The sequence below is a fragment of the Bombina bombina genome, chromosome 5 (assembly GCF_027579735.1).
Source record: "Bombina bombina isolate aBomBom1 chromosome 5, aBomBom1.pri, whole genome shotgun sequence".
In the NCBI taxonomy this organism is placed as follows: Eukaryota; Metazoa; Chordata; class Amphibia; order Anura; family Bombinatoridae; genus Bombina; species Bombina bombina.
In genome coordinates, this window is record NC_069503.1 from 23,284,354 (window position 1) to 23,428,532 (window position 144,179).

At 40.8% G+C, this 144,179-nt stretch overlaps 3 protein-coding genes across 4 annotated transcripts; 2 read left to right on the forward strand and 1 right to left on the reverse strand.

Annotated features, from left to right (window-relative positions):
• Positions 1 to 10,553: 10,553 nt before the first annotated feature.
• Positions 10,554 to 61,319, reverse strand: LOC128659715 (zinc finger protein OZF). The gene is made up of 6 exons (XM_053713289.1): positions 61,293 to 61,319; positions 57,465 to 57,565; positions 52,188 to 52,301; positions 37,029 to 37,136; positions 22,550 to 22,639; positions 10,554 to 14,155 (listed from the first exon to the last, which is right to left on the reverse strand). Exons 2-6 carry the CDS (start codon positions 57,478 to 57,480, stop codon positions 13,029 to 13,031), a joined length of 1,455 nt encoding a protein of 484 aa, XP_053569264.1. The 5' UTR covers positions 57,481 to 57,565; positions 61,293 to 61,319; the 3' UTR covers positions 10,554 to 13,028.
• A 4,365-nt stretch (positions 61,320 to 65,684) lies between these two features.
• On the forward strand, positions 65,685 to 66,230 carry LOC128659722 (signal recognition particle 14 kDa protein-like). The gene has a single exon (XM_053713297.1). The coding sequence runs from the start codon at positions 65,702 to 65,704 to the stop codon at positions 66,110 to 66,112; it is 411 nt and encodes a 136-aa protein (XP_053569272.1). The 5' UTR covers positions 65,685 to 65,701; the 3' UTR covers positions 66,113 to 66,230.
• A 30,004-nt stretch (positions 66,231 to 96,234) lies between these two features.
• Positions 96,235 to 107,899, forward strand: LOC128659719 (zinc finger protein 501-like). Of its 2 annotated transcripts, none has more exons than XM_053713294.1 (2): positions 96,235 to 96,263; positions 106,389 to 107,899. In XM_053713294.1, exon 2 carries the CDS (start codon positions 106,448 to 106,450, stop codon positions 107,456 to 107,458), a length of 1,011 nt encoding a protein of 336 aa, XP_053569269.1. In that variant the 5' UTR covers positions 96,235 to 96,263; positions 106,389 to 106,447; the 3' UTR covers positions 107,459 to 107,899. The 2 variants fall into 2 exon arrangements, with proteins under 2 accessions (XP_053569269.1, XP_053569268.1); XM_053713293.1 differs by having other exon boundaries at positions 96,237 to 96,267.
• Positions 107,900 to 144,179: the final 36,280 nt, after the last annotated feature.

The following is a 144,179-nucleotide window of genomic DNA, read 5'->3' on the forward strand; positions in this document are numbered from 1 at the left end:
CGCACATTTTGTTAATGGAAGTAAATTGGAAAGTTGTTTAAAATTGCATGCTGTATCTGAATCATGAAGTTTAATTTTGACTTGAGTGTCCCTTTAAGTAAAGAACGAATAAATTCCATTTTAAATAAATATGAAGATTTATCAGCATCAACCTCTGAGACAGAATCTCTGAACCAGAAAGAATCATTAGAATCAGAATGATGATGTTCATTTAAAAATTCATCTGGATAAAGAGAAGTTTTAAAGACTTTTTATGTTTACTAGAAGGAGGAATAACAGACATAGCCTTCTTAATAGATTCAGAAACAAAATCTCTTATGTTATCAGGAACACTCTGAACATTAGATGTTGATGGAACTGCAACAGGTATAATGGTATTTTACTAAAGGAAATATTTTCTGCATTAACAAGTTTGTCATGACATTTAATACAAACAACAGCTGGAGGAACAGCTACCAAAAGTTTACAGCAGATACACTTAGCTTAGGTAGTTCCAGCACCAGGCAGCGATTTTCCTGAAGTATCTTCTGACTCAGATGCAACATGAGACATCGTGCAATATGTAAGAGAAAAAAACAACATATAAAGCAAAATTGATCAAATTCCTTAAATGACAGTTTCAGGAATGGGAAAAAATGCCAAAGAACAAGCTTCTAGCAACCAGAAGCAATGAAAAATGAGACTTAAATAATGTGGAGACAAAAGCGACGCCCATATTTTTTAGCGCCAAATAAGACGCCCACATTATTTGGCGCCTAAATGCTTTTGGCACCAAAAATGACGCCACATCCGGAACGCCGACATTTTTGGCGCAAAAGAACGTCAAAAAATGACGCAACTTCCGGCAACACGTATGACGCCGGAAACAGAAAAGATTTTTTGCGCCAAAAAAGTCTGCGCCAAGAATGACGCAATAAAATGAAGCATTTTCAGCCCCCGCGAGCCTAACAGCCCACAGGGAAAAAGTCAAATTTTTTAAGGTAAGAAAAAATGATTGATTCAAATGCATTATCCCAAATATGAAACTGACTGTCTGAAAATAAGGAATGTTGAACATCCTGAGTCAAGGCAAATAAATGTTTGAATACATATATTTAGAACTTTATAAAAAAAAGCGCCCAACCATAGCTTAGAGTGTCACAGAAAATAAGACTTACTTACCCCAGGACACTCGTCTACATGTTGTAAAAAGCCAAACCAGTACTGAAACGAAAATCAGCAGAGGTAATGGTATATATATAAGAGTATATCGTCGATCTGAAAAGGGAGGTAAGAGATGAATCTCTACGACCGATAACAGAGAACCTATGAAATAGACCCCGTAGAAGGAGATCATTGCATTCAAATAGGCAATACTCTCCTCACATCCCTCTGACATTCACTGCACGCTGAGAGGAAAACCGGGCTCCAACCTGTTGCGGAGCACATATCAATGTAGAATCTAGCACAAACTTACTTCACCACCTCCATAGGAGGCAAAGTTTGTAAAACTGATTTGTGGGTGTGGTGAGGGGTGTATTTATAGGCATTTTGAGGTTTGGGAAACTTTGCCCCTCCTGGTAGGAATGTATATCCCATACGTCACTAGCTCATGGACTCTTGCTAATTACATGAAAGAAAAGTACTCCTAGGAGTAATCTAACAAGCCATGTGGAAAACTAGGCCCCAAATAAAGATTTATCACCCTCAGAGAAAAAACGTTTTTATTTTTATAAATCATGCAAACGTTTTTACACTAAGTAATATAAGTATTAACATGAATATTACCCTTATTTACAAGCATGATCCCAGTTGTTGTTAAATCACTGTATCAGGCTTACCTTAAATATACCAGGCACTGTCAGCATTTTCTAGACCTTATCTCTCTAGAAAAAAATATACTGAACATACCTCAAAGCAGGCAATCTGCCGACCGTCCCCCCAACTGAAGTTTTCTTTCCATACTCTTCAGTTATGTGTGAGAACAGCAATGGACCTTAGTTACAAACTGCTAAGATCATCAAAACCTCCAGGCTGAATTCTTCTTCCAATTTCTGCCTGAGAGTAAAAACAGTACAACGCTGGTACCGTTTAAAAATAACAAACTTTTGATTGAAGGTAAAAACTACACTAAGTCACCACATCTCTCTTGATACTTCCTTTCTTGTTGAGAGCTGCAAGAGAATGACTGGGGGTGGCAGTTAGGGGAGGAGCTATATAGACAGCTCTGCTGTGGGTGTCCTCTTGCAGCTTCCTGTTGGGAAGGAGAATATCCCACAAGTAATGGATGAACCCGTGGACTGGATACACCTTTACAAGAGAAAAGAGGATCCGCAGTCCTCAAGAGGTGCGCTAGTGTATGGTTGGTAGTCTTCAGTTCCGGTATGCTGAGTCTATGGCTGCACTCCCCAAAGGAAATCCCGATGGAATCCTGACTGCATAGAAAAAATAGAAGAAGAGAGGCGCCAAAACATAAAACAGTATTGTTGTTCTGGTGCGGTGGAAAAGATGTGAGCCCCCCTGAATGAGAGAGTATATACTCACAAAATAAGCGGCACAATCGGCGTGCCTTAAACTGCAGGTCGGGACTGTTTAGAGTCGCCCGACAGACACCCCCAGGCAGATAACGTCACCACAGGACCTCCAATCCGCTGCGGGCAATATCGCTCTGTAGAAACTCCCCGAAGTCAGCTGTAACTTGCGGCGTCAGTGGTTTCAGACGATATACACAGACCTCTTCTTGATAGCGGTTGTTACGGTTACCCTTAGTCTCGCTGAGAGATGGACCGCTTAGTAGCCTGGATCCCTATTGCTAAAGAGGGGAGAAGCTGCTTTCCATAGTATTCTATATGAGTCTCGCAAATATAGAATAATCTCCCTTAGCTGCAGTACAGCTAGGATACCCTTCTGCCCACAAAAACGAGTCAACGCTGCGATTGAGGGTCAAACAAGAACTCAGGACTGGGATGCCCAGCCTGCTTTTTATTAAGGTTACATGCACACAGGGCACTCCCAGGGGGGAGAGGGGGGGAAGCACAAAATCCCCCATCACACATTTAGATAGAGAGCACTGTCCTTTGACAGGCCACAATAGGATTACAGTACTTAAGATAACAAGTTTACAAGTTCATCTTATCAATTAGCAGTCTGGCTCGTAGGTGATTAGACAATGGGATTGGTTATCTCTAAACTTAGAGCTGAAGCCAGCAAATGTGTATTTAGGCAATAGTTTCTAAAAGCTGAAAAAAGTTAACTCTTTATGAAATGATACTTGTTACGGTTTTCTTGGAGCCCTTCTTAGGCGCTGGCTTGCTGGTTCAGGCATTGCTGCTGGGAAATAAGCTCTTCACAACAAAATAACTAATGCTTCTGTAACAGTTTTTTTTTTTTTTTTTTTTTTTTTTTTTTTTTGAGGATTTCTTGACGGTATTTGTGGGCACTACCAGCTGTCGCCTACGCTGTCCCCTTTTCTCTGTCCAGCGGTATAGTTTCCCTTTTTCCCATAAGAATGTTTCGTTATCTGCCCCGCCCCCTCGGTCTCTGCTCGTTCCCGGTACTTTTGTAAGGTCGGGTCAGTCTTAGACTCTGCCTCGAAGGCATCTGGGGTGTCCCAGGGTATGGGGCCTAACCTGTCAGGCAAGGTCGGGGTAGGTCTTACCTGTGTCTCCCGCACTGGTGAGAGCTCTCGCTCCGTCCGGGCTTGGGCCCGTGTAGTCACTGGGTCCGCCTCGTTGTTGCATACTGGAGCATAGGCAGAAGTCATGGGGCCCAAATCGTTGCCCAGTAGTACTTCGGCAGGTAAATTATCCATTAGGCCCACGTTCACAGCCCCCTTTCCCGCTCCCCAATCAAGATGCACTTTAGCTGTTGGAATTTTGTACACATCCCCCCCCGCCACTCTAACGGCCACAGTCTGTCCGGATCGCTTGTGCTCTGGCACCAAATGACTCTGTACCAGCGTGATAGTAGCCCTGTGTCTCGCAATCCCTCGGTAGATCGCCCCTCGAGCCATACCCTCTGCGATGGTGCTGGCGGTTATCTGAGGCAGCATATACAGGGTCTGCCTCGTGAAGCGGCCCCACATATCCCTCCATAGGGGCCTCTTGGTTAACACAGAGGGCCCGGGCCGGACGATAGGACCCAGAGGGGTAATTGTAATTCCTGGGTGTCTGGTGCGTATTAAGGGGGCAGCTAGCCATGAAATGCCCTGGTTGCTTGCATCGGTGGCAAGTCGGTCTGGGACGCTCAGAGCTGTTATTGGGTGGTCCTGAGTGTCGGACGGGCCCTGTGGGCACCAGGGCTCGGAATTCAGCACGAGACGGTGCACGGTAAACCTCTCTGGGTTCGACCCGTGCTGGAGCTCGGTAGTTCATGGGTTCGTGAAGACGGGAGTCATAATGTTCATCGGCCAATTTGGCTGCTTCTTCTAAGGTAGAAGGCCGCCTGTCTCGCAGCCATTCCTTCCCTTGCTGTTCCATGCCATTATAAAAATGTTCTAAGAGAAACAATTGTAAAATTTCCTCCCCAGTCACCGCTTTACTTCCGCTCAGCCAGTGATTTGCCGCTCTCCGCATTCGGTGCGCCCATTCCATATGGGTATCGTTAGGCTTCTTTTCCGTGCCCCGAAACTGTCGGCGATACGTGTCCGGAGTTACAGCGTACCGTCGCAACAGTGTCTCCTTAACTAGCTCATACTGTGTCACTTCCTCAGCACCCAGAGTACGAAAGGCTTCCAGGGCTCGCCCGGATAGTTTCCCAGACAATGTCGTGGGCCACTCTCTGTTGGGAATCTGGTGCAGGGCACATTGCCTTTCGAAGTCCGCCAAATATTCATCAATCCCTGTCTCGCTCTCTAGGAAGGGTCGAAATGCCGCATAGGGTATCTTGGGCCTCCCAGCATTTTCGACAGGGATGATTACCTGCGGGGCTTCAGCATTGCGGTGTGCGTTCGCTAGGTTGAGTTCGTGGGCTCGAGTCTCTCGTATATCCTCGTCCGCCTCCGCCATCAACTGCTGTACCAATTCCATGGAGGGGTTCGGCCCGTATAATGAGAGCCTTTCCCGAACAATCCTGGTTTTTTCGTCACTAATCGTGGTCGGTGTTTCCGCCATTGTGAAGCTCTGATCCAGTTCGGTCAATTCTGCGATCAGCTCTCTCCTCGGCCGGTTGCTGGCGTACCCCTTTGCTTTCAAGTAAATCCTTTAGGGTTGTACGCTTCAATTTTTCCGTTCTGTACCTCTCCTAGGAAATCCAGGAAAATCCCGCTGCTGCCGCCAAATGTTACGGTTACCCTTAGTCTCGCTGAGAGATGGACCGCTTAGTAGCCTGGATCCCTATTGCTAAAGAGGGGAGAAGCTGCTTTCCATAGTATTCTATATGAGTCTCGCAAATATAGAATAATCTCCCTTAGCTGCAGTACAGCTAGGATACCCTTCTGCCCACAAAAACGAGTCAACGCTGCGATTGAGGGTCAAACAAGAACTCAGGACTGGGATGCCCAGCCTGCTTTTTATTAAGGTTACATGCACACAGGGCACTCCCAGGGGGAGAGGGGGGGAAGCACAAAATCCCCCATCACACATTTAGATAGAGAGCACTGTCCTTTGACAGGCCACAATAGGATTACAGTACTTAAGATAACAAGTTTACAAGTTCATCTTATCAATTAGCAGTCTGGCTCCGGAGGTGATTAGACAATGGGATTGGTTATCTCTAAACTTAGAGCTGAAGCCAGCAAATGTGTATTTAGGCAATAGTTTCTAAAAGCTGAAAAAAGTTAACTCTTTATGAAATGATACTTGTTACGGTTTTCTTGGAGCCCTTCTTAGGCGCTGGCTTGCTGGTTCAGGCATTGCTGCTGGGAAATAAGCTCTTCACAACAAAATAACTAATGCTTCTGTAACAGTTTTTTTTTTTTTTTTTTTTTTTTTTTTTTTGAGGATTTCTTGACGGTATTTGTGGGGCACTACCAGCTGTCGCCTACGCTGTCCCCTTTTCTCTGTCCAGCGGTATAGTTTCCCTTTTTCCCATAAGAATGTTTCGTTATCTGCCCCGCCCCCTCCGGTCTCTGCTCGTTCCCGGTACTTTTGTAAGGTCGGGTCAGTCTTAGACTCTGCCTCGAAGGCATCTGGGGTGTCCCAGGGTATGGGGCCTAACCTGTCAGGCAAGGTCGGGGTAGGTCTTACCTGTGTCTCCCGCACTGGTGAGAGCTCTCGCTCCGTCCGGGCTTGGGCCCGTGTAGTCACTGGGTCCGCCTCGTTGTTGCATACTGGAGCATAGGCAGAAGTCATGGGGCCCAAATCGTTGCCCAGTAGTACTTCGGCAGGTAAATTATCCATTAGGCCCACGTTCACAGCCCCCTTTCCCGCTCCCCAATCAAGATGCACTTTAGCTGTTGGAATTTTGTACACATCCCCCCCGCCACTCTAACGGCCACAGTCTGTCCGGATCGCTTGTGCTCTGGCACCAAATGACTCTGTACCAGCGTGATAGTAGCCCTGTGTCTCGCAATCCCTCGGTAGATCGCCCCTCGAGCCATACCCTCTGCCGATGGTGCTGGCGGTTATCTGAGGCAGCATATACAGGGTCTGCCTCGTGAAGCGGCCCCACATATCCCTCCATAGGGGCCTCTTGGTTAACACAGAGGGCCCGGGCCGGACGATAGGACCCAGAGGGGTAATTGTAATTCCTGGGTGTCTGGTGCGTATTAAGGGGGCAGCTAGCCATGAAATGCCCTGGTTGCTTGCATCGGTGGCAAGTCGGTCTGGGACGCTCAGAGCTGTTATTGGGTGGTCCTGAGTGTCGGACGGGCCCTGTGGGCACCAGGGCTCGGAATTCAGCACGAGGGGGTGCACGGTAAACCTCTCTGGGTTCGACCCGTGCTGGAGCTCGGTAGTTCATGGGTTCGTGAAGACGGGAGTCATAATGTTCATCGGCCAATTTGGCTGCTTCTTCTAAGGTAGAAGGCCGCCTGTCTCGCAGCCATTCCTTCCTAGCTGTTCCATGCCATTATAAAAATGTTCTAAGAGAAACAATTGTAAAATTTCCTCCCCAGTCACCGCTTTACTTCCGCTCAGCCAGTGATTTGCCGCTCTCCGCATTCGGTGCGCCCATTCCATATGGGTATCGTTAGGCTTCTTTTCCGTGCCCCGAAACTGTCGGCGATACGTGTCCGGAGTTACAGCGTACCGTCGCAACAGTGTCTCCTTAACTAGCTCATACTGTGTCACTTCCTCAGCACCCAGAGTACGAAAGGCTTCCAGGGCTCGCCCGGATAGTTTCCCAGACAATGTCGTGGGCCACTCTCTGTTGGGAATCTGGTGCAGGGCACATTGCCTTTCGAAGTCCGCCAAATATTCATCAATCCCTGTCTCGCTCTCTAGGAAGGGTCGAAATGCCGCATAGGGTATCTTGGGCCTCCCAGCATTTTCGACAGGGATGATTACCTGCGGGGCTTCAGCATTGCGGTGTGCGTTCGCTAGGTTGAGTTCGTGGGCTCGAGTCTCTCGTATATCCTCGTCCGCCTCCGCCATCAACTGCTGTACCAATTCCATGGAGGGGTTCGGCCCGTATAATGAGAGCCTTTCCGAACAATCCTGGTTTTTTCGTCACTAATCGTGGTCGGTGTTTCCGCCATTGTGAAGCTCTGATCCAGTTCGGTCAATTCTGCGATCAGCTCTCTCCTCGGCCGGTTGCTGGCGTACCCCCCTCTGCTTTCAAGTAAATCCTTTAGGGTTGTACGCTTCAATTTTTCCGTTCTGTACCTCTCCTAGGAAATCCAGGAAAATCCCGCTGCTGCCGCCAAATGTTACGGTTACCCTTAGTCTCGCTGAGAGATGGACCGCTTAGTAGCCTGGATCCCTATTGCTAAAGAGGGGAGAAGCTGCTTTCCATAGTATTCTATATGAGTCTCGCAAATATAGAATAATCTCCCTTAGCTGCAGTACAGCTAGGATACCCTTCTGCCCACAAAAACGAGTCAACGCTGCGATTGAGGGTCAAACAAGAACTCAGGACTGGGATGCCCAGCCTGCTTTTTATTAAGGTTACATGCACACAGGGCACTCCCAGGGGGAGAGGGGGGGAAGCACAAAATCCCCCATCACACATTTAGATAGAGAGCACTGTCCTTTGACAGGCCACAATAGGATTACAGTACTTAAGATAACAAGTTTACAAGTTCATCTTATCAATTAGCAGTCTGGCTCCGGAGGTGATTAGACAATGGGATTGGTTATCTCTAAACTTAGAGCTGAAGCCAGCAAATGTGTATTTAGGCAATAGTTTCTAAAAGCTGAAAAAAGTTAACTCTTTATGAAATGATACTTGTTACGGTTTTCTTGGAGCCCTTCTTAGGCGCTGGCTTGCTGGTTCAGGCATTGCTGCTGGGAAATAAGCTCTTCACAACAAAATAACTAATGCTTCTGTAACAGCGGTCAATGAGAAGGGTGGATGGGCACTTGAAAAGTATGCTTGTATCACGTCCTGCCTTGATTAAACTTCACTATAGTGAAATTTACCTGCAATATTCTCCACAGTGATTGATTAGCTGAATGCACAAGGTAGTTTATATCTGGGACCCAGAGCTCAATGTGTATGCTCTGGGTCCCAGATATAAACTACCTGTGGTGACGTTATCTGCCTGGGGGTGTCTGTCGGGGGACTCTAAACAGTCCCGACCTGCAGTTTAAGGCACGCCGATTGTGCCGCTTATTTTGTGAGTATATACTCTCTCATTCAGGGGTGGCTCGCATCTTTTCCACCGCACCAGAACAACGATACTGTTTTATGTTTTGGCGCCTCTCTTCTTCTATTTTTTCTTTAAGCATCCGGCAGTCTGTATTGTGAGCGTGTTCCAGCTGATAGTGGATATAACCTTATAGAAATCCGCTGGGGAAAAATAAAATGTTAGAATCACCGGTGGAAAAATATCCAGCTGTCAATGGACCGAAAGTGGTGAAAGTAAAAAATAGCTTTTATTGTTAATGCAAATAAAACTACTTAACATGAAGTCAAGCATTTGACGATATCACAGCCAGCGAAACAGACTATATAACATATCATCTACATACAAAATGTTTTCTGCCGTTACGGCACTTTGTCAGGGATAGAGTTAAGTTCACTGGTCATAGGTTAAACGCAGTAAATGATCCAATCATGATGTTTTATAAACTTCATGTAAAATGACTAATTACTTACAAAAAAAATTTGGATCAATATTAAATTTAACTTTTAAAGTTTTTTTCTTAAATGTAATATTGATCCAAAAAGCACTTTCACTGTGGGCATAGTCCCTCTTTTTATGCTGCTTACCAGGATACAATAATAATTATATCTGGTCTCTGGTTTTATGGTCATTTACTTCACTTTAGTAGTCAGAATAAAAGTAATCAAGTTCCCGCTATAGAAGGAGCGTTTTATTAGCTAAGCTATAATACAGTGGTTTTGCTATGCACTATGTAACCTATTTATTTTGGGTATTAGCATTAGCTGTTTCGCCACTTGACATTAGCTACAATACTAGATCGGACTCCTTATTTGATTGATCAGTGGAGACAAATCACACGCATCACCCTGGGTTTAAGCTAATTTTAACACGTGTGTGCGCAAGTGTACACAGTTGTGACTGTTTTTTTATGATTATTTCTTAAATAAAGTTATTGTGATTTGAATGTTTGTAATGTTTCCAATTCTATACTTTTGTATCTAAACTAGAGTAAGGGTCTTTTTCTCTCTGCTGTGCAACATTTGTTGCATTTGTTGTAAAAATTGTTACAATTAGTCTTTAACTCTGTTCAGCAAACTAGCAAATTAATGCATAACAAAGCTGCTTGAATAAATATTCTTTACATTTTCCTATCCCTCAACTGATTTTTGGTATACCATAGCCTGGCACAAGTGTTTAACACTTGATATAAAAATGAAATCATGCAATCGTTGATGCGATTTCGAGGCCGGGATCTTATCATGGGGCACTGCCTACGTTGCTAGGCACTCCCCCAGTCCGATCTTGAGTTTGTCAAAAGGGGGAGGCTGCAGGGCGCATTATCAGGTAGGACGTTTCATGCCGTCCGTCGTTCATGCCCAGCGCTCTTAGGACGGTATGGGACGTCCTAACAGCGTGAAAGGGGTTAAAAAACGTGCTCCTAATGAGCATAGATATAATCTCCAATCAAGGATACCATAAGAATGAAGTAAACTGCATGTGCTAGCTAGGGGTTGCCATAGATATGGCCGGTATTTTTAAGGTTCAGTTCAATGTTGAAAATAAAAATTAAATACAGAAATAAAGATTCTATGATAGTGAAACTTCTATTAAGTGTGTTAGAATCTTATTATAAACCAATAATCATTTTAAATCAGTCCTAGTAGCTTTAGTTCCTGACTACTGTATAATTAGTTATGCAAATATATGCTAATACGCATGGCCGGTATTTTGTTTTCCAGAAAAGGTGACAACCATAATGCTATCTGAATCGCAAGCTTTTACTTTTGACTATTTCGAATATTATACATTTTACAACTAGATTGTCAATAAATACAAAATGTTAAAAAATGTCACCCAGAAATGCCAGTTTTTGAAACTTTTTTTTGTTTTAATATCATTCTTGGTAAATAACAGTTTGCTATTCATTTAGAAATGTTACAATTAAACAGTAAACTTCAGCAACAATTCAGTTTGCCAAACACATCAAAATTTGTATTCTAAAATGTCTTTTTCAGTGAAAAAATGTTAAACAAAAACGTAGAAAATAAAATGTTAACAATTTATAGATATATTATTTTAAAACCACACAAAACTCAGATTTCTAAGCAGTGTGACAATATTTTTTTCTATTTGAGGATACTTATCTCTAACTCAGATCAGGACAAAAGAATATATCGATGAGCTAAATAAGTATTATTATTATAATTAAAGGGAAAGTCTAGTCAAAATTAAAAACTTTCATGATTCAGTTAGGGCATGCAATTTTAAACAACTTTCAAATTTACTTTTATCATAAAATTTGCTTTGTTCCCTTAGTGGTATTTTTAAAAAGCTAAAGCTAGGTAGGCTCAAACTGATTTCTAAACCATTGGAAAACGCCTCTTAGATCAGAGCATTTTGAAAGTTTTTCCCAGTTAGACAGTACTAGTTCATGTGTGTCATATAGATAACATTGTGCTCACTCCTGTGAAATTATTTAGGAGTCTGCACTGATTGGCTAAACTGCATGTCTGTCAAAAGCACTGAGATAAGGGGGCAGTCTGCAGAGACTTAGATACAAGGTAAGCACAGAGGTATAAAGTATATTAATATAACTGTGTTGATTATGCAAAACTGAGGAATGGGTAATAAAGGGATTATCTATCTTTTTAAACAATAACAATTTTGGTGTAGACTGTCCCTTTAAACAATTGCTACACTCAGAAAATGGTGTTTAAGACCCTCAAATTGTATTTTGACACCAGTAATGAGGTAACTCATGACATATCTTGGTTGGAGGCTTTTGTTATATTGGCCTAACCCCTTTCTCCCTCAAAAAAAACAACACTGAAACTGTGAGGTATTTGTCATTGATACCAGAAGAAGGGAGAGACTAACCTATATATACTTGAGGTGAGAGGGGACACCCCACCTTAGTGCTTGTCTAGTATCACTAGGTTTCAACAAACCAAAAAAATGTTTCTGTTTATTTACTTTCATTATCAAAATTTGCACAATGTTTTTATATGTACACTTTCTGACGCACCAGCATCTACTGTGCAGTCACAGTATAGAAGTATATGATTTTTTTTTGTGATTGGCTAATGTCACAGGATACAAGGACAGGGAAAATGGATATAAACTTTAAATTTGTCAAAATAAATCTAATTTGACGTTTACATTAAAGGACCAGTCAACACATTAGATGTGCATAATCAACAAATGCAAGATAACAAGACAATGCAATAGCACTTAGTCTGAACTTCAAATGAGTAGTAGATTTTTTATAACAAATTTCAAAGTTATGTATATTTCCACTCCCCTTGTACCATGTGATAGCAATCAGCCAATCACAAATGCATATACGTATAGTCTGTGAATTCTTGCACATGCTCAGTAGGATCTGGTGACTCAAAAATTGTAAATATAAAAGACTGTGCACATTTCTTTTAATGGAAGTAAATTGGAAAGTTGTTTAAAATTACATGCTGTATCTGAATCATGAAAATTTAATAAAACCTGAGTGTCCCTTTAAGTGTTATTACATTGTCTTTTTATTGTGCATTTGTTTATTATGCAATTCTACTGTATTTAATGGGCATATAAAGAGGGGACACTGCTCTTAGAAAATGATCATTTAGATTTTATTTAATAGTGATCTTAGCGCCTGAAATATAATTTGCAATTTCAACTGCATTCACCTGCTACATAAAAGGGGCATACGGCCTTTAACTAATCAGATTATAATTGAAGCAGGAAGACCTATGGATTCCATGAAAGTCCTCCTTCCAACCATAATGTACAACCAGGTTTTCTTCTATTGTGACTGATAAACATACACATCCTAGCAGAACCATGCAACTTCTCATTATAGAGGGGATTTATTCCTTAAAACCAGAAACTTTTTTCTCTTGAAGCAGTTGCACTGCCCTTTACGCCCATATAAAATACCATCTTTCCCACAGCAATCATCTGTATCCTAGGTAGATATATAAACCATAACTTGACAAGTTAGATTCCCCTTGTTCACGGTTTCTCTAATTAAAATGGCAGAAAGCTATCCCAACCCTAAACCTCTCTGGTGTCTAGTGCTGCAGATGGACAACATTTCAATGCTTATCATATATATCTTAAACAGACGTGCTCATTTAAATAGGGTTAATTTGTCCCTAATTGTTGTCCCCTACAACAAAATGAGGAGAAGTCTCTTCCTTCAGGCATCAAACGTATATTGCAACGATCAGCTAAAAATAAGAAGGAAACCAGGAGGATATCTTCTACACAGCAGAAGACAACACTTCAGGGTTTTCTATACTAAAGAGGTTAAGGGTTTAGAAGAGACCCATTTTGTTTAAACCAGTTGTCAAGATTCTGTGCCTGGTTCTTCCGAAGTGTGTGTCTTATGGTGAGTTAGAAGCTGAACATATTGTGTAAAGCATTTGCCACATTCAGTACAGATGAAAGGCTTATTCTCTGTATGAAGCTTTTGGTGTCTTATGAGACATGACTTTTGCATAAAACACTTCCCACACTGTGTACACGTGAAAGACTTCTCCCCGGAGTGAATCTTTTCATGTGATCGGAGGTGACTCTTATCTACGAAACATTTCCCACACTCTTCACATGTGAAAGGCCTTTCTCCTGTATGAAGCTTTTCATGTCTTAGGAGAACAGACTTTTGTATAAAGCATTTCCCACACACCATACACTTGTAAGGCTTTTCCCCTGAATGAATCATTTTGTGCTTTATGAGAATGGATTTATAAGTAAAGCATTTTCCACAATCTGTACAAGAGAATGGCTTTTCTCCTGTGTGAATCCTTTTATGATAGGTGAGATTACTCTCTTGTGCAAAACATTTCCCACACTCCTTACATTTGAAAGGCTTCTCCCCTGTATGGAGCTTTTGATGTCTAAGAAGGATCGACTGGTTTATAAAACATTTCCCACAATCTGAGCACTTGAAGGGTTTCTCCCCTGTATGAAGCTTTTGGTGTTTTACTAGAACTGATTTTTGTATAAAACTTTTTCCACATATTGTACATGTGTAAGGCTTCTCCCCTGTGTGAATTCTTTGGTGTTTTAGGAGGTTCGACTTGCTTGAAAAGCATTTTCCACAATCAGGACAAGGAAATGGTTTCTCCCCTGTGTGGGTTCTCTCATGGCATGTGAGACTACTCTTATCTATGAAACATTTCCCACATACTGTGCACATAAAAGGCTTCTCCCCTGTATGAATTCTTTGGTGTAGTTGGAGACCGTACTTGCTTGTAAAGTATTTTCCACATTCTGTACAAGTAAATGATTTCTGTCCTGTGGAAATAATTTGTTTGGGTTGAATACTTTTCTTTTGTTTTAGTCTTTTTGAAGACTCACTAGAAGTGGAATGTTTCCTCTCTGTGGGAATCTTTTGGCGAGATTTATGTGGGCTCTGGGGTAGCAGTCTCATTTTTGTTGTTCTTCTCTGGTGTGTAATATTCAATCCATCATCTACAAAGAAAATAAATAAAAACAATAAAATGTTCTTAAGAAGCAACACAGTGTCCCACAAATATTTGTGGGGATGAATGGGGAGTAGCCTAATTAGGCATCTTTATTTCTGGGGCCAAGCACAGCTGTTTTGCTACTTACAGTATAAGAGTGGTACTTCCATCTAAATAAAGGAGACAGAGCAATATCTTCTGATGTCACTAAATAACTTTATCAATAAACACACTACTAATGTAATTAATGTGTAGGGCACATGGACTTTCCTTCTACTTGTGAGTTATCCTGTACCTTCTATACTTATGCATAGAGCGGTTCTGTGTGTATATACGTCTGTGCATGCATGTGTATAACATAAGTAGATACAACTTATCGGTTGTATCAGAATCTAATTGTGAATATTTACTGATAACATTTATATGAGATTGTGTATGTAGAATTCGTATGTATAAGTGTGCGAAACACATACATGTAGAAGGGAAACTGTATGTTTATGTACAAGATGGAAAACAGTTAAGACAGTGTGTTACATAAATATGTTAAATAAGTCAAGTTCATAGCATAGAGGTGTAGTTTCTGCAGAAAAACATAATTTATGTAAGAACTTACCTGATAAATTCATTTCTTTCATATTAGCAAGAGTCCATGAGCTAGTGACGTATGGGATATACATTCCTACCAGGAGGGGCAAAGTTTCCCAAACCTCAAAATGCCTATAAATACACCCCTCACCACACCCACAAATCAGTTTAACGAATAGCCAAGAAGTGGGGTGATAAGAAAAAAGTGCGAAAGCATAAAAAATAAGGAATTGGAATAATTGTGCTTTATACAAAAAAATCATAACCACCACAAAAAAAGGTGGGCCTCATGGACTCTTGTAATATGAAAGAAATGAATTTATCAGGTAAGTTCTTACATAAATTATGTTTTCTTTCATGTAATTAGCAAGAGTCCATGAGCTAGTGACGTATGGGATAATGACTACCCAAGATGTGGATCTTTCCACGCAAGAGTCACTAGAGAGGGAGGGATAAAATAAAGACAGCCAATTCCTGCTGAAAATAATCCACACCCAAAATAAAGTTTAAATGAAAACATAAGCAGAAGATTCAAACTGAAACAGCTGCCTGAAGTACTTTTCTACCAAAAACTGCTTCAGAAGAAGAAAACATCAAAATGGTAGAATTTAGTAAAAGTATGCAAAGAAGACCAAGTTGCTGCTTTGCAAATCTGATCAATCGAAGCTTCATTCCTAAACGCCCAGGAAGTAGAAACTGACCTAGTAGAATGAGCTGTAATCCTCTGAGACGGAGTTTTACCCGACTCAACATAGTCATGATGAATTAAAGATTTCAACCAAGATGCCATAGAAATGGCAGAAGCTTTCTGGCCTTTTCTAGAACCGGAAAAGATGACAAATAGACTAGAAGTCTTTCGGAAAGTCTTAGTAGCTTCAACATAATATTTCAAAGCTCTAACAACATCCAAAGAATGCAATGATTTCTCCTTAGAATTCTTAGGATTAGGGCATAATGAAGGAACTACAATTTCTCTACTAATGTTGTTGGAATCCACAACCTTAGGTAAAAATTCAAAAGAAGTTCGCAACACTGCCTTATCCGGATGAAAAATCAGAAAAGGAGACTCACAAGAAAGAGCAGATAATTCAGAAACTCTTCTAGCAGAAGAGATGGCCAAAAGAAACAAAACTTTCCAAGAAAGTAATTTAATGTCCAATGAATGCATAGGTTCAAACGGAGGAGCTTGAAGAGCCCCCAGAACCAAATTCAAACTCCAAGGAGGAGAAATTGACTTAATGACAGGTTTTATACGAACCAAGGCTTGTACAAAACAATGAATATCAGGAAGATTAGCAATCTTTCTGTGAAAAAGAACAGAAAGAGCAGAGATTTGACCTTTCAAGGAACTTGCGGACAAACCTTTATCTAAACCATCCTGAAGAAACTGTAAAATTCTCGGAATTCTAAAAGAATGCCAGGAAAAATGATGAGAAAGACACCAAGAAATATAAGTCTTCCAGACTCTATAATATATCTCTCTAGATACAGATTTACAAGCCTGTAACATAGTATTAATCACAGAGTCAGAGAAACCTCTTTGACCAAGAATCAAGCGTTCAATCTCCATACCTTTAAATTTAAGGATTTGAGATCCTGATGGAAAAAAGGACCTTGTGACAGAAGGTCTGGTCTTAACGGAAGAGTCCACGGTTGGCAAGAGGCCATCCGGACAAGATCCGCATACCAAAACCTGTGAGGCCATGCTGGAGCTACCAGCAGAACAAACGAGCATTCCTTCAGAATCTTGGAGATTACTCTTGGAAGAAGAACTAGAGGCGGAAAGATATAGGCAGGATGATACTTCCAAGGAAGTGATAATGCATCCACTGCCTCCGCCTGAGGATCCCGGGATCTGGACAGATACCTGGGAAGTTTCTTGTTTAGATGAGAAGCCATCAGATCTATTTCTGGAAGTTCCCACATTTGAAAAATCTGAAGAAATACCTCTGGGTGAAGAGACCATTCGCCCGGATGCAACGTTTGGCGACTGAGATAATCCGCTTCCCAATTGTCTATTCCTGGAATATGAACCGCAGAGATTAGACAGGAGCTGGATTCCGCCCAAACCAGAATTCGAGATACTTCTTTCATAGCCAGAGGACTGTGAGTCCCTCCTTGATGATTGATGTATGCCACAGTTGTGACATTGTCTGTCTGAAAACAAATTAACGATTCTCTCTTCAGAAGAGGCCAAGACTGAAGAGCTCTGAAAATTGCACGGAGTTCCAAAATATTGATCGGTAATCTCACCTCCTGAGATTCCCAAACCCCTTGTGCTGTCAGAGACCCCCACACAGCTCCCCAACCTGTAAGACTTGCATCTGTTGAAATTACAGTCCAGGTCGGAAGAACAAAAGAAGCCCCCTGAACTAAACGATGGTGATCTGTCCACCACGTCAGAGAGTGTCGTACAATCGGTTTTAAAGATATTAATTGAGATATCTTTGTGTAATCCCTGCACCATTGGTTCAGCATACAGAGCTGAAGAGGTCGCATGTGAAAACGAGCAAAGGGGATCGCGTCCGATGCAGCAGTCATAAGACCTAGAATTTCCATGCATAAGGCTACCGAAGGGAATGATTGTGACTGAAGGTTTCGACAAGCTGAAATCAATTTTAGACGTCTCTTGTCTGTCAAAGACAGAGTCATGGACACTGAATCTATCTGGAAACCCAGAAAGGTTACCCTTGTCTGAGGAATCAATGAACTTTTTAGTGAATTGATCCTCCAACCATGATCTTGAAGAAACAACACAAGTCGATTCGTATGAGATTCTGCTAAATGTAAAGACTGAGCAAGTACCAAGATATCGTCCAAATAAGGAAATACCACAATACCCTGTTCTCTGATTACAGACAGAAGGGCACCGAGAACCTTTGTAAAAATTCTTGGAGCTGTAGCTAGGCCAAACGGCAGAGCCACAAACTGGTAATGCTTGTCCAGAAAAGAGAATCTCAGGAACTGATAATGATCTGGATGAATCGGAATATGCAGATATGCATCCTGTAAATCTATTGTGGACATATAATGCCCTTGCTGAACAAAAGGCATGATAGTCCTTACAGTTACCATTTTGAACGTTGGTATCCTTACATAACGATTCAATATTTTTAGATCCAACTGGTCCGAAGGAATTCTCCTTCTTTGGTACAATGAAGAGATTCAAATAAAACCCCAGCCCCTGTTCCAGAACTGGAACTGGCATAATTACTCCAGCCAACTCTAGATCTGAAACACATTTCAGAAATGCTTGAGCTTTCACTGGATTTACTGGGACACGGGAAAGAAAAAATCTCTTTGCAGGAGGTCTTATCTTGAAACCAATTCTGTACCCTTCTGAAACAATGTTCTGAATCCAAAGATTGTGAACAGAATTGATCCAAATTTCTTTGAAAAAACGTAACCTGCCCCCTACCAGCTGAGCTGGAATGAGGGCCGCACCTTCATGTGGACTTAGAAGCTGGCTTTGCTTTTCTGGATTTATTCCAGACTGGAGATGGTTTCCAAACTGAAACTGCTCCTGAGGATGAAGGATCAGGTTTTTGTTCTTTGTTGAAACGAAAGGAACGAAAACGATTATTAGCCCTGTTTTTACCCTTAGATTTTTTATCCTGTGGTAAAAAAGTTCCTTTCCCACCAGTAACAGTTGAGATAATAGAATCCAACTGAGAACCAAATAATTTGTTACCCTGGAAAGAAATGGAAAGTAGAGTCGATTTAGAAGACATATCAGCATTCTAAGTTTTAAGCCACAAAGCTCTTCTAGCTAAAATAGCTAGAGACATAAACCTGACATCAACTCTGATAATATCAAAAATGGCATCACAGATAAAATTATTAGCATGTTGAAGAAGAAGAATAATATTATGAGAATCATGATCTGTTACTTGTTGCGCTAAAGTTTCCAACCAAAAAGTTGAAGCTGCAGCAACATCAGCCAATGATATAGCAGGTCTAAGAAGATTACCTGAACACAGATAAGCTTTTCTTAGAAAGGATTCAATTTTCCTATCTAAAGGATCCTTAAACGAAGTACCATCTGACGTAGGAATAGTAGTACGTTTAGCAAGGGTAGAAATAGCCCCATCAACTTTAGGGATTTTGTCCCAAAATTCTAATCTGTCAGACGGCACAGGATATAATTGCTTAAAACGTTTAGAAGGAGTAAATGAATTACCCAAATTATTCTATTCTCTGGAAATTACTTCAGAAATAGCACCAGGAACAGGAAAAACTTCTGGAATAACCACAGGAGATTTAAAGACCTTATCTAAACGTTTAGATTTAGTATCAAGAGGACCAGAATCCTCAATTTCTAAAGCAATTAGTACTTCTTTAAGTAAAGAACGAATAAATTCCATTTTAAATAAATATGAAGATTTATCAGCATCAACCTCTGAGACAGAATCCTCTGAACCAGAAGAGTCATTAGAATCAGAATGATGATGTTCATTTAAAAATTCATCTGTATAAAGAGAAGTTTTAAAAGATTTTTTATGTTTACTAGAAGGAGGAATAACAGACATAGCCTTCTTGATGGATTCAGAAACAAAATCTCTTATGTTATCAGGAACATTCTGAACATTAGATGTTGATGGAACTGCAACAGGTAATGGTACATTACTAAAGGAAATATTATCTGCATTAACAAGTTTGTCATGACAATTAATACAAACAACAGCTGGAGGAACAGCTACCAAAAGTTTACAGCAGATACACTTAGCTTTGGTAGTTCCAGCACCAGACAGCGATTTTCCTGAAGTATCTTCTGACTCAGATGCAACGTGAGACATCTTGCAATATGTAAGAGAAAAAAACAACATATAAAGCAAAATTGATCAAATTCCTTAAATGACAGTTTCAGGAATGGGAAAAAATGCCAAGGAACAACCTTCTAGCAACCAGAAGCAAAGAAAAATGAGACTTAAATAATGTGGAGACAAAGGCGACGCCCATATTTTTTTAGCGCCAAATAAGACGCCCACATTATTTGGCGCCTAAATGCTTTTGGCGCCAAAAATGACGCCACGTCCGGAACGCCGACACTTTTGGCGCAAAAGAACGTCAAAAAATGACGCAACTTCCGGCGACACGTATGACGCCGGAAACAGAAAAGATTTTTTGCGCCAAAAAAGTCAGCGCCAAGAATGAGCCTAACAGCCCACAGGGAAAAAAGTCAAATTTTTAAGGTAAGAAAAATAATTGATTCAAGAGCATTATCCCAAATATGAAACTGACTGTCTGAAAAGGAATGTTGAACATCCTGAGTCAAGGCAAATAAATGTTTGAATACATATATTTAGAACTTTATTAAAAAAGTGCCCAACCATAGCTTAGAGTGTCACAGAAAATAAGACTTACTTACCCCAGGACACTCATCTACATGTTTGTAGAAAGCCAAACCAGTACTGAAACGAAAATCAGCAGAGGTAATGGTATATATATAAGAGTATATCGTCGATCTGAAAAGGGAGGTAAGAGATGAATCTCTACGACCGATAACAGAGAACCTATGAAATAGACCCCGTAGAAGGAGATCATTGAATTCAAACAGGCAATACTCTCCTCACATCCCTCTGACATTCACTGCATGCTGAGAGGAAAACCGGGCTCCAACCTGCTGCGGAGCGCATATCAACGTAGAATCTAGCACAAACTTACTTCACCACCTCCATAGGAGGCAAAGTTTGTAAAACTGATTTGTGGGTGTGGTGAGGGGTGTATTTATAGGCATTTTGAGGTTTGGGAAACTTTGCCCCTCCTGGTAGGAATGTATATCCCATACGTCACTAGCTCATGGACTCTTGCTAATTACATGAAAGAAACACTAAAAATAACAGAAATTCAGGATTACAAATTTCTTATTAAAAGTAAGAATCATGAAAAACTCTCATTACCTGCTATTTGGCTACTATATGACAAAAGGAAAACCACTTAAAGGGCCATAATACCCAAATGTTTAAACACTTGAAAGTGATGCAGTATAGCTGTAAAAAGCTGACTAGAAAATATCACCTGAACATCTCTATGTAAAAAAGAAAGATATTTTGCCTAAAAAATCCCATTGTAAAGGACTTCTAAGCAACAAATCAGTAGGTCTGTCCCGGGACAGCGGAAGGAGCGAGCATTCGTGCACACTTATCATATTTCACCAATCAGTGTATGGAAGTTTACAATGAAATCTCATGAGAGTTAAGTGAAATCTCATGAGATCACAGTAAAATAATTCATGACCTCAGCACTGCTGATGCCGATTGGCTGCTGTTCGTTTCTTCATTTTTTTTAAAAAAAATGTTTACCTTCAGCTGGGCTGCAGCTGAATTATAACTTTTTACACAGAACTTACTCTGCTGAGCTGAGGAAGTTGTGAGGTAAAATATCTTCCTTTTTTACATAGAGATGCTCAGGTGATATTTTCCTGTCAGCTTTAAACAGTTATACTGCATCAGTTTCAAGTGATTTAGCATATGCGTATTATCTCCCTTTAACACTACCCATTAGATTTCTGTGTGAATTAATATTGTTCTTGAGAAACAATTTATCACTGTAACAAAAACAAAAGTGTTTCACATTAAACAGATGACCTTTAAATGAGGTAAGCAAATTCCAAACCTTATCCTGGAAGTCCTGGCTAGTGGCGAGCTGTCTCCCATAATTAAGCTCTATGGAAGTAGCAAAAATGACAGGGAGCACCTGACACTGACAAAAATGTTTTATGAAGTTCACCCAAATCAAATAAAAAATGATTGCACAAAGCAATTTTTAGGGGTTAAAAGTAGTAGGTGTGACGAGTTCTGATTGGAAGATAAAAAAAGAACCAATCATCAATAATCCAACATTTTTAATGAAGACTCAAGCAATAATCGAACAATTTGATAGCTCTAGTAACAGTACAGAAGATAGTAGTAAAACGGCTGGCATTCTTTAATCTACATGAGAACAATACATTACGACAGCTTATGGTCCCCTTTCAAAATTTGGAAATTAATTAGAATTTATCTAGGTCCGACTGGGCTCCCCCCCCCCACTTTCTTTCCCTCTCACCCTTCATACACTGATAACGTTTTGAGATATCTGTTTTGTTTGTAGTATTTAGGTTGAATGCTTTTGTTTTTTACTTATAACGAGGCAATGATATTTAATTATCTGGCTAATGTTCATGTAAATTATGCAAATCTGTGCCTAGAACAGTGGGAATACTGAATTATATTTTTAGGTTTTGAACTTTGTTAGAATAGGAGGCATTGAGACTTAATTATTTTGTTTTTTCTTTTTTACTGATATCATTGCATTTTCATTATCTGCATTTTTATATCTCTATATGATTTACGTCTTGAATTTATTCTGTTTTTTTTTGCATACAGAATTGTTGATGTCTGTGAAAAAACCTATAATAAAATAAAAAATACAGTGTGGAAATAAATAAATCAATCTAGTTTGCTGATTCTCCAGTGAAAAATGAATCACTAACTTGTGGTGAGTTGGATGCGTTCTAAAGTTCTGACAGCTGAACTCCATAGTGGACCTACTCAATAGACGGTCCTGGTGCCAAAAAATTGTAGTTGTCGTTCCATCCCTAGCTGCAATAGCCTAACAAACTCAGATCTTAAAAGGACAGTTTCTTACATATACTATTAGGATCACAAAAACATATCAATTTGGCCAAATAATATAGAAAATTAAACTTATGAATGAAAGTGACATTAATTTGGAAAGATAGTTCACACCCAGCATAGCGTTTAAACAAAGTTTACAAACACTTTAATAGGTACTGATAAAAGGACAGCACTAAAGTCCAAAAATAGGTGCTCACCATCATCTGGAGATCCAACTGTCACAATATTAATGGTCATATGATCCTCAATATCCAGCTCTTCTGGCTCTGACTTCACCTCTAAATTCTCTGTAAAAAAAGGACAAAATGTAATGAAAACCCATTGTGTACAGCAGGTAATAAGCCTCAAGGACATGGAATGAAACCCATTGTGTATAGCAGGTAATAAGCCTCAAGGACAAGGAATGAAACCCATTGTGTATAGCAGGTAATAAGCCTCAAGGACATGGAAAGAAACCCATTGTGTATAGCAGGTAATAAGCCTCAAGGACATAGAATGAAACCCATTGTGTATAGCAGATAATAAGCCTCAAGAACATGGAATGAAACCCATTGTGTATAGCAGGTAATAAGCCTCAAGGACAAGGAATGAAGCCCATTGTGTATAGCAGGTAATAAGCCTCAAGGACAAGGAATGAAACCCATTGTGTATAGCAGGTAATAAGCCTCAAGAACATGGAATGAAACCTATTGTGTATAGCAGGTAATAAGCCTCAAGGTCAAGGAATGAAACCCATTGTGTATAGCAGGTAAAAAAGCCTCAAGAACAAGGAATGAAACCCTTTGTGTATAGCAGGTAATAAGCCTCAAGGACAAGGAATGAAACCCATTGTGTATAGCAGGTAATAAGCCTCAAGGACAAGGAATGAAACCCATTGTGTATAGCAGGTAATAAGCCTCAAGAACAAGGAATGAAACCCATTGTGTATAGCAGGTAATAAGCCTCAAGGACATGGAATGAAACCCATTGTGTATAGCAGGTAATAAGCCTCAAGGAAAAGGAATGAAACCCATTGTGTATAGCAGGTAATAAGCCTCAAGGACAAGGAATGAAACATATTGTGTATAGCAGGTAATAAGCCTCAAGGACAAGGAATGAAACCCATTGTGTATAGCAGGTAATAAGCCTCAAGGACAAGGAATGAAACCCATTGTGTATAGCAGGTAATAAGCCTCAAGAACAAGGAATGAAACCCATTGTGTATAGCAGGTAATAAGCCTCAAGGATATGGAGTAAAACCCATTGTGTATAGCAGGTAATAAGCCTCAAGAACAAGGAATGAAACCCATTGTGTATAGCAGGTAATAAGCCTTAAGGACAAGGAATGAAACCCATTGTGTATAGCAGGTAATAAGCCTCAAGAACAAGGAATGAAACCCATTGTGTATAGCAGGTAATAAGCCTCAAGGACATGGAATGAAACCCATTGTGTATAGCAGGTAATAAGCCTCAAGGACAAGGAATGAAACCCATTGTGTATAGCAGGTAATAAGCCTCAAGGACAAGGAATGAAACCCATTGTGTATAGCAGGTAATAAGCCTCAATGACATGGATTGAAACCCATTGTATATAGCAGGTAATAAGTCTCAAGGACAATAAATGAAACCCATTGTATATAGCAGGTAATAACCCTCAAGGACAAGGAATGAAACCCATTGTGTATAGCAGGTAATAAGCCTCAAGGACATGGAATGAAACCCATTGTGTATAGCAGGTAATAAGCCTCAATGATATGGAATGAAACCCATTGTGTATAGCAGGTAATAAGCCTCAATGACATGGAATGAAACCCATTGTGTATAGCAGGTAATAAGCCTCAATGACATGGAATGAAACCCATTGTGTACAGCAGGTAATAAGCCTCAAGAACATGGAATGAAACCCATTGTGTACAGCAGGTAATAAGCCTCAAGGACAAGGAATGAAACCCATTGTGTATAGCAGGTAATAAGCCTCAAGGACAAGGAATGAAACCCATTGTGTATAGCAGGTAATAAGCCTCAAGAACAAGGAATGAAACCCATTGTGTATAGCAGGTAATAAGCCTCAAGGATATGGAGTAAAACCCATTGTGTATAGCAGGTAATAAGCCTCAAGAACAAGGAATGAAACCCATTGTGTATAGCAGGTAATAAGCCTCAAGGACAAGGAATGAAACCCATTGTGTATAGCAGGTAATAAGCCTCAAGGACAAGGAATGAAACCCATTGTGTATAGCAGGTAATAAGCCTCAAGAACAAGGAATGAAACCCATTGTGTATAGCAGGTAATAAGCCTCAAGGACATGGAATGAAACCCATTGTGTATAGCAGGTAATAAGCCTCAAGGAAAAGGAATGAAACCCATTGTGTATAGCAGGTAATAAGCCTCAAGGACAAGGAATGAAACATATTGTGTATAGCAGGTAATAAGCCTCAAGGACAAGGAATGAAACCCATTGTGTATAGCAGGTAATAAGCCTCAAGGACAAGGAATGAAACCCATTGTGTATAGCAGGTAATAAGCCTCAAGGACAAGGAATGAAACCCATTGTGTATAGCAGGTAATAAGCCTCAAGGATATGGAGTAAAACCCATTGTGTATAGCAGGTAATAAGCCTCAAGAACAAGGAATGAAACCCATTGTGTATAGCAGGTAATAAGCCTCAAGGACAAGGAATGAAACCATTGTGTATAGCAGGTAATAAGCCTCAAGGACAAGGAATGAAACCCATTGTGTATAGCAGGTAATAACCCTCAAGGACAAGGAATGAAACCCATTGTGTATAGCAGGTAATAAGCCTCAAGGACATGGAATGAAACCCATTGTGTATAGCAGGTAATAAGCCTCAAGGACATGGAATGAAACCCATTGTGTATAGCAGGTAATAAGCCTCAAGGACAAGGAATGAAACCCATTGTGTATAGCAGGTAATAAGCCTCAAGGACAAGGAATGAAACCCATTGTGTATAGCAGGTAATAAGCCTCAAGAACAAGGAATGAAACCCATTGTGTATAGCAGGTAATAAGCCTCAAGGACATGGAATGAAACCAATTGTGTATAGCAGGTAATAAGCCTCAAGGACAAGGAATGAAACCCATTGTGTATAGCAGGTAATAAGCCTCAAGGACAAGGAATGAAACCCATTGTGTATAGCAGGTAATAAGCCTCAAGGACATGGAATGAAACCCATTGTGTATAGCAGGTAATAAGCCTCAATGATATGGAATGAAACCCATTGTGTATAGCAGGTAATAAGCCTCAATGACATGGAATGAAACCCATTGTGTATAGCAGGTAATAAGCCTCAATGACATGGAATGAAACCCATTGTGTACAGCAGGTAATAAGCCTCAATGACATGGAATGAAACCCATTGTGTACAGCAGGTAATAAGCCTCAAGGACAAGGAATGAAACCCATTGTGTATAGCAGGTAATAAGCCTCAAGGACAAGGAATGAAACCCATTGTGTATAGCAGGTAATAAGCCTCAAGAACAAGGAATGAAACCCATTGTGTATAGCAGGTAATAAGCCTCAAGAACAAGGAATGAAACCCTTTGTGTATAGCAGGTAATAAGCCTCAAGGACAAGGAATGAAACCCATTGTGTATAGCAGGTAATAAGCCTCAAGGACAAGGAATGAAACCCATTGTGTATAGCAGGTAATAAGCTTCAAGAACAAGGAATGAAACCCATTGTGTATAGCAGGTAATAAGCCTCAAGGACATGGAATGAAACCCATTGTGTATAGCAGGTAATAAGCCTCAAGGAAAAGGAATGAAACCCATTGTGTATAGCAGGTAATAAGCCTCAAGGACAAGGAATGAAACATATTGTGTATAGCAGGTAATAAGCCTCAAGGACAAGGAATGAAACCCATTGTGTATAGCAGGTAATAAGCCTCAAGGACAAGGAATGAAACCCATTGTGTATAGCAGGTAATAAGCCTCAAGAACAAGGAATGAAACCCATTGTGTATAGCAGGTAATAAGCCTCAAGGATATGGAGTAAAACCCATTGTGTATAGCAGGTAATAAGCCTCAAGAACAAGGAATGAAACCCATTGTGTATAGCAGGTAATAAGCCTTAAGGACAAGGAATGAAACCCATTGTGTATAGCAGGTAATAAGCCTCAAGAACAAGGAATGAAACCCATTGTGTATAGCAGGTAATAAGCCTCAAGGACATGGAATGAAACCCATTGTGTATAGCAGGTAATAAGCCTCAAGGACAAGGAATGAAACCCATTGTGTATAGCAGGTAATAAGCCTCAAGGACAAGGAATGAAACCCATTGTGTATAGCAGGTAATAAGCCTCAATGACATGGATTGAAACCCATTGTATATAGCAGGTAATAAGTCTCAAGGACAATAAATGAAACCCATTGTATATAGCAGGTAATAACCCTCAAGGACAAGGAATGAAACCCATTGTGTATAGCAGGTAATAAGCCTCAAGGACATGGAATGAAACCCATTGTGTATAGCAGGTAATAAGCCTCAATGATATGGAATGAAACCCATTGTGTATAGCAGGTAATAAGCCTCAATGACATGGAATGAAACCCATTGTGTATAGCAGGTAATAAGCCTCAATGACATGGAATGAAACCCATTGTGTACAGCAGGTAATAAGCCTCAAGAACATGGAATGAAACCCATTGTGTACAGCAGGTAATAAGCCTCAAGGACAAGGAATGAAACCCATTGTGTATAGCAGGTAATAAGCCTCAAGGACAAGGAATGAAACCCATTGTGTATAGCAGGTAATAAGCCTCAAGAACAAGGAATGAAACCCATTGTGTATAGCAGGTAATAAGCCTCAAGGATATGGAGTAAAACCCATTGTGTATAGCAGGTAATAAGCCTCAAGAACAAGGAATGAAACCCATTGTGTATAGCAGGTAATAAGCCTCAAGGACAAGGAATGAAACCCATTGTGTATAGCAGGTAATAAGCCTCAAGGACAAGGAATGAAACCCATTGTGTATAGCAGGTAATAAGCCTCAAGAACAAGGAATGAAACCCATTGTGTATAGCAGGTAATAAGCCTCAAGGACATGGAATGAAACCCATTGTGTATAGCAGGTAATAAGCCTCAAGGAAAAGGAATGAAACCCATTGTGTATAGCAGGTAATAAGCCTCAAGGACAAGGAATGAAACATATTGTGTATAGCAGGTAATAAGCCTCAAGGACAAGGAATGAAACCCATTGTGTATAGCAGGTAATAAGCCTCAAGGACAAGGAATGAAACCCATTGTGTATAGCAGGTAATAAGCCTCAAGAACAAGGAATGAAACCCATTGTGTATAGCAGGTAATAAGCCTCAAGGATATGGAGTAAAACCCATTGTGTATAGCAGGTAATAAGCCTCAAGAACAAGGAATGAAACCCATTGTGTATAGCAGGTAATAAGCCTCAAGGACAAGGAATGAAACCCATTGTGTATAGCAGGTAATAAGCCTCAAGGACAAGGAATGAAACCCATTGTGTATAGCAGGTAATAACCCTCAAGGACAAGGAATGAAACCCATTGTGTATAGCAGGTAATAAGCCTCAAGGACATGGAATGAAACCCATTGTGTATAGCAGGTAATAAGCCTCAAGGACATGGAATGAAACCCATTGTGTATAGCAGGTAATAAGCCTCAAGGACAAGGAATGAAACCCATTGTGTATAGCAGGTAATAAGCCTCAAGGACAAGGAATGAAACCCATTGTGTATAGCAGGTAATAAGCCTCAAGAACAAGGAATGAAACCCATTGTGTATAGCAGGTAATAAGCCTCAAGGACATGGAATGAAACCAATTGTGTATAGCAGGTAATAAGCCTCAAGGACAAGGAATGAAACCCATTGTGTATAGCAGGTAATAAGCCTCAAGGACAAGGAATGAAACCCATTGTGTATAGCAGGCAATAAGCCTCAATGACATGGAATGAAACCCATTGTATATAGCAGGTAATAAGTCTCAAGGACAATAAATGAAACCCATTGTGTATAGCAGGTAATAACCCTCAAGGACAAGGAATGAAACCCATTGTGTATAGCAGGTAATAAGCCTCAAGGACATGGCATGAAACCCATTGTGTATAGCAGGTAATAAGCCTCAAGGACATGGCATGAAACCCATTGTGTATAGCAGGTAATAAGCCTCAATGACATGGAATGAAACCCATTGTGTATAGCAGGTAATAAGCCTCAATGACATGGAATGAAACCCATTGTGTACAGCAGGTAATAAGCCTCAAGCACATGGAATGAAACCCATTGTGTACAGCAGGTAATAAGCCTCAAGGACAAGGAATGAAACCCATTGTGTATAGCAGGTAATAAGCCTCAAGGACAAGGAATGAAACCCATTGTGTATAGCAGGTAATAAGCCTCAAGGACAAGGAATGAAACCTATTGTGTATAGCAGGTAATACGCCTCAAGGACAAGGAATGAAACCTATTGTGCATAGCAGGTAATAAGCCTCAAGGACAATGAATGAAACCCATTGTGTATAGCAGGTAATAAGCCTCAAGGACAAGGAATGAAACCCATTGTGTATATCAGGTAATAAGCCTCAAGGACATGGAATGAAACCCATTGTGTATAGCAGATAATAAGCCTCAAGGACATGGAATGAAACCAATTGTGTATAGCAGGTAATAAGCCTCAAGGATAAGGAATGAAACCCATTGTGTATAGCAGGTAATAAGCCTCAAGGACAAGGAATGAAACCTATTGTGTATAGCAGGTAATAAGCCTCAAGGACAAGGAATGAAACCCATTGTGTATAGCAGGTAATAAGCCTCAAGAACAAGGAATGAAACCCATTGTGTATAGCAGGTAATAAGCCTCAAGAACAAGGAATGAAACCCATTGTGTATAGCAGGTAATAAGCCTCAAGGACATGGAATGAAACCCATTGTGTATAGCAGGTAATAAGCCTCAAGGAAAAGGAATGAAACCCATTGTGTATAGCAGGTAATAAGCCTCAAGGACAAGGAATGAAACATATTGTGTATAGCAGGTAATAAGCCTCAAGAACAAGGAATGAAACCCATTGTGTATAGCAGGTAATAAGCCTCAAGGATATGGAGTAAAACCCATTGTGTATAGCAGGTAATAAGCCTCAAGAACAAGGAATGAAACCCATTGTGTATAGCAGGTAATAAGCCTCAAGGACAAGGAATGAAACCCATTGTGTATAGCAGGTAATAAGCCTCAAGGACAAGGAATGAAACCCATTGTGTATAGCAGGTAATAACCCTCAAGGACAAGGAATGAAACCCATTGTGTATAGCAGGTAATAAGCCTCAAGGACATGGAATGAAACCCATTGTGTATAGCAGGTAATAAGCCTCAAGGACATGGAATGAAACCCATTGTGTATAGCAGGTAATAAGCCTCAAGGATATGGCATGAAACCCATTGTGTATGGCAGGTAATAAGCCTCAATGACATGGAATGAAACCCATTGTGTATAGCAGGTAATAAGCCTCAATGACATGGAATGAAACCCATTGTGTACAGCAGGTAATAAGCCTCAAGAACATGGAATGAAACCCATTGTGTACAGCAGGTAATAAGCCTCAAGGACAAGGAATGAAACCCATTGTGTATAGCAGGTAATAAGCCTCAAGGACAAGGAATGAAACCCATTGTGTATAGCAGGTAATAAGCCTCAAGGACAAGGAATGAAACCTATTGTGTATAGCAGGTAATAAGCCTCAAGGACAATGAATGAAACCCATTGTGTATAGCAGGTAATAAGCCTCAAGGACAAGGAATGAAACCCATTGTGTATAGCAGGTAATAAGCCTCAAGGACAAGGAATGAAACCCATTGTGTATAGCAGGTAATAAGCCTCAAGAACAAGGAATGAAACCCATTGTGTATAGCAGGTAATAAGCCTCAAGGACATGGAATGAAACCCATTGTGTATAGCAGGTAATAAGCCTCAAGGACAAGGAATGAAACCCATTGTGTATAGCAGGTAATAAGCCTCAAGGACAAGGAATGAAACCCATTGTGTATAGCAGGTAATAAGCCTCAATGACATGGAATGAAACCCATTGTATATAGCAGGTAATAAGTCTCAAGGACAATAAATGAAACCCATTGTGTATAGCAGGTAATAACCCTCAAGGACAAGGAATGAAACCCATTGTGTATAGCAGGTAATAAGCCTCAAGGACATGGAATGAAACCCATTGTGTATAGCAGGTAATAAGCCTCAAGGACATGGAATGAAACCCATTGTGTATAGCAGGTAATAAGCCTCAAGGATATGGCATGAAACCCATTGTGTATAGCAGGTAATAAGCCTCAATGACATGGAATGAAACCCATTGTGTATAGCAGGTAAAAAGCCTCAATGACATGGAATGAAACCCATTGTGTACAGCAGGTAATAAGCCTCAAGCACATGGAATGAAACCCATTGTGTATAGCAGGTAATAAGCCTCAAGGACAAGGAATGAAACCCATTGTGTATAGCAGGTAATAAGCCTCAAGGACAAGGAATGAAACCCATTGTGTATAGCAGGTAATACGCCTCAAGGACAAGGAATGAAACCTATTGTGCATAGCAGGTAATAAGCCTCAAGGACAATGAATGAAACCCATTGTGTATAGCAGGTAATAAGCCTCAAGGACAAGGAATGAAACCCATTGTGTATAGCAGGTAATAAGCCTCAAGGACATGGAATGAAACCCATTGTGTATAGCAGATAATAAGCCTCAAGGACATGGAATGAAACCAATTGTGTCTAGCAGGTAATAAGCCTCAAGGATAAGGAATGAAACCCATTGTGTATAGCAGGTAATAAGCCTCAAGGACAAGGAATGAAACCTATTGGGTATAGCAGGTAATAAGCCTCAAGGACATAGAATAAAACCCATTGTGTATAGCAGGTAATAAGCCTCAAGAACAAGGAATGAAACCCATTGTGTATATCAGATAATAAGTCTCAAGGACAAGGAATGAAACCCATTGTGTATAGCAGGTAATAAACCTCAAGGACATGGAATGAAACCCATTGTGTATAGCAGGTAATAACCCTCAAGAACAAGGAATGAAACCTATTGTGTATAGCAGGTAATTAGCCTCAAGCACAAGGAATGAAACCCATTGTGTATAGCAGGTAATTAGCCTCAAGCACAAGGAATGAAACCTATTGTGTATAGCAGGTAATAAGCCTCAAGGACAAGGAATGAAACCCATTGTGTATAGCAGGTAATAAGCTTCAAGAACAAGGAATGAAACCCATTGGGTATAGCAGGTAATAAGCCTCAAGGACATAGAATAAAACCCATTGTGTATAGCAGGTAATAAGCCTCAAGAACAAGGAATGAAACCCATTGTGTATATCAGATAATAAGTCTCAAGGACAAGGAATGAAACCCATTGTGTATAGCAGGTAATAAACCTCAAGGACATGGAATGAAACCCATTGTGTATAGCAGGTAATAACCCTCAAGAACAAGGAATGAAACCTATTGTGTATAGCAGGTAATTAGCCTCAAGCACAAGGAATGAAACCCATTGTGTATAGCAGGTAATAAGCCTCAAGAACAAGGAATGAAACCCATTGTGTATAGCAGGTAATTAGCCTCAAGGACAAGGAATGAAACCCATTGTGTATAGCAGGTAATAAGCCTCAAGAACAAGGAATGAAACCCATTGTGTATAGCAGGTAATTAGCCTCAAGGACAAGGAATGAAACCCATTGTGTATAGCAGGTAATAAGCCTCATCTACTTACAGACACCTGCAATATTAGTTTAATAAATAAAAATTGATTTACAGAATGTATTTATCACAAGACCTAACAATAAAGCCAATAACGGTAGTGCACAAGCTTTACAACTACTAGCCTGTGGGTTACGTGTAAGGACCAGATTTAAAAACAAATAAAATACGGTAGTTCTTCCCATTGCTATTAGTTCTAGATCCAGCTGTATCAGATATCTATATTACCCAAACAATCACAAAAATAGATCAACAGGTAATGCCCCAGAGTGATAATAATACAGAGTAAGAAAGGGCTTCGTGACAATGATCATCTAAAGATCTAAATAAGACTCATTCAGCAGCACTAGTTAGTTAGCAGGATACAAGGGTTACTAACCAGATCTGTACATATGTTATTTACCTGAGCCCCTGGGGTATAGTCTATATAATATGTACAATATTTACACCATACATAACAATTATTGTTCTGTTAGTTCCCCCTTCTTTAGTTTATTGTTTATAAAACTGGATGGATCTATGACTCTTAGTATGTCCTCCCAAGCACAGGAACTCAGGGGAAAGACATTGCAAGCTCTTGTTTCTTTTACTCATTCAGAGGAGCGACAGTGCAGGAGCCTCAAACTGGGATGTGACTACAGGACAGTGAGTCAGGCTAAACTGAGCTACAGAATCTAACACCTCAGACAAGTACGTATAGATCTGCATTAGTGAGGATACAGCCCTTGTTCTCTCTCTGACCTCTGCAGACAGCGCAGGAGCCTCACACTGGGATGTGACTACAGGACAGTGAGTCAGACTGAGCTACAGAATCTAACACCTCAGACAAGTATGTATAGATCTGCATTAGTGAGGGTACAGCCCTTGTTCTCTCTCTGACCTCTGCAGACAGTGCAGGAGCCTCACATTGGGATGTGACTACAGCACAGTGAGTCAGACTGAGCTACAGAATCTAACACCTCAGACAAGTACGTATAGATCTGCATTAGTGAGGGTACAGCCCTTGTTCTCTCTCTGACCTCTGCAGACAGCGCAGGAGCCTTACACTGGGATGTGACTACAGGACAGTGAGTCAGACTGAGCTACAGAATCTAACACCTCAGACAAGTACGTATAGATCTGCATTAGTGAGGGTACAGCCCTTGTTCTCTCTTTGACCTCTGCAGACAGTGCAGGAGCCTCACACTGGGATGTGACTACAGGACAGCGAGTCAGACTGAGCTACAGAATCTAACACCTCAGACAAGTACGTATAGATCTGTATTAGTGAGGATACTGCCCTTGTTCTCTCTCTGACCTCTGCAGACAGCGCAGGAGCCTCACACTGGGATGTGACTACAGGACAGTGAGTCAGACTGAGCTACAGAATCTAACACCTCAGACAAGTACGTATAGATCTGCATTAGTGAGGATACTGCCCTTGTTCTCTCTCTGACCTCTGCAGACAGCGCAGGAGCCTCACACTGGGATGTGACTACAGGACAGTGAGTCAGACTGAGCTACAGAATCTAACACCTCAGACAAGTACGTATAGATCTGCATTAGTGAGGGTACAGCCCTTGTTCTCTCTCTGACCTTTGCAGACAGCGCAGGAGCCTCACATTGGGATGTGACTACAGGACAGTGAGTCAGACTGAGCTACAGAATCTAACACCTCAGACAAGTACGTATAGATCTGCATTAGAGAGGGTACAGCCCTTGTTTTCTCTCTCTGACCTCTGCAGACAGTGCAGGAGCCTCACATTGGGATGTGACTACAGGACAGTGAGTCAGACTAAGCTACAGAATCTAACACCTCAGACAAGTAAGTATAGATCTGCATTAGCGAGGGTACAGCCCTTGTTCTCTCTGTGACCTCTGCAGACAGCGCAGGAGCCTCACACTGGGATGTGACTACAGGACAGTGAGTCAGGCTAAACTGAGCTACAGAATCTAACACCTCAGACAAGTACGTATAGATCTGCATTAGTGAGGGTACAGCCCTTGTTCTCTCTCGTACCTCTGCAGACAGCGCAGGAGCCTTACACTGGGATGTGACTACAGGACAGTGAGTCAGACTGAGCTACAGAATCTAACACCTCAGACAAGTACGTATAGATCTGCATTAGAGAGGGTACAGCCCTTGTTTTCTCTCTCTGACCTCTGCAGACAGTGCAGGAGCCTCACATTGGGATGTGACTACAGGACAGTGAGTCAGACTAAGCTAGAGAATCTAACACATCAGACAAGTACGTATAGATCTGCATTAGTGAGGGTACAGCCCTTGTTCTCTCTCAGACCTCTGCAGACAGTGCAAGAGCCTCACACTGGGATGTGACTACAGGACAGTGAGTCAGACTGAGCTACAGAATCTAACACCTCAGACAAGTACGTATAGATCTGCATTAGTGAGGGTACAGCCCTTGTTCTCTCTCTGACCTCTGCAGACAGTGCAAGAGCCTCACACTGGGATGTGACTACAGGACAGTGAGTCAGACTGAGCTACAGAATCTAACACCTCAGACAAGTACGTATAGATCTGCATTAGTGAGGATACTGCCCGTGTTCTCTCTCTGACCTCTGCAGACAGCGCAGGAGCCTCACACTGGGATGTGACTACAGGACAGTGAGTCAGACTGAGCTACAGAATCTAACACCTCAGACAAGTACGTATAGATCTGCATTAGAGAGGGTACAGCCCTTGTTTTCTCTCTCTGACCTCTGCAGACAGTGCAGGAGCCTCACATTGGGATGTGACTACAGGACAGTGAGTCAGACTAAGCTACAGAATCTAACACCTCAGACAAGTACGTATAGATCTGCATTAGCGAGGGTACAGCCCTTGTTCTCTCTCTGACCTCTGCAGACAGCGCAGGAGCCTCACACTGGGATGTGACTACAGGACAGTGAGTCAGGCTAAACTGAGCTACAGAATCTAACACCTCAGACAAGTACGTATAGATCTGCATTAGTGAGGGTACAGCCCTTGTTCTCTCTCTGACCTCTGCAGACAGCGCAGGAGCCTTACACTGGGATGTGACTACAGGACAGTGAGTCAGACTGAGCTACAGAATCTAACACCTCAGACAAGTACGTATAGATCTGCATTAGAGAGGGTACAGCCCTTGTTTTCTCTCTCTGACCTCTGCAGACAGTGCAGGAGCCTCACATTGGGATGTGACTACAGGACAGTGAGTCAGGCTAAACTGAGCTACAGAATCTAACACCTCAGACAAGTACGTATAGATCTGCATTAGTGAGGATACTGCCCTTGTTCTCTCTCTGACCTCTGCAGACAGCGCAGGAGCCTCACACTGGGATGTGACTACAGGACAGTGAGTCAGACTGAGCTACAGAATCTAACACCTCAGACAAGTACGTATAGATCTGCATTAGAGAGGGTACAGCCCTTGTTCTCTCTCTGACCTTTGCAGACAGCGCAGGAGCCTCACATTGGGATGTGACTACAGGACAGTGGGTCAGACTGAGCTACAGAATCTAACACCTCAGACAAGTACGTATAGATCTGCATTAGTGAGGGTACAGCCCTTGTTCTCTCTCGTACCTCTGCAGACAGCGCAGGAGCCTTACACTGGGATGTGACTACAGGACAGTGAGTCAGACTGAGCTACAGAATCTAACACCTCAGACAAGTACGTATAGATCTGCATTAGTGAGGGTACAGCCCTTGTTCTCTCTCTGACCTCTGCAGACAGCGCAGGAGCCTTACACTGGGATGTGACTACAGGACAGTGAGTCAGACTGAGCTACAGAATCTAACACCTCAGACAAGTACGTATAGATCTGCATTAGTGAGGGTACAGCCCTTGTTCTCTCTCTGACATCTGCAGACAGCGCAGGAGCCTTACACTGGGATGTGACTACAGGACAGTGAGTCAGACTGAGCTACAGAATCTAACACCTCAGACAAGTACGTATAGATCTGCATTAGAGAGGGTACAGCCCTTGTTTTCTCTCTCTGACCTCTGCAGACAGTGCAGGAGCCTCACATTGGGATGTGACTACAGGACAGTGAGTCAGACTGAGCTACAGAATCTAACACCTCAGACAAGTACGTATAGATCTGTATTAGTGAGGGTACAGCCCTTGTTCTCTCTCTGACCTATGCAGACAGCGCAGGAGCCTCACATTGGGATGTGACTACAGGACAGTGAGTCAGACTGAGCTACAGAATCTAACACCTCAGACAAGTACGTATAGATCTACATTAGTGAGGATACAGCCCTTGTTCTCTCTCTGACCTCTGCAGACAGCGCAGGAGCCTTACACTGGGATGTGACTACAGGACAGTGGGTCAGACTGAGCTACAGAATCTAACACCTCAGACAAGTACGTATAGATCTGCATTAATGAGGGTACAGCCCTTGTTCTCTCTCAGACCTCTGCAGACAGCGCAGGAGCCTTACACTGGGATGTGACTACAGGACAGTGAGTCAGACTGAGCTACAGAATCTAACACCTCAGACAAGTACGTATAGATCTGCATTAGTGAGGGTACAGCCCTTGTTCTCTCTCTGACCTCTGCAGACAGCGCAGGAGCCTCACACTGGGATGTGACTACAGGACAGTGAGTCAGACTGAGCTACAGAATCTAACACCTCAGACAAGTACGTATAGATCTGTATTAGTGAGGGTACTGCCCTTGTTCTCTCTCTGACCTCTGCAGACAACGCAGGAGCCTCACACTGGGATGTGACTACAGGACAGTGAGTCAGACTGAGCTACAGAATCTAAAACCTCAGACAACTACTTCTGGGTCTGGATTAGCAAGGATACTGCCCTTGTTCTCTCTCTGACCTCTGCAGTATTTATCCTTGCTCATCGTTTGTTAGAAGAATTAAATATAACTGTACACATTAACCTTTAGTTCTCCATAGAGAACTTGCAAATGTGTTTTTAGATAACTGTAACCACATAATGCAAAAAAAATAAGGTTAGAAGATTCTCACCATCAAAAATAACGGTTTCATATTCACACTTTATGGTGGTCCCATGGTCGTCTGAATCCAGTTCATCTTTCTTCATCTCTAAACTCTCTGGTACGTCCTCCGGAGAATCTGCAAATAGGGAATGGGAAATCCATGATGTATATCTGGCAGCAATGTAACCTACCGGAGTTCTGCTTTGGTGACATTAGTGATGCCACATTCTGGTCACCATCAAATCATGGCTATGAGAAAATCTTCTCCAAATCTAACAACCAGAACAAACACACACAGTGTCACACACTCACTCACACAGTGTCACACACTCACTCACACTCACATCCGTGAATATCGTCCAAAACAGTCAGGTTTTTTGTTATTTATCCCAAAAAAAATGTTTTCCTGTGCATCAGGGTGGATTTGATTTAAATCAGTAGCAGTAAGACTTGATATAAATCAATATAAATCGTGGTTTTCTACATAAAGGTTTCAAATTACGGAACATCTTATATACCATTAGAAATAAATAGATAAATCACTGAAATTAAATTATTTGGAGGTTAACTATCTCCAGTTTAATAAGTTCATATTCGATTGACTTTTCAGATGTACTTTATTGGAAGGAGAAAAATAACCATTAGCTTAATAATGACAATATAATTAGTTTGATTAAACTAAAACAATAACAATATATATCAGATTTACTGCTGGCCCCTCCCCTTATGTCCTTGTGCAGATCTATATCAGGTTTACTGCTGGCCCCTCCCCTTATATCCTTGTGCAGATCTAAATCAGGTTTACTGCTGGCCCCTCCCCTTATATCCTTGTGCAGATCTATATCAGGTTTACTGCTGGCCCCTCCCCTTATATCCTTGTGCAGATCTTTATCAGGTTTACTGCTGGCCCCTCCCCTTATATCCATGTGCAGATCTATATCAGGTTTACTGCTGGCCCCTCCCCTTATATCCTTGTGCAGATCTATATCAGGTTTACTGCTGGCCCCTCCCCTTATATCCTTGTGCAGATCTTTATCAGGTTTACTGCTGGCCCCTCCCCTTATATCCATGTGCAGATCTATATCAGGTTTACTGCTGGCCCCTCCCCTTATATCCATGTGCAGATCTATATCAGGTTTACTGCTGGCCCCTCCTCTTATGTCCTTGTGCAGATCTATATAAGGTTTACTGCGCCCCTCCCCTTATGTCCTTGTGCAGATCTATATGATGTTTACTGCTGGCCCCTCCCCTTATGTCCTTGTGCAGATCTATATCAGGTTTACTGCTGGCCCCTTGCCTTATGTCCTTGTGCAGATCTATATTATGTTTACTGCTGGCCCTTCCCCTTATGTCCTTGTGCAGATCTATATCAGATAAACAATGAAAGTTACCTTGTATTGGGACAAATTGCAGCCGCAGGGTGTGTGCAGGTAAAAATTGATGTCTTTATTGTAAGATCATAAACAGGGTGTCAAACAAACTCAGGGGTACATTGAAACAATGGCAAACGTCCGACGCGTTTCCTGCCCGGAGGCACTTCGTCAGGGACTTAACTTGTATAGACATTAAACAACTTAAAAAGGCTTGCCTACCTACGTCACAATGAGAGCACCTGTGAACTGCAATTAAAGGGACAGAATAGTACTGCCTATGGTAACGGATTTATGCTTGGTCAAAATGAGAACCATTTTAATAGGCTCAACATAAAATAAGATTGGATTCTCAGTAATCAATGTATATGAATCTTGTATCGATGTGAATTACTTTTAAGAATACAATGTAAAATATAAACATATAATGACCGTGCTAGCGTGTTGTTAATTGTATCAGTACACAGTTGATAAGGTGTTAAAATAAAATGTTGAAATGAAATAACATAATATAACATTGCTCCGTAGGTAGACAAAATGAATATCAAATAAAAATAAGTTGAAAAGAAAAACATTAAATAAAATATCTAAACTAATTGTTATAACAATGTACTGCAGACTCTCAGAGGAAATAAGAGTTAATTTCTAGTATCAAACTTTCAAAGAGTACGATAAGTAAAATCTCATACGTATTTTCAATAACATTAGTAAGATACACGTACACTATATTAGTACCAGGGATAAAGTTATATGCATGTAGCAGATAACTAAGAATGGGAAATACTTAAACAGAAACAGCTTTTGATACATTTGACAGTTGTTATTTTGTCAATCCCTCCATTAGCTTCGATGTTAAGTTACATAGAGCATTAGAACACAAAAGACAAGGAATGTGACTTCAAGAAAAAAATATATATATGATGTTAAATTTCAGATTTTAAATGAAGTAAAGTGAAAGACCAATAATGGTGGTGATCAAATAAATCTACATTCTAATCCTAGTGATGCGACACTGATACTTTCAATGTGGAATACAAAATAAAATAAACCTCTTATTGAGGTTGTATAAAAATGTGATGCTAAACTAAATATAATAGTGATGATTCGTGCTTTTTAATTTATACTTGTTATTTTTGTTTTCACCCTTTCGAAGCATGAAATTGATTAAAAATTCTTTTCACAATTTTCAAATGCTGTGTTGCTGTTCTTTATTTCTATGCCTCATGTAATACCTATATAGGTGACATTATAACTAACTCTTAAGAAAAAGCTAAATGTGTGTGACAAGTGCACAAAATCTTCGTTTCTTGCTCATGAAAATAATGCTCTATAGTAATAATGAACTAGTTTAAGCTAATGGGGACTAATGTTACTTTTAAAAGGTATAAACAAACATAGGAGAAAAGGGTTAAGAACTGTCGATGGTATTTCTTTGGTAAACAGTTTGAAATGTTAATACACATTAAAGAAAACCATTAATCTACAAAATATCTGAGATCAGTAATTTTATTAATGCCATTTGGTGCTCCTGTTAATAGATTAAAAATCCAAAAGGCTTCTTTTCTGTTTAGTGTGGCAGACCTATCTCCCCCTCTAATGTCATGAGGGGCGTGGTCAATGCCTTGAAAACTGAACATTCTCTTTAAATTAGTATCGTTAACAGTAATGCCTAGAGATATAAAGTGGCTGGCAAAGTGTTTGGCTACTGGAGTAGAGGGCGGATCATGTTTGATAGAGAGTAAGTGCTCCCTGATCCTGTCCTTCAGAAACCTCGTCGTCCTACCTACGTATTGCTTGTGACAGATATTGCAACTTATTAAATAAACCACGAACTTAGAATTGCAGTTCAGTCTAAACCTAATGTCAAAACAGTTGCCAGTGGCTGTGGACCTAAACTCATTGCCAGGGACTACAAACTCACAGCTCTTGCAAGGAGTTTTCCTGCATCTAAAAAATCCAACTTCCGGCAGGAGCCAGGAAGAACTAGCTTTTGTCGAAAAATCTCTACCTAGGTAGTTTCCAAGCGTTGTGGCTTTTTTGCTGACAACCCTGATGCCCTGGTTCTGTAACGAATCATGTAACAATGCATCTCTGTCTAAGACAGGCAAATATTTCCTGATGATGTTATTAATGCGATTGAATTGTCTACTATAGCGGGTTGAAAAAGTTATAGGAGATTTAAAGCATTTTTTGTCTCGATGTTTATCTTTTGGGGTATCTTGCAACAGAGTATCCCTATGCATAAGTTCCACTTCTTTACTAACTTTTTCTAGTAAGCTAATGTCATATCCCCTAATTTGTAAACGCTGTGTAAGAGATGAGGCTTGTTCTTTGTATGTATTAATATTGGTACAGTTACGTCTGAGACGCATATATTGTCCCTTGGGAATGGCCATCTTAAGATGTACTGGATGGTGAGAGTCAGCTCGTAAAATTGTGTTGCCAGATGTGGGTTTTCTGAATGTGGAGGTAAGGACTGAGTGAGATAAAGTGTCTAACGTTAATGTGATATCTAAAAATGAAATACTGTGTTTAGATGCGGTATAAGTAAATCCCAAGTTATAGCGGTTTGCATTGAGATATTCTAAGAATGGAGGTATGGAGTTTATATCTCCACTCCATACTATTACAAGGTCATCAATAAATCTTCGGTAGAACTTTATCTGAGACCTGAAAGGATTGGTATGATGAAATATTTTCTGAAATTCGAAATTGGTTAGGTATAGATTTGCATATGATGGTGCAAACTTTGCACCCATAGCGGTGCCTTGATTTTGAACATAGTGTGTGCCTTCAAATGTGAAGTTATTGTGATTCAAAAGAAAATTTGCACCATCACATACAAATCCAATAAACTTGTCATCATATGTAGTGTACATCTTTAACATGGCTTTTAAGGCCTCTATGCCTAGGTTATGGGGTATACAAGAATATAGTGATGTGACATCAATGGTAAGTAAAGTGTCATCCTCATTAATATGTAAACAATTTAAAAGCCTCAACAGATGTTTGGTATCACGAAGGTATGCTGGGGTTATCTGGACAATCGGCTGAAGAACCGTATCAATGAAAGACCCCAATTTTTCTCCAAGGGAGCCCACACCGGAAATGATAGGGCGCCTGTTACTAGCTACATGATATCTACTCAGTATCAGCCATTGTACTTTATTTGCTTGGAATCAGTGGTTTACTTACAAAGTGCAGCATCTGCATCTGTTTGTGTTTTCAGATCTATATCAGGTTTACTGCTGGCCCCTTGCCTTATGTCCTTGTGCAGATCTATATCAGGTTTACTGCTGGACCCTCCCCTTATGTCCTTGTGCAGATCTATATCAGGTTTACTGCTGGCCCCTTGCCTTATGTCCTTGTGCAGATCTATATCATGTTGGCCCCTCCCCTTATGTCCTTGTGCAGATCTATATCATGCTGGCCCCTCCCCTTATGTCCTTGTGCAGATCTATATCATGTTGGCCCCTCCCCTTATGTCCTTGTGCAGATCTATATCATGCTGGCCCCTCCCCTTATGTCCTTGTGCAGATCTATATCATGTTGGCCCCTCCCCTTATGTCCTTGTGCAGATCTATTCCGCTCTAAACAATCTTCTATTCAGTGAGCTTCTTAAGACTTAGTATGGGGATGATTCTGTGTACATAGATGTGCAGGGGAGCAATGGCATTAAAGGGACAGTAAAGTAAAAAATAAACGCAAATGATTTAGAACATATAATGTTAAACAACTTTCCAATGTACTCATCTAATTTGCTTCTCTTTGTATCTATTGTTGAAAAACATCGGTAGGCTCAGAAGCAATGCACTAATACGAGCTGTCTCATCTAATATGTTCAGCTAGCTCCCAGTAGAGAATTGCTATCCTTCAATAAAGGATACAAAGAGAATGAAGAACATTTGATACAAATAAAAAGTACATCTGAATCATGAAAGAAAAATAATAACGTTGGGGTTATATTAAGGACCAGTAAATGCAGTAGATTTGCATAAACAACAAAAGCAAGATAATAAGACAATGCAATAGCACTTAAAGGGACATTAAACACTGTGAAATGGTAATATAAAATGATAAATCGTATAAATAAAAAAAAGCTCTGCAATATACTTATATTATTTATTTTGTGCCCTTTTACTCCAATTCCATTCTGACATTGTGAGCTTTTCAGTTCCTGTTAGAAATGGAAGTGCAGAACTCTGTTAAATCCAGCACAACCATTGGCTGCTCACTTTAGTGACCTATTTATAACTGTCCCTAATTGGCCACAGCAGAGAAGGTAACCTAAGTTACAACATGGCAGCTCCCACTAAAACTTTACACTTATTTTGTCAACTAATGAAACGTTAAAAAATACATCAACAAGTTATTCTCAGACTAATCTTTTCTTTTAATGCATCATTATATCTAGCATTTATTTAGTGTTTAATGTCCCTTTAATCTGAACTAAGTAGTAGATTCTGACAAATTTCAAAGTTATGTCTATTTCAACTCCTGTATCATGTGATAGCCATCAGCCAATTACAAGTGCTGGTGACTCAAAAAGTGTACATATAAAAACACTGCACATTTTGTTTATGGAAGTAAATTGGAAAGTTGTTTCAAATCCCATGCTCTATCTGAATCATGAAATCATGATACATTGTGACTTGAGTGTCCCTTTAAAGGGTCTATATCGTAATTCTCACGTTTATTGTATAATATCTTGCTGTGAAGAAAGGACATGCTAGTTCTACAGACACACAAAACTACAAAACCTTTAATATGTGTTTATATCTTCTACACAGAAAAATATGCCCAAAATTAACAAATAAACAGCCTTCTGCTATATAAATAAAAACTAATCCTCATTTCAGGATAAATAACATTTGTATTATAATGTTTTCTAAATAGAAACTATATTTAGATATTTTTCATCAAAAATGCATTTTATTTTAAAAAACAATCCTATTTAAACAAAATATATCTGATTTTTTTTTAAATAAATGATTCATTTGTATCCACCCTAGTAGTTACAGTCCTAGTGAGGTTTATGCAGATCCCTCGCCATAGCTTGAGTTTACTGCAATCATTACGTGCGCGCTTACAGTCTGATTTAGTGTAAGTCTATTCATTTGTGGTGTCTAGTAAAACCTACTTTATATTTGTTTATTCTTTTAAAAACATAATTTATGCTTATTAGATAAATTCCTTTCCTTCCAGATAGGGAGAGTCCACGGCTTCATTCTTTACTGTTGGGAAATACAACACCTGGCCACCAGGAGGAGGCAAAGACACCCCAGCCAAAGGCTTAACTATCCCTCCCACTTCCTCATTGCCCCAGTCATTCTGCCGAGGGAGCAAGGAAAAGTAGGAGAAACATTAGGGTATAATGGTGCCAGAAGAATAAAATAAATAATAGGGGACCGCCCATAGACAAGAAAAAACGTGCAGGGGCCGTGGACTCTCCCTATCCGGAAGGAAAGGAATTTATCTGGTAAGCATAAATTATGTTTTCCTTCCTAAGATAGGGAGGGTCCACGGCTTCATTCCTTACTGTTGAGAAAACTATACCCAAGCTCCAGAGGACACTGAATGAATAACGGGAGGGAACAAAAAGATAGAGGCGGACCCTATTCTGAGAGCACCACAGCCTGCAAAACTTTTCTCCCGAAAGCTGCTTCAGCCAAAGCGAAAACATCAAACAAATCTGATCCATAGAGGCCTCGTTCTTAAAGGCCCAAGAGGAAGCCACTGCTCTAGTGGAATGAGCCGCTGTCCCATAAGCTGAGGGGATGACACTCCTTAACCAAAAATATAGGGAAGGCGAAGTAGCCTTCTGCCCCTTTACGCCTCCCCGAATCAACAACAAACAAAGAGGAATATTGTCTAAACTTCTTTTGTAGCCTGAAGATAGAACTTCAAGGCGCAAACCACATCCAACTTATTAAGTAAGCGTTCCTTCGATGAAGATGGATTAGGACACAAGGAAGGAACCACAATCTTCTTGATTGATGTTGCGATCCGACACAACCTTAGGAAGAAAACCCAATTTCGTACCTAAAAGTGCCTTATCTGCATGAAAAATCAGATAAGGGGGCTCACATTGCAAAACAGAGATCTCAGAAACTCTGCGTGCAGAGGCACAATAGCCAATAAAGAGAGAAACTTGCAAGATAACAATTTAATGTCAACGGAATGCAGAGGCTCAATTGGAACCTGTTGCGAAACCAGAAGAACAAGATTTAGGCACCAAGGAGGAGCCCCAGATCTAAACACAGGTCTGATCCTAATCAGAACCTTAACAAAGGACTGCACGTCTGGAAACTTAGCCAGTCTCTTGTGCAATAAAACCGACAGGGCCGAAATCTGTCCCCTCAGGGAACTAACAGACAGGCCCTTATCCAGCCCATCCTGGAAAAAAGATAAGATCCTGGCAACCTTAACTCTGTGCCAGGAAAAACCACGCTCATCACACCAGAATAAGTAGGTCCTCCACACCTTGTGGTAGATACGCAGAGTAACTGGTTTACGAGCTTGAAAAAGAGTATCAATGACATTCTCAGAGAAACCTCTCTTGGCTAAAACTAAGCATTCAATATCCACGCAGTCAGCCTCAGAGAATGTAGATTTTGATGAACAGATGGACCTTGTATCAGCAGGTCTCTGCGACAAGGTAACTTCCATGGAGGAGATGAGCACATCCCTACTAGATCCGCAAACCACGTCCTTCGCGGCCACGAAGGAGCAATCAGGATTACTGATACACGCTCCTGCTTGATGCGGGCCACCACTCAAGGAAAAAGCGGTAATGGAGAAAAAAGATATATGGAGTTTGAACCTCCAGGGCACTGCTAGTGCATCTATTGGATCTGCTTGGGGATCCCTCGACCTTGACCCGTACCTGGGTAGCTTGGTATTGAGACAGGACGCCATGAGATCTAGCTCCGGCATCCCCCACTTGCTGCATATCTCTGCGAACACCTCGGGATGGAGAGACCATTTCCCTGGATGGAAGGATTGCCTGCTGAGAAATTCTGCCTTCCAGTGTTCCACACCCGAAATGTGGATCGCCGACAGCGAACAGCTGTGGGCCTCCGCACACTGCAGAATCTGAGATACTTTCTTCATCGCCATGGAACTTCTCGTACCCCATAATGGTTGGTGTAAGCCACCGAGGTTATATTGTCTGATTGGAATCTGAAAAACTGTGACGAAACACAGAAGTGGCCAATCATTCGAAGCCTTAAAGATTGACTGTAGCTCTAAAATACAGATCGGGAGGGAGGACTCCACCTGAGTCCACAACCCTTGTGCCTTCCTGGCACCCCAAACAGCTCCCCATCTGGATAGGCTTGCGTCAGTAGTCAGTTTTTGATAGGTGTTGTTTAAAACTTTTTTGCACTGCCTTTTTTGGGTAAGCCCTTTCCCCTATGATATTTTCCCCAAAATATCTGGTTTAGGTGTGCCGGAGAAGTGTGAGTTTAGGAGTAGGGGCGCAATTGAATGCTTATACCCTTGTAAAATTAGGATAAAAAGAATTTTTTAATGTAGTGAGGAAAAAATATATACTCTCAGTCCTATAACATATTGTAGAATATATTTATTAATTACAAGAAGTCAGATATAGCTATACTAAACATTAAAACACATATGTGTTTGTGCCCTTAGATGGCACGTCTGTAGATGAACCTATGGAGGTTTAGGCAAGTATTTGATACGTTTAGATGTTGGATTTTTATATATTGTAAACCTGCTATAGGAACAAATATTTGATTTTAAGGACTAGTCTACGTGTTGGACCTAGTACATTGGATACCTAGTGCAATATCATAAAAAAGTCATAAAAACAACAAAAAAGCATTAACGCATTAGTATAGGATTATAAAAGTAGTTGATGATTATAAAAGTAGTTGATAACGTATTGCTATTGCTAAAACATATGACAATATAAATGTGATAATGTAAAAAATGATAGTAAGAATATTCTCTAAAAAATTAGTTCATAATGCCTTGAAATATATCGAAAAAGATCGCAGAAAGGAGATGCTGAACAAAGGTTGTGGTCGGCCGACCAGTTTAAAAGTTAGCAATAATAAAATTAGGGAGATGCTGCCCAAAGATTGTTTTTGTGGTTACCACCGGTGGTTTTTTTTGGTGTAATTAATTTGACAAGTTTTTAAAAGTCTTTGTATGAAAAGTATCCACTTTGTCACTTGTTAATAAAAAGTATTTCTTTGAGATGAAATGTATCTAGATTAGTATAATGTTGCGTGCTGTTATTTTGTGTGCTGTTATTTTGTATACTCCTCTTTTTGCGTCAGTAGTCACAATCTCCCAGGATCGTCTTAAGAAGCATGTCCCTCGGGACAAATGATCTGGACAGAGCCACCAATAGAGCAATTCTCTCAACCAGTTTAATACAATCTGTTGAGACAGATCTAAATGATCGTCGTTCCACTGCCTCGGCATGCACAATTGTAAAGGTCTGAGATGGAACTGGCAAAAGGAATGATGTCCATCCAGGACACCATGAGACCAATCACCTCCATACACTGAGCCACAGAGGGACTTAAGGAGGTCCGGAGGGCAAGACATGCCAAAGTTAGCTTGCAACGTCTCTGGTCTGTTAGAAATATCTTCATGGATATGGAGTCTATTATAGTACCCAGGAATTCCTCCCTGGTTCTTGGGATAAGAGAACTCTTTTCCAAGTTTATCTTCCATCCATGTGATCGAAGAAGACTGAGAATGGACTCAGATAATTCTTCTGCAAGACAAAAGGATGGTGCTTGCACCAGAATATCGTCCAAGTACGGGGCTACTACAATACCCTGAGTTCTGGCAACTGCTAGAAGAGCCCCCATAAGGATTCTTGGAGCAGTAGCTAGGCCAAACGAAAGGGCAATGAACTGGAAGTGCTGGTCCAGGAATGCAAACCTCAGGAACTGAAAGTGTTCCCTGTGGATTGGAACATGAAGGTAAGCGTCCTTCAGATCTATAGTGGTCATAAACTGGCCTTCCTGAATTAAAAAAAGGATGGTCTTTATGTCTCCATCTTGAAGGAAGGGACACTGAGACATCTGTTTAAGCACTTTAGGTCCAGAATTGTGCGGAAAGTTCCCTCCTTCTTTGGGACCACGAAAACGTTTTAATAAAACCCCAAACTTATTTCTTTGATAGGCACCGGGACAACTCCTCAGGAGGATAGATCCTGAACGCACCCTAGAAAGGCATCCCTCTTTCTGGTCTGGTAGACAGTATCGAGAGAATTAGGTCTAGATCATGTCCGACAGACCTCGCTGAATGCGGAGAGCAATGCACTCTCTGTATTCAGCATTGCACCAGCAGCTCTTGTGAGCTGCTGGTGCAACGCCGCCCCCCTGCAGATTCGCAGCCAATCAGCCGCCAGCTGGGTGTCAATCAACCTGATCGGGTTGAATTGCAGCGATGTCTGTCCGCCTGCAGGCTCGCCAGAAACACGGGCCCTTAAGCTCCATCCGGAGCTTGATAAATGGGCCCAAAGACTTCAACCAGAGCGCCCGGTGGGCTAGGACCGCAAAGCAAGAGGCCTTTACATTTAGGCGAATAATTTGCATGTTCGCATTACATATAAAAGAATAAGCAATTCTCAGAGATTTTATTCTGTCTTGAATATTCTTGAGGGGAGACTCCACCTCAATGAGTTGACAAAAAGTCGCACCAGTAGGTAAACGCTGCCGGTTGAAACAAAAATCTTTTATGCTGAAACATCTTTCTCAGAAAGGTTTTCATTTTATTATCCATCGGCTCTCTGAACGAAAAACAATTTTCAAGAGGTATAGTAGTACGTTTAGCAAGTATAGAAATAGCACCATCGACCTTAGGAATGGAGCCCCACAAATCCAGTTGAGAGTCCGGGACCGGGAACAACTTTTTAAAAGTAGACGAGGGGGAAAAGGAAGAACCAATTCTTTCCCATTCGTTCTTAATGTTTGCCATCTTCACCGGCACAGGAAAAGTCAAAAGCTAAATACATCTTAACCGGCACAGGAAAAGTCAAAGCTAAATCTGATAAATATTTAGATGACCCCGGGTCAGGAGAGCTATGTTTAACCTTTCTGTTAGAGCAAGGTAATGTACTGAGGGCCGCAGACAACGCCGTTTGTAACTGTGCGGCAAAGTCCGCAGGAAGAAGGGTAGTAATCTCAAATGTCAGTATATTTATAAGAATCTTAGCATTTACTCTCCAAATAATATGTTAGTATATGGCCGGGTTATAACTGATATATTTAACAATCTTTCTTTAAACTAAACCCACAATCAAACATTTGCTAAGACAATAAAATTAATCTAAATATCTGAATTATTTATTATTAGTAAATAACTATGAACACATTGATATATATATATATATATATATATATAATTGTAAGGATCAAAATAGGAGTCAATATGATATGCGTTAAAACAAAAACTATTTAAAATATGCTATGCAAAGCTCATGCAAATTTATCTTTAAAACCAGCCTTACTCACAATTGAATTTCATTCAGTTAACACAATGAGGCTAAATATAAACCACTAAACATTCAGACTGGCACAATTCTAAACAGTGCTTAAATCAAACAATAGGTCAATATATGTATACTCAGCTATTTAGTTAAAATTTGATTCTAATACAATTCTAACTTGGATACTAAAGTACATATATTCTTAATATGAACAGTTATTTAAATGTCTATTTATTTAGATTGGAGCAATTCTTATTTGCTTATAATTAAAACCAATTCTAAGATAACTATATATATATATCCAATATTTTGCACAGATGAATTATTTAGCATGCAAGATACAAATTTAGCCTTATACCAGATTATGAGCACAGTTAAAATACTGAGTGCTCTTTAAATTTATTTGCTATAGCAATCTCTTAATACATTACCAAGATGATATTCAGCTTCAAGACTTGTCCCACCTCATATAAAAATAAGTGCAATTGCAATTGGTAAGAGAAAGTATGGCTTACTTTTCTTATAGCTTGACTGTATCCCATGCACAATTTTCAGTCAGTTTTTGCAAAGAAAAATCTGCAGCCAGTCTCCTTTCCTTTCCTGCATACAACGTATATATTTTAATCATAGGTGTGGAATATGGGTGGCCTTTCGGAACCTGCTTTGTTATTGACCCTTACGAAGCTGATCATCCCATTGGTTCAGTATATATTGTTGTTATGGAAAAATCTCTTAACTGCTATACTGGGTTCTGGCCACTCGGGGGCAGCAGACATACAACACAGCAATACATTTAACCACATTTCTAAACATTTTTAACAACTTAATTATTCTTATAAAATGATTATTTAATCAGACCATAACTTTTTTTCATCAATCACATACAACCCCAATTATAGATGGGTAGTATCAGATCATTTCTCTGATTATTCTGATACCAAATATGTTATATTATTAACATTGTATTATATTAAAGTAACTTATATTGCTAACTATTCAAGATTTATAACATTTAAAGTCCTAACATTGCATTCATGCAAATACAGCAATTATTTCACATTTTACAATTTCTGCATATATGAATTGATGCCTGCAATAGAAATGGAAATAATTGATTTAAGCATTCATATGTCTAATTGCAACATTATTAACCCCTTAAGGACCAGCGACGTACCCTGTATGTCGCTGGCCTTTTTTTGAGACTTGATTGTTTTATAGCGTGGTCTTGCCACCAGCATTGAGACTGCTCTATTCCATAAAGCCTGCTGGAGGGATGGAATTAATAGCGTGTTCTTGCTAGACTTGTGCTATTATGTCCTGAAAAAACCCTTAACGACCAGTGACAAACAGGGTACATTGTGGTCATTAAGGGGATAATGTAGTTATTATTCAATACAACAATTATTTATTTAATATAATGTGTTTCAGTACAACATATATATACATATATGGGTTATTTGAATTATTTCAAACATACTTGAAACTACTGGCATCATTCCTCTTGCAAAAAAAAAAAGTATTTATTTTTATTTGTGTCATCTTCCCCCCAGCCGTATGTCTGCAATATGTCTTCAAATGTCAGAGATTCAGTGAGATAGAACTGTTGTCATTACACGTGTCTGCAGCACATGTCTTCCTTTGAAATCACAAAGATTTAGGTGACAAATGCCAGAGGGTCCTTGAGCACATCCTCCACTCAAAACACAGACTATTTGCTCTAAATAATCAAGGGGTTTCCTGTAATTTCAGTACTATGCTTATCCAACTATTTAAGATTTTATCCTCTCTCTCATCACCAAATGTCTTAGAGCCATACAACTCTGCATATATAGTCAAATGAACAGGGTCACTGAGTTATAGTTCCTTTAGGAAAATGTTTGTGTGCTTGACACAGCAGGAGGGCGTGCATCAAAGCTATGCTATCTTTCAATCATGATAAACGTGCTTCCACCTAGCCAAAATCATCTTGTAGGGGGTTTTGAGTTAAATCCTGACATCAGAATTTTTATTTCACAGCACATCTGAGAAAATAGACGGCCTCATATATACACACATCCTTTTCATATTATTTTCATTTATATATATATTAGTATATATACATATGTCATTGACCTGTACCCTGACACACAGGAGACACCAAGTCCTAAGAGGTAGATGGCACAGAGGGACTAAGAGCCTTAGCAGGCTTGTCTCCCTTCTTAGACTTTATAACGGTGTGAAGGTATGTGGAACATAATTGAGTGGGCGAGAAAACCACGGCCTCCTCACAATACAAACAGGTATTATTTAGTACAGAAGGAGTACCTTTTAACATGTCAGAGTCCTCCATAGCTCAGGTTATACCCACAGAAGGACACAAATAAAATCTTTTTTATTATAGAAAACTGCACCATAATACTCCCAATGGCTGGGGCATTCACCACCTCCTAGACCCAGACAGCTAACAGAGGAAACACTCTCCTCAGGTTCAAGTCTCAACCTGAATGGAGGAAATGAACATAGACCACAAGTACAGCAAGTAATAGGAACTGTGCAACACTTTTGAAAAAGAAAGTGAAACTTAAAAGTGAAACCTGTTTGTTCCAGCCAAAAACACACAGTCTATCAGCCCAGGAAAAAAAATCACACAAAGCAGCATGTAAATAATTAATTCACCGATTAATTAACTCCAACTGTTCAAAAAAAACCCTTCAGGGGATATTTACCCTGGGTCATATTAAGGTATAAAGGAGCCACACGGTGACCCTGTTATAGCGTTTTATGTGTAAAAAATGAAATGATCTTACCTCCAGGATCCATGCTGTGGAACAGAACACAGCCTCTCAAGTGTGCCAGTCTTATAGCAGCTCTCTTGACATGGACTTGAGTGAAAAAAGCAGGTAGTGAAACTCGTCAACAAGGATTGCTTAGGAGCTATTAGCAGTAGTCTGGATGGGTTCTCAGAAAAACTTTCCCTGCATCTCCAGACTCTAACTTTCATCAATACTCTCACTGAGAGGTTGACATGACTACTTAAAATTCCAGTCCTATCTTGAAGGGCAGATACCCTTTTTCAGGACTCTCCAAATCTTTTGACACTTCTCTGCCACCTCCTAACGTGACGAAAGCCAAAGAATGACTGGGGTAATGAGGAAGTGGGAGGGATATTTAAACCTTTGGCTGGGGTGTCTTTACCTCCTCCTGGTGGCCAGGTATTGTATTTCCCAACATTAAGCCATGGACTCTTCCTATCTTAGGTAAGAAATTTGATTTTTTTTATATTTAATAGGTTTTCAAAAAAAAAAAAAAAAAAACCCTGATAAGAAAACACCAGTATGTGACAATTATATCATAAACCTCTCACCATCATCAGTGGATGGGTCGTATTCACACTTTATGATGGTCAAAAGACCTTCAGTGTGCTCCTTGTCTTTCTCCGACTTCACCTCTAAACTCTCCTGTACGACCACTGGAGAACCTGTAAACAGAGAATTGTAAAGTCATCATGTACAGCTGGTAATGGTGCTGTATCACCTATAATATTAGTGTAATAAATACAGATCTGATGTCTGGAGAACCTGTAAACAAGGAATGGTAAAGTCATCATGTACAGCCGGTAGTGGTGCTGTATCACCCTATAATATTAGTGTAATAAATACAGATCTGATGACTGGAGAACCTGTAAACAAGGAATGGTAAAGTCATCATGTACAGCCGGTAGTGGTGCTGTATCACCCTATAATATTAGTGTAATAAATACAGATCTGATGACTGGAGAACCTGTAATCAAGGAATGGTAAAGTCATCATGTACAGCCGGTAGTGGTGCTGTATCACCTATACTATTAGTGTAATAAATACAGATCTGATGACTGGAGAACCTGTAAACAAGGAATGGTAAAGTCATCATGTACAGCCGGTAGTGGTGCTGTATTACCTATATTATTAGTGTAATAAATACAGATCTGATGACTGGAGAACCTGTAAACAAGGAATGGTTAAGTCATCATGTACAGCCGGTAGTGGTGCTGTATCACCCTATAATATTAGTGTAATAAATACAGATCTGATGACTGGAGAACCTGTAAACAAGGAATGGTAAAGTCATCATGTACAGCCGGTAGTGGTGCTGTATCACCCTATAATATTAGTGTAATAAATACAGATCTGATGACTGGAGAACCTGTAAACAAGGAATGGTAAAGTCATCATGTACAGCCGGTAGTGGTGCTGTATCACCTATAATATTAGTGTAATAAATACAGATCTGATGACTGGAGAACCTGTAAACAAGGTATGGTAAAGTCATCATGTACAGCCGGTAGTGGTGCTGTATCACCTATAATATTAGTGTAATAAATACAGATCTGATGACTGGAGAACCTGTAAACAAGGTATGGTAAAGTCATCATGTACAGCCGGTAGTGGTGCTGTATCACCTATAATATTAGTGTAATAAATACAGATCTGATGACTGGAGAACCTGTAAACAAGGTATGGTAAAGTCATCATGTACAGCCGGTAGTGGTGCTGTATCACCCTATAATATTAGTGTAATAAATACAGATCTGATGACTGGAGAACCTGTAAACAAGGAATGGTAAAGTCATCATGTACAGCCGGTAGTGGTGCTGTATCACCCTATAATATTAGTGTAATAAATACAGATCTGATGACTGGAGAACCTGTAAACAAGGAATGGTAAAGTCATCATGTACAGCCGGTAGTGGTGCTGTATCACCTATAATATTAGTGTAATAAATACAGATCTAATGACTGGAGAACCTGTAAACAAGGAATGGTAAAGTCATCATGTACAGCCGGTAGTGGTGCTGTATCACCTATAATATTAGTGTAATAAATACAGATCTGATGACGGGAGAACCTGTAAACAAGGAATGGTAAAGTCATCATGTACAGCCGGTAGTGGTGCTGTATCACCCTATAATATTAGTGTAATAAATACAGATCTGATGACTGGAGAACCTGTAAACAAGGAATGGGAAAGTCATCATGTACAACCGGTAGTGGTGCTGTATCACCCTGAAAAGGGCATTTGTTTGGGCATTGCCCTTAAAAGGGCATTTAGCTCTTTTACTGCCCATCCCTAATCTAAATAAAACAACACCCCCCCAAAAAAACTTAAAAAAACCCTTAGTCTAACCCCCAGGTTGGTACCCTCCGTTCCTGAAGTCCGGTGGAGAAGGTCCTGTTCCAGGCCGTGAAGTCTTCTTCCAAACAGCGACCTCTTCTTTCTTCTTCCAGGAACAACCCAGCGCAGAGCGGAGGGCGGTGCTGAAGACCGGAGACTCTGGAACTGAAGACCGGCAACCGTGGAGCCATGGAGAGTGGAGGATCCTCTTCGTACGATCGCCGCCGTACACTGAAAAGTGAATTCAAGGTAAGCAATAAAATCTTCAAATTCAAATCAGCCAATAGGATGAGAGCTACTGAAATCCTATTGGCTGATTTAAACAGGAATGGTGAGTACCCACCTTGGGGTTAGACTAAGGTTTTTTTTTTTTGTTTTTTTTTATTTAGATTAGGGTGGGCATTTTGTAAAAGAGCTAAATGCCCTTTTAAGGGCAATGCCCAACAAATACCCTTTTCAGGGCAATGGGTAGTTTAGGTTTTTAGTGTTAGGTTTTTTATTTTTTGGGGGGTTTTGTTTGTTGGGGGGGGGTGTACTGTTAGGGGAGACTTTGTGTCTTTTTAATGTAAAATAGCTATTAATCTTGGGACAATGCCCTGCAAAAAGCCCTTTTTTTTTAAAAAAAAAAAAAAATTGAAAAATTGTATTTATTGAGAAAAGGTTACAAGCATCAATAGATAAAAATGCTTCCCGCATACATCCATCATACAGCAGATAAAAATACAAATGCAGTTGTATACTAACACCTTTTGCATTTTTTTTTCCAGGATTTCTTATAAGTTCTCTAAACATCAATACAACCACCTGTACAATAAACCAATAACATATGATCACGTCAGAGTCTTATCTTTTTATCAAAGAGTCCCGTCATTGTATATTCAACTCTTCTCGTGAGGCTCCAAGCAGTCCTAACAGATAAACTCTGCTATCAAGAATGTATTTCAAGTTGAACAAGGCTTTATAATAACACCTGGAGCCCTACAACCCCTAGAGTTGTTTTGAAACTGATGTATCAATCAATAATGGTAGCAAGCAGGTCAAAGACTCTCGGGCACAGGAGCCAAGGGGGAGGGATGGGAGTAAGGGAAGGCTAGGAAGGAAAGTGGGGAGGGAGAGGGGGGGGAGAGGGAGAGTCAATCCGAGTCATTCAAAAACAGGGTGTAATCCAAGGGTGTAATGTGGTAACGGGAATGTAAGGATTCTTCCCATAAAAACGTAATCTCCGGGAAGGGGTTGTGGAGATTGTTTCTCATATGTCCATGTTCCTCTAGTTCCAGCAATTCAGACACCCTATCTATCCATAGAGCGTAGGTGGGAGTCACAATGGACTTCCAGTGTCTGGCAATCAGAGACTTAGCTGCATTGAGACATAATTGTATCAAGCGGTGTCGTAATTTACATCTTATGTTCGGTAGGTCATTGAGAAGTACAAATCCTGGGGTGAGGGTTGTTTCTGGGGGGAGAATTTTCTGTAGATGTGTGCCCAAGGAGCTCCAGAATGTCGCTAATCTGGAGCACTGCCACCAAATATGTAGCAAGGAGCCCTGTTCCCCGCATCCTCTCCAGCAAAGCTGGGAAGCGCTCGGGTATATGGAGTGTAAACGCGATGGGGTAAGATACCACCTCGTGAGGACCTTGAAGTTAAAATCCAAAATGTGTGGTGATGTCGAGGCCTTACATGTATTTTGACAATTTTTATCCCATTCTGTCGTGCTAATCACTGTTTGTAATTCTTGCTGCCACTTAATAGTGTATTTTGGGGGTGTCAAGTGTTTGTAGATATTTGCGAGCTAAGGAAAGAGAATGTCGGATTGGTTTGGCCTGGAAACATAATGTCTCAAATGGAGTAAGTTGTCGGATCAGATCTGCTTTGTGTGGGCAGGATGAGATATAGTGTGATATCTGTGCATGTTTTAACCAGTTCTTAGGTCTACCTCCAGTCAGGATGGTAAAACCTGTCTCTACTCACTAGTTTCCCGTTTGTAGTAAAAGTGGTCAGTGGAAGTGTGTGGTCCCACTTGCGTAATCTGTAAAATTTATTGTCTATCCCACCCACTAACTCTGCATTCAAGGGTATAGGAAAAAGGGGAGAGCGTGTGTGAGTGATATTGTTTCCCGAGGAGACCACAGAATCCCAAGATTGAAAATAATGTTTGTGCATTTCTAATGTTGTGCATTGAGGGGGTCTCAGGTCTCGGGGAACCCAACACACTGCGCCAATACTGGGGATTTGTAACAGGTGAGAGTCCAGACACCCCCAAGATTTAGTATCTGAGGATCCATGCCAGTCTAGGACCCTTTGTAAGGTGACTGCAGTATAATACTTCCTAATGTTTGGCAGGCCAAGTCCGCCTCTGTATGTATTTTTAAATAGTGTATTCTTGTTTATACGCTGTTTATGGCTGTCCCACACATCATTGTTAATAAGGGATTGTAATTGGGATATATACCATTTAGGTAATGGGATTGGAATAGCTTGCAATATGTATAAGATTTTTAGCAGGGTCGACATTTTAATCGATTGGATTCTACCAAACCAAGATAGTGGTTTAGAGGTCCAATTCGACAGTTCCCTTTGGGTTCTCTGTAGTAGGGATCTATAATTCTTGTCAAAGAGAACAGATGGATTAGATGAGAGGGCGATCCCTAGGTATTTGATAGAATCTTGCTGGAGCTTGCAAAAAGCCCTTTTAAGGGCTACTGGTAGTTTATTCTTAAAGTAGGGGGTGTTTTATTTTGGGGGGGCTTTTTTATTTTCATAGAGATTAGGTTTATTTTGTAACCTTTGGTAATTTGGTTTTTATTTTCTGTAATGTTAGCCTTTTTTTATTTTTTGTAATCTTAGCATTTTTTTTGTAACTTTAGTATTTTTTAGTTTAGTTAATTTGTGTTAATTTAGGAGGTGTTAGGTTAGGGGGCTTAGTAATTTAATTAGTTATTTGAGTGTTGGGTTTTGGCGGTTTTAGGGGTTAATAGGTTAATTAGGTTTATTGCGATGTTGTTCTTTTTGCGGTTTAGGGGTTAATAGGGTAATTGGGTTTATTGTGATGTGTGGGTTTTGCGGTTTAGGAGTTAATAGGTTTATTAAGTTTATTGCGAGATGTGGGTTTTGCGTTTTAGGGGTTAATAGGTGAATTATGTTTATTGCGATGTGGGGGATTTGCGGTTTAGGGGTTAATAGGGTAATAAGGTTTATTGCGATGTTGGTGGTTGACGGTTAAGGGATTAAGGGGTTAATTACTTTATTATTTTGTGATGTGTGTGAATACTTTGTGTGGGAGGTTCGTTTTTTTTTGTTATACTTCGTGCGGGCAGTGTTTTTTTTTTTTTTTGTAATGCTCCGTTTGTCTTCGCTGCATCCAGGTGAATTCTTTTTGCTGCGCGTGCAGCCAACATTCCACTGAGGATGCGTGCGCAACTGCCGACAGCGACGGACATTACAAACGCAATTATAGTAAAGATAATAATAATGTGTAATAATAATACTCACACAAGTCTTGATCCATTCTGGTAATCAGCCAGGTGGTCCTCAGATTGTTTTGCAATAAATATACGGTTTAGATGCTGTTATGTTCCAATGATCTAGATAGTCTGAAAAAAAATACAAGATAATTAAATAGGTTCAGAAAAAAAAGGTCAGAGCCAGTGCCATTTGCCTGCTACTATTACCCCAGTACAAACCTTTAAATATCAAACATCACAGGACACCCCCAGTACAGCCCTCTCCCAATATAAATATCACACATCACAGGGTACAGCCCTCTCTCCCTATATAAATCACATGGTACAGCCCTCTCCCCTATATAAATATCACACATCACAGGGTACAGCCCTCTCCCCTATATAAATATCACAGGGTACAGCCCTCTCTCCCTATATAAATATCACACATCACAGGGTACAGCCCTCTCTCCCTATATAAATCACATGGTACAGCCCTCTCCCCTATATAAATATCACACATCACAGGGAACAGCCCTCTCCCTATATAAATATCACACATCACAGGGTACAGCCCTCTCCCCTATATAAATATCACACATCACAGGGTACAGCCCTCTCCCCTATATAAATATCACACATCACAGGGTACAGCCCTCTCCCCTATATAAATATCACACATCACAGGGTGCAGCCCTCTCCCCTATATAAATATCACACATCACAGGGTGCAGCCCTCTCTCCTATATAAATATCACACATCACAGGGTGCAGCCCTCTCCCCTATATAAATATCACACATCACAGGGTACAGCCCTCTCCCCTATATAAATATCACACATCACAGGGTGCAGCCCTCTCCCCTATATAAATATCACACATCACAGGGTGCAGCCCTCTCCCCTATATAAATATCACACATCACAGGGTACAGCCCTCTCTCCCTATATAAATATCACACATCACAGGGTACAGCCCTCTCTCCCTATATAAATATCACACATCACAGTGTAAAGCCCTCTCTCCCAATATAAATATCACACATCACAGGGTGCAGCCCTCTCCCTATATAAATATCACACATCACAGGGTACAGCCCTCTCTCTCTATATAAATATCACACATCACAGGGTACAGCCCTCTCTCTATATATAAATATCACACATCACAGGGTACAGCCCTCTCTCCCTATATAAATATCACACATCACAGTGTAAAGCCCTCTCTCCCTATATAAATATCACACATCACAGGGCACAGCCCTCTCTCCTATATAAATATCACACATCACATGGTACAGCCCTGTCTCCCTATATAAATATCACACATCACAGGGTACAGCCCTCTCCTTATATAAATATCACACATCACAGGGTACAGCCCTCTCTCCCTATATAAATATCACACATCACAGGGTACAGCCCTCTCCCCCTATATAAATATCACACATCACAGGGTACAGCCCTCTCCCCCTATATAAATATCACACATCACAGGGTACAGCCCTCTCTCCCTATATAAACATCACATGGTACAGCCCTCTCTCCCTATATAAACATCACACATCACATGGTACAGCCCCCTCTCCCTATATAAATATCACACATCACAGGGTAAAGCCCTCTCACTATATAAATATCACACATCACAGGGTACAGCCCTCTCCTCTGTATAAATATCACACATCACATGGTACAGCCCTCTCTCCCTATATAAATATCACACATCACAGGGTATAGCCCTCTCTCTATATAAATATCACACATCACAGGGTACAGCCCTCTCTCCCTATATAAATATCACACATCACAGGGTACAGCCCTCTCTCCCTATATAAATATCACACATCACAGGGTACAGCCCTCTCTCCCTATATAAATATCACAGGGTACAGCCCTCTCCCCCTATATAAATATCACACATCACAGGGTACAGCCCTCTCTCCCTATATAAATATCACACATCACAGGGTACAGCCCTCTCCCCCTTTATAAATATCACACATCACATGATACAGCCAACTCTCCCCTATATAAATATCACACATCACAGGGTACAGCCCTCTCTCCCTATATAAATATCACACATCACAGGGTACAGCCCTCTCTCCCTATATAAATATCACACATCACAGGGTACATCCCTCTCCCTATATAAATATCACACATCACAGGGTACAGCCCTCTCTCCCTATATAAATATCACACATCACAGGGTACAGCCCTCTCTCCCTATATAAATATCACACATCACAGGGTACAGCCCTCTCTCCCTATATAAATATCACACATCACAGGGTACAGCCCTCTCTCCCTATATAAATATCACACATCACAGGGTACAGCCCTCTCCCTATATAAACATCACAGGGTACAGCCCTCTCTCCCTATATAAATATCACACATCACAGGGTACAGCCCTCTCCCCTATATAAATATCACACATCACAGGGTACAGCCCTCTCCCTATATAAATATCACACATCACAGGGTACAGCCCTCTCTCCCTATATAAATATCACACATCACAGGGTACAGCCCTCTCTCCCTATATAAATATCACACATCACAGGGTACAGCCCTCTCTCCCTATATAAATATCACACAGCACAGGGTACAGCCCTCTCTCCCTATATAAATATCACACATCACAGGTTACAGCCCTCTCTCCCTATATAAATATCACACATCACAGGTTACAGCCCTCTCTCCCTATATAAATATCACACATCACAGGTTACAGCCCTCTCTCCCTATATAAATATCACACATCACAGGGTACAGCCCTCTCTCCCTATATAAATATCACACATCACAGGGTACAGCCTCTCCCTATATAAATATCACACATCACAGGGTACAGCCCTCTCCCTATATAAATATCACACATCACAGGGTACAGCCCTCTCTCCCTATATAAATATCACAGGGTACAGCCCTCTCCCCCTATATAAATATCACACATCACAGGGTACAGCCCTCTCTCCCTATATAAATATAACACATCACAGGGTACAGCCCTCTCTCCCTATATAAATATCACACATCACAGGGTACAGCCCTCTCTCCCTATATAAATATCACACATCACAGGGTACAGCCCTCTCTCCCTATATAAATATCACACATCACAGGGTACAGCCCTCTCTCCCTATATAAATATCACACATCACAGGGTACAGCCCTCTCTCCCTATATAAATATCACACATCACAGGGTACAGCTCTCTCTCCCTATATAAATATCACACATCACAGGGTACAGCCCTCTCCCTATATAAATATCACACATCACAGGGTACAGCCCTCTCCCTATATAAATATCACAGGGTACAGCCCTCTCCCCTATATAAATATCACACATCACAGGGTACAGCCCTCTCCCTATATAAATATCACAGGGTACAGCCCTCTCCCTATATAAATATCACAGGGTACAGCACTCTCTCCCTATATAAATATCACAGGGTACAGCACTCTCTCCCTATATAAATATCACACATCACAGGGTACAGCCCTCTCCCTATATAAATATCACAGGGTACAGCCCTCTCCCTATATAAATATCACAGGGTACAGCCCTCTCCCTATATAAATATCACAGGGTACAGCCCTCTCCCCTATATAAATATCACATGGTACAGCCCTCTCCCCTATATAAATATCACACGGTACAGCCCTCTCCCTATATAAATATCACAGGGTACAGCCCTCTCCCTATATAAATATCACAGGGTACAGCCCTCTCCCCTATATAAATATCACATGGTACAGCCCTCTCCCCTATATAAATATCACATGGTACAGCCCTCTCCCCTATATAAATATCACAGGGCTACAATAAACTTTATATCACACAATAAACACAGCAAAACTCACCTAGCTGCAGCCTGCACAGGAAGTGACATCACACAGAGAGGGAGGGGAGGAAAAGTCAGGCCAATACAGAACTACATGTCCCAGAATGCACTCTAAGATGTCACATGTGATACAGCTGCCAATCACACAAAAACCAGCAAACCGCAAGCTAATTAATATTTGAGCTATAAACTGTTACCATAGAAACAGCTCTTGACAAAAAAATAAAAAAACAAAAGGCCTGATAATTCAGTCTATGTAATCCTGTGATTATTCTTAGAACTGTACCTACCCCAGATGTTGTTAATTAGCTCCCTGCTTTATGTCTCTATTGTCCTCTCCCTGCACCAACTGCTCATTGTCACCTGTACAGTGTATTAACCCTTCACTAGCAGCAGCTCATTGTCACCTGTACAGTGTGTATTAACCCTTCACTAGCAGTAGCTCATTGTCACCCAGATCTGTACAGTGTGTATTAACCCTTCACTAGCAGCAGCTCATTATCACCCAGATCTGTACAGTGTGTATTAACCCTTCACTAGCAGCAGCTCATTGTCACCCAGATCTGTACAGTGTATTAACCCTTCACTAGCAGCAGCTCATTGTCACCCAGATCTGTACAGTGTGTATTAACCCTTCACTAGCAGCAGCTCATTGTCACCCAGATCTGTACAGTGTGTATTAACCCTTCACTAGCAGCAGCTCATTGTCACCCAGATCTGTACAGTGTGTATTAACCCTTCACTAGCAGCAGCTCATTGTCACCCAGATCTGTACAGTGTGTATTAACCCTTCACTAGCAGCAGCTCATTATCACCCAGATCTGTACAGTGTGTATTAACCCTTCACTAGCAGCAGCTCATTGTCACCCAGATCTGTACAGTGTGTATTAACCCTTCACTAACAGCAGCTCATTGTCACCCAGATCTGTACAGTGTGTATTAGCCCTTCACTAGCAGCCGTTCATTGTCACCCAGATCTGTACAGTGTGTATTAACCCTTCACTAGCAGCAGCTCATTGTCACCCAGGTCTGTAGAGTGTGTATTAACCCTTCATTATCAGCAGCTCACTGTCACCCAGATCTGTACAGTGTGTATTAACCCTTCACTAGCAGCAGGTCATTGTCACCCAGATCTGTACACTGTGTATTAATCCTTCACTAGCAGCACCTCATTGTCACCCAGATCTGTACAGTGTATTAACCCTTCACTAGCAGCAGCTCATTGTCACCCAGATCTGTACAGTGTGTATTAACCCTTCACTAGCAGTAGCTCATTGTCACCCAGATCTGTACAGTGTGTATTAACCCTTTACTAGCAGTAGCTCATTGTCACCCAGATCTGTACAGTGTGTATTAACCCTTCACCAGCAGCAGCTCATTATCACTCAGATCTGTACAGTGTATAGTAACCCTTCACTAGCAGCAGCTTATTGTCACCCAGATATGTACAGTGTATTAACCCTTCACTAGCAGCAGCTTATTGTCACCCAGATCTGTACAGTGTGTATTAACCCTTCACTAGCAGCAGCTCATTATCACCCAGATCTGTACAGTGTGTATTAACCCTTCACTAGCAGCAGCTCATTATCACCCAGATCTGTACAGTGTGTATTAACCCTTCACTAGCAGCAGATCATTGTCACCCAGATCTGTACAGTGTATATTAACCCTTCACTAGCAGCAGCTCATTGTCACCCAGGTCTGTACAGTGTGTATTAACCCTTCACTAGCAGCAGCTCATTATCACCCAGATCTGTACAGTGTGTATTAACCCTTCACTAGCAGCAGCTCATTGTCACCCAGATCTGTACAGTGTATTAACCCTTCACTAGCAGCAGCTCATTGTCACCCACATCTTTACAGTGTGTATTAACCCTTCACTAGCAGTAGCTCATTGTCACCCAGATCTGTACAGTGTGTATTAACCCTTCACTAGCAGTAGCTCATTGTCACCCAGATCTGTACAGTGTGTATTAACCCTTCACTAGCAGCAGCTCATTATCACCCAGATCTGTACAGTGTATTTAACCCTTCACTAGCAGCAGCTTATTGTCACCCAGATCTGTACAGTATGTATTAACCCTTCACTAGCAGCAGCTCATTGTCACCCAGATCTGTACAGTGTATTTAACCCTTCACTAGCAGCAGCTTATTGTCACCCAGATCTGTACAGTATGTATTAACCCTTCACTAGCAGCAGCTCATTATCACCCAGATCTGTACAGTGTATTTAACCCTTCACTAGCAGCAGCTTATTATCACCCAGATCTGTACAGTGTATTATTAACCCTTCACTAGCAGTAGCTCATTGTCACCCAGATCTGTACAGTGTGTATTAACCCTTCACTAGCAGCAGCTCATTGTCACCCAGATCAGTACAGTGTATTAACCCTTCACTAGCAGCAGCTCATTGTCACCCAGATCAGTACAGTGTATTAACCCTTCACTAGCAGCAGCTCATTGTCACCCAGATCAGTACAGTGTATTAACCCTTCACTAGCAGCAGCTCATTGTCACCCAGATATGTACAGTGTATTAACCCTTCACTAGCAGCAGCTCATTGTCACCCACATCTTTACAGTGTGTATTAACCCTTCACTAGCAGCAGCTCATTGTCACCCAGATCTGTAGTGTGTATTAACCCTTCACTAGCAGTAGCTCATTGTCACCCAGATCTGTAGTGTGTATTAACCCTTCACTAGCAGTAGCTCATTGTCACCCAGATCTGTACAGTGTATTAACCCTTCACTAGCAGCAGCTCATTGTCACCCAGATCTGTACAGTGTGTATTAACCCTTCGCTTATAACAGCTCATTGTCACCCAGATCTGTACAGTGTGTATTAACCCTTCGCTTATAACAGCTCATTGTCACCCAGATCTGTACAGTGTGTATTAACCCTTCACTAGCACAGAGAGCTGCACAGTGTGTATTAACCCTTCACTAGCACAGAAAGCAGCCCAGTGTGTATTAACCCTTCGCTTATAACAGCTCATTGTCACCCAGATCTGTACAGTGTGTATTAACCCTTCACTAGCACAGAGAGCTGCACAGTGTGTATTAACCCTTCACTAGCACAGAGAGCAGCACAGTGTTTATTAACCCTTCACTAGCACAGAGAGCAGCACAGTGTGTATTAACCCTTCACTAGCACAGAGAGCAGCACAGTGTGTATTAACCCTTCACTAGCACAGAGAGCAGCACAGTGTGTATTAACCCTTCACTAGCACAGAGAGCTGCACAGTGTGTATTAACCCTTCACTAGCACAGAGAGCAGCACAGTGTGTATTAACCCTTCACTAGCAGAGAGAGCAGCACAGTGTGTATTAACCCTTCACTAGCATAGGGAGCAGCACAGTGTGTATTAACCCTTCACTAGCACAGAGAGCTGCACAGTGTGTATTAACCCTTCACTAGCACAGAGAGCTGCACAGTGTGTATTAACCCTTCACTAGCACAGGGAGCAGCACAGTGTGTATTAACCCTTCACTAGCATAGGGAGCAGCACAGTGTGTATTAACCCTTCACTAGCACAGAGAGCAGCACAGTGTGTATTAACCCTTCACTAGCACAGAGAGCTGCACAGTGTGTATTAACCCTTCACTAGCACAGAGAGCAGCACAGTGTGTATTAACCCTTCACTAGCACAGAGAGCTGCACAGTGTGTATTAACCCTTCACTAGCACAGAGAGCTGCACAGTGTGTATTAACCCTTCACTAGCACAGAGAGCTGCACAGTGTGTATTAACCCTTCACTAGCACAGAGAGCAGCACAGTGTGTATTAACCCTTCACTAGCATAGGGAGCAGCACAGTGTGTATTAACCCTTCACTAGCACAGAGAGCAGCACAGTGTGTATTAACCCTTCACTAGCACAGAGAGCAGCACAGTGTGTATTCACCGTTTACTAGCACAGAGAGCAGCACAGTGTGTATTAACCCTTCACTAGCACAGAGAGCTGCACAGTGTGTATTAACCCTTCACTAGCACAGAGAGCAGCACAGTGTGCATTAACCCTTTACTAGCACAGAGAGCAGCACAGTGTGTATTAACCCTTCACTAGCATAGGGAGCAGCACAGTGTGTATTAACCCTTCACTAGCACAGAGAGCAGCACAGTGTGTATTAACCCTTCACTAGCACAGAGAGCAGCACCAGTGTGTATTGACCCTTTACTAGCACAGAGAGCAGCACAGTGTGTATTAACCCTTCACTAGCACAGAGAGCTGCACAGTGTGTATTAACCCTTCACTAGCACAGAGAGCAGCACAGTGTGTATTAACCCTTCACTAGCACAGAGAGCAGCACAGTGTGTATTAACCCTTCACTAGCATAGGGAGCAGCACAGTGTGTATTAACCCTTCACTAGCACAGAGAGCTGCACAGTATGTATTAACCCTTCAATAGGCTGAGCTCATCTCTGTTGGAAGATGGTTTTGCTGGAGAGTGAGCAGTTTCTGAGTGAGCTGTCACGGTTATTTCAGAAATGCCAGACATCGGGAAGTGTTTATATAACATTGAAGAAATATGATGGCCGAACAAAGCCAATTCCACGCAAGGGCCACCCAGATAACTTTGAGCCAGCTGACAATAAGTGTCTTTTGAGAGCTACAGACGGAAAGAGAAAAATAAGTACAGTGGTCAGCTCAAAAGATGTGAACAAATTCCAAATGTCTTATTCTAACCTTCTCAGAGCAAACATGGACGGACTGAAAAAGAAAGACAAGAAAAGCAAAAACAGGAAGAGTAGTGCAGCACAAGGATTCATTCGGACTTGTGTACAATCCTTAACGCTTGCTGTTTGCCTCATGGGCTTCAGTCACGGCTATTGTTTGACTTGAATCCATACTTGCTGCCTGTATAATGTGTTCATTTTATAAGATAGCTTCTCCATACCCCTGACATTTTGTTTCTACATCTGGTCAGGGTGCTAAATTGGGTATTTAAACGTTCACTCGGTTCCACGCAGGTGCTAATTCCATGTTCTCATTGGCTATAAACCCTTTAGACTGAACCTGCTACATATTTATTGTGGTGCTTGTCTATACTGTACACCTATTCTTGGGCATAGTTATTTCAGACCCCTAGAAAGGCTGTCATCCTTAATATTTATATATTTTTTTGAGAACCAAGAAACACTGCTTACACTTTCCAATAATAGAATCTGTTTTATTGACGTCATGATACAGATTATAAGGAATAATTTATTTCAACATGAAAATGAATTTGTCGTTATTGTTTTAAAAGAATCCTTTAAAATGTTGCAAAACTCCAGTTCTTTTGATTGCTGATGGGTAAGCATACATTGTGTTGTAGATTTCTGTTATTCATTTTCTCTTCTGCCAACAGGTTATATGGACCTTTTTGAAAAACTTTTCTTTATATTAATTTTTCATTGGGAAATCTAAAACCTGTTATTTGAAATTTACATTTTTCTGGGAACAATATTTGTATTAAAAAATTTATTTCAGGCAATTTTGTTTTTTTCCTGAAAGTAAAGAATGATCTGATCTTCAGGGTGTCAGATATAAAGATAGATACTAGTGTCTGGCCACCAATTTACTTTTTCTTTTTTTTTTTGGTTTAACATGTTTAATTTCTTCTTGGAAAGTGAATAAAGGAATTTACTAAAAAAAAAAAACCTTCAATAGCATAGAGAGCAGCACAGTGTGTATTAACCCTTCACTGGCACAGAGAGCAGCACAGTGTGTATTAACCCTTCACTAGCACAGAGAGCAGCACAGTGTGTATTAACCCTTCACTAGCACAGAGAGCTGCACAGTGTGTATTAACCCTTCACTAGCACAGAGAGCAGTACAGTGTGTATTAACCCTTCACTAGCACAGAGAGCAGCACAGTGTGTATTAACCCTTCACTAGCACAGAGAGCACCACAGTGTGTATTAACCCTTCACTAGCACAGAGAACAGCACAGTGTGTATTAACCCTAAACTAGCACAGAGAGCAGCACAGTGTGTATTAACCCTTCATTAGCACAGAGAGCAGCACAGTGTGTATTAACCCTTCACTAGCACAGAGAGCTGCACAGTGTGTATTAACCCTTCCCTAGCACAGAGAGCTGCACAGTGTGTATTAACCCTTCACTAACACAGAGAGCAGCACAGTGTGTATTAACCCTTCACTAGCACAGAGAGCTGCACAGTGTGTATTAACCCTTCACTAGAACAGAGAGCTGCACAGTGTGTATTAACCCTTCACTAGCACAGAGAGCTGCACAGTGTGTATTAACCCATCACTAGCACAGAGAGCAGCACAGTGTGTATTAACCCTTCACTAGCACAGAGAGCTGCACAGTGTGTATTAACCCTTCATTAGCACAGAGAGCAGCACAGTGTGTATTAACCCTTCATTAGCACAGAGAGCAGCACAGTGTGTATTAACCCTTCACTAGCACAGAGAGCAGCACAGTGTGTATTAACCCTTCACTAGCACAGAGAGCAGCACAGTGTGTATTAACCCTTCATTAGCACAGAGAGCAGCACAGTGTGTATTAACCCTTCACTAGCACAGAGAGCAGCACAGTGTGTATTAACCATTCACTAGCACAGAGAGCAGCACAGTGTGTATTAACCCTTCACTAGCACAGAGAGCTGCACAGTATGTATTAACCCTTTACTAGCACAGAGAGCTGCACAGTGTGTATTAACCCTTCACTAGTACAGAGAGCTGCACAGTGTGTATTAACCCTTCACTAGCACAGAGAGCAGCACAGTGTGTATTAACCATTCACTGGCACAGAGAGCAGCACAGTGTGTATTAACCCTTCACTAGCACAGAGAGTTGCACAGTGTGTATTAACCCTTCACTAGCACAGTGTGTATTAACCCTTCACTAGGACAGAGAGCAGCACAGTGTGTATTAACCCTTCACTAGCACAGAGAGCAGCACAGTGTGTATTAACTCCTTCACTAGCACAGAGAGCAGCACAATGTGTATTAACCCTTCACTGGCACAGAGAGCAGCACAGTGTGTATTAACCCCTTCACTAGCACAGAGAGCAGCACAGTGTGTATTAACCTTTTCACTAGCACAGAGAGTACAGTGTGTATTAACCCTTCACTAGCACAGAGAGCAGCACAGTGTGTATTAACCCTTCACTAGCACAGAAAGCAGCACAGTGTGTATTAACCCTTCACTTGCACAGAGAGCAGCAGTGTTTTAACCCCTTCACTAGCATAGAAAGTAGTAGAATGTGTATTAAACCTTCATTAACACAGAGAGCTGCATATTGTGTATTAACCCTTCACTAGAACAGAGTGCTGCATATTGTGTATTAACTCTTCACTAACACAGAAATCAGCACAGTATGTATTAACCCTTCACTAGCACAGAAAGCAGTACAGTGTGTATTAACCCTTCACTAGCACAGATAGCATCACATTGTGTATTAACCCTTCACTAGCACAGAGAGCTGCACAGTGTGTATTAACCCTTCACTAGCACAGAGAGCAGGACAGTGTGTATTAACCCTTCACTAGCACAGACAGCAGCACAGTATGTATTAACCCTTCACTAGCACAGAGAGCAGCACAGTGTGTATTAACCCTTCACTAGCACAGAGAGCAGCACAGTGTGTATTAACCCTTCACTAGCACAGAGAGCAGCACAGTGTGTATTAACCCTTCACTAGCACAGAGAGCAGCACAGTGTGTATTAACCATTCACTGGCACAGAGAGCAGCACAGTATGTATTAACCCTTCACTAGCACAGAGAGCAGCACAGTGTGTATTAACCCTTCACTAGCACAGAGAGCAGCACAGCACAGTGTGTATTAACCCTTCACTAGCACAGAGAGCAGCACAGTGTGTATTAACCATTCACTGGCACAGAGAGCAGCACAGTGTGTATTAACCCTTCACTAGCACAGAGAGTTGCACAGTGTGTATTAACCCTTCACTAGCACAGTGTGTATTAACCCTTCACTAGGACAGAGAGCAGCACAGTGTGTATTAACCCTTCACTAGCACAGAGAGCAGCACAGTGTGTATTAACCCTTCACTGGCACAGAGAGCAGCACAGTGTGTATTAACCCTTCACTAGCACAGAGAGCAGCACAGTGTGTATTAACCCCTTCACTAGCACAGAGAGCAGCAGTGTGTATTAACCCTTCACTGGCACAGAGAGCAGCACAGTGTGTATTAACTCCTTCACTAGCACAGAGAGCAGCACAATGTGTATTAACCCTTCACTGGCACAGAGAGCAGCACAGTGTGTATTAACCCCTTCACTAGCACAGAGAGCAGCACAGTGTGTATTAACCTTTTCACTAGCACAGAGAGTACAGTGTGTATTAACCCTTCACTAGCACAGAGAGCAGCACAGTGTGTATTAACCCTTCACTAGCACAGAAAGCAGCACAGTGTGTATTAACCCTTCACTTGCACAGAGAGCAGCAGTGTTTTAACCCCTTCACTAGCATAGAAAGTAGTAGAATGTGTATTAAACCTTCATTAACACAGAGAGCTGCACAGTGTGTATTAACTCTTCACTAACACAGAAATCAGCACAGTATGTATTAACCCTTCACTAGCACAGAAAGCAGTACAGTGTGTATTAACCCTTCACTAGCACAGATAGCATCACATTGTGTATTAACCCTTCACTAGCACAGAGAGCTGCACAGTGTGTATTAACCCTTCACTAGCACAGAGAGCAGGACAGTGTGTATTAACCCTTCACTAGCACAGACAGCAGCACAGTATGTATTAACCCTTCACTAGCACAGAGAGCAGCACAGTGTGTATTAACCCTTTACTAGCACAGAGAGCAGCACAGTGTGTATTAACCCTTCACTAGCACAGAGAGCAGCACAGTGTGTATTAACCCTTCACTAGCACAGAGAGCAGCACAGTGTGTATTAACCATTCACTGGCACAGAGAGCAGCACAGTATGTATTAACCCTTCACTAGCACAGAGAGCAGCACAGTGTGTATTAACCCTTCACTAGCACAGAGAGCAGCACAGCACAGTGTGTATTAACCCTTCACTAGCACAGAGAGCAGCACAGTGTGTATTAACCCTTCACTAACACAGAGAGCAGCACAGTGTGTATTAACCCCTTCACTAGCACAGAGAGCTGCACAGTGTGTATTAACCCTTCACTAGCACAGAGAGCAGCACAGTGTGTATTAACCCTTCACTAGCACAGAGAGCAGCACAGTGTGTATTAACCCTTCACTAGCACAGAGAGCAGCACAGTGTGTATTAACCCTTCACTAGCACAGAGAGCTGCACAGTGTGTATTAACCCTTCACTAGCACAGAGAGCAGTACAGTGTTTATTAACCCTTCACTAGCACAGAGAGCAGCACAGTGTGTATTAACCCTTCACTAGCACAGAGAGCACCACAGTGTGTATTAACCCTTCACTAGCACAGAGAACAGCACAGTGTGTATTAACCCTAAACTAGCACAGAGAGCAGCACAGTGTGTATTAACCCTTCATTAGCACAGAGAGCAGCACAGTGTGTATTAACCCTTCACTAGCACAGAGAGCTGCACAGTGTGTATTAACCCTTCCCTAGCACAGAGAGCTGCACAGTGTGTATTAACCCTTCACTAACACAGAGAGCAGCACAGTGTGTATTAACCCTTCACTAGCACAGAGAGCTGCACAGTGTGTATTAACCCTTCACTAGAACAGAGAGCTGCACAGTGTGTATTAACCCTTCACTAGCACAGAGAGCAGCACAGTGTGTATTAACCCATCACTAGCACAGAGAGCAGCACAGTGTGTATTAACCCTTCACTAGCACAGAGAGCTGCACAGTGTGTATTAACCCTTCATTAGCACAGAGAGCAGCACAGTGTGTATTAACCCTTCATTAGCACAGAGAGCAGCACAGTGTGTATTAACCCTTCACTAGCACAGAGAGCAGCACAGTGTGTATTAACCCTTCACTAGCACAGAGAGCAGCACAGTGTGTATTAACCCTTCATTAGCACAGAGAGCAGCACAGTGTGTATTAACCCTTCACTAGCACAGAGAGCAGCACAGTGTGTATTAACCATTCACTAGCACAGAGAGCAGCACAGTGTGTATTAACCCTTCACTAGCACAGAGAGCTGCACAGTATGTATTAACCCTTTACTAGCACAGAGAGCTGCACAGTGTGTATTAACCCTTCACTAGTACAGAGAGCTGCACAGTGTGTATTAACCCTTCACTAGCACAGAGAGCAGCACAGTGTGTATTAACCATTCACTGGCACAGAGAGCAGCACAGTGTGTATTAACCCTTCACTAGCACAGAGAGCAGCACAGTGTGTATTAACTCCTTCACTAGCACAGAGAGCAGCACAATGTGTATTAACCCTTCACTGGCACAGAGAGCAGCACAGTGTGTATTAACCCCTTCACTAGCACAGAGAGCAGCACAGTGTGTATTAACCTTTTCACTAGCACAGAGAGTACAGTGTGTATTAACCCTTCACTAGCACAGAGAGCAGCACAGTGTGTATTAACCCTTCACTAGCACAGAAAGCAGCACAGTGTGTATTAACCCTTCACTTGCACAGAGAGCAGCAGTGTTTTAACCCCTTCACTAGCATAGAAAGTAGTAGAATGTGTATTAAACCTTCATTAACACAGAGAGCTGCATATTGTGTATTAACCCTTCACTAGAACAGAGTGCTGCATATTGTGTATTAACTCTTCACTAACACAGAAATCAGCACAGTATGTATTAACCCTTCACTAGCACAGAAAGCAGTACAGTGTGTATTAACCCTTCACTAGCACAGATAGCATCACATTGTGTATTAACCCTTCACTAGCACAGAGAGCTGCACAGTGTGTATTAACCCTTCACTAGCACAGAGAGCAGGACAGTGTGTATTAACCCTTCACTAGCACAGACAGCAGCACAGTATGTATTAACCCTTCACTAGCACAGAGAGCAGCACAGTGTGTATTAACCCTTCACTAGCACAGAGAGCAGCACAGTGTGTATTAACCCTTCACTAGCACAGAGAGCAGCACAGTGTGTATTAACCCTTCACTAGCACAGAGAGCAGCACAGTGTGTATTAACCATTCACTGGCACAGAGAGCAGCACAGTATGTATTAACCCTTCACTAGCACAGAGAGCAGCACAGTGTGTATTAACCCTTCACTAGCACAGAGAGCAGCACAGCACAGTGTGTATTAACCCTTCACTAGCACAGAGAGCAGCACAGTGTGTATTAACCATTCACTGGCACAGAGAGCAGCACAGTGTGTATTAACCCTTCACTAGCACAGAGAGTTGCACAGTGTGTATTAACCCTTCACTAGCACAGTGTATATTAACCCTTCACTAGGACAGAGAGCAGCACAGTGTGTATTAACCCTTCACTAGCACAGAGAGCAGCACAGTGTGTATTAACCCTTCACTGGCACAGAGAGCAGCACAGTGTGTATTAACCCTTCACTAGCACAGAGAGCAGCACAGTGTGTACTAACCCCTTCACTAGCACAGAGAGCAGCAGTGTGTATTAACCCTTCACTGGCACAGAGAGCAGCACAGTGTGTATTAACTCCTTCACTAGCACAGAGAGCAGCACAATGTGTATTAACCCTTCACTGGCACAGAGAGCAGCACAGTGTGTATTAACCCCTTCACTAGCACAGAGAGCAGCACAGTGAGTATTAACCTTTTCACTAGCACAGAGAGTACAGTGTGTATTAACCCTTCACTAGCACAGAGAGCAGCACAGTGTGTATTAACCCTTCACTAGCACAGAAAGCAGCACAGTGTGTATTAACCCTTCACTTGCACAGAGAGCAGCAGTGTTTTAACCCCTTCACTAGCATAGAAAGTAGTAGAATGTGTATTAAACCTTCATTAACACAGAGAGCTGCATATTGTGTATTAACCCTTCACTAGAACAGAGTGCTGCATATTGTGTATTAACTCTTCACTAACACAGAAATCAGCACAGTATGTATTAACCCTTCACTAGCACAGAAAGCAGTACAGTGTGTATTAACCCTTCACTAGCACAGATAGCATCACATTGTGTATTAACCCTTCACTAGCACAGAGAGCTGCACAGTGTGTATTAACCCTTCACTAGCACAGAGAGCAGGACAGTGTGTATTAACCCTTCACTAGCACAGACAGCAGCACAGTATGTATTAACCCTTCACTAGCACAGAGAGCAGCACAGTGTGTATTAACCCTTCACTAGCACAGAGAGCAGCACAGTGTGTATTAACCCTTCACTAGCACAGAGAGCAGCACAGTGTGTATTAACCCTTCACTAGCACAGAGAGCAGCACAGTGTGTATTAACCATTCACTGGCACAGAGAGCAGCACAGTATGTATTAACCCTTCACTAGCACAGAGAGCAGCACAGTGTGTATTAACCATTCACTAGCACAGAGAGCAGCACAGCACAGTGTGTATTAACCCTTCACTAGCACAGAGAGCAGCACAGTGTGTATTAACCCTTCACTAACACAGAGAGCAGCACAGTGTGTATTAACCCCTTCACTAGCACAGAGAGCTGCACAGTGTGTATTAACCCTTCACTAGCACAGAGAGCAGCACAGTGTGTATTAACCCTTCACTAGCACAGAGAGCAGCACAGTGTGTATTAACCCTTCACTAGCACAGAGAGCTGCAGTGTGTATAAACGCTTCTCTAGCACAGAGAGCAGCACAGTGTGTATTAACCCTTCACTAGCACAGAGAGCAGCACAGTGTGTATTAACCCATCACTAGCACAGAGAGCAGCACAGTGTGTATTAACCTATCACTAGTACAGAGAGCAGCACAGTGTGTATTAACCCTTCACTAGCACAGAGAGTAGCACAGTGTGTATTAACCTATCACTAGTACAGAGAGCAGCACAGTGTGTATTAACTCTTCACTAGCACAGAGAGCAGCACAGTGTGTATTAACCCTTTACTATCACAGAGAGCAGCATAGCGTATATTAACCCTTCACTGGCACAGAGAGCTGTACAGTGTGTATTAACCCTTCACTAGCACAGAGAGCTGCACAGTGTGTATTAACCTTTTCACTAGCACAGAGAGCAGTAGTGTGTTTTAACCCCTTCACTATCACAGAAAGCTGCACAGTGTGTACTATTCATTCACTAGCACAGAGAGCAGCACAGTGTGTATTAACCCTTCACTAGCACAGAGAGCAGCACAGTGTGTATTAACCCTTCACTGGCACAGAGAGCAGCACAGTGTGTATTTACCCTTCACTGGCACAGAGAGCTGCACAGTGTGTATTAACCCTTCACTAGCACAGAGAGCTGCACAGTGTGTATTAACCCTTCACTAGCACAGAGAGCAGCACAGTGTGTATTAACCCTTCACTAGCACAGAGAGCAGCACAGTGTGTATTAACCCTTCACTAGCACAGATAGCAGCACAGTGTGTATTAACCCTTCACTAGCACAGAGAGTAGCACAGTGTGTATTAACCTATTCACTAGTACAAAAGAGCTGCACAGTGTGTATTAACCCTTCACTAGCACAGAGAGCAGCACAGTGTGTATTAACCCTTCACTAGCACAGAGAGCAGCACAGTGTGTATTAACCCTTCACTAGCACAGAGAGCAGCACAGTGTGTATTAACCCTTCACTAGCACAGAGAGCAGCACAGTGTGTATTAACCCTTCACTAGCACAGAGAGCTGCACAGTGTGTATTAACCCTTCACTAGCACAGAGAGCTGCACAGTGTGTATTAACCCTTCACTAGCACAGAGAGCAGCACAGTGTGTATTAACCCCTTCACTAGCACAGAGAGCAGCACAGTGTGTATTAACCCTTCACTAGCACAGAGAGCAGCACAGTGTGTATTAACCCTTCACTAGCACAGAGAGCAGCACAGTTTGTATTAACCCTTCACTAGCACAGAGAGCAGCACAGTGTGTATTAACCCTTCACTAGCACAGAGAGCAGCACAGTGTGTATTAACCCTTCACTAGCACAGAGAGCTGCACAGTGTGTATTAACCCTTCACTAGCACAGAGAGCAGCACAGTGTGTATTAACCCTTCACCTAGCACAGAGAGCTGCACAGTGTGTATTAACCCTTCACTAGCACAGAGAGCTGCACAGTGTGTATTAACCCTTCACTAGCACAGAGAGCAGCACAGTGTGTATTAACCCTTCACTAGCACAGAGAGCAGCACAGTGTGTATTAACCCTTCACTAGCACAGAGAGCAGCACAGTGTGTATTAACCCTTCACTAGCACAGAGAGCAGCACAGTGTGTATTAACCCCTTCACTAGCACAGAGAGCAGCACAGTGTGTATTAACCCTTCACTAGCACAGAGAGCAGCACAGTGTGTATTAACCCTTCACTAGCACAGAGAGCAGCACAGTGTGTATTAACCCTTCACTAGCACAGAGAGCTGCACAGTGTGTATTAACCCTTCACCTAGCACAGAGAGCAGCACAGTGTGTATTAACCCTTCACTAGCACAGAGAGCAGCACAGTGTGTATTAACCCTTCACCAGCACAGAGAGCTGCACAGTGTGTATTAACCCTTCACTAGCACAGAGAGCTGCACAGTGTGTATTAACCCTTCACTAGCACAGAGAGCTGCACAGTGTGTATTAACCCTTCACTAGCACAGAGAGCATCACAGTGTGTATTAACCCTTCACTAGCACAGAGAGCTGCACAGTGTGTATTAACCCTTCACTAGCACAGAGAGCAGCACAGTGTGTATTAACCCTTCACTAGCACAGAGAGCAGCACAGTGTGTATTAACCCTTCACTAGCACAGAGAGCTGCACAGTGTGTATTAACCCTTCACTAGCACAGAGAGCAGCACAGTGTGTATTAACCCTTCACTAGCACAGAGAGCAGCACAGTGTGTATTAACCCTTCACTAGCACAGAGAGCAGCACAGTGTGTATTAACCCTTCACTAGCACAGAGAGCAGCACAGTGTGTATTAACCCTTCACTAGCACAGAGAGCTGCACAGTGTGTATTAACCCTTCACTAGCACAGAGAGCAGCACAGTGTGTATTAACCCTTCACTAGCACAGAGAGCAGCACAGTGTGTATTAACCCTTCACTAGCACAGAGAGCAGCACAGTGTGTATTAACCCTTCACTAGCACAGAGAGCTGCACAGTGTGTACTGTTTGACAAAGGGACAATGGCAATATTGTAGGCAATTTCCGTTTGATTTATAACTTATTTTATATAAGGGAGTGGTGCTTTGCATAAAAGTTATATAGAATTGTTATGTAGATCAAAAGAAGAATGCACTTAAGTATGCATTCCAGCACTCTTGTCCAGACTAGTGAGGCTGAACAATTCAAATGAAATGTAACCTTTATTAAATCATTTACAAATCTGATAGTAAATAAAAGCAATTATGACAACCAGTATAATATATAGCATATGTGGTCACATGAACATAAATAATTTTTATGCCTTTAAATTTCACATCTAGTTGTGCCACATTGTGAAAAGAGTTGAGGGAGCTCAGTAACAGTAAATGTCCAACATCCTAATCAATAATGTAGGTTTGTAAATAGATGTTGTAAGTCGTCAACAGATAGGCTTACTGCAGTGTATCTGAGTAGTATGGTATACTGAGGAAATAGATCATGTAAATAAAGCTGCCTAGTATGGTTAAGAGGTTATATATAAATATGCAATCAGATTAAGGGTGAATATATCATCTACAATAGTGGCGTTACACTCCACAGACTCGTATTTAAGTATATGTGAGTAGAAATTGTGATATAGTGTAGTGCTTAAATACACGTAATACTAGCTCCTAGTAGGACGATCTATACCTCACATTTGGCTAGATTACGAGTTTTGCGTTATGAGCGGCTATGTGCTAACTTGCAAGTTATTTCCACCGCTCACCTCCCTATAGCGCTGCTATTACAGGTTTTCATAAACCCGGCATTAGCAGGCAATATGTGAGCATTGAGCAAAATTGAGCTCCATACCACACTCAAATACCAGCGCTGCTTTGAGCTGGTTTTACGTGCTCGTGCACGATTTCCCCATAGACATCAATGGGGAGAGCCGGCTAAAAAAACACCTGCAATAAAGGAGTTTAAAGCTCCGTAACGCAGCCTCATTGATTCCTATGGGGAAAGAAAATGTATGTTTACACCTAAGACCCTAACATAAACCCTGAGTCTAAACACCCCTAATCTGCTGCCCCAGACATCCCCGACACCTACATTACACTTATTAACCCCTAATCTGCCGCCCCAATGTCGTCGCCACCCACCTACACTTATTAACCCCTAATCTGCCGCCCCAATGTCGTCGCTACCTACCTACGCTTATTAACCCCTAATCTTCCGCCCCCAACGTTGCCGCCACTATACTAAAGTTATTATCCCCTAAACCTGACCCTAAGGCCCCTAGTTATCAAGCCGTCAACCTCAAATACGCTGGAATTCCGCAGCGTATTTGTGGCGAGGCTGATTCGCCTAAGTTATCAAGCCCTTTACACCGGCAAAAGTAGAATTTTGTGACGTAAGCTTCGATCCGCCGGACTCAGTCCGACACAGATCGATTCTTATGTCACTCCAGATGTTCCGCACACAAGTTCGGCACAATCTGACTACTTTTGCTAGTTCTCAAAAAACTAGCAGGTACGCTCGGCACTTTTCCGGCCCAGCGTACCTGGTTTTCAATCCGTCGCCCTGGAGGCGGCGGATCCCATAGGAATCAATGGGAGTCTGACCATAGCGAAAGTTCATGTTCGCTGCTGCCCGACATCCCATTGATTCCTATGGGAGCTGTCTACACCTAACACCCTAACATGTACCCCGAGTCTAAACACCCCTAATCTGCCCCCCCTACACCGCCGCAACTAAATAAATGTATTACCCCCTAAACCGCCGCTCCCAGAGCCCACCGCAAGCTACATTATACATATTAACCCCTAATCTGTCCCCCCCCTACACCGCCGCAACTAAATAAAGTTATTAACCCCTAAACCGCCGCTCCCGGACACCGCTGCAAGCTACATTATACATATTAACCCCTAATCTGTCCCCCTCTACACCGCCGCAACTAAATAAAGTTATTAACCCCTAAACCACCACTCCCTACACCGCCGCAACTATAATAAATGTATTAACCCCTAAACCGCCGCTCCCGGACCCAGCCGCCACCTATATTAAATGTATTAACCCCTAATCTGCCCCCCCTACACCGTCGCCACCTATAATAAATTTATTAACCCCTATCCTGCCCCCCCTACACCGCCGCAACCTATAATAAAATTATTAACCCCTAAACCTAAGTTTAACCCTAACCCTAACACCCCCCTAACTTAAATATTAATTAAATACATCTAAATAAATTTAACTCTTATTAAATTAATTATTCCTATTTAAAACTAAATACTTACCTTTAAAATAAACCCTAATATAGCTACAATATTACTAATAATTCTATTGTAGCTAGCTTAGGATTTATGTCTATTTTTCAGGTAACTTTGTATTTATTTTAGCTAGTTAGAATAGTTATTAAATAGTTATTAACTATTTAATAACTACCTAGCTAAAAGAAATACAAAATTACCTGTAAAATAAATCCTAACCTAAGTTACAATTAAACCTAACACTACACTATCATTAAATTAATTAAATAAATTACCTACAAATAACTACAATTAAATAAACTAACTAAAGTACAAAAAATAAAAAAGCTAAGTTACAAAAAATATAAAAAATAAGTTACAAACATTTAAAAAATATTACAACAATTTTAAGCTACTTACACCTAATCTAAGCCCCCTAATAAAATAACAAAGCCCCCCAAAATAAAAAAATTCCCTACCCTATTCTACATTAAAAAGTTAACAGCTCTATTACCTTACCAGCCCTTAAAAGGGCCTTTTGCGGGGCATGCCCCAAAGAAAACAGCTCTTTTGCCTGTAAAATAAAATACAACAACCCCCCAACATTAAAACCCACCACCCACATACCCCTACTCTAACCCAAACCCCCCTTAAATAAACCTAACACTAAGCCCCTGAAGATCATCCTACCTTTAGCCATCTTCAGCCAGCCGACCACCGATGGAACCGAAGAGGAGATCCGGAGCGGCAGAAGTCATCATCCAAGGAGCGCTGAAGAAGTCTTCCATCTGATGAAGTCATCATCCAGGCGGCGTCTTCAATCTTCATCCATCCGGAGCGGAGCCATCTTCAGACGAGCCTACGCGGAGCCATCCTCTTCCACCGACAACTGAACGACGAATGACGGTTCCTTTAAGTGACGTCATCCAAGATGGCATCCCTCGAATTCCAATTAGCCAATCGGAATTAAGGTAGGAAAAATCTGATTGGCTGATCCAATCATTCTGCCACAATATCTATTGAAATATAACAATATAACGTTATGAGTGCTATATTTGTACTCTTTTTCAGTCTCTCACTGATCTGTTTTGAGTAAATTTTCAGTACAAGCACCATCCCCTTTTTTGTGAATAACAATTTATGTTCACTTATATGGGAACGTTTATTTCATTGAGTAGTGCCATTGTTTTTTTCCATTATGGTTTGTATTTTTTAAACATTGACTACCCTCTGGGCAGGCTTATCGCCTAGTTTATTATATTCCGATTTTCTGATTCTTGCTACCATTCGCCTAGATTACGAATTTTGAGCGCTATAGGGAAATTAACAAACACAACAAAAGTGGCGTTATTTAATCCACTATAGCGCTGCCAATACAAGTTTAAAAAAAAACAGGCTTGCGCGGGCGATATGGTGCTTTTAAGCTCCATACCGCACCAAAAACAAGCGCTGTTTTGATGTGCTCGTGCACGCTTTCCCCATAGACATCAATGGGTAGAGCGGGTCAGAAAAAAAGCCTAACACCTGCGATCGCGGAAAAAAAAGCTCCATAACGCAGCCCTATTGATGTCTATGGGGAAAATAAAAATACCATTTAAACCTAACACCCTAACATAAACCCCACGTCTAAACAGCCCTAATCTGCTGCCCCCCGACGTCTGCCTAAATAAAAGGTATTAACCCCTAATCTGCCACTCCCGATATCGCCACCACTATACTAAAGTTATTAACCCCTATTATCCTGCACCCCAACATCACGCACACTATAATAAATCTATTAACCCCTATTCCGTCGTGCGCTGAGATCACTGCAACTAAATAAAGTTATTAACCCCTAAACCTCTGGCCTCCCACATCACTAATACTAAATAAACCTATAAACCCCTAACCCTAACGTAACCCTAACCCCCCTAACTTTAACATAATTAAAATATAGCTAAATTAAACTTACAATTATTAACTAAATAAACCTATTAACCCCTAAACCGCCAGCCCCCCACATCGCAACATCCTAAATTAAACTATTAACCCCTACACCTACCCCTAATCCTAATCCTAACACCCACTAACTTTAACATAATTAAAATAGATCTAAATTAAAGTTACAATTATTATCTAATACCTAGTTAAAACTAAATACATACTTACCTGTCAAATAAACACTAAGCTAGCTACAATATAACTAATAGTTACATTGTAGCTAGCTTAGTTTTATTTTTATTTCACAGGTAAGTTTGTATTTATTTTAACTAGGTAGACTAGTTAGTAAATAGTTATTAACTATCTACTAACTATCTAGTTAAAATAAATACAAACTTACCCGTGAAATAAAATCTAACCTGCCTTACACTAAAACCTAACATTACAAAAAATAAAAAACACTAAAATTACAAAAAATAAAAAAAACAACCATTACAAAAAAAAAAATTATCCATAAAAAATAAATATTATTCCTATTCTAATACCCTTTAAAAAAAAAAAAACACCCCAAAATAAAAAAGGCCTAAACTAAAATAAACTACCAAGGGCCCTTAAAAGGGCCTTTTGTAGGAAATTGCCCTAAGTTAAACAGCTCTTTTGCTACAAAAAACAAACACCCCCTAAAAGTATACAACCCCCCACCCCCCGAACTACCAAGGGCCCTTAAAAGGGCCTTTTGTAGGGCATTGCCCTAAGTTAAACAGCTCTTTTGCTACAAAAAACAAAACAAACACACCCTAAAAAAATACATAAAATAACAAAGTATCAAAAATAATAAAAATTATTTCTATTCTAATACCCATTAAAAAAAAACACCCCAAAATAAAAACCTAATCTAGAATAAACTACCAATGCCCCCCAACCCACAAAATAAAAAAAACTAAGCTCCCCATTGCCCTGAAAAGGGCATTTGTATGGACATTGTCCTTAAAAGGGCATTTAGCTCTTTTACTGCCCAAACCATAATCTAAAAATAAAACCCACCCCAAAAAACCTTAAAAAAAACTAACACTAACCCCCGACGATCCACTTACAGTTTTTGAAGTCCCGCTTGAACGATCTTCATTCCGGCGGAAAAGTCCACATCCAAGCGGCGAGAAGTCTTCATCCAGGCGGCCTCTTCAATTTTCATCCAGACGACATCTTCTATCTTGATCCTGGTGGCGTGGAGCAGGCCCATTCTGAAGACATCCGGAGCGGAGCATCCTCTTCATACGGTCAACGCTGTATACTGAATCTTCAATGCAAGGTACGCGATTCAAAATGGTGTCCCTTGCATTCCTATTGGCTGAAAAATTTGAATCAGCCAATAAGAATTAGAGCTGCTAAAATCCTATTGGCTGTTCAAATCAGCCAATATGATTTAAGCAGCTCTCATTCTATTGGCTAATTTGAATTTGAATCAGCCAATTGAATGAGAGCTGCTTAAATCCTATTGGCTGATTTGAACGGCTAATAAAGTTTAAAGTGAATGTCAATTTTTCAGGTTTGGATGATATAGTTATGTAGAGAATCATCCTACTAATACCGTAACAATAATTTTTTAATAAAAGTTATCATTTCTTTTTAATTTTATATCCTAAATATCGTTCATTTACTTTACCCGCTCCTCCCACTCACTGTTTCCTAATTCTCCTCCATATTACGTAAACAGCGGTCCCACCCGCTGTTTACGTATCGGCATTGCGTGCTCCGGTTTAGAATTTCCATTGCGCATGCGTTACTCCTGTTTCCGCTGTCAAACAACATAGTATTCATTGAATGAGTCCATCCAATGAAAACTATCGATGCGAAGCGAAGGACAGGATCTACTAAAACCACAGCCTGTAATACCGCAAATTACATTAAAAATATAAAGGCTTATAAAAATAAAACGCATTATATAGCAAAGTATGTTTTTAAGGTATTTATTATATTTATACAGATAGTAGATAGTTGTGTAAATAATATCAATTATATATTCGATTCACAATAGTAACATAGTTGGTTAGATAGATAAGACAAAGTACTTATATACGGAGCCCTTTCATATCAACTTACCGAGCGGTACAATAGTTAGGAAATGACAGGACTCCGTATACAGTTCTATTGCGACTGCGTATACATTTCTATTGCGCATGCGCGAAATGTGCACAAGCTTACAATAGATGAGCTTTGCACCGCAATCGAACGCATGTGCAAGAAGGACTTATTACGTCATGCTAAGGGGGTGGGTCCCTCTGTGGTTAGAGACGTTATTGGCTATGAAGACGTACATTAGAAACAACAGGAACGGAGCGCGAATGCCGGGAGGAGGATGAGTATAGCAAGAAACATTACAAACTATTGAAAATAAAGGTAATAATGTAAAATCTTAGGAATTGATGAATGAAAGTCAAGTTTTTTATACACAACTGTTACACAGATGTTTAGACAGGAGGCTGACTTTACAATCACTTTAAGCAGCCCTAATTCCTATTGTCTGATTCAAATTTTTTAGCCAATAGGAATGCAATAGTACCCCCAGTATAAAAGTACCTTGCATTTCAATCCTCAGTGTGCGGCAGACGATCGCATGAAGAAGAGGACCTCCACATCGCATCGATGGACCTCCGCCTTGGACCTCCGCCTATTGACTGTTCCCCCTCACAGGGTTTGAAGAAGATGCCGGTCCCGCGATGGATGAAGATGGAGCCATCTGGATGAAGACCTCTCGTCGCCTGGATGTGCGGACTTCAGGAACTTTAAATGGATTTTCGGGGGTTAGTGTTAGTATTTTTTAACTTTTTGGGGTGTTTTTTTTTTTAGTTTAGGGTTTGGGCTTTTCTTAAAAGAGCTAAATGCCCTTTTTAGGGCAATGCAAAAGAGCTAAATGCCCTTTTAAGGGCAATGTCCATACAAATGCCCTTTTCAGGGCAATGGGTAGCTTAGGTTTTTGCTAGAGTTAGGGGGGTTGGTTGGGTGGTGGGTTTTACTGTTGGGGGGTCTTTGTTTTTTTTTCACAGGTAAAAGAGCTGTTTAACTTAGGGCAATGCCCTACAAAAGGCTCTTTTAAGGGCTATTGGTAGTTTATTGTAGGCTAAGGTTTTTTTATTTTGGGTGGGCTTTTTTATTTTTATAGGGCTATTACATTAGGTGTAATTCTTTTTTATTTTTGATAATTTCGTTTGTTATTTTTTGCAATTTAGTGTTTGTTATTTTTTGTAATTTAGTATTTTTTATTTTTTGTAATTAGATACTGTAATTTTTATAGTAGTGTTAGGATTTTTTTATGTGTATTTTAGTTTTCTTTAATTGGTAGTTAATTTAATTTTAGTTTAATCGTTATATTAGTTTAATTGTTAGTTTAAACTTAGTTTTTTAATTTGACAGGTAAGTTTTAATTTAATATAGGGAAATTGTAATTTTAATCTAAAGTTAGGTTTAGGGGTTACTAGTTTAAATTAGTTTATTGCGATGTGGGGGGCTTCCGGTTTAGGGGTTAATAGTTTAATTTAGTATATTTTGTTGTGGGGGGCTTGCGGTTTAGGGGTTAATAGGTTTATTATAGTGGACGGCGGTGTCGGGAACCGGTGAAAAAATAGGGGTTAATATCTTTATTATAGTGTGGGCTAAGCTGGTGTGCGGGGGAATAGGGTTTAATACATTTTATTAGTGGCGGCGATGTCCGGAGCGGCAGATTAGGGGTTAATAATGTTTGCGATGCGGGAGGACCTCGGTTTAGGCGTTGATAGGTAGTTTATGGGTGTTAGTGTACTTTGTAGCAGTTTAGTTATGAGCTTTATGTAACAGTTTTGTAGCGTAAAAAACTCATAACTACTGCTCTCAGATTGACAAATGGATTGTGTCGGTATAGGCTGGAACGCAAGCTTTTTAGCCTCACCGCAAAACTTATAATGGCTGCGCTATGGAAGTCCCATGAAAAAACGTAATTTTTACGTGTGCGGGACTGACGTTGCATTACAGGCTAAAAGGCTTTGTGGTACAGCTATACCGACAAGACTTGTAATGGCTAAGGTGCTGTTTTAACGCTGAAATTACCATTTTTTCGTGTTAAAACCCGAACGCAAAACTTGTAATCTAGGTGATTGTGCTCACTCCCGTGGATTTGAAAAGTTTACATTAAAGGGACAGTCTACACTAAAATTGTTATTGTTTAAAAAGATAGACAATCCCTTTATTATTATTATTTTCCCCAGTTTTGCATAACTAACACGGTTATATCACTATACCTGCATATCTTCTTTCTAAATCATGAAAGTTTAATTTTGACTTTTACTGCCCCTTTAATGCCATTACTCCCCTGCACATTTATGTACACAGAATCAGCAGTAAACCTGATATAGATCTGCATAAGGAGCTAAGTGTGAATATGGAGGGGTCAGCAGTAAACCTGATATAGAGCTGCACAAGGACCTAAGTGTGAGGAGGGAGGGGCCAGCAGTAAACATGATATAGATCTGCACAAAGACCTAAGTGTGAGGAGGGAGGGGCCAGCAGTAAACATGATATAGATCTGCACAAGGACCTAAGTGTGAGGAGGGAGGGGCCAGCAGTAAACATGATATAGATCTGCACAAGGACCTAAGTGTGAGGAGGGAGGTGCCAGCAGTAAAAGTGATATAGATCTGCATAAGGAGCTAAGTGTGAGGATGGAGGGGCCAGCAGTAACCCTGATACAGAACTGCACAAGGACCTAAGTGTGAGGATGGAGGGGCCAGCAGTAAAAGTGATATAGATCTGAACAAGGACGTAAGTGTGAGGAGGGAGGGGCCAGCAGTAAACAGATATAGATCTGCACAAGGACCTAAGTGTGAGGAGGGAGGGGCCAGCAGTAAACATGACATAGATCTGCACAAGGAGCTAAGTGTGAGGAGGGAGGGGCCAGCAGTAAACATGATATAGTTCTGCACAAGGACCTAAGTGTGAGGAGGGAGGGGCCAGCAGTAAACATGATATAGTTCTGCACAAGGACCTAAGTGTGAGAAAGGGAGGGGCCAGCAGTAAACATGACATAGATCTGCACAAGGACCTAAGTGTGAGGAGGGAGGGGCCAGCAGTAAACATGAAATAGATCTGCACAAGGACCTAAGTGTGAGGAGGGAGGGGCCAGCAGTAAACATGATATAGATCTGCACAAGGACCTAAGTGTGAGGAGGGAGGGGCCAGCAGTAAGCATGATATAGAGCGGCACAAGGACCTAAGTGTGAGGAGGGACGGGCCAGCAGTAAACATGATATAGATCTGCAGAAGGACCTAAGTGTGAGGAGGGAGAGGCCAGCAGTAAACATGATATAGATCTGCACAAGGACCTAAGTGTGGGAGGGAGGGGGCAGCAGTAAAATGATATAGATCTGCACAAGGACCTAAGTATAGGGAGGGAGGGGCCAGCAGTAAACATGATATAGATCTGCACGAGGACCTAAGTGTGAGGAGGGAGGGGCCAGCAGTAAACATGATATAGATCTGCACAAGGACCTAAGTGTGAGGAGGGAGGGGCCAGCAGTAAACATGATATAGATCTGCACAAGGACCTAAGTGTGAGGAGGGAGGGGCCAGCAGTAAAATTATATAGATCTGCACAAGGACCTAAGTGTGAGGAGGGAGGGGCCAGCAGTAAACCTGATATAGATCTGCACAATGAGCTAAGTGTGTGGAGGGGAGGGGCCAGCAGTAAACATGATATAGATCTGCACAAGGAGCTAAGTGTGAGGAGGGGTCAGCAGTAAACATGATTGTGACGAACCAAGGTTATCCAACCCTGCGCCAGTCACTTATTTGGCACAGAAAGGGTTTTCAGCCCCCTTTTCTGTCACCAACAGGTCACAATCTAGCCACACCAAGCAAGCTTGTAATTCAGTTTAGTGGGTGCAAGAGTTAATCCCACTCCCTAGTCTGTACTAGACCTAAGAGAAATGCCCTAAACTCCCTTTTAATGTCACCCACACTAAACCAACAATCCTATAGCTCAAATGCTGCCACCACTTAAAATTTATTAAAGGGAAAATCTTAAGGAAAACCCCAGACTTTACACATTAACTCTAGAAATACAATTTAGCAGAAAATAACCTAAAATTATACAGTTCTAATATTCCAGTCTCTTTCAGTAACGTGGTTCAATTATTAGACAAAGGCCAAACTTAATAAAGGAATTATTTATTATGCCAAAAATATTATGCACAATGCATTATTAATAAAAAGTTGTTACAAATAAAATTACACACGCAAACAGTATTTTAAAATAAAAAGGAGAAAAACAGAATTGAATACTTTCTTAGTCTTCAAGATATGCGCCAGGGGCTGGCATGAAAATGATGGCTCCTTACTTCTGTACAGCAGCTCCCCTTGTAAGAATGACAATCTTATTGTTAAAAAATAAGATTCTTAAACCTACTTTTCAGAGATAAGGTTGCTTAAAGGGACAGTTCACCCAAAAACTTTCTCCCCTTTAAATTATTCCCAATTATCCTTTTTACCTGCTAGAGTGCATTAAATTGGTTGCAAGTGGCTCCTTTATTCCTATTTCAGCATTTGAAATAGCTGATTTAGCTTGTGGTTTCCCAACCTATATTGAAAGTTTTGATACTGGCGTATACGCTATTGACAAGCCTAAGTAAACACAGCCAGCAGAAGAGATTACACCCTCAGTGGGATGCAGGATAGTTAAGTAATAAAATGATAATTTTCCATTGTTCTCTCTATGTATTGAGCTTTGGTGTTCCAGACAATTATAAGATAAGGAAGCAAGTCTGTGTACATAAAAGTGATAACATAATGAGATCTGATATTACCTGAAGCTCAACCCATTGTAATAGGCTGTGGTTTCAAAGCACAAAACCAGCTACTTCAGATACACAAATAAACCCGAAAATGCAATTTCTCAAATATTTTATACTCTGCAGTTGGTATAACAAGTCATTTAAAATACATTTATGGAAAAACAATTTTACAGTGTACTGTCCCTTTAACCATACCCTCCTGGGCGGGCTAAGAAACCCCCCTGTCTTTACAACCTTCAATAGACTAATTTCTTGCCTGAATTTATACAACCCATTATCATTCCTGCTAGGTCAGAAATTTATATATTTACATATTTAGAACCTCTTAGTTTTATTGGGAGAACCGGTTTGATATCAAATATGCCATAGGTTGTCATATTTACCTGCCTTTAGGTTATAACAGCTTTAACCCACATATGTACATAATATACCAATGTCCTGTCAGTGACCTGGTCAGTTTTTGTAATGAAGAGCCTGTTTTGCGTCAGGCATTCTATTGACAGCTTAAGCCATAAACTTTATCCTGTGTCTCTCTGTGACTAAGAGTTTCAGTGACTTTATGACCCAATGCATACACACTAACATTTGGTGGCTATTTAGAGGGTTCTGGCACTTCAAAGAAAATACAAACACAATTCTTCTTGAAAACAAATAACTGTTTTGAGTGCAAGCTACACAAAGTTAACTCCTTAGCAGCTGAATCCTGAGATAGTTGTGACACCTCCCCCAATAAGAGACGCAAAAGGGGGTGGCTACAAGCCACTCCTGATGCGTGTCAAAGGGGACACTCTTCCTGGCGTGACAGACCATCAGCATTACCATGCGTACTGCCCTTTTTATGTTGTATGGTAAACTCATGTTGTTGTAGAGCTAGGCTCCACCTGAGGAGTTTACCATTTGAGCCAGCTACCCTATGTAACCAGTGTAAGGGATTGTGGTCAGTTATCACTGTAAACTGGCGTCCATACAGATAAGGCTGTAGCTTTTGCAAGGCCCAAACTATAGCAAGGCACTCTTTTTCCACAGTGGCATATGCCACTTCTCGCGGGAGTAATTTCCTGCTGAGGTACACAATGGGGTGCTCCTCACCTTTCTTATCCACCTGACTCAGCACAGCCCCTAGCCCATAGTTAGAAGCATCCGTTTGCACTATGAATCTCCTGTGGAAATCAGGGGCCTGTAGTACAGGGGAGTCCGTAAGGGCAATTTTCAGTAAATTAAAAGCCCTGTCACACTCAGGGGTCCATTTGACTGTTAGAGGTAGGCTTTTCTTTGTAAGGTCTGTTAGGGGTTTGGCTATGGTACTATAGTGTGGCACAAACTTTCTATAGTACCCTGCGGTACCCAGGAAGGACATAACCTGTTTCTTTGTCTTAGGGGTGGGCCAGGCCATTATGGCTTCAGTTTTACTGGGCTCGGGCGCAGTATCCCTCCTCCCACCAGGTGACCCAAGTACTGGACCTCCCCCATGCCCAGCTGACACTTATCTGGTTTTATAGTTAGCCCAGCAGTGGCTATTCGGTCCAATACACTGGCTAAATGTGTGAGGTGTTCCTCCCAGGTATCACTGAACACTGCAATATCATCCAGGTATGCAACAGCTTGCCCCTCTAGCCCCTCCAATAAGTGGTTAACTAGCCACTGGAATGTGGCAGGGGCATTTTTCATCCCAAAGGGCATCACTTGGAACTCATATAACCCAAAAGGAGTGATAAAGGCAGATCTCTCTTGTGCTTCTGGGGTCATAGGGATCTGCCAGTATCCCCTGCTGAGATCCATGATACTCAGATACTTGGCCCCTGCTAGCCTGTCCAGTAGCTCATCTATGCGAGGCATAGGATAAGCATCAAATTCAGTCACCAAGTTTAGCTTTCTGTAATCTACACAGAACCTAGTGGTCTTGTCCTTTTTGGGGACCAGTACCACTGGGGAGGCCCAGGGGCTGTGGGACTTACAAATCACTCCAAGCTCTAGCATCTCCTCTATCTCCCTTTATATGTCAGCACTGACCTGCAAGGATACCCTGTAAGCTGTTTGTCTGAGGGGATGGTGATTCCCAGTATCTACATGATGTGTGACTAGGTGTGTCCTGCCAGGCTTCCCTGTGAACACGCTGTAGTAAGGCCTAAGCACCTCAGACAGCTGATGCCGCTGATCCCCAGTTAAGTGGGCACTAATCTGGGCAGCTTCTAGGGTGTTGTTTTTCCTGGTGGGGGCCAGTAAATCAACAAGAGGGTCAGTCTCATGCTCTTCCCCAGGCAAACTACACACAGTTAACACGGTGGGTTCTCTGTCATAATAAGCTTTTATCATATTTATATGATAGATTTTTTGCCTTTTACCCTCCTCATCCAGAGAAACCACATAGTTCACATCATTCATCCTCTTTAGGATAGTAGTAAATGGACCCCCCCAGGCAGCCTGTAGTTTGTTCTGTCTCATGGGTATTAAAACAAGCACTTTCTGTCCCACATCATACACTCTCTCTCTGGCATTCCGGTCATACCACTGCTTCTGCTTAGACTGGGCAGCCTTTAGGTTTTCCTGTACCTCCCCCACTAGGCTATGCATTCTGTCCCTGAACCTTATCACATAGTCTACTACTGAGGTCTCTTGAGCACCCAATTTCCCTTCCCATCCCTCTCTGATCAGATCAAGGGGGCCACGCACTCTGCGTCCATATAGGAGTTCAAAGGGGGAGAAACCAGTGGATTCCTGGGGCACCTCTCTATAAGCAAATAGGAGGTGTGGCAGGTAACGCTCCCAGTCCTTTCCCTGTGACTCCACAAAGGTTTTAAGCATCTGCTTCAGGGTTCCATTAAACCTTTCACACAAGCCATTGGTCTGGGGGTGGTATGGGCTAGTCACTAGGTGTTCTACCTGCACCTTTTTACATAGACTCTGCATCAGGCCAGACATAAATTGCGTGCCCTGATCAGTTAGCATTTCCTTAGGGAAACCTACCCTTGCAAAGATACCCAATAAAGCATCAGCCACTTTATCAGCTCTGATAGATGACAGGGCCACTGCCTCTGGGTAGCGGCTCGCATAATCCACTACCGTCAGAATGAATCTTTTCCCTGAACTGCTGGGGATAGCTAGGGGCCCTACTATATCCACAGCCACCCTCTCAAAGGGATCAGTCACTATGGGGAGGGGAATTAAAGGGGCACGCCCCACCTCTCCAGGTTTCCCCACTTTCTGACATGCAGGACAGGAGCGACAATAATTAGCAACATCAGTACTTATCCCCGGCCAATAAAAGTGATGGGACAACCGGGCTTTGGTTCTCTGTACCCCTAGATGTCCTGCCATAGGAATTTCATGGGCCACTCCCAACAGTTGCGCTCTAAACTGTTTAGGTACCACTAACTGTCTCTCAGCTAGCCAGGGATCCTGTCCCTTCACTGGAATGGACTCCCGGTACAACCTCCCTTTATCCCAGTACACTCTCTCTTTATCAGAGTCAGCAGGCAGCTGCCTAGCTAGGTCCCTGATCTTCTCTAGTGTGGGATCGGTCCCCTGGGCCTGCTGAAAATCCTGACCAATTATTAGTGACTGTGCTGTTTGAGGCCCCCCACCTTCCTTATCAGTGTTCTCCCCTAGGTCCTCAGGCTGAAGCACCCCCTGCTCCCTAATCTGGGCAGACTGCTGTCGGGTCACCACTGATACAGAGGGGCCATCCCCCTCTGGCACTACATCTACACACTTTTGGTACTTAGGGATGATTGGTTCACACACCAACAGACTGTCATTCTCATTCAGCTCTCTCTCTCTCTCTCTCTGTCAGTGCATCCTCCCATATTTTCACAGGGCCCTACAGACATGTCTGGTTCAGGTAAAGGCTGCGTCACACACACACCCTGCCCCCCTCCCCTTCAGCACATATCTGAGCATAGTTACACATGGTCTCTTGTACATTAGGACCCTTATCTTGTTTACCTAGGTCACAGGTATCATGATCAGGTATATACTGTGACAATAATCTACCCAAATCAGTACCAAGCAATACATTTGTAGGAATATTATCTGACACTCCCACATCTCTTAACCCTCTTCCTGCTCCCCAATCTAGATATACTCGTGCCATAGGCACTGCAGGTTGTACTCCCCCAATCCCTTTTACTGCTAGAGTCTTTCCAGGGATAATGTCCTCCGAGCTAACTAGCTCTGGACGTACAATAGTCACTTCTGCACCCGTGTCTCTTAGCCCTAATGTTACCTTATCTCCAACAGTCACAGGTTGTAGGTTCTCATTGGTACTTTCCTCTGGCCGGGTTACAAACAAAACAGAAGATGATAATCCTGAGGAGCTGCCTCCTCCTGCTGATGCTGAAGGTTTCTTCCTCTCTGGGCAGTTAGTGCTGATGTGACCCATTTTTTGACAAGCAAAACACTTGCGAGTATCTCCCTGCCCAGATGCAGCACCCGCCCCTCCTTTCCCAGAGGGAGCAGACACACTGGATAAAGGCACAACAGGTTTTGTGAAGGGGGGTCGTGCAGCAGCTCCTTTGCAGGTGTGTCTGAGGAGCTGCCTCCTCCTGCTGATGCTGAAGGTTTCTTCCTCTCTGGGCAGTTAGTGCTGATGTGACCCATTTTTTGACAAGCAAAACACTTGCGAGTATCTCCCTGCCCAGATGCAGCACCCGCCCCTCCTTTCCCAGAGGGAGCAGACACACTGGATAAAGGCACAACAGGTTTTGTGAAGGGGGGTCGTGCAGCAGCTCCTTTACAGGTGGATTTCCTCCCATTCTCTGGAGACCTGTTAGCTGTGTAAAAATCAGCTAGCTCGCCAGCTTCCAATGCTGTTATGGGCTTCCGATCTAAAACCCATTCTTGAACTCCGGCTGGGCACAGCTGCATAAATTGCTCCTTCACCATCAAATCTTCCAGCTCCTCCATTGTGGCAACTTTTAATCCTCTGACCCACTGTTTAAAGGCTGTCATCAAGTTCCCAACAGCTGTAATATAGCTCTCTGACAAACCTTTCTGCAGGGAATGGAATTTCTTTCGGTAAACTTCAGGAGTAAGATTGTATCTCCTCTGCAGTGCAGCTTTAATGGAATCATAGTCCTGATCAAACTCTGGGGGTAGTTCAGCAAACGCCTCCAGTGCAGGACCTTTCAGGCCAGGGGTAAGGTACTTGGCCCACTGCTCCCTTGGCAACTGGAACTGTCTGCAAACTTTCTCAAAGCTACGCAGGAATACATCCACATCTCCATCTTTCTCCAGGGTGGGAAAATTCTCTGCACGCACTCTGGGAGCAGGTGGGTCTCTAGGTTCACTAACAACAGGGGAGACCGTCCCTCTCTCCAACTGTGCAAGCTGTAGCTGATACTCTCTCTCCGCCTGTCGTTCAGCAGCCTGTCTTTCATAAAACTTTGTAATCAGTTCCATGCGCAAACTTGCATCCACTGAGCCCATATGTTTAAGAACAGTTTGCAAATAGCAGTCCAATGGATCCCCAGATCCTGATGAATCACTGCCCACAGCTGCAGACATCTCTCCTGAGACTTCAACTGGTGTGATATGGCTGTTATCATATTCAACAAGAGCTTGTATTAGTAAATCTTTGTTCTTTGAACGTATTGGAATATCCCGCTCCTGGCATAGGAGTATAAGTGCCTCTCTAGATCGCTGCTCGTATGCCTCCATAGCAAAAATAAAATAGAAAAGAAAAACAGAGAATAGGGAAGGGGACTGTTTGCAATGTGTGACTATATAATGCACTGAGTTTTAGCCTTTGGAAATTGTAAGAAACAATTTCTTTTAGTACCGGGATTTTCACACTAGCAAATCCACAAGCACTAAAATCCAATAATAAAATTTTTTTATCTACACCGCTGCCCACCAATTTGTGACGAACCAAGGTTATCCAACCCTGCGCCAGTCACTTATTTGGCACAGAAAGGGTTTTCAGCCCCCTTTTCTGTCACCAACAGGTCACAATCTATCCACACCAGGCAAGCTTGTGATTCAGTTTAGTGGGTGCAAGAGTTAATCCCACTCCCTAGTCTGTACTAGACCTAAGAGAAATGCCCTAAACTCCCTTTTAATGTCACCCACACTAAACCAACAATCCTATAGCTCAAATGCTGCCACCACTTAAAATTTATTAAAGGGAAAATCTTAAGGAAAACCCCAGACTTTACACATTAACTCTAGAAATACAATTTAGCAGAAAATAACCTAAAATTATACAGTTCTAATATTCCAGTCTCTTTCAGTAACGTGGTTCAATTATTAGACAAAGGCCAAACTTAATAAAGGAATTATTTATTATGCCAAAAATATTATGCACAATGCATTATTAATAAAAAGTTGTTACAAATAAAATTACACACGCAAACAGTATTTTAAAATAAAAAGGAGAAAAACAGAATTGAATACTTTCCTAGTCTTCAAGATATGCGCCAGGGGCTGGCATGAAAATGATGGCTCCTTACTTCTGTACAGCAGCTCCCCTTGTAAGAATGACAATCTTATTGTTAAAAAATAAGATTCTTAAACCTACTTTTCAGAGATAAGGTTGCTTAACCATACCCTCCTGGGCGGGCTAAGAAACCCCCCTGTCTTTACAACCTTCAATAGACTAATTTCTTGCCTGAATTTATACAACCCATTATCATTCCTGCTAGGTCAGAAATTTATATATTTACATATTTAGAACCTCTTAGTTTTATTGGGAGAACCGGTTTGATATCAAATATGCCATAGGTTGTCATATTTACCTGCCTTTAGGTTATAACAGCTTTAACCCACATATGTACATAATATACCAATGTCCTGTCAGTGACCTGGTCAGTTTTTGTAATGAAGAGCCTGTTTTGCGTCAGGCATTCTATTGACAGCTTAAGCCATAAACTTTATCCTGTGTCTCTCTGTGACTAAGAGTTTCAGTGACTTTATGACCCAATGCATACACACTAACATTTGGTGGCTATTTAGAGGGTTCTGGCACTTCAAAGAAAATACAAACACAATTCTTCTTGAAAACAAATAACTGTTTTGAGTGCAAGCTACACAAAGTTAACTCCTTAGCAGCTGAATCCTGAGATAGTTGTGACAATGATATAGATCTGCACAAGGACCTAAGTGTGAGGAGGGAGGGACCAGCATTAAACCTGATATAGATCTGCACAAGGACCTAAGTGTGAGGAGGGGAGGGGTCAGCAGTAAACATGATATAGATCTGCACAAAGAGCTAAGTGTGAGGAGGGGTCAGCAGTAAACATGATATAGATCTGCACAAGGAGCTAAGTATGAGGATGGGAGGGGCCAGCAGTAAACATGATATAGATCTGCACAAGGACCTAAGTGTGAGGAGGGGAGGGGCCAGGAGTAAACATGATATAGATCTGCACAAGGACCTAAGTGTGAGGAGGGAGGGGCCAGCAGTAAAATGATATAGAACTGCTCAAGGACCTAAGTGTGAGGAGGGAGGGGCCAGCAGTAAAAGTGATATAGATCTGCACAAGGACCTAAGTGTGAGGAGGGAGGGGCCAGCAGTAAACCTGATATAGATCTGCACAAGGACCTAAGTGTGAGGAGGGAGGGGCCAGCAGTAAAATGATATAGATCTGCACAAGGAGCTAAGTGTGAGTAGGGAGGGGCCATCAGTAAACCTGATATAGATCTGCACAAGGACCTAAGTGTGAGGAGGGGAGGGGCCAGCAGTAAACATGATATAGATCTGCACAAGGACCTAAGTGTGAGGAGGGAGGGGCCAGCAGTAAAATGATATAGATCTGCACAAGGACCTAAGTGTGAGGAGGGAGGGGCCAGCAGTAAACCTGATATAGATCTGCACAAGGACCTAAGTGTGAGGAGGGAGGGGCCAGCAGTAAAATGATATAGATCTACACAAGGACCTAAGTGTGAGGAGGGAGGGGCCAGCAGTAAAATGATATAGATCTGCACAAGGACCTAAGTGTGAGGAGGGAGGGGCCAGCAGTAAACCTGATATAGATCTGCACAAGGACCTAAGTGTGAGGAGGGAGGGGCCAGCAGTAAAATGATATAGATCTGCACAAGGACCTAAGTGTGAGGAGGGAGGGGCCAGCAGTAAACATGATATAGATCTGCACAAGGACCTAAGTGTGAGGAGGGGAGGGGCCAGCAGTAAACATGATATAGATCTGCACAAGGACCTAAGTGTGAGGAGGGAGGGGCCAGCAGTAAAATGATATAGATCTGCACAAGGACCTAAGTGTGAGGAGGGAGGGGCCAGCAGTAAATTTATATATATTGTTATTGTTTTAGTTAAATAGAACTAAATAAATTGTCATTATTAAGGAAATGGTTATGTTTCTCCTTCCAATAAAGTACAGCTGAAAAGTTATATCAAATATGAATGATTAACCAATTAAACTTGAGATAATTCATCACCTTCCAATAATTTTATTGTTCTATTTATGTATTTTTAATGGTTTATAAATCAGTCATTTTCTGATATTGCTGGAAAAATACAAAACCTGATTTAAATAAAATGTTAAATGAAATCCCCCTGTGTATGAACAATCTAAAGCCATTCAGATGATGTTCTGCTGAAATTAATTCTATAGAAATATTTAGCTTCTAGTTACCATTGGGACCAATACCTGGAGTGGCCAATCAGATGTGCTAAAGCATTAATAAATAATATTCTGACTAGCAGACCTTGTTCTTATACATTATAGGTTGTTTTACACTATTCTGTCCCTTTAAGGTCAGTCTAGGTGCAACTTCTATAGGATTAGGTACATTTACAGTATAGGAACCAGCTGTCTCAGTAGTCTCTATACATTATCTGACCACTAGGGGCAAAATATTCTCTCGCAGAAATCAGAGTCTTGATACAGCCAGCAGATTCCCTCCCCCAGAATTCTCTATACCATGTGACATCACAACTCCTTATGTTAGATGGGAACTAGCTGCTGCCGGGAGGAAGCACACCCAGTAGGTAAAGGCTGCTGCATGTTACAGGGGACCGTTTAGTGAGCTGTGTCTGAGAGAGGCTGATCTGCTGTACCCCAGATCACTCAGCACATATAGTAACATTGTATCCTTACCCAGAATGCTGCTCCCCTATTAGATCTGTAATGCACATAGCTGTGTCTGAGAGAGGCTGATCTGCTGTACCCCAGATCACTCAGCACATATAGTAACATTGTATCCTTACCCAGTGCTCCCCTATTAGATCTGTAATGCATATAGCTGTGTCTGAGAGAGGCTGATCTGCTGTACCCCACATCACTCAGCACATATAGTAACATTGTATCCTTACCCAGTGCTCCCCTATTAGATCTGTAATGCACATAGCTGTGTCTGAGAGAGGCTGATCTGCTGTACCCCAGATCACTCAGCACATATAGTAACATTGTATCCTTACCCAGTGCTCCCCTATTAGATCTGTAATGCACATAGCTGTGTCTGAGTGAGACTGATCTGCTGTACCCCAGATCACTCAGCACATATAGTAACATTGTATCCTTACCCAGTGCTCCCCTATTAGATCTGTAATACACATAGCTGTGTCTGAGAGAGGCTGATCTGCTGTACCCCAGATCACTCAGCACATATAGTAACATTGTATCCTTACCCAGTGCTCCCCTATTAGATCTGTAATACACATAGCTGTGTCTGAGAGAGGCTGATCTGCTGTACCCCACATCACTCAGCACATATAGTAACATTGTATCCTTACCCAGTGCTCCCCTATTAGATCTGTAATACACATAGCTGTGTCTGAGAGAGGCTGATCTGCTGTACCCCAGATCACTCAGCACATATAGTAACATTGTATCCTTACCCAGTGCTCCCCTATTAGATCTGTAATGCACATAGCTCTGTCTGAGAGAGGCTGATCTGCTGTACCCCACATCACTCAGCACATATAGTAACATTGTGTCCTTACCCAGTGCTCCCCTATTAGATCTGTAATGCACATAGCTCTGTCTGAGAGAGGCTGATCTGCTGTACCCCAGATCACTCAGCACATATAGTAACATTGTATCCTTACCCAGTGCTCCCCTATTAGATCTGTAATACACATAGCTGTGTCTGAGTGAGGCTGATCTGCTGTACCCCACATCACTCAGCACATATAGTAACATTGTATCCTTACCCAGTGCTCCCCTATTAGATCTGTAATGCACATAGCTGTGTCTGAGTGAGACTGATCTGCTGTACCCCAGATCACTCAGCACATATAGTAACATTGTATCCTTACCCAGAATGCTGCTCCCCTATTAGATCTGTAATGCACATAGCTGTGTCTGAGAGAGGCTGATCTGCTGTACCCCACATCACTCAGCACATATAGTAACATTGTATCCTTACCCAGTGCTCCCCTATTAGATCTGTAATGCACATAGCTGTGTCTGAGAGAGGCTGATCTGCTGTACCCCAGATCACTCAGCACATATAGTAACATTGTATCCTTACCCAGAATGCTGCTCCCCTATTAGGTCTGTAATGCACATAGCTGTGTCTGAGAGAGGCTGATCTGCTGTACCCCAGATCACTCAGCACATATAGTAACATTGTATCCTTACCCAGTGCTCCCCTATTAGATCTGTAATGCATATAGCTGTGTCTGAGAGAGGCTGATCTGCTGTACCCCACATCACTCAGCACATATAGTAACATTGTATCCTTACCCAGTGCTCCCCTATTAGATCTGTAATGCACATAGCTGTGTCTGAGAGAGGCTGATCTGCTGTACCCCAGATCACTCAGCACATATAGTAACATTGTATCCTTACCCAGTGCTCCCCTATTAGATCTGTAATGCACATAGCTGTGTCTGAGTGAGACTGATCTGCTGTACCCCAGATCACTCAGCACATATAGTAACATTGTATCCTTACCCAGTGCTCCCCTATTAGATCTGTAATACACATAGCTGTGTCTGAGAGAGGCTGATCTGCTGTACCCCAGATCACTCAGCACATATAGTAACATTGTATCCTTACCCAGTGCTCCCCTATTAGATCTGTAATACACATAGCTGTGTCTGAGAGAGGCTGATCTGCTGTACCCCACATCACTCAGCACATATAGTAACATTGTATCCTTACCCAGTGCTCCCCTATTAGATCTGTAATACACATAGCTGTGTCTGAGAGAGGCTGATCTGCTGTACCCCAGATCACTCAGCACATATAGTAACATTGTATCCTTACCCAGAATGCTGCTCCCCTATTAGATCTGTAATGCACATAGCTGTGTCTGAGAGAGGCTGATCTGCTGTACCCCACATCACTCAGCACATATAGTAACATTGTATCCTTACCCAGTGCTCCCCTATTAGATCTGTAATGCACCTAGCTGTGTCTGAGAGAGGCTGATCTGCTGTACCCCACATCACTCAGCACATATAGTAACATTGTATCCTTACCCAGAATGCTGCTCCCCTATTAGATCTGTAATGCACATAGCTGTGTCTGAGTGAGACTGATCTGCTGTACCCCACATCACTCAGCACATATAGTAACATTGTATCCTTACCCAGTGCTCCCCTATTAGATCTGTAATGCACATAGCTGTGTCTGAGTGAGGCTGATCTGCTGTACCCCAGATCACTCAGCACATATAGTAACATTGTATCCTTACCCAGTGCTCTCCTATTAGATCTGTAATGCACATAGCTGTGTCTGAGAGAGGCTGATCTGCTGTACCCCAGATCACTCAGCACATATAGTAACATTGTATCCTTACCCAGTGCTCCCCTATTAGATCTGTAATGCACATAGCTGTGTCTGAGAGAGGCTGATCTGCTGTACCCCACATCACTCAGCACATATAGTAACATTGTATCCTTACCCAGTGCTCCCCTATTAGATCTGTAATGCACATAGCTGTGTCTGAGAGAGGCTGATCTGCTGTACCCCAGATCACTCAGCACATATAGTAACATTGTATCCTTACCCAGAATGCTGCTCCCCTATTAGGTCTGTAATGCACATAGCTGTGTCTGAGAGAGGCTGATCTGCTGTACCCCAGATCACTCAGCACATATAGTAACATTGTATCCTTACCCAGAATGCTGCTCCCCTATTAGATCTGTAATGCACATAGCTGTGTCTGAGTGAGGCTGATCTGCTGTACCCCACATCACTCAGCACATATAGTAACATTGTATCCTTACCCAGTGCTCCCCTATTAGATCTGTAATGCACATAGCTGTGTCTGAGTGAGGCTGATCTGCTGTACCCCAGATCACTCAGCACATATAGTAACATTGTATCCTTACCCAGTGCTCCCCTATTAGATCTGTAATGCACATAGCTGTGTCTGAGAGAGGCTGATCTGCTGTACCCCAGATCACTCAGCACATATAGTAACATTGTATCCTTACCCAGAATGCTGCTCCCCTATTAGATCTGTAATGCACATAGCTGTGTCTGAGTGAGGCTGATCGGCTGTACCCCAGATCACTCAGCACATATAGTAACATTGTATCCTTACCCAGAATGCTGCTCCCCTATTAAATCTGTAATGCACATAGCTGTGTCTGAGTGAGACTGATCTGCTGTACCCCAGATCACTCAGCACATATAGTAACATTGTATCCTTACCCAGTGCTCCCCTATTAGATCTGTAATGCACATAGCTGTGTCTGAGAGAGGCTGATCTGCTGTACCCCAGATCACTCAGCACATATAGTAACATTGTATCCTTACCCAGAATGCTGCTCCCCTATTAGATCTGTAATGCACATAGCTGTGTCTGAGTGAGGCTGATCTGCTGTACCCCAGATCACTCAGCACATATAGTAACATTGTATCCTTACCCAGAATGCTGCTCCCCTATTAGATCTATAATGCACATAGCTGTGTCTGAGAGAGGCTGATCTGCTGTACCCCAGATCACTCAGCACATATAGTAACATTGTATCCTTACCCAGTGCTCCCCTATTAGATCTGTAATGCACATAGCTGTGTCTGAGTGAGGCTGATCTGCTGTACCCCACATCACTCAGCACATATAGTAACATTGTGTCCTTACCCAGTGCTCCCCTATTAGATCTGTAATGCACATAGCTGTGTCTGAGAGAGGCTGATCTGCTGTACCCCACATCACTCAGCACATATAGTAACATTGTATCCTTACCCAGTGCTCCCCTATTAGATCTGTAATGCACATAGCTGTGTCTGAGTGAGGCTGATCTGCTGTACCCCAGATCACTCAGCACATATAGTAACATTGTATCCTTACCCAGAATGCTGCTCCCCTATTAGATCTGTAATGCACATAGCTGTGTCTGAGTGAGGCTGATCTGCTGTACCCCACATCACTCAGAACATATAGTAACATTGTATCCTTACCCAGAATGCTGCTCCCCTATTAGATCTGTAATGCACATAGCTGTGTCTGAGTGAGGCTGATCTGCTGTACCCCACATCACTCAGAACATATAGTAACATTGTATCCTTACCCAGTGCTCCCCTATTAGATCTGTAATGCACATAGCTGTGTCTGAGTGAGGCTGATCTGCTGTACCCCAGATCACTCAGCACATATAGTAACATTGTATCCTTACCCAGTGCTCCCCTATTAGATCTGTAATGCACATAGCTGTGTCTGAGTGAGGCTGATCTGCTGTACCCCACATCACTCAGCACATATAGTAACATTGTGTCCTTACCCAGTGCTCCCCTATTAGATCTGTAATGCACATAGCTGTGTCTGAGAGAGGCTGATCTGCTGTACCCCAGATCACTCAGCACATATAGTAACATTGTATCCTTACCCAGTGCTCCCCTATTAGATCTGTAATGCACATAGCTGTGTCTGAGTGAGGCTGATCTGCTGTACCCCAGATCACTCAGCACATATAGTAACATTGTATCCTTACCCAGTGCTCCCCTATTAGATCTGTAATGCACATAGCTGTGTCTGAGAGAGGCTGATCTGCTGTACCCCACATCACTCAGCACATATAGTAACATTGTATCCTTACCCAGAATGCTGCTCCCCTATTAGATCTGTAATGCACATAGCTGTGTCTGAGTGAGGCTGATCTGCTGTACCCCACATCACTCAGAACATATAGTAAGATTGTATCCTTACCCAGAATGCTGCTCACCTATTAGATCTGTAATGCACATAGCTGTGTCTGAGTGAGACTGATCTGCTGTACCCCACATCACTCAGCACATATAGTAACATTGTATCCTTACCCAGAATGCTGCTCACCTATTAGATCTGTAATGCACATAGCTGTGTCTGAGTGAGACTGATCTGCTGTACCCCAGATCACTCAGCACATATAGTAACATTGTATCCTTACCCAGAATGCTGCTCCCCTATTAGATCTGTAATGCACATAGCTGTGTCTGAGAGAGACTGATCTGCTGTACCCCACATCACTCAGCACATATAGTAACATTGTATCCTTACCCAGTGCTCCCCTATTAGATCTGTAATGCACATAGCTGTGTCTGAGAGAGGCTGATCTGCTGTACCCCAGATCACTCAGCACATATAGTAACATTGTATCCTTACCCAGTGCTCCCCTATTAGATCTGTAATGCACATATAGTAACATTGTATCCTTAACCAGAATGCTGCTCACCTATTAGATCTGTAATGCACATAACTGTGTCTGAGTGAGAATGATCTGCTGTACCCCAGATCACTCAGCACATATAGTAACATTGTATCCTTACCCAGAATGCTGCTCCCCTATTAGATCTGTAATGCACATAGCTGTGTCTGAGTGAGAATGATCTGCTGTACCCCAGATCACTCAGCACATATAGTAACATTGTATCCTTACCCAGAATGCTGCTCCCCTATTAGGTCTGTAATGCACATAGCTGTGTCTGAGAGAGGCTGATCTGCTGTACCCCAGATCACTCAGCACATATAGTAACATTGTATCCTTACCCAGTGCTCCCCTATTAGATCTGTAATGCACATAGCTGTGTCTGAGAGAGGCTGATCTGCTGTACCCCAGATCACTCAGCACATATAGTAACATTGTATCCTTACCCAGTGCTCCCCTATTAGATCTGTAATGCACATAGCTGTGTCTGAGAGAGGCTGATCTGCTGTACCCCAGATCACTCAGCACATATAGTAACATTGTATCCTTACCCAGAATGCTGCTCCCCTATTAGATCTGTAATGCACATAACTGTGTCTGAGAGAGGCTGATCTGCTGTACCCCAGATCACTCAGCACATATAGTAACATTGTATCCTTACCCAGAATGCTGCTCCCCTATTAGATCTGTAATGCACATAGCTGTGTCTGAGTGAGAATGATCTGCTGTACCCCAGATCACTCAGCACATATAGTAACATTGTATCCTTACCCAGAATGCTGCTCCCCTATTAGGTCTGTAATGCACATAGCTGTGTCTGAGAGAGGCTGATCTGCTGTACCCCAGATCACTCAGCACATATAGTAACATTGTATCCTTACCCAGTGCTCCCCTATTAGATCTGTAATGCACATAGCTGTGTCTGAGAGAGGCTGATCTGCTGTACCCCAGATCACTCAGCACATATAGTAACATTGTATCCTTACCCAGAATGCTGCTCCCCTATTAGATCTGTAATGCACATAGCTGTGTCTGAGTGAGAATGATCTGCTGTACCCCAGATCACTCAGCACATATAGTAACATTGTATCCTTACCCAGAATGCTGCTCCCCTATTAGGTCTGTAATGCACATAGCTGTGTCTGAGAGAGGCTGATCTGCTGTACCCCAGATCACTCAGCACATATAGTAACATTGTATCCTTACCCAGAATGCTGCTCCCCTATTAGATCTGTAATGCACATAGCTGTGTCTGAGAGAGACTGATCTGCTGTACCCCAGATCACTCAGCACATATAGTAACATTGTATCCTTACCCAGTGCTCCCCTATTAGATCTGTAATGCACATAGCTGTGTCTGAGAGAGACTGATCTGCTGTACCCCAGATCACTCAGCACATATAGTAACATTGTATCCTTACCCAGAATGCTGCTCCCCTATTAGATCTGTAATGCACATAGCTGTGTCTGAGTGAGGCTGATCTGCTGTACCCCACATCACTCAGCACATATAGTAACATTGTATCCTTACCCAGTGCTCCCCTATTAGATCTGTAATGCACATAGCTGTGTCTGAGTGAGGCTGATCTGCTGTACCCCACATCACTCAGCACATATAGTAACATTGTATCCTTACCCAGAATGCTGCTCCCCTATTAGATCTGTAATGCACATAGCTGTGTCTGAGTGAGTCTGATCTGCTGTACCCCAGATCACTCAGCACATATAGTAACATTGTATCCTTACCCAGTGCTTCCCTATTAGATCTGTAATGCACATAGCTGTGTCTGAGAGAGGCTGATCTGCTGTACCCCAGATCACTCAGCACATATAGTAACATTGTATCCTTACCCAGTGCTCCCCTATTAGATCTGTAATGCACATATAGTAACATTGTATCCTTACCCAGAATGCTGCTCCCCTATTAGATCTGTAATGCACATAGCTGTGTCTGAGAGAGGCTGATCTGCTGTATTTATATTTGCATTTGCTTGGAGGACTATTGATTAGATTTATGCACCCAGGCGGATGACTTCTTGGAGGGTAATTCTGTAGATTGGATTGTTTATATATTTACCTCCTTTTTCAGACATAATAAAGCTGCTTACAGTTAAGTTAAAAGGCATGGAAATGAAAAAGTACAAATATGATTTTGTAGTATTATATTATTTTATATTACAAATGAATATTATAAAGGGACATGCAAGTCAAACATCACAGTTAGAGCAGCAATTTTAAGAGACTTTCCAATCAACTTGTAATTTACTTCATTCTCTTATATCCTTTATTGAAAAGCATACCTAGATAGTCTGAGGAGCAGCAGCACACTCTTATGAGATAGCTACTTATTGATGGCTGCACATATATGCCTCTTGTCATTGGCTCACCAGATGTGTTCAGCTAGCTCCCTGTGGTGCACTCCTGTACCTTTTACACTTTATGTCCCTGTAAATTATCTGGTGTGGGAAAGTTGAATTTATGAATTGCAATGCCTTTTAATGAATACACTTTTGTGACCATATGAGCAACTGAGGCTGATTTTAGCACTTCATGTTCATTCAGCCTGTGTGACCAAGTCCCTGAAAATCTATCTCACATCACAATAATTACCCAACTCAAATTACCTGTCTCACATCACAATAATTACCCAACTCAAATTACCTGCCTCAGATCACAATAACTACCCAACTCAAATTACCTGTCTCACATCACAATAATTACCCAACTCAAATTACCTGCCTCAGATCACAATAACTACCCAACTCAAATTACCTGTCTCACATCACAATAATTACCTAACTCAAATTACCTGCCTCAGATCACAATAATTACCCAACTCAAATTACCTGCCTCAGATCACAATAATTACCCAACTCAAATTACCTGTCTCACATCACAATAACTACCCAACTCAAATTACCTGTCTCACATCACAATAATTACCTAACTCAAATTACCTGCCTCAGATCACAATAATTACCCAACTCAAATTACCTGCCTCAGATCACAATAATTACCCAACTCAAATTACCTGCCTCAGATCACAATAAGTACCCAACTCAAATTACCTGTCTCACATCACAATAAGTACCCAACTCAAATTACCTGCCTCAGATCACAATAAGTACCCAACTCAAATTACCTGTCTCAGATCACAATAAGTACCCAAATCAAATTTCCTGTCTCAGATCATAGTAACTACCCAACTCAAATTACCTGTCTTAGATCACAATAAGTACCCAACTCAAATTACCTGTCTCAGATCATAATAAGTACCCAACTCAAATTACCTGTCTCAGATCACAATAAGTACCCATATCAAATTACCTGTCTCAGATCACAATAAGTACCCATATCAAATTACCTGTCTCAGATCATAATAACTACCCAACTCAAATTACCTGTCTCAGATCACAATGAGTACCCAACTCAAATTACCTGTCTCAGATCATAATAAGTACCCAAATGAAATTACCTGTCTCAGATCATAATAACTACCCAACTTAAATGACCTGATAACAATAACTATTAATAATCAAACTACCTGTCTCAGATCACAATAACTACCCAACTCAAAATACCTGTCTCAGATCACAATAACTACACAACACAAATTACCTGTCTCGGATCAAAATAGCTATTAATAATCAAATTACCTGTCTCAGATCACAATAACTACCCAACTCAAAAACCTGTCTCAGATCACAATAACTACCCAACTCAAATTACCTGTCTCAGATCAAAATAATTATTAATAATCCAATTACCTGTCTCGGATCACAATAACTATTAATAATGAAATTATCTGTCTCAGATCACAATAACTACCCAACTCAAATTACCTGTCTCAGATCACAATAACTTCCCAACTCAAATTACCTGTGTCAGATCACAATAACTACCCAACTCAAATTACCTGTCTCAGATCACAATAACTACCCAACTAAAATTACCTGTCTCAGATCAAAATAAGTACCCAACTCAAATTACCTGTCTCAGATCACAATAACTATTAATAAATTACCTTTCTCAGATCACAATAACTACCTAACTCAAAATACCTGTCTGTCTCAGATCACAATAAGTACCCAACTCAAATTACCTGGCTCAGATAACAATAAGTACCCAACTCAAATTACCTGTCTTAGATCACATTAAGTACCCAACTCAAATTACCTGTCTCAGATCACAATAACTATTAATAATCAAATTACCTGTCTCACATCGCAATAACTATTAATAATCAAATTACTTGTCTCAGATCACAATAACTATTAATAATCAAATTAGCTGTCTCGCATTACAATAACTATTAATAATCAAATTACCTGTCTCAGATCACAATAACTAGTTTTATTTTTTCTTCTAAAAGTGGAAAATTTAGTATATTAATTTCATGTTTTATAAGTAAAAAAAAAATAATTGACACCAAAAGATCTGATATTGTTTATTATTTTTACGGTGCTTACATTTAATACATAATATTTCTAACATATTCTGTTATTTATTATACATTTTGTTCTTTGCAGCATTGACAGTACCTGGCTCAGGATAAACTGATATCTTATCAAGCTGGTAAGATTCTACAATGGAGGAAAACACGCCTCATTCTTACGTCGAGGACCAACAACCTGATGACAAAGCAAAAGAGAACAGCCCTAGAATTACTATAAAAAGTGAATCTCTTTCACCTGAGCGGCAGTTTGTTATAGAAACATTTGTGATTGGTTCAGAAATACATTCAGTTGCTCAGGAGAATTCTTGGGAAAATGTGCCGCAAAAGAGAAGGAGGAAGAAAGCGCAGATAGAAAAACAAACTGAGAACAAACAACTACATCATGAACTATCAGTATACAGAACTAAAAACAAAACCTATTCCGAGAGACAATTTGCCTGCAGCGATTGTGGAAAAAGCTTTACACGCCAATCATCTTTAATTACTCACCTCCGTATTCACACAGGAGAAAAGCCGTTTGTTTGCATCGAATGCGGAAAAGGCTTTACTGACAACTCAAATCTTGTCAAACACCAGCGTATACATACAGGAGAGAGACCGTACGCGTGCTCCGATTGTGGGAAAACCTTTACAGATAGCTCCAATCTCATTGCGCATAAGAGAGCCCATACGGGTGAAAAACCATATGTTTGTAATAATTGTGAAAAGAGTTTTACTCTTATTTCAAATCTGGTAACTCACAAGAGAGCTCACACAGGAGAGAGACCCTATGAGTGTACGGACTGTGGCAAAAAATTCTCTCGGAGCTCTCACCTGGTCACTCACCAGCGAGCTCACCGCGGAGAGAGGCCGTACGCATGTAATGACTGTGGGCGACGCTTTACCCAGATCTCAAACCTTATTGCTCATCAGCGTGCGCACACAGGGCTAAGGCCATTTTCTTGCAGTGACTGTGGGAAAAGTTACACACAGAAATCTAATCTGATAGAGCATCGTAGGACTCACACAGGAGAACGGCCATACGTTTGTCCAGAATGCGGGAAAGATTTCAGTCAAAACTCAAGTCTTATTAAACATAAAAAAGTGCACTTAAAGCAAGCGCAGCACTTAGACGAAGCTAACGAAAAAATAGACGAGGACTGAAATCAGAAAACAAACCACAGAAAAAGTGATTACGTTAATATCTCTTTTACATTAAGGTATAAACTTAGACATCTTTATCAAAAGAAAGCTTCTGGAACAGGGTTCTTCAAACTAAGGGTTGTGACCTGCCATTGAGTAGCGGAAAGGTTGTTACTGGGTCATACCCACACTTAAAGGGACAGTCTACTCCAAAAGTTTTATTGGTAAAAAGATAGATAATTCCTTTATTACCCATTCCCCAGTTTTGCATAACCAACACAGTTATATTATTTTACTTTTTACCTCTGTGATTACCTTGTATCTAACCCTCTGCAGATAGCCCCTTATCTCAGTTATATTAATATACTTTTTACCTCTGTGATTACCTTGTATCTAAGCCTCTGCAAACTGCTCCTTATCACAGTTATATTAATATACTTTTTACCTCTGTGATTACCTTGTATCTAAGCCTCTGCAGACTGCTCCTTATCTCAGTTATATTAATATACTTTTTACCTCTGTGATAACCTTGTATCTAAGCCTCTGCAGACTGCCCCTTATCTCAGTTATATTAATATACGTTTTACCTCTGTGATTACCTTGTATCTAAGCCTCTGCAGACTGCTCCTTATCTCAGTTATATTAATATACTTTTTACCTCTGTGATAACCTTGTATCTAAGCCTCTGCAGACTGCCCCTTATCTCAGTTATATTAATATACTTTTTACCTCTGTGATTACCTTGTATCTAAGCCTCTGCAGACTGCTCCTTATCTCAGTTATATTAATATACTTTTTACCTCTGTGATAACCTTGTATCTAAGCCTCTGCAGACTGCCCCTTATCTCAGTTATATTAATATACGTTTTTCCTCTGTGATTACCTTGTATCTAAGCCTCTGCAGACTGCTCCTTATCTCAGTTATATTAATATACTTTTTACCTCTGTGATAACCTTGTATCTAAGCCTCTGCAGACTGCCCCTTATCTCAGTTATATTAATATACTTTTTACCTCTCTGATTACCCTGTATCTAAACCTCTGCAGACTGCCCCTTATCTCAGCTATATTAATATACTTTTTACCTCTGTGATTACCTTGTATCTAAGCCTATGCAGACTGCCCCCTTATCTCAGTTATATTAATATACTTTTTACCTCTGTGATTACCTTTTATCTAAGCCTCTGCAGACACCCCTTATCTCAGTTATATTAATATACTTTTTACCTCTGTGATTACCTTTTATCTAAGCCTCTGCAGACTGTGCCTTATCTCAGTTATATTAATATACTGATTACCTTATATCTAAGCTTCTGCAGACTGCTCCTTATCTCAGTTATATTAATATACCTTTTACCTCTGTGATTACCCTGTATCTAACCCTCTGCAGACTGCTCCTTATCTCAGTTATATTAGTATACTTTTTACCTCTGTGATTACCTTGTATCTAAGCTTCTGCAGACTGCTCCTTATCTCAGTTATATTAATATACTTTTTACCTCTGTGATTACCTTGTATCTAAGCCTCTGCAGACTGCCCCCTTCTCTCAGTTATATTAATATACTTTTTACCTCTGTGATTACCTTTTATCTAAGCCTCTGCAGACACCCCTTATCTCAGTTATATTAATATACTTTTTACCTCTGTGATTACCTTTTATCTAAGCCTCTGCAGACTGCGCCTTATCTCAGTTATATTAATATACTGATTACCTTATATCTAAGCTTCTGCAGACTGCTCCTTATCTCAGTTATATTAATATACTTTTTACCTCTGTGATTACCCTGTATCTAACCCTCTGCAGACTGCTCCTTATCTCAGTTATATTAGTATAATTTTTACCTCTGTGATTACCTTGTATCTAAGCTTCTGCAGACTGCTCCTTATCTCAGTTATATTAATATACTTTTTACCTCTGTGATTACCTTGTATCTAAGCCTCTGCAGACTGCCCCTTATCTCAGTTATATTAATATACTTTTTACCTCTGTGATTACCTTTTATCTAAGCCTCTGCAGACTGCCCCCTTATCTCAGTTATATTAATACTAGTCCTAAAGCCTGTTCACACGGGCCATTTTTTGCAGTACAGCGGTCCCACCCCTTGCGCTCTCTCCCTCCCCCTCTGTTTTGCCCTCTCTCTCTCCCTCTCTTTTGCTTTCTCTCTCCCCCCTCTGCCCCTCTCTTTTGCGCTCTCCCCCCCTCTCTTTTGCGCTCTCCCCCCCCTCTCTTTTGCGCTCCCCCCCCTCTCTTTTGCTCTCTCTCCCCCCCTCTCTTTTGCGCTCTCTCTCTCCTCCCTCTCTTTTGCGCTCTCTCTCTCCCCCTCTCTTTTGCGCTCTCTCTCCCCTCTCTTTTGCTCTCTCTTCCCCTCTCTTTTGCGCTCGCGCTCTCTCCCCCATCTATTTTTCGTGCTCTCCCCCATCTCTTTTGTGCTGTCTCCCCTCCCTTTTGCGCTCTCTCTCCCCCCTCTCTTTTGCGCTCTCTCTCCCCCTCTATGTTGTGCTCTCTCTCTCCCCTCTCTTTTGCGCTCTCTCCCCCCCTCTCTTTTGCGCTCTCCCCCTCTCTTTTGTGCTCTCCCCCCCCCTCTCTTTTGTGCTCTCCCCCCCTCTCTTTTGCGCTCTCTCCCCCTCTCTATTGCGCTCTCCCCCCCCCTCTCTTTTGCGCTCCCCCCCTCTCTTTTGCGCTCTCTCCGCCCTCTCTTTTGTGCTCTCTCTCTCCCCCTCTCTTTTGCGCTCTGTCCTCCCCTCTCTTTTGCACACTCTCTTTTGCTCTCTCTCCCCCCTCTTTCTCTCTCTCTCCCCTCTCTCCCCCTCCTCTCTCTCCCCCTCTCCATCGCGCGGCCACGCCCCTTCACAGCCGGTCACGCCCCCTTCACGGCTATCCACGCCCAGCCACGCCCGACCACACCCCGCTCACACCCTGCCACGCCCACTTCTGCCGCAGATCAGATGGCAGCTAGGGACTCAAAGGCCAGATGTGTTTGTCCTCGTGCTGTCTACTGCGCATGACAGCTTTCGGACAAACACACTTGGCCTTTTATATTATGGGATACTTTTTACCTCTGTGATTATCTTGTATCTAAGCCTCTGCAGACTGCTCCTTATCTCAGTTATATTAATATATTTTTTACCTCTGTGATTACCTTGTATCTAAGCCTCTGCAGACTTCTCCTTACCTCAGTTATATTAATATACTTTTTACCTCTGTGATTATCTTGTATCTAAGCCTCTGCAGACTGCTCCTTATCTCAGTTATATTAATATACTTTTTACCTCTGTGATTATCTTGTATCTAAGCTTCTGCAGACTGCTCCTTACCTCAGTTATATTAATATACATTTTACCTCTGTGATTACCCTGTATCTAAGCCTCTGCAGACTGCTCCTTATCTCAGTTATATTAATATACTTTTTACCTCTGTGATTACCCTGTATCTAAGCCTCTGCAGATAGCCCCCTTATCTCAGTTATATTAATACACTTTTTACCTCTGTGATTACCTTGTATCTAAGCCTCTGCAGATTGCCCCCTTATCTCAGTTATATTAATACACTTTTTACCTCTGTGATTACCTTGTATCTAAGCCTCTGCAGATTGCCCCCTTATCTCAGGGTTATATACAGACTTGCTATTAAGCTAATCAGTGCTGGTTGCTGCACAACTCCACCGGTGTGAGCACAGTGTTATCTATATGGAACACATGAACTAGCAGTCCCCTGTTGTGAAAAGCTAATACAAAAGCATGAGATCAGGGGGCTGTGTGTAGTGGCTTAGAAACAGGCAGACATTTAGAGGTTTAAATGTTATAAAGTATATTAATATAACAATGTTGGTTGTGCATAGCTGGGGAATGTGTAGTAAAGGTGTTCTCTATCTTTTAAACGATAACAGTTTTAGTGTAGACTGTCCCTTTAAAGGGCCATTTTAGTCTAAATTTTACATGCTCTAATTTGTATGCTATGTATAGCGACCCTGCACCTCTATGTACTTAATCCCTGCAAAGGGGAACCCGCAGAGCACTGCCGCTGATCCAGGTGCATGGTCTCTAGTGTTAAAATGATAAGCTCTAACAAATTAGAGTATGTCATTTTTAAACGATAATGGCCCTTTAACCCTTTGAGTGCTAATGACGGCTCTGAGCCGTCACAGAGTTTCTCACTCTGGTGCTAATGACGGCTCAGAGCCGTCACTAGCACTCTCCCATCTTGAGGGAGATCTGGGGGCTCCCACCCGCTCCTACCCCGGCGATTGTGCCTGTAAAGTGACAGGCATCGCCGGGGCTTCCCGTTTTGCGTGGTGACGTCACTGCGCAACTTTATTTATACTTAACAATGTTAAGTATAGGAGCAGGGGGCATGCTGCTTAGAAGCCTGTATCTCAGGCATCTAACAGACCCCCAAGACCCCCAGACCCCCAATCGCCTCACCTTTCCAACAGTGTAAGTCTTGGGGGTCTGAAAAAAATAATAAAAAAGTTTAAAAAAAAATTGTTAAAAAAATAGAAAAATAAAAAAAAACATAAAAAAATGTTAGCACCCAGGTGGGAAAGTGCTTAGCACTCAAAGGGTTAATCTTTTGCAGTGTGCATGTGGGCCTGTCTATGAATGTTTCTTACCGTAATCAATGGCTGCAATTTGTTCTAAATAAATGTGCAATGTTTGTATTCTGTAGCAAACACTTATTATGTTGCCCTATTTTTTATGTTACATTTGATTAGAGAAACATTCTCAAGAATAATATTAGAAAAACTTCACTATTCAACATTCAAATGTGCAAACATTTTACAAGAATCAACATTTAAATGTTTTATGCTGCTATCTCACGTTTATTTAGCAAATGTCACATTCAAAATAGGGAAATGTATTTGAAACATTCAGTAGTAGAACTAATGTCAAGGGAACATTTGTTCTGTGGTTTTAATGCCAAACATGTTTGTACAAGTAACTTCTAAACATGATTGGAGGTCACAGTTATTTAATTACAAATAATCAGCCTGTACTGACTAGCGCTTACCTGTTCATTAGGTTTATATTGCACGTCAGCCATTTTGGATTTGGAGAGTATTAAATTCCATTGGTTCATGGTGAAAGTCAATGGATGTCGGCTATACCGCAGTCTACATGCAAGTTCAGTGTGACCTGACCGTACTCATTGTATAATCGCTTGAGTCTTAAACTGCACAGCTGCCTCCAATCTTTGCTCTATGCCTCTGTATAGTGCGTCTGCCTTTATTCGCAAGTGAGTTAAAGCGACAGTAAAAGATACTAAGAGAACAAAGCGAATTTGATAAATAGAAGTACATTGGAGATCTATCTGAATCAGTCTACACCTTAGTCGCCTTAAAGTCTTAACGTAGATTAAGCAGCAAATAACACCCCTTTCTATATCATCCAGCAGGAACGGTTAAACAGTTATTTTAAAGTGAATATTGTTTCTGGTCACTTTGAAATGGCTGCCAAGCCCCGCCCATTAATGAAATCTTAATTTGGGCTGCATTTGGCGACCAATCACAAAAGGCTCACTGGTTGGATTCAGTAGATTGTCAATGCTGTGCAGTGCAGACAGATAGTGATGTCATCAGTGGGCGGAGCTTGGTAACCATATTCACTTTAAAATAACTTTTTTACTGTTCCTGCTGCATGATATAGAAAGGGTGCAGGAGGCTATTTGCAGCTTAATCTAAGGTAAGACTTTAAGATGACTAAGGTGTAGACTTTACTATCGGTTTAACAGAATCTATGATACATTTCCTCAGTTCTGATCATTTTACGCAGCTCAGTATTTTATAGAACCATAGTGTAAAGTTATTTAGAAACAAACTATTTAATAGACTTAATATACAGAATTCTAGGTTCTCACAGACCAATAGAAGTGACTAAATATTTCAAAAACCTTTTGAATGACACAGACCCCCTAATGCAATTTATCAGAATTTTTCTGTTAAAATGTTTGATTTTTTTTCTCCTGCTTCTTTTCCTAAGCTACTCCCATATAGCATTAGGACCACTCTAATCACATAAACAATATAACCATTTATTGGTAGTATAAAAAAATGGCAGTATAATTTCATTATATATTTCCCCCCCTTTTCCTGTAATTTAATCGTGTGTTTTCCATTTATGAGAATTGGAAAGTGTACACTGCAGAGTTCACAAGCCCAATCCTGCTACATATCCGTTTTTAACTGGCCTGAACAAAAGGCGATAATATACTGCAAAACCACGTAAGTTAGGCTGACAAAATGACAATGACAGATGTTAAGGTGCTCTGAAAGTCTTTACACTCAGTTGTTAACTTACTGCATGACAAATGACAAAGTTTTAGGTCCCATGGCAGTTTAATAATCACAAGAGATACGTATAATAGGTGACGGCAAAAAAGTCAGTTTATTAAAGGGACACTGAACCCAAATGTTTTCTTTCATGATTCAGATAGAGTAGCAATTTTAAGCAACTTTTTAATTTAGTCCTGTTGCAATTTTTTTTCGTTCTCTTGGTATCTTTATTTTAAAAAGCTTACGAGGTGTCCCATTTTTTGGTTCTGCAACTGGGTAGCACTTGGGGATTGGTCATTACATTTAGCCACCAATCAGTAAGCTGTACCCAGGTGCTGAACCAAAGATGGGTTGGCACCTAAGCTTTACATTCCTGCTTTTTCAAATAAGGATACCAAGAGAACGAAGACAAATTGATAAAAGGAGTAAACTAGAAAGTTGCTTAAAATTGCATGCTCTATCTAAATCATGAAAGAAACAATTTGGGTTCAGTGTCCCTTTAAGTGGACAGAAAAATACCTGTATTATGACTTATATATACTTATACCACTAGATAGCGCCCAAAGTGCATTAACTCTTTCATTACTGTTAATTTATAATCACTTTTGGCAGTGGCCTTTGGTGACGTGCATTGCATCGAGAGTGCTGGATTACATTTACCTGTTGAACAGTTTAATAATTACTCATAGAAAGAGTAAAGATATCAGATGTATTTAATCCCCATATTGGAAGCATCTGCAACGTCTAGATGCCTTTTTTACTGATTACCGCGTACACAAGAATATGATCCACAAATGACACAGGGAACAGGTGAATATACATTTATAGCGTGTACAGAGAGCAATTTCCTATCCTTTTTTTTTTTTTTTTTTTAAATTATTTTTATTGAGGTTACAACAGCATATATACAACGGTCTCAGCAACAGGTTACATTACACAACATACTTATACTGACATGACCTATTACACTGGGCACCTCATTTTTTGAATCTTATAAGTTCGCAGGGCCCTCAAACAACAGGTCCAAGCAAGGGACCAGTACTCAATCACAATAATTGAGGGCATGTTAATGAAGATAGTAGTAAGATAGAATTGCAGCTACAGTATACATGGGGTAAATGCCAGTTCTAATAAGGATATACAATATCTAAATATAAAAGTTATCTAACAACACTGAGCAATTATTAAAACATAGACGATATTGGGACTATTATCTTGTATAAACTACAGAAAAGCAGGAAATCACAAACAAGGTTAAATTTCCTGTATTGGAACCCCGAGAGCCATTCTACACAATGCAGGAAAAGATTAAGTCATGGCTCTTCGGGTTGGACAGAGACTTCTAAACTCTGTCATAAGGATATGCGGAGGAGAGAAAAAATCCTCCCTAACCGCACAAAAGTGGAAGGGGGGGCGGAGGGTAGGTAAAAAACAGTGTGCCCTACTTTACATATCTACCAATTTAAGCAGTCAGGTTCCCCTGGGTCAAGGTACTAAACTGTAGGTAGTGTCTTCAAAGCATGCTCCCAGGGGCATGGGACTAGAAGATTTCCAGTACATGGTAGAGCTATATGCATTGCCAGGCTCTGATAATTAGTGCAGCCCTCAATATCCCAGATTTTCACCAGTTATAAAGCACACAATATAGATAAAACAATTGAACAACTTTTTAGACTCAACCTGAGAGTACTGATTAAGTGAATCTCACAGATCCGTGCAATATGGCCTGAGTCAGGTTAACAATATTTAAATCTCTGGTTTTGGATTCTCTCTTATCAAGCATACTAGGCAGCCTAAGCAATACATAATAAATAATCTCTTCAACTAAACATAATAAAATGACTAAAGAAAGCTATAATGAATTATAGAGAGTAATCTAGTTATAAAGTATATATGGTAAGGGGTAGCATAAATCTGCATATTGTAACTACAGCGGGTAACCTTTAGTCAGTAGGGACTCTGCTAAGATCTGAACATAATAGGACCCCACCTCATGGTGCTCATCCCTCATCTAGTCAGCGGGAGCATACAAACAAGTAATGGCAATGACATCTAAAAAGAATTAGACCCCAACAATTATGTTCAAATATAAATGCTCCCCTCTCATGTGGTCATGTTAAACTGTGGACATTTGTGCTGTTAAAACAACTGCTTCCAGCTAAAAATATTGTCACGTAGGAAATGTCCCATAAAGGAGCTGGCTTATGGAGCTGTCTACGTCGCTAACCCACAGCTTGTCCTCGTAGGTTGGGTCTCATGGGTCAGATCATCAGGCTAAAGAGCCGCCATTTAAGAGTCATAAGGCCACAGTATTAAAAGACAAGCCACCTAAGTAAAAGCCAGTTTACCCTATGCCAGTTCTGTACAAGCGGCTTAGTAGTGTGGCGTGCTGAGTGGCGGAGAGCTCTACCTGACCAGGCCATTGCACAGATGATTCTGCAGGATCCCCACAGCCGTTCGATCCATGCGATATGCCCGCACAGCTCATGTCCAAGAGAAATGAGTGCAGCGGTGCGTGACAGTCACCATACTCCACAGAGCCATCTTCTTTGTATGAGCGTCTGCATGGTAATACCGCCCATGTTTGCGGACCGCCTTTGGGGATAGAGGGAGAGCGGGACTCCGGCTTGGGGGCCGCACTCACCGGCATCAGTGACAGAGGATCTGTTGACGCTGCGGCGTCCCGTAACTCCAGCGCTGTTCCCTGCTGTACAGCAGCGGCATCACTGTGAGTTCGTGCCGCTTGTATTGAGGCGTTAAAGGTGTCAAGTCTCTCACATATCTTTCTCCCGTATTCCTCAATTAGGTCCCTGATGCCAGAGTATAGCATCTGGGACTTCATGGCGGGCAATCGTGTATCTGTTTCCAAGATGGCGCGTCAATATGGGATAGGGAGCTCCACAACAGTTCTCCTGCTCAGCACTGCTCTCGTATCAACCAAATCACTATTTCAATATCCCAGGCTTCTTCCAGTGTAATTGTCCCTTAGGCATAAGCTGTGTAAATCGATTTTTGTCAGGGGTGAACCATGTTATTTTGAGGTTGAAGTTGGGAGCTCCCGGTCAATGCGTCCTGTAGCTTTGGCAGTTAGCTCCGCCCCCCCTCCTATACATTTTTAAATGCCAAGGCCCGTAATTGTGACCATAAATGGATTTTCTGCTGATCATATCTGAGTACAAGTTTCATCATTTAAAAGTGAGCTCTTAGCCAGCAAAATCATTATTGATTTTTAAATTGTTCATTAACAATGAAAAAAAAGCCATAGAAACCATCAGCAAACACAGTGCAAAACAGCCAGTGCTGCTCAATTAGAAAAGGAAAACACGGTATTGAAAAGAGTTTTCTAATAGACTGGAAGGCAATTATCCCTCTGCAAGAAAAAGGGGCATTGTCCAGGTTACATACAAATGTATTTACAAAGCTCATTAAATCTGGATTATTTGGGATTTTTTTGTACTATATTGTAATGTTTTTACATTTAAAAACCTTGTGAAGAGTAATGTGAGGTGATTTGCCCAGTAATTCAGACTGCAGTGGGGGTCAAACCCCCTCAAAACTGAACACTAAATATATAGAACTGTATTATCAAAGCAACACTAACTATGTCAATAACTCATTAAGGCGCACAAATAGATGTATTACAGAAACTGCTTAACATATGGCCAGATTACGAGATTTGCGTTAGAGGCTGTGCGTTGCTAACAAGCAGTTTTTTGTCACCGCTCACTTACCTGCAGCACTGGTATTACGGGTTTTTCTAAACCCGGCGATAAAAAGCAAGAAGTGAACGTTGAGCAAAATTGTGCTCCTTACCGCACTCCAATACCAGCACTGCTTAAGTCAGCGGTGAGCTGGTCGTACATACTCGTGCACGATTTCCCCATAGACATCAATGGGGAGAGCCGGCTGAGAAAAAGTCTAACGCCTGTTAAAAAGCAGCGTAAAGCTCAGTAACGCAGCCCCATTGATTCCTATAGGGAAATAAAATTTATGTTTACACCTAACACCCTAACATGAACCCCGAGTCTAAACACCCCTAATCTTACACTTATTAACCCTTAATCTGCCACCCCCGACATCGTCGCCACCTACATTATATTTTTAAACCACTAATCTACCGCTCCGGACATCGCCACCACTATAATAAACATATTAACCCCTAAACCGCCGCACTCCCGCCTCACAAACATTAGTTAAACGTTATTAACACATAATCTGCCGCCCCTAACATCGCCGCCACCTACCTACATTTATTAACCCCTAATCTGCCGCCCCCAACGTTGCCCCTGCTATACTAAATGTATTAACCCCTAAACCTCAGTCTAACCCTAACTTAAATATAATTTAAATACATCTAAATAAAATTCCTATCATTAACTAAATTATTCCTATTTAAAACTAAATACTTACCTGTAAAATAAACCCTAAGCTAGCTACAATATAACTAATAGTTACATTGTATCTAGCTTAGGGTTTATTTTTATTTTACAGGCAAGTTTGTATTTATTTTAACTAGATAGAATAGTTACTAAATAGTTATTAACTATTTAATAACTACCTAGCTAAAATAAATACAAAAGTACCTGTAAAATAAAACCTAACCTAAGTTACACTAACACCTAACACTACACTACAATTAAATAAATTACCTAAATGAAATACAATTAAATAAATTAAATACAATTAGCTAAAGTACAAAAAAAAACAAACACTAAATTACAGAAAATAATAAACAAATTACAGATCTTTAAGCTAATTACACCTAATCTAATAGCCCTATCAAAATAAAAAAAAGCCCCCCCAAAATAAAAAAACCCTAGCCTAAACTAAACTATCAATAGCCCTTAAAAGGGCCTTTTGCGGGGCATTGCCCCAAAGTAATCGGCTCTTTTACCTGTAAAAAAAGAATACAAACAACCCCCAACAGTAAAACCCACCACCCACACAACCAACCCCCAAAATAAAATACTAACTAAAAAAACCTAATGCTCCCTGAAAAGGGCATTTGGATGGGCATTGCCCTTAAAAGGACAGTTAGCTTTTTTGCCGCCCAAAGCCCTAACCTAAAAATAAAACCCACCCAATACACCCTTAAAAAACCTAACACTAACCCCCTGAAGATAGACTTACTGTTCTGAAGACCGGACATCCATCCTCAAGGAAGCGGCAGAAGTCTTCATCCAACCGGGCCGAAGTCCTCAACGAAGCCGGGAGAAGTCTTCATCATTCTATGAGAAGTCATCATTCTATTGGCTGTTCCAATCAGCCAGTAGAATGCGAGCTCAATCCTATTGGCTGATTGGATCTTTCTACCTTAATTCCGATTGGCTGATAGAATTCTATCAGCCAGTCAGAATCTAAGGGACGCCATCTTTGATGACGTCACTTAAAGGTACCTTCATTCAGTAAGAAGACTCCGGATGAAGAGGATGCTCCGCGTCGGATATCGTGAAGATGGACCCACTTCGCGTCGGATGGATGAAGATAGAAGATGCCGTCTGGATGAAGACTTCTGCCCGTCTGGAGGACCACTTCGCCCCGGCTTGGATGAAGACTTCTCCCGGCTTCGTTGAGGACTTCGGCCCGGTTGGATGAAGACTTCTGCCGCTTCCTTGAAGATGGATGTCCGGTCTTCAGAACAGTAAGTCGATCTATTCCAACAATGTTATACAGAGAACATTCCCAAATATAAATAGATATACAGGTATGTTTCAAGCTTATGGATTAAATAAAAATCGAATACAGATCTTCTGAATATGTGTACGATAATGTATTACTCTGCTTTGTGTTCTTGCAAATTTTTGTCATGTTATTTACATTAATAAAACCTTTTAAAACCAAAAAAAAATAAAAAAAATAAAAATAAATACTATATATATATATATATATATATATATATATATATATACACAGACACACACACACATGTATATATATATTGTTTTTAACCACTGCACTAAGGAGTTAACATTAAACTGGACATTTGGCCCTTACTCTCAGGATACTGAGGGATCTAGCCTGAGCTTGTTTGATATGGATGAATTTTTATTGGGATCTGGCTCACAGGGGCCAACTACAGAAATCCCTGTAGATGACGTCACGTTTGCATTCACTGATGAGGATGCGATTAGGGTTCTCAAACAATGTGAGTCTGAGACTGTTGAGGAAGTACCGCTTAATATATATTATAAACTCCTCAATTTAAGGAGGAAAGAAGTGGACTATAAATGCAAATTATTTGACTGATTACTTTAAAAGGAAATTGATCCCACAGGGCTTCAGAGTGCGGAACTCACCCACAATTGGAAGGAACAACAATGAATTTTGCCACAAATGGTGCTACATAGCTAATAAATGCTCCCTGGACTGGATTCTGCTGGTCATTGAGGAGGTAACCAAACTAAAAAAAACAAGTAGTGAAAGAGTTGGAGAAGGTGGAGAAAGAAAAAATACATGTGCTGAGGAGTGACACCAGTGAGGATTGGCTCAACAAATTACACACACAAGTTGATAAATACAAAAAGGACCTTATAAATTTCAAAAACAAGAAGGTCAACGCTGTAGAAATAGATTACAGAGAAAGAAACGTATATCAGTGGCTCACAGGAAGAAGCACTGCATTCAGACGGAGAAGGGTGGACCGTTGAATGACCCCTTTCGCCAACACAGTTGATTCTAGCGGTGGAGACTCCAGCGCTTCTGATGACCCGATGAGTGGATCCAACAGACCACAATAGCATGATAAAATTCTAACGAGGTCACAGAGAAAGCCGCCCATGCCTTTAAAAAATGACAACCCCCCAAAAAAAGACACAGAGCAGTCATCAGAAGAAGCGGTTGTTGGAAAAAAAACAGGCAAAAAGTTAACCTCAGGGGCTAATGTAGTCATCAATTTAAGCAATAGGATCCTTGATCAGGACAAAACTAATGTGCTCAGCAGAGGTTTGAACTTCATACCCACTCCTAAAATTGATGTCTTCGATAGCCTGGTTGACTTACATAGATTACAACGAACACTAAAAGTAAAAGATTTCTTTAAATCCTCCATCTGTACAGTGTCCCACACTGGATTATCCAGAAAGTCTAAATTTGAACCTAAAATTACACATCCCTCCATCAAAACTTTCACCACCGTTTGTTCCAGGGAGATTGAGTGGGAACACAGTTTACACACGGCCCCTAGGACCATCCTCTCAAAATTGTAGTGGAAAGCTCTACAGAGACTCAAGGAAGATGATTGCGTAATTATTCGCCCTGCGGACAAGGGGGGAGACATTGTTGTGTTGGACTACTCTTATTACTGCACTGAACTTCTTACACAACTCGATGATGCTAACACATACTGGAGACTTGACCACAACTCGACACAACAATTTAAAAAGAAGCTTGATATGAGTTTGAACTTTGCCCTAAATAGTGGACACATAGAACAACAGTTATTTGACTTTCTGCACACCATCTATCCAGTGTACCCTTTTATTTATACTATCCCGAAGATTCACAAGGACCAATCAAACCCCCCCAGGTCGACCTATAGTGTCGACAGATGGGTTGCTTTTCCAGAATCTGGCCAAGTATATAGATTACCATCTCCAGGACCTGGTTAGAGCTACAGAAGCATTTCTCTTGGACTCCATAGAATTGATCAAACTCCTACACGACCAAGTGCTCCCTTCTAATTGCATTCTAGTCACTATGGATGTCAACAGCCTCTACACCATCATACCACATAATTTGGGTGTAGAGGCGGGCAGACAAGCTCTTCTCTCTAGTACATCATATGCTGGTCCCCCTATAGAGATGTTACTCGATTGGCTGCACCTCTGCCTGACACACAATTATTTCAGGTTCGAGGATAAGTATTATCTTCAGCTCATAGGCACGGCCATGGGCTCAAGTCTTGCTCCCTCGTATGCCAATCTTTTCATGGCATGGAAAGTACATCTTTGCATCCAGAAATTCCCATGTGCTACTATACAGATGGTACATTGATGATCTGTTTGTCGTTTGGGGAGGAACGCAGCAAGAACTCCATGAATGGATCTAATACCTGAACAACTCAGAGGAGTCAATCACTTTGAAAAGTGAAACTAATGAACAGAGTATTCACTTCTTGGATCTTTGTATTTTCAAAAGTACTAACAAGGATGGATGTTCTCTCAAAACCACTCTCTACTCCAAACCCACCGACCGTAACACACTTTTACAGTACAGCAGTTTCCATCCTACCCCCTTGAAGAAAGGCATTATAAAATCTCAATTACTCAGGGTAATCCAAAATAACTCAGAAATGAACAATTGATTGAAATGAGATCCAAGTTCTTGGAAAGAGGGTACGACCCTGCGATGATCGATGAGATCCTAGATGAAGTTAGGCACTTTGATCAAACATCCCTGATACAGAGGAAAAGGTTGGAGAATAAGGCATCTAATGACACGGTTATAACATTCATCACTGACTACACCCGCTCACGAAAAAAGTTGGAAACATCCTCCAGAGAAATTGGCACTTAATCAGAGAAGATCACACACTTCCATTCACACAGGCACCACCACCTAGAGTGGTACATAGAAGTGGGTGCAGCCTAAAGTCTTTATTCATAAAAAAGATCCATGGCAACAAGGGAAAACATGGCTTGCAACTACCAAGATGGGGTGCTATAAGTGCGGCAGCTGTGTCACGTGCAGTTTACTATTATCTGGCCCCAAGTTCCACCATCCAAGTTCTAATAAAATATACAATATCAGACACAGACTGACATGTACTTCACAGTACGTGGTGTATTTTCTCTCCTGTCCATGTGGGTGCTATTATGTGGGCAAGACCACTACTTCATTCCGCGAAAAACTGGTGAATCACAAAAGTGCTATAAGAGCAGCACTGAAAGATGGCCACTCTGATCAACCTGTGTCCCGCCATTTCTTGGAACTTAAGCATTCCATTTCTGCCCTCAGAACCATGCTAATTGACAGGATTGCCCCCCTCAAAAGAGGTGGTGACAGGTATATGGAACTACTATGATGTGAGACTAGGTGGATTCACCGGCTCAACACTCTGTCACCCAATGGCCTAAAAGTGCATATTGATTTTTCTCTGTTTTTTTGAATGTCACCCTTGTCGGCTTATAGTGTGCATGTGTGATTCCTGTGACTCCCTCTCTGACTCAGATTGAATGCAACCCGGTCCCGGGTTGGGGGCTATGGTTTATATGTGGTAGGGATACCCATGGTTAGTTGCGGTTTTAGGTATTATATCTTGGTGAGCAGCTGAAGCTAGTTGTCCACCCCCCAATGTTGGTTTTCTCTGTCTCTCACAGCCACTAATGGTGGTTCCTAAAGTTTACACAGCTGAAGCTGGTCCCCTTATGGTTTGCCCTTGTGAGTTGTGCCATTCTGGTGACCATGGGTTCCCCATATAGGTTATTGTATATATAGACTGATCCACCTCGGTCTGATGCCCAGTATGAAGGTAGGGTTGTCCCTTGAGTGGCGTTTTCTCCCTCATTATGTCGGCAGTTGTTGTCTAACTATGTGATACACCTTTGGGTATTATGCTCATTATTCTGACAGTAGCACGGTAGGTTTTGCTGATGTGTGATTTTTATAGAGGTGAATTTGTTATGCTCTGCCTATGGCAATCCCAGGTGCGGCGCGGCCTCTAGTTGCAGCTCTGATTGTCAGTCACATCTATGTGCTGATCAGTATGTACATTGGTATTTGTTTTTAGAGGTTGCTTATGATTAACGTGGTTTTGGAGCTGGTAACATTTCTAAACAGCTGATTGCATTGGCGTTTCACGCAACACACTTAAACAGCTACAATTCCTAATTACCCAGTCACATACGTTATTTAAGGGTGGGGTTGAGATGTCTCTGATATCTGTTCTTTTCTCTCCGCCGGGAACACGGCTGGTTAGCCGTACTAAGGTATGATTCATTCAGCTGGCTAGCCTGTCACACTATGTCAGTATATGCCACACTGTAGTCTCTGTATGGGTATAGGTAAGCCGTGGTTTCCCCTGATTAGCTCTCTATGTGGTAGGTGGAGTGGGTCGCTCCTGCGGGCCAGAATCATTGTTTCAAGTCCCGGATTCCTTGACATATTTAGTGGAGCTGATTTATGTTTTACAGCAATTGCTAATACCGTTTATGTGTCTAGATGTAACACTGTTTGACTGGTTTGCACTGCCGGCCCATATACCTATATATTTGATATATTTTTGTTTCCTGAATTGTCTTTGTATATATTTGACTCCTGAGATGTTGTTATATGATGCTATTTAGCATGAGATTACATGGCTCGTTTATTGACTCCCATGGGGTTGATATAGTAAGATTTATATGTGATTTTGACTGAATTCTATCCCAAGTTAGCCGTACTAAGGTATGATTCATTCAGCTGGTTAGCCTGTCACACTATGTCAGTATATGCCACACTGTAGTCTCTGTATGGGTATAGGTAAGCCATGGTTTCCCCTGATTAGCTCTCTATGTGGTAGGTGGATGGGTCGCTCCTGCGGGCCAGAATCATTGTTTCAAGTCTCGGATTCCTTGACATATTTAGTAGAGCTGATTTATGTTTTACAGCAATACCGTTTGTGTCTAGATGTAACACTGTTTGACTGGTTTGCACTGCCGGCCCATATACCTATATATTTTTGTTTCCTGAGTTGTCTTTGTATATATTTGACTCCTGAGATGTTGTTATATGATGCTATTTAGCATGAGATTACACGGCTCGTTTATTGACTCCCATGGGGTTGATATAGTAAGATTTATATGTGATTTTGACTGTTGCATCTCTGATGGTTACAAACTGGCTAATGTGTTTCTGCTTTACGTATCTACATATACTATATTGCTGGCCAGCTAAGCTTCGAGCTGTGGCGGGTTCTATTGGTATAGAATGTCTGTTATAGTATACACTAAGTGGTTTAATTATCATGGTATTTTTCTCTGATCAGCTCAATATACTCACATTTACACCGGATGTCCTTATTGAGATCTTATGCAGCTCCTTGCCACTTGCCATGATTGCACACTTACCGCTCAGGTTGAGTGGGGTTTCTTTCATTGGCTGTCCTTGGTCCATGGCCCTTGTTGTTTTATATTGATCTAAGAAGGTTATTTATTTACCCTGTTACTGGATACAGGTATCGGCCATGCAGCACATGAGAGGCGTTCGTGATCTTGTGTATTTCTCTTTGGGCTAGTCACCCATTTCTATTCTGACCTGGGCCTGAATACTAGTTTATGCGTTTTTTTTAATTTTTAATTTCTAATTTCACATTTTTATGTCCTTGTTCCTCAAGCGTGGTGGTGGGTGCACTTGCTGTTTGTTTTCACACAATATATACTGTACAAATGTTTTTCAGTTTTTTTTAGACTTAAAATCGTTCTTGAAGAAGGCTCAAAGATAGAGCCGAAATGTCGACTGACTTTTCACGCATTGTGTTTAAAATAAATTATTGGATTACTCAAACCCTGTGAGTGCCCTCCTTTACTATGAAGTTTTATATATATATATATATATATATATATATATATATATATATATATATATATCTCAATAAAAATTGTTGCATAGGAAATTAGCAAATTTAGGCAAGTGTTACCAATGCACAAGAGAATTCTGGGTGAGATATGCAAATTAGATATACATCTCAGATTTTTTTGCTTCATACTGTGTAAACACACAGCAATTAAATGTAGCAATACAGAAATCACCACTAGACAGCCTGTTTCGTTCTTGTTAGAACTCATCAGTAGCAGATAGATTTCTGATTGCTGCTTAAAGCACCATAATTTTAATGAATGTATATATATATATATATATATACAGTATATGAAACACTTTCATTTCATTCAACAGTATAGTTAATATAGAACCAGAATAGGCTTGCAGCATCATAAGGGTTAAGACAAGCAGGGAGAGAGATAGATGGAGGGGTGTTGCTGTGAGTTGCAACAATGTTGCAGGGACAGGGAGTGGCTTACCTTTTTTATGCTGATGTCTGCTATTCCTGTTCCTCTTTGTTCCTGGACAAGAAGCTGGCAAGTTGTTTCAACTTCTCTCCATCACCGAGTCTCCTTTTTCTCTATCATGAGGCGTACCAGAAGATCTTCTACACCACCTTTAAGACTCAGGGAAGGAAAAATACCTGTGTCACGTGACATCTAGTTCAACAGGAGCAACAGATGAGTATACAAGAATTGGAGGACTTTGTACCTTCTTCAAAAATGAAAACTCCCACTCCTCCTCCACCACCTTTCAGCATTTCAGGCCCCTGACCTAGCTCCTAACCCATCCACCAGTGTTGTGGTGGCTGAATTACACCCTCTTCCCATAGATTCCCTCCCTAGCCCACTATCCAATATCCCTGAAACTCCACCTGGGTCGGTTGTTAATCCAACCTTAGAGGCACCTGTTTCTGCAGCCTCTGGCTCCATTATGGTTCTATTCTCGGCCCTCCCTCCCTCAGCGGCAGGAGCTGTGGCATCCCTGCTTTCCTCAATTGCGGCAGCTATTTCTTCAGGCCTACCAGTTTCTACAGGCCTTACCCAACAACCTATCCCTCCTACCGTGCCTGCTACTCAACTTCATCAGCCTGATACTGTGGTAATTTCCACACTAAATTAATTGCAATCCCCCGTAAAGCGAGACCCCCAGGGTCTTGCTTTCAAAACCAAAATAGACGTAAGGGTAGGGAGTGCTGGGCCTTTCAGGAGAAAAGGTGTGACAAGGGCAGTGCTTGTCTCTACCGGCATGTTTGTAAATTTTGTGGAGGATTCCATTCAGGGTCTGACTGTAGCAGAAAGAAAGACCCCAACACTGACAAAGCACCAGTTAGGTTCTCTCCTGCGGCTAAGAACACCCACCCCAGTGAGGGTGGATGCCCTTGAGCTGTGGTTACGGGCCTACCCCGATCGCCAGGCTGCAGGATTGCTCCTGGCAGGATTTAGAGAGGGATTTGTGATTCCAGTCGATAAATCTGTTGTAGGTTCCCATAGTCAACGTAATTTGAAGTCAGCTTACCAACATCCTAAAGCTGTTAGAGAAAAACTAGCAAAAGAAATAGCTCTGGCAAGGATGACACCTCTCCATCAGGAGGGGTTTTAAAGAAGGAAGCGGGCTAGGTTCATTTGATTTAGCACCTTTCATACTCCAAGGGGACCTCAGTCAATGATGCTATTAACCCTGAGTTGAGTAAAATAAATGCCAAGAGTCAGCGCTACGATATCCCTGTTGGGGGATATGTTGCTTAAGATGGCGTCCATGATCAGTTAATATAAAATAGACAAATAGTATGTTGTACAGTTCATAAAGTATATATAATTCATTAGATAAAATGCATTTTATCTAATTAATTATATATACTTTATGAACTGTACGACATACTATTTGTCTATTTTATATTAACTGATCGTGGACACCATCTTAAGCAACATATCCCCCAACAGGGATATTGTAGCGCTGACTCGGCATTTATTTTACTGATTCATCGGAATCTGGTTGGGAGGTTTCGCTTCTTTGAGGTATAGCCTGTATGGTTGTTTATTGTGGCGCTGTAGGATAAACATTTAATCGCTAACCCTGAGTTGAGCTCAGTTCATTATCAGTCATTTGATAAGGCTCTTGACCTGGTTTGTGGGGCAGGTAGGGGTGCTTTGCTAGCGAAACTTAACATTGAGTCAACATTTTCGCTTTTACTCTTGCATCCAGTGTCCTTTTCCCTGATGGGTTGTAAATTTGAGGGTAGTTACTATGTAGATTGTTGCATAACTATGGGTTGCGCCATTTCTTGTTCATTGTTTAAATACTTTAGCACTTTCTTACATTGGGCGGTGGCCAAGTTAGTGGGAGCAGATTCCATAGCACACTATTTAGATGATTTCCTTGTAGTCGGGGAGGTGGGAACAGATAGATGTACTAGGGTTATCTCTGAAATGAGAAGCCTAATGGCTCAATTCGGGAGTTCCCCTAGCTGAAGAGAAGACCCAGGGTCCATGTACAAAATTAACCTTCCTAGGAATCAAGATTGATACCTCAGAGATGTTATGTAGATTACCCTTGGACAAAGTACAAAGTATGCTGGATTTAATTAGAGTGGCTGTTTCTAAACAATACTTATCTTTGAGGGATCTTCAATCTTTATTAGGCTTGTTAAATTGCAGGGTCATTCCCATGGGTAGAGTCTTCAATGGGAGATTGGAAAGACAACTTAAAGGCAGGCCTAGGGTATCAGATAGAATTATAGTTTCCCGGGATATAGTTGAAGATTTGAAAGTGTGGGAGGCATTCTAAATACACTTTAACTGAGTTAGCGTGTGGCGCTCTAGCCCGGTTTCTAGCCAGACACTGCATTTGTTTACTGATGCAGCAGGTTCTCATGGCTATGGTGCCTATTTTCAAGGGGAATGGTGGGCAGGCCCCTTGCCATGTGACTGGGGTTCATCTGGCCTCACTGGGAACCTCACACTACTTAAGTTATTTCCCATTGTGATGGCAGTCGAACTGTGGGGACAAAAGTTGCAGAACCAATCGGTTGTTTTTTGGACAGACAACCTAAGCGTTGTTCATTCTAGTGACAGGCTCTCTGCTTCTTCGCTCACCATTGTTCGTCTATTGTGCAATCTGGTTTTGAGATGTCTTCAACTTAATATACACTTTCAGGCTAGACACGTCCCAGGGGTTAACAATGTTCTAGCAGATTCCCATTCCAGGTTTGAGTGGTTGACTTTAAGGAGATTGGCTCCTAAAGCGTCCAAAGACGGGCTAACCTGTTCCAGTTTTCTTTGACAGCTGGCGGATCCTGGCTCTCCTTAATTCCCTTGATCTGCTCATCCCTCGCCCCAGAAACTTAGCAATCTTATGTTAGGCTATGGAAAGAGTGGGACCAATTTTGCAGTGCTCGTGGGGTTGATTCTATGGTTAGCTCTCAGGTGATGTTGTGCGAATGGTTGGTATGTCTGCCAGCAACAGGTTTACGTAAGGGAACAATCCAGTCTCATTTGGCAGCCTTATCGTTTTTCTATAAACTCATAGTGCCCACAGATCCCACAGGGTCCTTTTTTATTAGGCAAGCTCTTTCAAGGGTGGGGGCGGTCCCAAGTGAAAAGAAATTACACTCAGGAGCCTATTACGCTTGACTGGCTTGAGTGGCTGGTGGCAGTTTTGCCTGAGGTTTGTTCTACATCTTATGAAGGATTACTTTTTAAGGCTGCTTTCGTTTTAGCCTTAGCAGGGGCCCTGTGAATCGCTGAATTAGTATGCCCCTCTAAGATGCAAGTAAATAAGGGTGTGCAGCTATGCCATGTTAGGATTTAACCATCATCAGTATTGGTTTTTATTCCACGATCAAAAACTGATCAGGAAGCTAGGGGAGCATGGTTAACTTTAACAGCACAAGGAGACTCACTGTACTGCCCTTTAACTACATGAACAAAATTCTTACAGTGCAGGCCAGCAGGGGGGGCAGTTCCTTATACATGAGAATGGTACAGCTCTCTCATCATATAAATTTCGTAGAATTTTATTCCAATCAGTGCGGCTAGCTGCCCTTGACCCCTCTAAAATTTCTGCCCAAAATTTCTTCCAATCGCTATAAGTTATATGTTTGTCCGGTTGTAAATATCCAATAAGATAATTGTGTGCAATTGGTTTTTGGGCCGGGGTATTGTTTCTTTAACAATTTTCTAATTCTGTTTTGTTTTACAGGTGCTTGCAAGGCTGCTTTGAGAGTGTGGATCTTTAGCCATTCCTTTATCCATTGGGTGGCGATCCAGACCCTCAAAGGCAGGGGGGCAGAATTTGGGTTTCCCTACATCCAAAGTTTCTATACGTTTGTTAGGTTTTAGGGGTATGTGCTGGCCACAGCTTCCTGGTTTGGGGTAAACCCCACATTATTCTCATTCACCTGTGTGGCAATTATATGGGCGCTATCCCTGCCCTGGAATTAATCAAAATCATACAATCCGACTTGGGTTGGATTAGGGCTTGGATCCACAGGGTTACAATTGGCTGGTCAAACATCATTGCCAGACGCCAGTGGCACCAGATGGGGTCTGCTAGTGCAGCTTGTAGGATCAGTAAAAAGCTAAACAGGGATATGGGGGGTTCCATCACTGGTTCCCAGGGCTTCATGATATGGAACCACGGCCAACAAGCGGGAGCAATATAGACCAGATGGGGTTCACTAAACAGATGTAGGGTTAGATTTATTCCTAGGGGATTTAACGAAGGCTCTCGCTCCCTTCCTGTAAGTGAGGTCGGGTGGGTGGTGGCAAGTGATACCTGAGAAGGTAGCGGCTAGGAGCACATAGAGATGGTGAATGGGGGCAGTGATGGCCAGGCAGATGAGGGTGGGGCCGATTACTTCAGTTAGCTGGAGTGCCCCTCCCTCTGGGGTAGGTAGGCCAGAAGAACTCGTAACACCCCTAGTAACATCTCCATCCAAGCAGAGTCTCTCTGCTGTTGTCTAGATTGGGCCGCTGATAGTGCCGGGGTAGTGTTAGTTTCTCATTTGCCGCCATCTGTGTTCTAGTCTGTGTCGGTTATTTATTAAAATGATATGTTAATAAAGGGGATCAGTAATGGTCCAATTATTTCCCAAACCAAGTGTCTGTCTTTTTTATGGGGGGCCTTTAGAGTTGTTAAGTTATTACTATAAAGTTTAATTGAGTTATGGGTTATTCCTTTCCCCTCCTTCCTGGGAGCGACCTGGTAAGCCTTTAATCCCTTATGTAGGGCTGCCTTATAAACCTTACCACCTTGTGTAACTTTATATTGCTATGGCAATATGGAGCATGAAATACACACAAAAACATTCATATATTTTCCTCCAACTGCTACCGAGAGTGCATGCAACAAGCATTTTAGTAGTAATAACAATATCTTTATTTCTTGTAATGTCATTAAAGCTTCCACAGGATAAACAAGCTTGCAATCTGCTTTAGTTCATACTAAGAGGTAGAACTAATACTCTTAGCTATTATATTATAGCTTAAGCGCTTGTAAAACAGTTTGAATTATTAATACTTATATGGCAGAGGAGCTGACAATCTAATTTAGGTAATGATTATTAGTAGAAAAGCTTGCAATTCGCATACATTATAACTGCGTGGCAAAAGAGAATGCATGTTTATTTTATCCAGTTATCCACTACTCTGACTATATCTGACCCAGAGTATTACGCAACATAACAAACAAAACGTGTTCCAGCCACTAACCTTGTGTGTGACAGGGTCAGAAAAGACAGATTCATAAAGATCAGCACAAACAACTTCTATGTGTTTCTCAGAGAATGTGCAGGGAACAAGTAAGGCTGTGCTGTCCTTTCTCTTTAATGCAGGACTGAATGCAAATAGTGTTCCTGAGTTCTGCACTGGATGCGCAATGCATGCTGTTTTAGGTGTTATGCAAAACAGGGCAAAGCAAACCTAAAGTGTAAGTGCAGGGCGGTGCGACTCTTCCCGCCTGAACACTTAGTGCAGCTCAATACTACTTCAAATCCTGTACAACTACAGTTAAAATAATGAAAAGGCTTACCTGTCCTCACATGCAAAAAAAGGAAAGCCCGGAGGAAATCCAAAAGTTAGCAAAACTTTATTCCATAAAGATAAAACACAGGATAGAGAGACCGGTTGACTAGTCTTACGCATTTCGGCATATAGCCGTATTCATAGACCTGTCCTCACATGCCCACTCCCACTTAATGTCATCCTCGGAGTCTCACTCAGTTACTAACAGGCTGGAAGTGCTGGCGGTGTGAGGGCACTTTTATAACATGGGGGGCACGCTACTACTTAATAACCGCCTCCAAAATACATTATGGGATTTTTTTATTTATGGCGGCCATCTGCACTAATTTGTCACACGAACTTTAGGCTAAAGATTATGCGCTGAAAGAGTAGCGCACATCAGCATTAAAAAAAATCCCCATATATATATATATATATATATATATATATATATAAAAAAAGTGTATTTCAAAGGCTTGTCTGCTTTGTTAGTTTAGAGGGAATGGGCCTATTTAAGAGTGTGGGCCTGGAGCTGCAGCTCCTTCAGCCGAAAGGGTAAATCCGGCCCTGGGAAGAACAAGCAAAAGAAATGTCCTTTCTAGCGAGGGGTTATTCCAAACGACAAATAAAAAAGCATGAGTGAGACCTAGACAGAGCCCCAGGCGTGACCTGCTCTATAAGAGACAAAACATTAACAAAGATGCAGGCAAGATCCGTCTCATCACAAGATGTAACTCACATTGGAATAAATTAAAAGACATTATGAAGAAATATTGGCACGTTCTAACAGTTGACACAGAACTAAAAGAATTCATAGGGGACTATCCCCTTATGACAGCTCACAGAGCACTAAGCCTTAACGAGAGAGTAGACAAAAAGAGAAACATCACAGACGTGGTTGGATAGAAGGACTAGATGGCAAGGTTGTAGTCCTTGTGGCCATTGTGTTTATTGCCGGTTTATCCAAAAAAAACAAATCCAAACGAGCAACATGAAATAAGACAATAGATCACTTGTAATACAACAGGTGTCATCTACCTCCTGCACTGTTCGTGCCCAAAATACTATATTGGGAAAACAAAGAGAGATCTAAAAGATGGAGTAAGGGAACAAAGGGATGTGTATGAATTTAAAAGCAATTCTAGCTCCAACTGATATAGAGAAAAAGAGAAATCAGCAATATAAGAAAGATAGGGATCTCTATGGTAATCAATTAAGAGGCTTCTATCCATGTCTATGCTGTAAAACGTGTAACCATGCTGTAAAAAGGAAAACGTTTTCCTCTTACATTACAGGAAGGGAATACAAAATGAATAATATCTTTAGATGTACAAACTCTAATGCAATCTACCTAATATAACGCGCATGTGGGGCCCAATACATTGGCGAGTCGGAGAGTCGGAGAGACCAATCAGGGAACATCTAAATTCCATTCAGAATATGGACACTGATAGAAATCGAGAACTTACAGTACCAAAGCATTTTAAATATTGTAATAATGGGAATCTTAAACATTTTAAATATACCATAATAAAGTTAAGCCGAATTGAGAGGAAGCAACAATAGGAGAGATCTACTTAGGCTTGAAGCTAAATGGATTTCCGAGTTAAAGACACTATCCCCCAAAGGGTTAAATTTAGATTTTTATTTGGGCTGCTTTCTTATGGAATAAGTTATTTCTATGAATTATATATCATTTTAAATTCAGTACCCTTTCAATATATTTTAATTTCTAATTTTATATATGTATTTTCCAGTCAAATAACAATTTTTTATAATAATTTTCTATTAATTCTCTTGAATTAACTTTTAATGGCTTGATGTATCCATAATGGATTATAATAAGGTGTATTATGTAATACATTTTGTAAAAAGGGACATTTACCCCAACCATCAGTCAATAGGGCCAAATAATCAAATGGCGGGCAGACATGATTCGCTGTAGAGAATCATGTCCATCCGACATCGCTTAATGCTTTCGGCATTTAATATTGCTAAATGCTTTCGGCATGCTGTCAGTATTTAACATTGCACAAGCAGTTCTGGTGAACTGCTTGTGCAATGCCGCCCCCTGCAGATTGGCCACTAGCAGGGGATGTCAATCAACCCGATCATATACGGTCGGGTTGATTGACTCTTAAGACCGCTGCTTCTTAACTGCTGTTTCCAGCAAGCCTGAAGGCTCGCACGGAAACAGGAGGTTCAGGGGCCATTCGGCCCTTGATAATTCGGCCCCTATAAATTAACGTCGAGAAATTGTAATATAATAAAAAAATAAAAATAAAAATGTAAATGCAATTTTCTATTCTTGATATTTACAATTAATTATATTCAAATTGGTGTAAACTATCCCTATTTGATTAATAACGTTAAGAATTTTAGAGACGTTGTGTGTTTGGAATTAATGTCCCTTTAACCAGTTAAGATGATAGAATAAAGGGTCAGTGTGTGTCTAGTTCATTAGAGCTTGAAAAAGAAACATTTGAAATGCGTTGCTCAGTGAACTAACCTCAGAGGCTCCCATACTTTGGAGCGCACCTGTCTTTGATTGCACAGAACTTCTGAGTGAGCTGTTTGCTTAAGTAACTACCACCAGTGTCTCCCGCATTTGGAGGCACTTTCCTTTGGACTATACTGAGCGTTCAGTGAGCTGTCCACTGACAGGCTGTTATCTTTAGGGACACTAAGCAGAAGCATGGCGGCTAACTTCTAAGGAATCTTCCATACATTTGTTACAATGTATATTAGCTATTTGCTTTTGGGCACAATAGGCTTTGTAGCAATAAATAACAATCCTGACTTGTTTATTGTGAACGGTACTTAAAGGGACACTAAACGCAATTTTTTCTTTCTTTCATGATTCAGATAGAGCATGAAATTTTAAGCAACTGTCTAATTTACTTCTATTATCCATTTTTCTTTGTTCTCTTGCTATCTTTATTTAAAAAGCAGGAATGTGATGCATAGGAGCCAGTCCATTTTTGTTTGAGAACCTGGGTTATGCTTGCTTATTGGTGGGTAAATGTCAGCCACCAATAAGCAAGCGCTATCCATGGTGCTGAACCTAAAATGGGCTGGCTGCTAAGATTTATATTCCTGCTTTTCAAATAAAGATAACAAGAGAACGAAGAAAAAATGATACTAGGAGTAAATTAGAAAGTTGCTTAAAATTGCTGCTCTATCTGAATCATGAAAGAAAAAATTTGGGTTCAGTGTCCCTTTAAATCTCTTCATGTTTAGCAATGTGTCAGTGTTCTCAAAAAGAATTCAGGTGAATAACCTTTGCCTGGACTTGTAACCTCAATGGATAAACTTCATAACATAAAATGTTTTTAAAAATGTACAATGAATATGTGAAATGCCATGACGGTTTTCCTTTGTTTTAACCCTATGGTCTTGTTTTAGACTGCTGCACTCAAATAATATTTACTTGTTGAGTTGCAACAATATGGTCATAGCAGTGGAGGCTCCTCCATATGAGCACAGCCGCACGTGAACCCTCTGGAAAAAAAGAAAGAAAATACATTTTTTGGCTGAATAAATATAATTTCTCCAATAGCCTTTTTTTTTTTAACAGCACGTGCAGTAGAGAGGTATAGCCCGCCATAGGCCGTTGCACATTTGTTCTATGTGCCTGCTGCTCCGCCCATAACAGAGCCTATACCTTTGCTAATTGCACAATTTTCAGTGTGCGGTTGAGCCATTTCTATGGGCGGGCAGTAGGGGGAGCACCCAAGGCTAGGAACTAACTACAAGTCTCATAATGCATAGCCATTACTTAGCCAATGAGAGAGAGGTCTGGTCTGGGAAGGAGGGGCTGCAGACTTGTGGAACAGAAACACTGCTAATTAAGGTAGTATGTCTCCATTTAAAGCCAATACCTGCTTGACTTACAACCTATTTCATTCTTCGTTCTTCTCCCTGATCGGCTACACTGAACTGCTCTACTTGCTAAGTTGCTGCTGTTGCAGTCTACACTCTATCTTTATGCTGTAATAAGATCTGGAGTGAGTTTTTGCCTAAGTAGATATAATGATAAAGTAGGATAGTACTACTTTTTCATCATATCTACTAAGGCAAAAACTCACTGCAGATCTTATTACAGCATAAAGATCGAGTGTACTTTATCATCATATCTACTTAGGCAAAAACTCACTCCAGATCTTATTACAGCATAAAGATAGAGAGTGTACTTTATCATCATATCTACTTAGGCAAAAACTCACTGCAGATCTTATTACAGCATAAAGATAGAGTGTACTTTATCATCATATCTACTTAGGTAAAAACTCACTCCAGACCTTATTACAGCATAAAGATAGAGAGTACTTTATCATCATATCTACTTAGGTAAAAACTCACTCTAGATTTTATTACAGCATAGAGATAGAGAGTACTTTATCATCATATCTACTTAGGTAAAAACTCACTGCAGATCTTATTACAGCATAAAGATAGAGTGTACTTTATCATCATATCTACTTAGGTAAAAACTCACTCCAGATCTTATTACAGCATAAAGATAGAGTGTACTTTATCATCATATCTACTTAGGCAAAAACTCACTCCAGATCTTATTACAGCATAAAGATAGAGTGTACTTTATCATCATTTCTACTTAGGCAAAAACTCACTCCAGATCTTATTACAGCATAAAGATAGAGTACTTTATCATCATATCTACTTAGGCAAAAACTCACTCCAGATCTTATTACAGCATAAAGATAGAGAGTACTTTATCATCATATCTACTTAGGTAAAAACTCACTCCAGATCTTATTACAGCATAAAGATAGAGTACTTTATCATCATATCTACTTAGGCAAAAACTCACTGCAGATCTTATTACAGCATAAAGATAGAGAGTACTTTATCATCATATCTACTTAGGCAAAAACTCACTCCAGATCTTATTACAGCATAAATATAGAGAGTACTTTATCATCATATCTACTTAGGCAAAAACTCACTGCAGATCTTATTACAGCATAAAGCTAGAGAGAGTACTTTATCATCATATCTACTTAGGCAAAAACTCACTGCAGATCTTATTACAGCATGAAGATAGAGAGTACTTTATCTTCATATCTACTTAGGCAAAAACTCACTGCAGATCTTATTACAGCATAAAGATAGAGTGTACTTTATCATCATATCTACTTAGGCAAAAACTCACTGCAGATCTTATTACAGCATAAAGATAGAGAGCGTACTTTATCATCATATCTACTTAGGCAAAAACTCACTGCAGATCTTATTACAGCATAAAGATAGAGAGTACTTTATCATCATATCTACTTAGGCAAAAACTCACTGCAGATCTTATTACAGCATAAAGATAGAGAGTACTTTATCTTCATATCTACTTAGGCAAAAACTCACTGCAGATCTTATTACAGCATAAAGATAGAGTGTACTTTATCATCATATCTACTTAGGCAAAAACTCACTGCAGATCTTATTACAGCATAAAGATAGAGTGTACTTTATCATCATATCTACTTAGGCAAAAACTCACTGCAGATCTTATTACAGCATAAAGATAGAGTGTACTTTATCATCATATCTACTTAGGCAAAAACTCACTCCAGATCTTATTACAGCATAAAGATAGAGTGTACTTTATCAGCATATCTACTTAGGCAAAAACTCACTCCAGATCTTATTACAGCATAAAGCTAGAGAGAGTACTTTATCTTCATATCTACTTAGGCAAAAACTCACTGCAGATCTTATTACAGCATAAATATAGAGAGTACTTTATCTTCATATCTACTTAGGCAAAAACTCACTGCAGATCTTATTACAGCATAAAGATAGAGTGTACTTTATCATCATATCTACTTAGGCAAAAACTCACTCCAGATCTTATTACAGCATAAAGATAGAGTGTACTTTATCATCATATCTACTTAGGCAAAAACTCACTCCAGATCTTATTACAGCATAAAGCTAGAGAGAGTACTTTATCATCATATCTACTTAGGCAAAAACTCACTGCAGATTTTATTACAGCATAAAGATAGAGAGTACTTTATCTTCATATCTACTTAGGCAAAAACTCACTGCAGATCTTATTACAGCATAAAGATAGAGTGTACTTTATCATCATATCTACTTAGGCAAAAACTCACTGCAGATCTTATTACAGCATAAAGATAGAGTGTACTTTATCATCATATCTACTTAGGCAAAAACTCACTGCAGATCTTATTACAGCATAAAGATAGAGAGTACTTTATCTTCATATCTACTTAGGCAAAAACTCACTCCAGATCTTATTACAGCATAAATATAGAGAGTAATTTATCATCATATCTACTTAGGCAAAAACTCACTCCAGATCTTATCACAGCATAAATATAGAGAGTACTTTATCTTCATATCTACTTAGGCAAAAACTCACTCCAGATCTTATTACAGCATAAATATAGAGAGTACTTTATCATCATATCTACTTAGGAAAAAACTCACTACAGATCTTATTACAGCATAAACATAGAGTGTACTTTATCATCATATCTACTTAGGCAAAAACTCACTCCAGATCTTATTACAGCATAAAGATAGAGAGCGTACTTTATCATCATATCTACTTAGGCAAAAACTCACTGCAGATCTTATTACAGCATGAAGATAGAGAGTACTTTATCTTCATATCTACTTAGGCAAAAACTCACTGCAGATCTTATTACAGCATAAAGATAGAGTGTACTTTATCATCATATCTACTTAGGCAAAAACTCACTGCAGATCTTATTACAGCATAAAGATAGAGAGCGTACTTTATCATCATATCTACTTAGGCAAAAACTCACTGCAGATCTTATTACAGCATAAAGATAGAGAGTACTTTATCATCATATCTACTTAGGCAAAAACTCACTGCAGATCTTATTACAGCATAAAGATAGAGAGTACTTTATCTTCATATCTACTTAGGCAAAAACTCACTGCAGATCTTATTACAGCATAAAGATAGAGTGTACTTTATCATCATATCTACTTAGGCAAAAACTCACTGCAGATCTTATTACAGCATAAAGATAGAGTGTACTTTATCATCATATCTACTTAGGCAAAAACTCACTGCAGATCTTATTACAGCATAAAGATAGAGTGTACTTTATCATCATATCTACTTAGGCAAAAACTCACTCCAGATCTTATTACAGCATAAAGATAGAGTGTACTTTATCAGCATATCTACTTAGGCAAAAACTCACTCCAGATCTTATTACAGCATAAAGCTAGAGAGAGTACTTTATCATCATATCTACTTAGGCAAAAACTCACTCCAGATCTTATTACAGCATAAATATAGAGAGTACTTTATCTTCATATCTACTTAGGCAAAAACTCACTGCAGATCTTATTACAGCATAAAGATAGAGTGTACTTTATCATCATATCTACTTAGGCAAAAACTCACTCCAGATCTTATTACAGCATAAAGATAGAGTGTACTTTATCAGCATATCTACTTAGGCAAAAACTCACTCCAGATCTTATTACAGCATAAAGCTAGAGAGAGTACTTTATCATCATATCTACTTAGGCAAAAACTCACTGCAGATTTTATTACAGCATAAAGATAGAGAGTACTTTATCTTCATATCTACTTAGGCAAAAACTCACTGCAGATCTTATTACAGCATAAAGATAGAGTGTACTTTATCATCATATCTACTTAGGCAAAAACTCACTGCAGATCTTATTACAGCATAAAGATAGAGTGTACTTTATCATCATATCTACTTAGGCAAAAACTCACTGCAGATCTTATTACAGCATAAAGATAGAGAGTACTTTATCTTCATATCTACTTAGGCAAAAACTCACTCCAGATCTTATTACAGCATAAATATAGAGAGTACTTTATCATCATATCTACTTAGGCAAAAACTCACTCCAGATCTTATCACAGCATAAATATAGAGAGTACTTTATCTTCATATCTACTTAGGCAAAAACTCACTCCAGATCTTATTACAGCATAAATATAGAGAGTACTTTATCATCATATCTACTTAGGAAAAAAACTCACTACAGATCTTATTACAGCATAAACATAGAGTGTACTTTATCATCATATCTACTTAGGCAAAAACTCACTCCAGATCTTATTACAGCATAAAGATAGAGAGTGTACTTTATCATCATATCTACTTAGGCAAAAACTCACTGCAGATCTTATTACAGCATAAAGCTAGAGAGAGTACTTTATCATCATATCTACTTAGGCAAAAACTCACTGCAGATCTTATTACAGCATGAAGATAGAGAGTACTTTATCTTCATATCTACTTAGGCAAAAACTCACTGCAGATCTTATTACAGCATAAAGATAGAGTGTACTTTATCATCATATCTACTTAGGCAAAAACTCACTGCAGATCTTATTACAGCATAAAGATAGAGAGCGTACTTTATCATCATATCTACTTAGGCAAAAACTCACTGCAGATCTTATTACAGCATAAAGATAGAGAGTACTTTATCATCATATCTACTTAGGCAAAAACTCACTGCAGATCTTATTACAGCATAAAGATAGAGAGTACTTTATCTTCATATCTACTTAGGCAAAAACTCACTGCAGATCTTATTACAGCATAAAGATAGAGTGTACTTTATCATCATATCTACTTAGGCAAAAACTCACTGCAGATCTTATTACAGCATAAAGATAGAGTGTACTTTATCATCATATCTACTTAGGCAAAAACTCACTGCAGATCTTATTACAGCATAAAGATAGAGTGTACTTTATCATCATATCTACTTAGGCAAAAACTCACTCCAGATCTTATTACAGCATAAAGATAGAGTGTACTTTATCAGCATATCTACTTAGGCAAAAACTCACTCCAGATCTTATTACAGCATAAAGCTAGAGAGAGTACTTTATCATCATATCTACTTAGGCAAAAACTCACTGCAGATCTTATTACAGCATAAATATAGAGAGTACTTTATCTTCATATCTACTTAGGCAAAAACTCACTGCAGATCTTATTACAGCATAAAGATAGAGTGTACTTTATCATCATATCTACTTAGGCAAAAACTCACTCCAGATCTTATTACAGCATAAAGATAGAGTGTACTTTATCAGCATATCTACTTAGGCAAAAACTCACTCCAGATCTTATTACAGCATAAAGCTAGAGAGAGTACTTTATCATCATATCTACTTAGGCAAAAACTCACTGCAGATCTTATTACAGCATAAAGATAGAGAGTACTTTATCTTCATATCTACTTAGGCAAAAACTCACTGCAGATCTTATTACAGCATAAAGATAGAGTGTACTTTATCATCATATCTACTTAGGCAAAAACTCACTGCAGATCTTATTACAGCATAAAGATAGAGTGTACTTTATCATCATATCTACTTAGGCAAAAACTCACTGCAGATCTTATTACAGCATAAAGATAGAGAGTACTTTATCTTCATATCTACTTAGGCAAAAACTCACTCCAGATCTTATTACAGCATAAATATAGAGAGTACTTTATCATCATATCTACTTAGGCAAAAACTCACTCCAGATCTTATCACAGCATAAATATAGAGAGTACTTTATCTTCATATCTACTTAGGCAAAAACTCACTCCAGATCTTATTACAGCATAAATATAGAGAGTACTTTATCATCATATCTACTTAGGAAAAAACTCACTACAGATCTTATTACAGCATAAACATAGAGTGTACTTTATCATCATATCTACTTAGGCAAAAACTCACTCCAGATCTTATTACAGCATAAAGATAGAGAGCGTACTTTATCATCATATCTACTTAGGCAAAAACTCACTGCAGATCTTATTACAGCATGAAGATAGAGAGTACTTTATCTTCATATCTACTTAGGCAAAAACTCACTGCAGATCTTATTACAGCATAAAGATAGAGTGTACTTTATCATCATATCTACTTAGGCAAAAACTCACTGCAGATCTTATTACAGCATAAAGATAGAGAGCGTACTTTATCATCATATCTACTTAGGCAAAAACTCACTGCAGATCTTATTACAGCATAAAGATAGAGAGTACTTTATCATCATATCTACTTAGGCAAAAACTCACTGCAGATCTTATTACAGCATAAAGATAGAGAGTACTTTATCTTCATATCTACTTAGGCAAAAACTCACTGCAGATCTTATTACAGCATAAAGATAGAGTGTACTTTATCATCATATCTACTTAGGCAAAAACTCACTGCAGATCTTATTACAGCATAAAGATAGAGTGTACTTTATCATCATATCTACTTAGGCAAAAACTCACTGCAGATCTTATTACAGCATAAAGATAGAGTGTACTTTATCATCATATCTACTTAGGCAAAAACTCACTCCAGATCTTATTACAGCATAAAGATAGAGTGTACTTTATCAGCATATCTACTTAGGCAAAAACTCACTCCAGATCTTATTACAGCATAAAGCTAGAGAGAGTACTTTATCTTCATATCTACTTAGGCAAAAACTCACTGCAGATCTTATTACAGCATAAATATAGAGAGTACTTTATCTTCATATCTACTTAGGCAAAAACTCACTGCAGATCTTATTACAGCATAAAGATAGAGTGTACTTTATCATCATATCTACTTAGGCAAAAACTCACTCCAGATCTTATTACAGCATAAAGATAGAGTGTACTTTATCAGCATATCTACTTAGGCAAAAACTCACTCCAGATCTTATTACAGCATAAAGCTAGAGAGAGTACTTTATCATCATATCTACTTAGGCAAAAACTCACTGCAGATTTTATTACAGCATAAAGATAGAGAGTACTTTATCTTCATATCTACTTAGGCAAAAACTCACTGCAGATCTTATTACAGCATAAAGATAGAGTGTACTTTATCATCATATCTACTTAGGCAAAAACTCACTGCAGATCTTATTACAGCATAAAGATAGAGTGTACTTTATCATCATATCTACTTAGGCAAAAACTCACTGCAGATCTTATTACAGCATAAAGATAGAGAGTACTTTATCTTCATATCTACTTAGGCAAAAACTCACTCCAGATCTTATTACAGCATAAATATAGAGAGTACTTTATCATCATATCTACTTAGGCAAAAACTCACTCCAGATCTTATTACAGCATAAATATAGAGAGTACTTTATCTTCATATCTACTTAGGCAAAAACTCACTCCAGATCTTATTACAGCATAAATATAGAGAGTACTTTATCATCATATCTACTTAGGAAAAAACTCACTACAGATCTTATTACAGCATAAACATAGAGTGTACTTTATCATCATATCTACTTAGGCAAAAACTCACTCCAGATCTTATTACAGCATAAAGATAGAGAGTGTACTTTATCATCATATCTACTTAGGCAAAAACTCACTCCAGATCTTATTACAGCATAAAGATAGAGAGTGTACTTTATCATCATATCTACTTAGGCAAAAACTCACTGCAGATCTTATTACAGCATGAAGATAGAGAGAGTACTTTATCATCATATCTACTTAGGTAAAAACTCACTGCAGATCTTATTACAGCATAAAGATAGAGTACTTTATCATCATATCTACTTAGTCAAAAACTCACTGCAGATCTTATTACAGCATAAAGATAGAGAGTACTTTATCATCATATCTACTTAGGCAAAAACTCACTGCAGATCTTATTACAGCATAAAGATAGAGAGAGTACTTTATCATCATATCTACTTAGGCAAAAACTCACTGCAGATCTTATTACAGCATAAAGATAGAGAGCGTACTTTATCATCATATCTACTTAGGCAAAAACTCACTCCAGATCTTATTACAGCATAAAGATAGAGTGTACGTTATCATCATATCTACTTAGGCAAAAACTCACTGCAGATCTTATTACAGCATAAAGATAGAGAGTACTTTATCATCTTATCTACTTAGGCAAAAACTCACTCCAGATCTTATTACAGCATAAAGATAGAGAGTACTTTATCATCATATCTACTTAGGCAAAAACTCACTCCAGATCTTATTACAGAATAAAGATAGAGTGTACGTTATCATCATATCTACTTAGGCAAAAACTCACTGCAGATCTTATTACAGCATAAAGATAGAGAGCGTACTTTATCATCATATCTACTTAGGCAAAAACTCACTCCAGATCTTATTACAGCATAAAGATAGAGAGTACTTTATCATCATATCTACTTAGGCAAAAACTCACTGCAGATCTTATTACAGCATAAATATAGAGAGAGTACTTTATCATCATATCTACTTAGGCAAAAACTCACTGCAGATCTTATTACAGCATAAAGATAGAGAGAGTACTTTATCATCATATCTACTTAGGTAAAAACTCACTCCACATCTTATTATACAGCATAAAGATAGAGAGTACTTTATCATCATATCTACTTAGGCAAAAACTCACTGCAGATCTTATTACAGCATAAAGATAGAGAGTACTTTATCTTCATATCTGCTTAGGCAAAAACTCACTGCAGATCTTATTACAGCATAAAGATAGAGTGTACTTTATCATCATATCTACTTAGGCAAAAACTCACTGCAGATCTTATTACAGCATAAAGATAGAGAGCGTACTTTATCATCATATCTACTTAGGCAAAAACTCACTGCAGATCTTATTACAGCATAAAGATAGAGAGTACTTTATCATCATATCTACTTAGGCAAAAACTCACTGCAGATCTTATTACAGCATAAAGATAGAGAGTACTTTATCTTCATATCTACTTAGGCAAAAACTCACTGCAGATCTTATTACAGCATAAAGATAGAGTGTACTTTATCATCATATCTACTTAGGCAAAAACTCACTGCAGATCTTATTACAGCATAAAGATAGAGTGTACTTTATCATCATATCTACTTAGGCAAAAACTCACTGCAGATCTTATTACAGCATAAAGATAGAGTGTACTTTATCATC

Coding starts and splice junctions, on each gene's coding strand:
- LOC128659715 (XM_053713289.1), bottom strand. Junction 37,137..52,187: donor CGACCCATCCACTGATGATG/GTGAGAGGTTTA, acceptor CCCTATTTGCAG/ATTCTCCGGAGGACGTACCA. Junction 22,640..37,028: donor TGAAACCGTTATTTTTGATG/GTGAGAATCTTC, acceptor CTTTTTTTACAG/AGAATTTAGAGGTGAAGTCA.
- LOC128659722 (XM_053713297.1), top strand. CDS start 65,702: ATGGTTTTGCTGGAGAGTGAGCAGTTTCTGAGTGAGCTGTCACGGTTA.
- LOC128659719 (XM_053713294.1), top strand. CDS start 106,448: ATGGAGGAAAACACGCCTCATTCTTACGTCGAGGACCAACAACCTGAT.